This window comes from Piliocolobus tephrosceles, chromosome 10, assembly GCF_002776525.5.
Source record: "Piliocolobus tephrosceles isolate RC106 chromosome 10, ASM277652v3, whole genome shotgun sequence".
NCBI lineage: Eukaryota > Metazoa > Chordata > Mammalia > Primates > Cercopithecidae > Piliocolobus > Piliocolobus tephrosceles.
In genome coordinates this window covers 97,931,465-98,075,583 of record NC_045443.1, presented here as the reverse complement: position 1 = coordinate 98,075,583, position 144,119 = coordinate 97,931,465, and the positions used below count along the sequence as shown (strand labels likewise).

Here is a 144,119-nt window from a genome sequence, read left to right as displayed (position 1 = left end):
ACACATGAGGTGAAGGGCCCTGGAGGCACCCGCGCCCTGCACAATTCCAAGGAGATGCGTGGAAACCAAGAAAGATCTGTGTGTGCAGAGAGTCTAAGAGGGGCTGTCAGGGCCCCCAGTGGCTGAATGAGTTTAGAAGCCAGGGAAATTCAGAGGAATAAAAACTAGAAGTGCCCAAACCTCATCCTGCCCCCACATCCATTGCTGACAAGGAACGAAGCTGTGGAGCTATCCCCAAGGAACTGGGCAAAAAACAAAGAAGTAATTGAAGGGTCGGGAGAAAATAGGGCCAAGGAAAAGCAGTTCAAGAAGCTGGGATTGTTGGTTCTGAAGGAGGAAAATTACTGTCCCCTACTAGACGACGCATCGTTGTTAGTGGGACAGTGACCAGCTGTTCTTGGCCGCCACAAAGGAGACAAAGAGGGAAAGGGCTTCGACGCAGCATGAGCAATTTAAATTAGACCCAGAGAAAACCTTTCCGTCAGAATAAAGCTAAGTTGCTAAGCACTGAAGGGACAGATTCTCAGGGAAGATGTGGTATCACTATCCCTCCCTCTAGATTAGACTTGGGGATGTGGATGTCAATCAGGTTTGAATTCTTCTGCTGGACAAGTCAGTCACCTTGCCTGCTTCCCAGTGTCTTCATCTTAAACTCTGGGAATGAATACCAGCCTCATAAAGTTGTCATAAGGACTAAGAGATCCTGTATATAAAGCCGTTAGAACAGGGCCTTACATATAGTAAATTGTCATTAAATAGCAGCTAGTGCCCTTTAGGGCAAAAGAGACAGTGGCTATTAGCCATGGTTTTAAGTGACTGAGACAGTTACTTGGGAAGGTCTGAAGGTCTCTTTGATTCAAGAAAATATCCCAAGTGCATCATCAATAATGTTATACATATATATATTATATATTATATACATATATAATATATATATATAATGAAATCTTGACTTTTCTGGAATAAATATTTATTTTGTTCACTTTATTTTTTAGAGACAGGGTCTTGCTCTGTCACCCAGGTTGGAGTGCAGTGCCATGATCATGGCTAACTGTAGCCTAGAACACGTGGCTTCAAGGGAGCCTCCCACTTCAGCCTCCTGAATAGCTAAGATTGGAACAAATATTAAATCATTCATTTCATCTGCTTTGGTTATAAGTTCCGGTGTCAGTCATTTTCCCAAAAATCACATTTCTAACAGCCTCACTCTCTGGATGCATATCATACAGAGCAGAGTTTTTCAAGAATTTGGACTATGACTTACAGTAATAACTTTCATATCACAGCACAGTGACACACACATTTGTATACTTGTAACTGAAATGAAAGCTTACAAGAAAATACTTAGACTTTCTATGTGTCATCTATTTTGATATTTTCGATTTTATTTTACTCTTTCATTTTTTAAAAACACTTATGCTGACCCACTAGATTGATTTCGTGAAACAATATTTATCTAAATCAGTAAAAGAAGTGCAATTACATTCAAAGTTTTCCTTTTGATGAATATTATGATTTTATTTTATTTACTCTTAAAAGTTTATTTTAAAAGCTTCTGTATGTGTTTATATACGTGTGTGCACCCCTGCCAGGCAAGTGCCCTGTTTATTCTGCCTTTGAACTTATCTGCCACTTAGTGTTTGAAAGGAAAGATATTCCTAAGACTGGGAAGTAGAAATAGGTTAGTGAGAATGCGTACTCCACTTTACCTTGGGTAGTGGGGAGGACCTCCAAGAAATAGCTGCATGGGGCTTCTAGAAAGACTGGGCTCTACTCCCAGGGATTCCAAGTCCTGCTAAGTATTTGGGCATGCCAAGTATGGTGCAGAAACCACTGAACTGCAAGGTCTCATGCAGACTGGGACAATGGATAGTCTAATTGCGAACACCATGGATGGTGTTCTGTGGTGGGCAAAGTTTGACTACAGGTAAGGTCTTGACACAACTCTGGAGCAGAGTCTTAAATGATGATCTAGATTTATTTTCTAGCCAGCTTAACAAAACAGACAACTGGTTTATTTTTTTCCTAGACTTGAGTTTCTGGTCTGAGTTTTAAACCTGCTCACTCCTGGACCTTGGTGGTACTTCTGCAGCTCTGGCTGAAATCTTCCTTCCTGGACCATGCAGACTGTGGTCTTTGAGAGCACTGCTTCTGCCACATCAGAAAAATTTCTCCCCTGGTCCAGCCCAGCCAATCAGACTCTACCCCTTGGGTATATGCTCCCAGGTTGGTGTCTTACAAGCAGGACTGGGACAATAGGCAAAAGATCTACACCAATCTCTGGGATTTTATGTTTTAGAAATAAACTCATCCTCCTACTACAACGATTCATCATCATGTATCATATTAGGAAGATATAAGACAAGATAATACTGTGGGGAGACACATCTCACTGTGGGATGATGAATTATTCCAGACATAAGACACTGTCATCCCAGCCTTCTCTTTCCGGTCTCTAGGCAAAGGAAGTGAGTGTGTCTGTATCAGGCTTGAGGATCAGATATTGTGCATGAAGCAGAGAAGAGTGAATGCTTTGTTATTTCATCAAGGTTCGTTTTCAAAGGTTATCCCTCCCTGCTACTGTATTTATCAAAGGAGAATCAGATTATCATCAGAACAAGGCCCAGCATTATTTTATAAAGAAAGCTAGATCATTACTCATTGGGTTTTAATTACTGGGTTTAATTTTGTTGATGCCTACTTTAATTTTCTTCTTCCGAAGAAAACTCTCGTGTTTCTTCCTCAGTAAAATCCCTTCTGATGTTATTATTATATATCCGTGAGTACACATTCCTGGTTTATTAACACTTTTCCTTAATTGATTTTTAGAACTCAGTTCCAAACACCAATCTCTATGAATCACTTTGGTAATATCTGCTCTGTGAGTCCATGGCCAAAGATAAAATACAACTAACTGTGGGATTTTTTATTAATGGCTAATTTATTAAAGTATTGCTCTTATAGCATAACATTAAATCATCTATCAGCAAATGTGAGTTCCCTGGACTTGATTGCTGAATGCACAATATTGAAAGCAAAGATATTATCTACATGGTAAAATGAGCAAACGTGTCTATAGCAACCACATACAAAGTCTAAAGTTATTATCAGACCTGGACTTCATTGTTTTCCTACTAAGGTATAAAAAGACGTAAGATGAAGAGGATTACAAAAATCAAACCGACCTTTAGCAATAGCAGGAAAAGGAATATGTGACTATCAATCAGGCCAGTGAAGGGTGGGGGGTGTTTAGATCCCTCAGCCCCTTCAAAAACAGAAGTTATCTTCTGGTACAATGTAATATGAGAAGGACTACATTTTCCACATCAGAAACCTTGATGCATAGTGTAATGAGGATGACTGTAGTTATGGCACAAGCACTCCCTACTTTGCCCTAATTCATTCATTAATTCACTCATTCAATACATATTTATTGAGTCATGATGCTAGGCCAGCCGCTTGTCATACAACACAAGGCTGATGCATTTTCTATCTTCATGACGCATATTATCTAGCAAACTCTAAACCTATTTCACATTTTTAAAAATGAAAAAATGCATAAAAGTAAAAAGCGTTTGAACGTAATTGAGACAAATCTTAATATAAACCTCTATGGCTGCAAATAGAAGAATCAAAGAAAATTAGATAATCATCATACTTGTCGTATATTGACCTGCCATTTTTTATGTAATTGATACTTACTCAAACTTTCCAAAGTAGATCCTGTTTCCTTCTGTACAGCCAAGGAAGCTGAAGCTGGCTATGGAGCTTGCCTAAAGCCAAGGCTAGAAAGTCCAAATAGTGGGGTGTGAACCAAGGCCCATCAGTCTTCCAACACTTACACTCTTTCCCTATACAGGGGAATCTCTGGGCAGAGGACTTTTCCTTCATTAAGAATCCGAGGAATCTGGGAGTGCTTGCTGGACATGAAAACATAGCTATTCTTCTGGCAGTTTAGGCACCAAAAACCACAACTAATACAAAGAACAGAGAAGAAATATTACTGCATTCTCACAATGCAGCTACCACTAAGGGTTTCCTTCCAGGAATGTGAGTAGGGAGAATGAGATGGGATCCACTCAGGTGTGCAGTTAGTAGATTCTTGGAAGGAAACCGTTAGTGTTAGCTGCATTGTAAGAAGGCAAGAATATTTCTTTCTGTATTACGTAGCAGAAAAGAATATAAGCTCCTTAAGTGAAAAGGCCACTATTATTGATCTTAGTTTCTATCCTTGGGTTGACCATCGGGTTTTGCACATAGCTCAGGTGCTCAATAAATATAAGATGAGAGGGTGAAGAAAAAAGCAAAGGCAAATAGAAGTGGGAGTGGGCCTGGCCCTTGGTCATCTAGTCTCACTGAGTTTCTCACAGCTGGTTCCATCACAGTTTGTCAGGTGTTCCGGGGTTTCTATTTTTCATCAAACACAGTCTTACAATGCTACAATCTCTAAGCTCAAGTACTGCATCATGTTGGCATAACTGAAGGAGACATACCTAGAGCATATTCGCTTAGTTCCTCATAGAAATGTTCTGTAAGGATTTGCCATCTGTTTTTTAGAGACCATTGGATAAACAACTTTTATCTGCAAATCAGTTTTGTTTCTTCTGAAATATAACAGTTGAAATGACCAGGAAGACATGGTCATTTATGTTACCCTCATTATTAAAGTCCATACAAAAAATTGTTTCGCTAAGCTTATATGCTTTCTTATGTTATGTATGTAACTCATCATGTTTCTACTTTTTGGTCTAGCTTCTAGAAACTTCCAAGTTTGGACCCTCTAATTGTAGTTTAATTCATTTGTTTATTCCTTCAGTGAACATTTATAGAAAATGTTTATTTTAGTTTTATTATCTTTTCCCTGTCTCATAGAACTTTGATTTCTTTTTATCATTATTGTAAGTGCTTTTCGATTATATGTTTAGTACAATGTATTTTTATTACATGCATCTTTTGGAAGTAGCCAGGAAATAATAAATGTAAGTAATAAATAACTAAAATAGTTCTATCGTAAATATGGTAAGTCCTGGGACATACAATTACATAGGAGCTAAGCACACAGGGCTTGGAATCCCATAGCCTCTAGAGTCAAATCTCAGTTCTGCTCCACTAGCAGGATAAACTGAGACAAACTATGCTTTCTGAACCTCAGTTTGCCCACCTGTAAAATGGGGCTAAGAATTCCCACATGAGATGTTTATGAAGATTAAATAAGATAATGTATAAAAAGCACCTAGCATGGCCTGGCAGATGGTAAATGTTTAATAGTCACTACTTGTGTTAAAGCAGGTAAACATACAGCAAATAATTCCGTGCATAAATACCTTGTCTCTGAGGTGGTTGAGCTTGCTTTCCATGAAAAATAAATGGACATTTTTAAAGCCTCACATTTTGAATTAATTTTAAACTATTTTCTTTTGGTCTTCTCCAAGATTCTCGGCCATGTTCCATCACCCCTTGTTGTTGAGTCCTCTTGTCTAATTATAAACTAAATTCTGGCTTGTTAGCAAGAAAGATTTTTCTCAGGCTCTGTTCTATAAACAATACCAGAGAAATCACAGATGCCTTGAAAACCAGGAGGGCTCTCCCAGTCTGCAATTTTTTTTTTTGTCTTAAAGAACCACAAATGACTCTGACTTTAAAAGTTGTGTATTTGTTATCAACAAGCACAGCACATTAAGCCTGTCTCTTCTATAGCACACATTATACTGTCTTATAATTGTTTATTTCCATGGCTGCCTCATCCAAAAACTTCTTGAAGTCTGGCAGCCCATCTCATTCCCCATTCATCCTCTGTTCCTAGCCCAGTAGCAAGCATATAGTAGGTGCTCAATAAATATTTGTTGAATCATTGAATGAACCAGTCAATTAATGAAAACTACATGAAGACAAGGACCATATCTAATGTAGTGTGTTGTCTTCTGGGGCACTTATCATAGTGAGTGAATGAATGAATGAACAAATGAATATCATTTAACCAAGTCCACTTGAGATACAAATAACTTTTAAAATAAGAACAATTTAAACATGATTTTTTACCTTCAGCCAGAAAACAAGAACGTTTTAAAATCTCAGAGTCAATGTTTAGAGAACTTTCAAAGCCACGCCCAGTGTTTAAGAGATTGACTATTTTCTTCATGACTATTTGCACCAAATTCTCAAACATTACTACTAATACAAAATTATCAAGTTCACATAATATTTTGGTGTGGAATCTTGGTGTTGTACTTTCTCCTTAGTGACAGGAGAAGCTTGGGCAGAGAGCAGAGAAGGGTAAATGAACCCCCAAGTCCCCAAGATGGAGACTGAGTTTAGCAGGGCCCACAGCTGGAGCCTGGGCTGTGTTCTTCCTAGGACTTGGCACAGTTGGAAGACTGTTAAAGGAAGCTGGCCAGGAGTTCATTTAGTACAGAAACCCAGGAGACTCTAGGGAAATAACTCTTCCAAAATTGGATTCAAGGGTAACAAGCCAGTGTAAAGCTGAGGGGTGGTTCTACGTCTTTCCAATTGTGCACTCATTACTTACTCAAGTGCTCTGCCTGTCACTCATGATCCTGGCACACACATGAACCTCAGTTCCTTTCCTGGGTTTTCACACACACACATACCCATACATAAAACACAATGTCACAAGACCTATTTTTGTGTGACAGACAAAAAACTTTGGGGGGGACAAGATTTCTGTCAAGTAACTTGGTACCCCTTCCTCTCTCCTCTTCGTAGGAAAAAAATATATATATCTTTATTTACCTATACAGGGAAACATCCAGACTCCTTTTATTCTACTTCTCTCTGCCAATGCTTATATTTTCACACCCAAATGGCTCTTAAAGATATATTCCTAAACAAAGGCACTTCCTTCCCTAAGATGAATCTTATACCAACTATTAAAGAATTATTTTTGCCACCTCAACAGAGATTCCTAATGGTTTCTCAATATCCATTCTTGCTATATTCACTCAGAACCCTTGAATTTTAGCTGAGTATATGGACACCCAGAATAAAGGCTGTCTTTTTCAGCCTCTCTTGCAGCTAGGAGTAGCCATGGAATATGAGCAGACCTCATGTGAGCAACTTACTAGCCATGGAGTACGTACTCCACTTTCTTTTTACCTCCTTCCTATTGGATGAAATGTAGACCTGATGGTGAAGGCTGGAGCAGCCATCTTGGACCATAAATGAATGGTATGTATTGAAAATGACAGAGCAAAAAGATAGAAGGAGCTTGGGTCCCTAGCACTACAGAGCTGCTGTTCCTGTCCTGGACTATTTATACTCTGACTATTACGTGAGAGAGAAATAGACTTTTCCCTTGTTTAAGCTACTTTTGTTTTGGTTCTTGGTGACAGCCACTAATACTGTATCCTGCCAAATATACCTCTTTACTCAGATATTGGCAAACATCAGCAGCATCAACAGTTATGTGACAGGCATTCTAATCAGATTATCCATTAGAGTGAGCCCTGCTCATTTCTCTTGCGTTATTGTTTTCTTCTTTCATGTAGAATAATTCAGCAGACTCTTATCAAGTTAACATAATTCTATTGTTTTCGGTTATAAATTTAAAAAGTTAGCATTTTATATGCAGTGGGATGGGATTTTTCTCAACCAATTCCAATTAATCTTGCATGTTGCTGAATTTAACTTTAGTTTACATTTAAGTTCAATTTAAAATTTCTATGTAGATTTTATTAAGCTTATAACTTTTATTTCTTTCAAATTTTTTTGAAAAAAGTATAGTCTTCAAATGTTCAGAAAAAAATAGAATTTTTTAACCCCAAGAAACCACTAGCAATCAAATTCAAGAAATCTTAGGATTTTGTCAAATTTGTTTCAATTCTTTATTTGAAAGAAATAAAACCCTACATACAGTTGGAAAATCACTAGCAATCAAATTCAAGAAACCTTAGGATTTTTTCAGATTTGTTTCAGGTTTTTATTTTAAAGAAATAAAACTTTACATATAGTTGGAAGCCCTGTGGACCCTCCTGGATCCCATTCTCCATCCTTCTTCCCTTAAGGTAGCCACTCGCATGAGTGTTGTGTGTTGTGTGTTATCATTCTTACATATATATTTACACTTTTACTATCTAATCATAAGTATCAGTGTGTTTTCAAATTTTAAATAAATAAATTATAAGAATATCATTCTGCAACTTGCTTTCTTATTCAACATTAGATTCTTGTTCATTAATTTTAATTCTATTTTATAACTATTCTGCAATGTATTCATTCTTCCATTAATGAACATTAAGGTTGTTTTTACTTTTTCACTATTTCAACCAATGCTTCAGTGAACTTTGTAACTCCAGACGCAAAAGCTCATTTTCTAGAATGTGTGCCTAGAAATGAAATGGTAGTGTTATAGTGTATGCATATTTTAAATTTTAATAAAACTTTGCTAAACTGCTCTCCAAACTTGCTCTACCAATTTATACTCTCATTCCTTTATATCTTTACTAGTATATGATATTGTCAGATTTTTTTACTTTTTGCCAATACAATGGGTATTCAATGGTATCTCATTATCATTTAATTGGCATTTCTTTGATTACTGGCTAGGTTTACTCACCACTTAGTTTTCTTACTGTGATTTACGTCTTCGCCTATTTTACTATTGGGTTATTTGGCTGTTTCGTTCATTGATAGCTATTCTTTATATTTTGAGAATCTTAACCTTTTTTAGTTATAAGCATTGCAAATACTATCATCTCCCAGGCTATAAGCTGTCTTTTAATCTTGATGTACATAATTTAAACATTTTAATGTTAATTATTTCTGACTATGAATTGTGCTTTTGTCTTCTGATGAAGAATCCTCTCCTACCTGAAAAAATTAAAACATCCCTGTATATTTTAAGCTAATAATTTTAAAGTTTTGTTTTTCAAATGCAGATCTTTAATCCATGGAGAAGTAAATATCATTTGAATTTAAATGTTTTAATTCTAGGAATAACAAATTATGGGTCTTATGGCATTTGAGGGATTGGTGAAAGAAAAGAAAAGGAGCCAGATTTTGAAAAAGTAGAAATAACATTCAAAAGTATCCAGAAAAATATCATAAATAGCTGAAAGAATTCTGTCATATGTCAGGGGAGGGGGTCAAATTTTAAGTACTTTTAGGATCTTCTCATTAATTTCTCATGCAGCGTGTGATCCTTGGTTTATGTACTGAGCTCAGTGGGTGCACCACTCCAGGTCTGCTCATCCTCACACACTCTCCAGCCTTGGCCACTTGCCTTTCTTCCCAGGCTGGAGCAATCCCAGAGAAGGCTCACATCTCAGCTGCTGCCACCGTCACCTCATATCCTAATGTCTCCAATTTTCTTAGCCTCCTCAGGAATGAGGACTGGGCTTAGGCACGGAACCGCAGCACGTCCTTTGTGCAGGTTCAACCAGACTTAACCCCATGGAGTCTCTAGTTTTCCCAGCTCACAATTACCCGCAGGGACTGGCAAATGAGGGAGACTCAATGGCCTGAAGAGCTGACTTTCACCAATGAGACAGAAGATGAAAACAAACTTGCAAATAAATTTCTTGCCCTTATTCTTCTTCCACAGCATATTGTTCTGAGAATCAGTGACTCCACGTGACCACTCTGGAGAAATCCCACATTAGTCAGTGATGTTTTCCTAAGAAGCCATGCCTAAACTTGGCAGCATACCAGCTTGTATTGCTTTCCCTCCTTATCTGCCCTTTTCCCTCTCTTTGTCTTCTGTAGGATTGTATCCCTCTTTTCAAAAAGCAATAGCATGTACGTTTTGTTTCATGCTCTCCTTCTAGGGACTCCAGACTAACAGAATTGGCTTAAATTTTTTTTTAAAATGTTATTTATCAGTAAACAAAATTCAAAATATTTATTAAAGCTGGTAAAAAGTTCTATTAAAGATGTTAAAACTATGATCAATAAATGTTGTAAATACTGTATAAATGAGTTGGTTCATTGGCAAGTCAATCATTTGGAGAACTGGCTTGCTTCTGTAGAAGGGAAGACAAAGAGAAGTCCAGCAATCTGAGTACTGTTTAGAAGATACATCCAATAGGAATTTGTTATAAACTCAGTGTGAAGGTTAAGGGATGGATGATATTAAGGATACCCCTAGGTTTCTGTTTTGGGCACCTGAATGAATGGCAAGCCCATTCACTTCATTAAAGCAGAAGGAGGGGATTTGTGTGTGTGTTAAGGCTGAAGACTGTCAGGGATGGCCGAAGACTGTCAGGGAGGGCCGAAGACTGGATTTGGGTTGAAGACTGTCGTGGAAGATGATGAGTTCATGGTATCTGAGGGGTCTGAGATATTTTGTAGGCATTTGCACAAGTGGGTCTAAACATGTAGTTCTGAGTTGGAGTCATTGATTTTTTAGTGCTATGATGAACACTGCTAATTGACGAACAACCTCTTCTCTCATCTGCCTTGCTAACAGAACCCCAGTTTTGTTCAGGCAGTGATGTACTCAGTTTATGTGATGAATAAAAATCAAGCCAATCATGGTAACCCCATTTCTCTTTGTCACTGATTGGTTGAGGGTGCACATATAATCCATGTCTAAGGCAAGGGAAGAAGAAAGATTTTCCTCCCTGATAAAACAGCATGAGAAGAAATCTCACTTCCGCCTTCAAAACTTCCTGCCTTCTCACTTTAAATGTGTTACGCTAGAATCTAAAGCTTAGAGTTCCAGCCGCCATCTTGAAGCCATGAGACAGCTCTGTGAATGGCGGCGCTGAAAGGCAGAAACAGCCCAGGTTTCTGATGACACCTCTGAACCCCTGAGCCAACCCTGGAACAGACTATCTCCAGACTTATTGTTCTCTGAGATACTTAAATATCAACATTGTTAAGCCGTTATTGGGGACGCTAACATTTGCGGCGAGTTTCCCAACGTCATACAGATATCTTCTGCATACCCTTGAGAAATGGAGTCATAGAAGTAGATGAGGCTGGCAGAGAAGGTCTTGGATAGAACTCAGAAAAATGCCAATGTTAAAAGGACATAGAGGAATCTGCCAAGCGGTATGAGAAGAATTAGCCCAAGAGATATTAACCATCCCGTATCACAAAGCTAACGGTAATTGACAATATAGCAGTACCATGAGGAGATAAATGTTTTAAAATGTAACTCTGAAAATACTCTGATTCTACAATAGTGGATACAAATCATTATGCATTTGTCCAAACTCATAGAATGTACAACACCAAGAGTGAACCCTAATGCAAACTATGGTCTTTGAATGATAAAGATGTGTCAGTGTAGGTTCACTGTTTGTAAAAAATGTAGCACTCTGGTGCTGGGTGTTGCTAGTAGGAAAGGATGTGCATTTGTGGGGCAGGGGTATATGGAAACTCTCTTTTCTGTTCGATTTTGCTGTGGACCTAAAATTCCTCTAAAAAATAAAGTTTTTTTTTTTTTTTTAAAAAGAATGTAACTCAAAACCATCCATTTGGCTGTGTAATTCCAAATCTGTTCAAATATTTAGCCAAAGATAAAGTGAAAAACAGAAACCATAGGTTTTAAAAATCTAAATAAAGATTTCTTAATTTCTGGGACCTTCATTCTTTGTTTCACCCCATTATTCCAAATCAAGAATTAGTTTGGAGTCATTTGTTGATAAAGTGAACATCTTTAAATTCCATGCTTAAGAGTTTCCTATGGGTTTGGGTCATGAAATTCACTTGGCCTTGGAGAAATAATTGCTTGTCAGCATGAAGCCAAGCTGATGAATAATTCTGACAGCATCGTGCACCAAATTAGTGAACTGGCCAACTTCAAATTTCTCTACGAGCGACTGTTTTTGCCAAGTGTTTAATTGTGAATGGATGTGATAAGTTATCCCTCTCCCTGCACTTAGAATAAATATTTGTAGGCTCAGTGACATTACACTATCCTTATAATGCATTTATTCTTTCCTTGTGCTAGTGATAATTTAAGGGCATAATACTGTCTTGTATCATAGCATAAAAGATGAGGTCAGAGAATACTTTATGTGAGATAATAGTGCAATTTTAGAAATGTTCAAGGTAAACTAATTTAGCACAAGGAAGAGGAAAGGGCATGGGAAAGAGCTCTGAAGTTAGTCAGAGTTGGTATTGAATGCTGGCCTCACCACTTAAAAACTGTGAGAAATTAAGCAAGTTGCTTATACTTCCTGAGTGTCCGTTTTTCATCTGCCAGATGGAGATAATAATATCAACTCCATAGGGTAGTTCTGAGAACTAAATCATGTCTGCAAAGAGCTAGCATAGTGCCTGGCTCATAGCACATTGTTAATAAATAACTAAAAGTCCTAAATCCATACATTTATAGATTTAATATTGGAAAAGGTCATTGGGGCTAAGTATTTGTTAACCATGTTGCAAAAACATTCTTCCCAATCAGTCACACGTTTCCTTTCTTTTCTTTCTCTTGAGACAGAGTCTAGCTTTGTCACTGTCACCCAGGTGGCATGATCATGGCTCACTACAGCCTTGACCTTCAGGGCTCAAGCGATCTTCCCACCTCAGCCTCCCAAGTTGCTGGGACTACAGGCATGTGCCACCATGCCTGGCTAATTTTTGTGTTATTTTTATAATTTTGTGTTATTTCACCATGTTGCCTAGGCTGCTCTCAAACTCCTGGACTCAAGTGATCCTCCCGCCTTGGCTTCCCAAGATGTTGAGATTACAGGCATGAGCCACCACACCCAGCCAGTCACCCATTTCTTAGCTTTGTCTATAGTGTATTTCTTTGGGCAAAAAAAAGTCCCATTTTTATACAAATTATTTGCTTAAGATTTTTCATCCATTTATAAGTGGGATGGACATAAATTTCCTTCTGAGTGTGCTCGCTGTGTCACTTGTTCCATGATTGTCTCTCAGACCCAAGCCTGCCCTTCCATGCTTTGATTTGAGATGCTGGAGCTGGAACTCTGAAAACGGTATTTCTGCCTTGCCAGCTGGCTTCTTATTAGACTAACAAAGGAGACTGCAGGGCTAGAAGAGGAAGAAAGGATTTGCTCCTGCCTGACAGCTTGCTATGCTCTTCTGTCTGCTTCCTTTTCCTGAGTGCGGTAGCCCAGCAATGTTTCTTTATCCATACAGTGGCTTTTCCCATAGCAACAATGGAATCCAGTTTGGGGTTTTCCAACACTTGCAGAACCAGCCTCATCATGCCCCTCCCCTCAGAGACACCAGTACAGGCAGGGCAGCAGCCCTTCCTTGCTCAGAGATCTGAGTTTCAGTTCATGAGGCTCCTCCTCCGAACTTCTATATACTAAGAAATCCAACTTATTCCCTTTATTCCTTCACCACCTGAAGTAGAAACTGCTTTCTGCAGCTGCTAAAATTATGGTAACTGGGAGTTCTCCTTCTGTCCTTTCAGTTACCTGAGTAACAGTGTTACATATCTAGTTTTCTATTTTTTCCTGTATTTTACCATTTTTCGATAACTGGCAAGCTTTGACTTTCCGAACTAGACTTTCACAGTCCATTATCTTTGTCTGACTTTGGTAACAGAGTCTGGTAGAATTTTTTTTTTTTTTTTTTTTTTTTTTTGACAGAGTTTCACTCTTGTTGCCTAGGCTGAAGTGCAATGGCGCCATCTTGGCTCACTGCAACCTCCACCTCCCGGGTTCAAGCAATTCTCCTGTCTCAGCCTCCCAAGTAGCTGAGACTGCAGACACCCGTCACAATGCCTACCTAATTTTTGTATTTTTAGTAGAGATGGGGTTTCACCATGTTGGCCAGGATGGTTTTGAACTCCTGACTTCAAAAATCCACCTACCTCAGCCTCCTAAAGTGCTGGAGTTACAGGTGTGAGCCACTGCACCTGGCCATGGTAGCCTCTTTGAATGAGTTACAAAGCTTTCCATAGTTTCTCATCTGTTCCTGGAAATTCAGTAAAACTCTCCTATAGATACTTCTGGACCTAGTGCCTCCTTAATAGGTGTGTTTTGAAATTAATTTTCAATTTCCTCTATGAATGTAGGTGTATTCAATTTTTCTATATCTTCTTGAGTCAATTTTGGTAATTTGTATTTTCTATGAAAATTATCCAGTTCAACTCTCTTTTTCTTTTTTTGAGATGGAGTCTCACTCTGTTGCCCAGGCTGGAGTACAGTGGCACAATCTCGGCTCACTGCAGGCTCCGCCTCCTGGGTTCACGCCATTTCCTGCCTCAGCCTCCCGAGTAGCTGGTACGACAGGCGCCCACCACCACGCCCATCTAATTTTTTGTATTTTTAGTAGAGACGGGGTTTCACCATGTTAGCCGGGATGGTCTCCATCTCCTGACCTCGAGATCCGCCCACCTTGGGCCTCCCAAAGTTCTGGGATTACAGGTGTGAGCCACCATGCCCAGCCTCAACTTTATTTTCAAATTTGTTGCTGTTAAGCTGTTCACAATATTCTCTTAAAATCCTACTACCAGTTGTATTCTAATTTGCCTGGATACAGAATTTTAGGTTCCAAATCAATTTCCCTCAGGCTTTTGAAAATTTGGCCCACTGTATTTTAGTGTTCCACCAACAAGAAGTCTGTTACTACTCAACTACTCTTCCTTTTGTAGAGAAAGCTTCCCTTTCTCTTTTCTTTTCCTCTGTAGACATTCTCTATTTTGTTTTTCTATTGCTTTGCTAATCTTTGATTATTTCCTCTGTCTGGAAATCTTAGGTGAATGTTGAACCAGCTTCCACTTCTAACCATGACTGAGTAACAGGGAAAGGCTTTATGCTCTTTCCTTAAACAACCAGAAAACTAGACAAAATATGTGAAAGGATGGTTTTTAGACATTGGGTAATAGGACTTAGGGCTATCATCCCTGAGAAAAGTGAAACAAATGAGGTAAGCCTTACAATTGCCCCATCTTACTTCCTGGAGGCAGCTTCCAGACCCCAGTGCATGAAAGGTTATCCAAACAGAACTCACTTGGCAATCTTGCCAAATTGAGGGGACAGAAGTCAGAGTTTGAAGAGGTACCATTTCTCAGCTGACAAAAATGAAAGAGTATGACCACACTTTCTGTTGGCAAGACTATGGGGAAACAGGCACCCTTATACATTGCTGGTGGGAATACACACTGCTAAAATAATCCTGGAAGGAAATTTGGCAGTGCATTACAAAACTACATTTGCACTTACCTTTTGAACCAGCAATCCCACTGAAGATACATGTCCAACATGTGTGTATATGTGTGTGTGTGTGTGTATATATATATATATATTGCATTTTTATTGCAATATTTATTGCATTACTGTTAACTGAAAAATATTGAACAACCTAAACACCCATATTTAGGACCCTGATTGGATAAACTATGATGTATCTACACAAGGGAGTGTTATGTTGCTGTAAAAAAAGAATGGGAGGCTGGGCTTAGTGGCTCATGCCTGTAATCCCAGCACTTTGGGAAGCCAAGGCAAGTGGATCACGAGGTCAAGAGGAGACCTTCCTGGCCTATATGGTGAAACCATGTCTCTACTAAAAATACAAAAATTAGCTGGGCATGGTGGCACGTGCCTGTAGTCCCAGCTACTTGAGCAGCTGAAGCAGGAGAATCACTTGAACCCACACCTGTGGAGTGAGCCAAGATCGTGCCACTGTACTCCAGTCTGGTGACAGAGCAAGACTCCGACAAAAAAAGAAAGAAAGAAAAGAAAAGAAAAGAGAATGGGGAGCATTTCCATGAGCTGGAAGGGTGTAATCTCCAGGCTATATTGCCAAATGAAAAAAGGCAAAATAAAAAAGAGTATATACAATTTGCTACCCTTCAAGTAAGAAAGAAGGTTCTGAGCCAGACTGGCCTGTAATCCCAGCACTTTGGGAGGCTGAGGGGGGTGGATCACTTGAGATCAGGAGTTCGAGACCAGCCTGGCCAACATGGTGAAACCCCGTCTCTAGTAAAAATACAAACATTAGCCAGGTGTGGTGGTGGGTGCCTGTAGTCCCAGCTACTCGGGGGACTGAAGCAAGAGAATCATTTGAACCTGGGAGGTGGAGGCTGCAGTTAGCCGAGATTGTGCCATTGCACTACAGCCTGGGCAACAGAGTAAGACTGTCTCAATAAAAGGGGAAAAAAAAAGATTCTGTAAGAAAATATACCTCTTTCTGCTCCTTAGCACAAAAGAAATGCAGGAAGGATAATCCAGAAACTAATGAGATTATTACCTGCAAGGAGTAAGTGGGAATGAAGTAGAGAAGGTGGAGAAAGAGGGATTGGGTAGTAGGGATGGGGATGGGGCTGGTGCAGGGACACTTCTCTGAATATACCTTTTGGACAGCCTTGACTCTAGAATCAATGTAATGTTTCACATGTCAAAAAATAAAGTCAATTAACACCAACTAAGATGAGTGTGTCCATGGAGGCAGAGAGGAAGGGGAACAGAAAATGAAATACAGACAGTAACAAATGAACCTAACTATATTAAATGTGAATAATATAACCACACTTGCTGCACCTCTGCCAAGCCAAATCAGAAACCCAACAATACAGCAAGGACTGTGGAAGCCTAAGTCTGCCTCAGAGCCAGAGAGCTAACTTTGTTCTCATGTTTTTTCTTGCTTGCACATCTGAATTTCCCCAATTGTTTTACTAGGTCTTGGTTGTTTATCATCATCCTAAATGATATCCTTAGCAGCTGGAGAAGCTATCAGTTTAGAAAAACACTCATTATTTTTAGATTTGGTTTGTAGTTTTAGAAAAATTGGCCAGTTGCAGTCGCTTACACCTGTAATCCCAGCACTTTGGGAGTCCAAGGTGGGAGGGTCACTTGACTCCAGGAGTTGAGAAAGAGAAAGACCCTGTCTCTACAAAAAGTTAAAAAAAAAAAAAATTAGCCAGGTGTGGTGGTGCACACCTGTGGTCCCAGCTACTCAGGAAGCTGAGGTGGGAAGATCACTTGAGCCCGAGAGGTGGAGGCAGCAGTGAGCTGTGATCACAGCACTGCACTCCAGCCTGGGCAACAGAGCAAGACCTTGTCAAAATAAAAATAAAAAAGGAGGGAAGGAGGGAAGGAAGGAAGGAAGGAAGGAAGGAAGGAAGGAAGGAGGGAGGGAGGGAGGGAGGGAAGGAAGAAGGGAGGGAGGGAGGGAAGGAGGGAGGGAGGGAAGGAGGAAAGGAAAGAAAGAGAGAAGGAAGGAAGAACGGAAGGGAAGGGAGAGAGAAAGAAAGAAAGAATGAAGGGAGGAAGGAATATCTAATATAGGGCCCAGCACCATGCCCTGTCAAACAGAGGTCTACAAGTGAAAGAAATCGACATAGCATTGGTCAAAAAGAAAATTCTTCTATTATGAAATAAAGGGCACTGTGTTGGGTATTTCATAATCATCAGTTTCTACATAACTTTCAAATGCTCTTCATGCTTGTTAACACAGATTAATAATAGTTAGCCTTTTAATTAATACTTTAATCAATGTTGGAAGAGAAGTAGGCACCGGTTTTAAAAGCGTGGTGAGAAATTGAATAAGTGAGTGTTTAAATGTTCACTGTTGGGGACTCTAAACTCTTAGCTTATCACCACCATGTGTTAAGTATAATTCTGAGGAATGATCAGAATTGTTTAAAAAATGTTGACCCGGTGATTTTCCATTCAACATTTCCTCTTATGAGGAAGTCATCAGAGACACACACAAATATTTACATACAAAGATTGCAGCATTATCTTTAATAGTACAAAAATGGAAAGTACCCAGATGTCCAAAAATAGAGAAATAGTTAAAGGCGTTATGTCACAGCTATACTATGGTATACTATGCATTGTTAAAACTTATTTTTTTCTAAAACTTTTCTTTTATTTTGAGATGGAGTCTTGCTCTGTCGCCTGGAATGCAATGGTGCGATCTCGGCTCACTGCAACCTCTACCTCCTGGGTTCAAGCGATTCTCCTGCCTCAACCTCCCAAGTAGCTGGGACTACAGGTATGCACCACCATGCCTGGCTAATTTTTGTATTTTTAGTAGAGACGGGGTTTCACCATGTTGGCCAGGCTGATCTCAAACTCCTGACCTCAAGTGATCTGCCTGCTTCAGCCTCCCAAAGTGCTGGGATTACAGGCGTGAGCTGCTATGCCTGGCCTCTAGAATGTTTTAATGACAGAATGACAGAATGTTAGAAAATAATGTTATAGAGAAGTGTGTCTCCATATCCTGCTTGCTAACAGAAAAATGTTGGGTATCAATAGCTCAGAGGTATTTTCATCATGTTAAATTTTTTCTTAATGCAAGATAAATATATAAGTTTGAGTATGTATATGTATAAAATATGCATATTGTACACCCACGCACATTACACACACACACACACACACACACACACACACATTCTGGAACAATTAACAAAGAAGAAAATAATGACCAGATAGAAACACACCAAAATGTTAACAAGGATGATCATTAGATTATAGCAATTGTGAGCAATTCCTGTTTCCTTACATATATTTTAGATATTTTCCATTACTCTGCGTTAAACATGAATTACTTTTACTAATTCTCTTCTTCCTGTTGCTCAGGCCAAGAATCTTGGAGCCATCCTTGATTTTATTTCTCTGAAACCCCATATCTAATCTATCAGCAAACCTGTCAACTCTACCTTTAAAGCAATTCCAAATCTACCTGCCCATTTCTCACCACTTCCACTCTCGATGTTCCAAATCACCATCATCGGTAGCCTAGATTTCTGCCACAGCCTTATTTCTGGTCTTCCTGTTTCAACACTTGCACCCCCACCCACACCCCAATTTCTAGAAAGAGCAAGAGGGGTCATAAAAGAACATTATGAAGAGTAAAAGAGAGTCCCATTTAGAGGGCAAGAAGCCGAAGTCCAAAGAGGAACATTTCTAATGGGGAAATTGAGGAAAATGGCTAGAACATTTCAAGGAATACCAAAATCTGACATTGCAGTTGTTTTCCGATTCTGTGTTTAAATCACATACCTCACCTCCCATTAGCCACACAAAACACACAGGAAAAAAAAATCTCTTATCCATTGTCACCTTGAGTTGGTGTGATTTGGGGTTGCTTGTGGTAAATCCATTCAGAGAGAGCACAGAGAAAGTAGAAGGCAAAATGACAAACAGAGCAGGAGAGAAACAGGAGTAAGAAGTAACCACTCAGAAAGCTTAGGGAAGGGTCCTGGGTTCCCCCACAGTGCATACAATGGAGGCTTGAGTCATTTTATTTCACTATGATGAGAGAAGGGACCTCAAAAGTCTGGGGAACATAAGGATACCCGCTCAAGCATTTATGTTACATTAGTATGTCAGGAAAGAGATGGGTTGGTCAAATGCCACTTCCAAATTGTTTTCTAATTGGCTTCATGCGAATATCTCATGAGCAGAAGCAATGTCTCATTCACCTTCATTTCCCCTACACCTGCCACAAAATAGGTGTCAGAAAACATTTGTAAAACAAATGGATTAATGAAGAAGGAAGGAAGGAAGGAAGGAAGGAAGGAAGGAAGGAAGGAAGGAAGGAGAAGAAGGAAGAGAGGGAGAGAGGGAGGAAAGGAGGGAAGGAGGGAAGAAGGAAGGAAGGAGAGAATTTATGGGTAATAAGAATAACTAGTGCTTCTTAAGTATTTTCTATAGCCATTCTAAGTGCTTTCATGTATTAACATGCTTTCTAAGTGCTTTCATGTATAGGCATTCTAAGTGCTTTCATGTATTAACATACGTAAACCTAACATAGATTTATGTATTTTCTCCGAAAGTATTCAAGTACATTCTCATTAATTTAGCCATTCAACAACTATTTACTGAGAACCTACTATGTATCAGTCACCTTTTTAAGTGTCGTGGTACAGCAGTAATCCAATACAGTCACTGTTACAGGGTTCACATTCCCTCATTGAATTGAGATTAGAATTCAATTCCCCCTGGCTTTGTGTACCTTGTACATTTGTATTGTCAACTTCACTAGCGAACAGATTCATGGTGCAAAGAAATTCTCTAATGAGACTAAAAAAGGAGCAGATGTTCTTAATTTCAAAAAGGGTGTTCATCAAAGCTGTTCTTATATAAGTTGTCCAGGTGCTGTTGGCTTCTGAAAATGCTTATGAGCACCAGAGGCTAGAAACTCTGAGGGGATGTCCTCATTATTCCAGTATATGAACAACTAGAAATGACGGGCAGAGTCAAAGCAAAGTAATTATCCTGTTAATTCAGGCCTCCACAAAATCTCCTTGTCTCAGCAGTTGCCTTAGTTCACTAAGAATTGACCTAACATAGATTTATGTATTTTCCCCAAAGGTCTTTCACATTCATTCTGTCACTCGGCAACTATTTATTGAGAACCTACTACGGGTTGGGCACATTTGGAAATGCCTGGGTACAGCAATATTCCAACAGTCACTATTCTCATAGAGTTCACATTCCCTCATAATTGAGGCAGCAGAAGAGCGATCCCCATTTTACAGAAAAATAAATGGAGGCTCAGAGAGGTTAAGTGACTCGGATCATGGATCAAGCAGAGAGATAATGGCCCTGTATTCTGATTCTTAGTACTTAGAGTTCACAACACTATGACATGAATAGATTGTTTTCATGAAATAGTTTACTGTAAAATGCTTTGCCATCTGTCACATACACATTGTGAAGGCTCTTGAACACACAAATCCTCTGTGGCATTGTTATTTACAGGATTCAGTGCAAGGAGAGAGGTAGATAGCCAGCAGGAAAGCTGTAGGTATCCTTGATTCATCTCTTCCTCTTAAATCCCACAGCAAATCTTACCCAGAACCCAGTCACTTTCCTCTACCTGCATTGCTATCACCCTAATCTAAGCCATCATCATCTCTCATCTAGATTTTTTTCTTTCTTTTTTTTTTTTTTTTTGATGGAATCTCGCTCTGTCTCACCCAGGCTGAAGTGCAATGGCGTGATCTCAGCTCACTGCAGTCTCTGCTTTCAGGTTCAAGCGATTCTCCTGTCTCAACCTCCCGAGTAGCTGGGACTACAGGCATGTGCCATCACACCTGGATAATTTTGTATTTTCAATAGAGACCGGGTTTCACCATGTTGGCCAGGCTGGTTTTGAACTCTTGACCTCAGGTGATTCGCCCACCTCAGCCTCCCAAAGTGCTGGGATTACAGGCGTGAGCCACCATACCCGGCCTTATCTAGATATTTGAAGTAGATTTCTATGTGGTCTCACTGTCCTTCTCATCCTTGACTTTCCTCAACACAACAGCCAGAGGAATACTTTTAATTTGGAAGCCAGATCTTGTCTCTACCCTGCTAAACACTGCAAAGGATTCCCTCCTTTCACAAAGAATTAAGAGCCAACATCTTTACCATGGCTTACAAGGCCCCACACAATCTGTCTCCCATTTCACCTGAACTCATGTCCCACCATTCTCCCTTTTACTGTAATCATTCTAGTCACAGTAATCATCTCGATGTCCTCAAATCCACAGGGCATGTTTCTACCTCAGGGCCTTTGCATATCCTCTTCTGTCTGCCTCAAATATATCACTCCAAATATCTGCATCTTTACGTCCTTCAGGTCTTTGCTCCAGTATGACCTTCTTAGCAAAGCCTTCCCTGATTCTCCTGTTTGAACTTGCCACACTCTCAAATACTTTCATTCCGCCTTATCTTGCCCTGTTTATTTTCCTCATCACACTTACCACCCTTTAAAAAAAACTACAGAAATTGCTTATATATTGTGTTCAGAAATTTTTCTTTCTTCTATTCACTTAGGTATTCCCAGAAGCTACGATAATGCCTGCTATTACTGGTAGACACTCAGGAAATATAAGTTATTATTATTACTACTATCATCATCATCGTTGTTTGTAAATTCCAAAGAACAGGAACTATGAGGCTTATAGAGAAAGAAATTTTTTTCCATTTGGAGACACTATAATTCAGAAAATGTGATCAAAGGTTTTCATAGTCAAAGATATTAGATTGGAATCCCAGCTCTGTCATTTATTTGGGACCTTGGGTGAGATATTAATACTTGGCCTCTGTGAGTCTCAGGTCTCTTGAATATAAAATGGGAGAAATAATTCCTATATCACAAGATTGCAGTACTGAAGAGAGGATATAATACACAGAAAATGTCTGGTTTGATCAGAGCACAATTAATGTGAACTCTCTCAAATTAGTAGTTTCATTTTACATCAGGCAGATTCTTATTTAATGGTGTGGCTTTGAATACATTCCTCCCACTCTTTGGGCCTCATTCACACAGCTCTACAATAAAAGGGTTCATTGAGGTGTTCTTTCCCCGTATAAGCCCATGACCTTGACTGGCTTGGAGGGCTCCAAAGGGGCTGACGGGAACCTGGGGCCTCACAAGACATTGCTTCACCCTTTCCCATGGGTTAGCTAATCTGCAGCTGTTCATTACTGAGCCCTTTAAAAGTCAACAGATAATAACAGGAGATAAATAAAACCTTTGTCACTTACTGCTCTACCTTGGTTTTACACAAGTGCTGCCAAAATGAGTTGCAACAGGAACCTTTGAACAGACTAGTCAAATGTTATGTGCTGATAAACGTTTATTTAGAATGCAGCTATTTTTCTTTCCTGGAATTTCTCAGTAATTAACCAACTGCTCTAATCAAGACCCTCTTAGGCAGCTGTTTAGATTAGTTTGTCCCCAAATTTCTCACCACTAGGTGCTCCCCTTTTTGCTCCCGTACCTCCTACACGTAAATCCCAAGTTTTCAAAGTTTTTTTCTACCTGGTAAACTGCATGCATCAGGCGATCATTCCTGTATTATTTTTTTCAGAAAATATGTTCCCTGATATGGGAAATGCCTGGAGGAAGCCACTCTAGATTCTTAAGGAGGGCATAGAAACGATGAGAGTGATGTCTTATAATTGGTCTGTTAGAACAGATTGGAGATTGGAGACAGGAAGAGGAAAGAGCTAGATACCTCAGCCAGGTTGGTACATTTATCCAGCAAAGCAGAAATGGCTCGTGGTAATGGGGACAGAAAGTCACAGGTAGATCTGAGAGGCATTTGGAAGAAAGAAGCAAGTCATAACCCCTGATGATGGCTCAGTAGTGTCACTGCCATAAGAAAAGGGTGGCCTTACTCTTTTGAGTTAAACTGTTCTGCATAAACACCACCATTGATCAATGTAACAGAATCTAGCGTGGCTTCCTTCAGGCATTTAAAATAGAGTTTGGGGGTCAGGTCCTGTGGCTTATGCCTATAATCCCAGCAATTTGGGAGGCTGAGGTGGAAGAATCACTTGAACCCAGGCAACGAAGAGAGACCCCATCTCTACAACAATTTAGTCAGGCATGGTGGTGTGTGACTATAGTCCCAGCTACTTGGGAGGCTGAGGTGGGAGGATTGCTTGAACCCTGCGAGGCGGCGGTTGTAGGAGCCATGATTGTGCCACTGCACTCCAGCCTAAACAACAGAGCAGACCCTATCTCAAAAAAAAAAAAAAAAAAAGAAAAAGAAAGAAATGAAGCTTGGATGCTGAAATGTTAAAAGATGTTTTGTTGGTTTAAGTGGAAAATGGAGTAAAATATTTCAAATCAGAGCTTGCTTGGAAAATTCAGGAAGAAAAATCGAGGTAGCAACTGCTTACTAAATCAAGTGTACAGGCCTTTTCTTGGCATTGCTCATTGTGCAGCTTCCGTTTCCTATCCTCTTTGTTTCTCCTATGCCCACCCTGACAGGAAGGCTGCCTTTCCTCCACCTGTTGAAATCTTACATTCTCTCTAAGACTTGGTCCTATTTCTACCTCTTTTATAAAGTTTTTCAGGCAAGGCCAGTGGTTCTGAACCTTAGCTGCACCTTGAGACCACTTGGCACCACCAGTTGCCTGGAGTTCAGCCTGGGTGTACCCTCTAAGTGGTTCCAAAGTATAGTTAATGTTGAGAACCATCCCTGTACATAGAAAAAAATAAACAAAACAGACAAAGCCCTAGCTTTCATAGAGCTCATATCCTAGTAGGAAAAAAAGCAATAAGCATATTTTTAATAAGGCAATTTCAAAGACACTTGCACATGCAAGTTTATAGCAGCAAAATTTGCAGTCACAAAAATATGGAACCAGCCCAAATGCCCATCAATCAATGTGTAAAGAAAATGATATATATATATATTTACACACACACACACACCATGGAATTACTACTCAGCCATAAAAAGGAATGAAATAAATAATGGCATTCACAGCAACCTGGATGGAATTGGAGACCAGTATTTTAAGCGAAGTAACTCAGGAATGGAAAACCAAACATCATATGTTCTCACTTATTAGTGGGAGCTAAGCTGTGAGGATGCAAAGGCATAAGAATGATACAATGGCCAGGTGCAGTGGCTCACGCCTGTAATCCCAGCACTTTGGGAGGCCCAGGCGGGTGGATCACGAGGTCAAGAGATCGAGACCGTCCTGGCCAACATGGTGAAACCCCGTCTCTACTAAAAACACAAAAATTAGCTGGGCATGGTGATGCGTGCTTGTAGTCCCAGCTACTTGGGAGGCTGAGGCAGGAGAATCACTTGAACCTGGGAGGCAGGGGTTGCAGTGAGCCAAGCTCACGCCACTGCACTCTAGCCTGGCAACAGAGTGAGACTCCATCTCAAATAACAATAACAATAACAATAATAACAGTAATAATAAAGAATGATACAATGGACTTTAGGGACTGAGGGGAAAAGGTGGGAGGTGGGTGAGTGATAAAAGACTACACGTTGGGGACCAGGCGCGGTGGCTCACGCCTATAATCCCAGCACTTTGGGAGGCCAAGGCAGGCAGATCACGAGATCAGGAGATCGAGACCATCTTGGCCAACTTGGTGAAACCCCGTCTCTACTAAAAATACAAAAAAAAAAAGTTAGCCGGATGTGGTGGCGGGCGCCTGTAGTCCCAGCTACTTGGGAGGCTGAGGGGGGAGAATGGTGTGAACCCGGGAGGCGGAGCTTGCAGTGAGCCAAGATCGCGCCACTGCACTCCAGCCTGAGGAACAGAGCCAGACGCCATCTCAAAAAAAAAAAAGACTACACGTTGGGTGCAGTGTACACTGCTTGGGTGATGGGTGCGCCAAAATCTCAGAAATCACCACTAAAGAACTGATTCATGTGACCGAACACCACCTGTTCCCCCAAAAACCTATCGAAATTTAAAGATAAATAAGGAAATAAATAATAAGGTAATTTCAGAGAGTGATAAATAAAATAGATAAAAGTACATACAGGAATAAAATAAAAAGAAGCTAAGAAAGTTGAAGAAAGTTGAAGAGGCAACTTTAAATATTCTGAGGAAATGACATTGAACTGAGAACTGAATGGTGTGAAGGAGCCAAGATTTAAGGAAGGAACACTTTAGACAGAGGGAACTGCAAGGTGGAGAAGTTTGAATAACAGAAACAAGGCCTGTGAAAAAAAAAAGGATGAGTAGAACAATACAAGATTGAAAAGGGAGGCAGGCCTCAGGTGATGTGCAGACTTGTAGGCCATAGTAAATATTTGTTTTCTATTCTACTTGTGAGGAAGAGCTATGGTAGATGGTTTGCAAAGGTGACCAAACAATCTGCGTATCTCTGTATGGATGCTCCTTTGCAATGTGACTTTGAGGATCCTCTCATCAAGAGGTAAAGTCCGTTTTTCATCTGCTTGAACTGGGTCTGGCCCTGTAACCAAGAGAATGTGGAAGAAGTGATATTGAGGCCTTGCAGCTTTCATCTCTCTTTACAATGCTGCTCTGAGTCCACCATGTAAAAAAAAAAAAAACTTAGTCTAGCCAACTAGGAGATAAGTGCCATTTGGAGGAGAACCAGAGCACCATGATCAACAAATAGCATCAGCTCCCTGGGAGGCTGTCTAGTCCACCCAACCTCAGTCGAACTTGAGATGACTATAGTCACAAGAGTGACCCAGGGAGACAAGCAGACCAACCACCTAGCTGAGCTCAACCCACAGTATTGTGAGAAAATAGTTTTGTGTTCTAAAAACATAAAAACAGTGGTGGTGTGTTGTGCAGTGATAAACAACTGATACAGGCATCTTTCGAGTTTTAAATAGGGAGAAAAATAACATGTATATGTTTTAACAACCAATTTTGTCCCAAATACATTGATGGATTTATCCATAAGACCCATGAATCTTTCTAAAAGATATAAACATATTATAGCCTCCATTGGAGAAAGTGCAACTCACAGGGCTATGTTGGATTACTGGGGCTTTAAACCCTTCTCCTCAAAATGAAATCTTGTCCTCAAACATATTAAAACTGTGTGAAACCATGAACACTAAATTAAAAAGCCAAAAGTCATTTGACTCCCTACCTCATTTTAGCTGAGAATAGGACTTTTGAAATCTGATGAAAACCAGGATCACATTTTAGGCCTGAACTCATTATGAAATATGTTCCTAAAGAAGATTAAAAAGGAAGTATCTGAGAACTCTAAACTGTGTTATTTTGATTCTATGTTCTGCTGAAATAATCAAGGAAGCATTACATCATTTTTTTAAATGTGAAAGATTGAAAACTGATCTTTCAGTTGAAACTACTAAAAAAAAAAAAAAGAAAGAAAGATGATGATCTTTGGGCATGCAATCTTGGAAACAACTTTGAAACAACCAGCACTCTGAAAACATAAAAAGCTATTTTGTCAAAAAATTCTGTAGTTAGCAAAAGCCAAGATGTTTGCCCTTGCTGTGCATAATTATTTGATTTTCAGAAAAAGGAGATTCACTTTGGTTATATAAGTAGCATTATTTTTTAAAGAGTTCTTTAAGTAACAAGATTTAAACAGCCTTTATGGCTATTTATTCACAGTATTCATAGTATTTCCCATTAATTTCTGAAAGATATTAGCATATCCTCCTGGGGTGTTCAACACTATGCTTTATAATATATTCTAGTCAGATGTTACATGGCTTGAGAGGAAACTATGCGGACTCTTTCAAAATGACTTTACCTATTTAATTCTAACATCTTATATTCACTATTTAGAATGGTGGGAAAAGATGAAAGAGGAATCAATTGGAGATGTTCTCACCTACCTGACCACCTCACCACTATAAGTCAAACTCCTCTGGTTATCTATTGCATTAAAGAAAGAAGAAGAGAGATATGGAGAAGGACAAGAAAGAGAAGACAACACCAAATGAAGGAAGGAGACAGGTGAAATATGATAGAGAATAAACCAAGGAAGTTAGATGAGGAAAAATGAAAGTGAGAAGAGAAAGTCAGATGCTTAAACCAAAGAATTAGGCTTTTTCACAAAGGGCATCTAGGGCAGTGGTCACGAAGCCACTACATAATTATTAGGTTTCCTTCAGCTTAGCACATTATCTGTAGTTCATTCTGGGCAAATCTTAGCCTCTTTTGGCCCTTGGACAACTTTGAGAATATGGTGACAGCTATAGAATACAGTTGACCCTTGAACAATGTAGTGGTCAGGAGCACTGACACTCACACAGTCAAAAATCTGCATATAACTTTTGATTCCCCAAGAACTTAACTACTAATAGCCTACTGCTGACTCAAATCCTTACCAATAACATAAACAGTCTATTAATGCATATTTTGTACATTACAGGTATTATATACTGCATAAGTATATATTATATATAGAGGAGAAAAGAAAAGTAGAGAACAAGAGGAGAGAGCAGGAGAAGAAAGCTACTATAAAGTAGCTAAAAAAAAGAAATGTTATTAAGAAAGTTATAAGACAGAGACAATTTGTTTACTATTTACTATTTATTAAGTGGAAGTGGATCATCATAAAAGTCTTATCTCATCATCTTCATGTTGAGTAAGTTGAGAAAGAGGAGGAACAGGAGGGGTTGGTCTTGCTGTCTTAGTGGTGGCAGAGGTGGAATAGGTAAAAGAGATAGAAGAGTGAAAGGGGAGGCAGGAGAGGTAGGCACACCTCATATAACTTTTTTTTTTTTTTTTCTGAGACGGAGTCTTGCTCTGTCGCCCAGGCTAGAGTGCAGTGGTGCGATCTCCACTCACTGCAACCTCTGCTTTCCATGTTCCAGCAATTCTTCTGCCTCAGCATCCCAAGTAGCTGGGATTATAGGCGCCCACCACCACACCCAGGTAATTTTTGTATTTTTCAGTAGAGACGGGGTTTCGCCATCTTGGCCAGGTTGATCTCGAACTCCTGACCTCGTGATCCACCTGCCTTGGCCTCCCAAAGTGCTGGGATTACAGGCATGAGCCACCGCACCCGGCCAATATAACTTTTGTGGAAATATATATGTGTATAAGTGGATCCATGCAGTTCAGACCCATGTTATTCAAGAGTCTACCGTATAGACAGACCCTCTTTTCAGAAAAATGTGCACATATACAGTTAGGTTTAGTTCACATTTTCTGAGGGTTTTCTGGATACCCCTCCCATGAACCCCAAATTGAGAATTCTGAAGGTTTCACCTCGAGGCACTGAGATAGCTACTCCCACAACAACACTATCCAGAACAACTATGGCTTCTCTGGCTTCATGATCTCACTATAATAGCTCCTCCTTCCATGTGACAGTCTTTCCATAGGAAATGTGTGGCAAAGTGGGAGGTTTACCAGAAAAGCTCTGCCTCCTCCCCGAGTTTTGATAAGGGAGGTTAGTCCTGCTCTGCCATGAGCCCTGGCTGAAAGGGTTGTGTCATCCAGCCCCACTGGGGAAAGCTGAGGAGGAAAGGGAAGTGGATGTACCTGGCAGTTCCTCTGAAACCTGGCTGCCATGTTTTTGCAAATGCTACCACACAGATGGCTGAAAGGGTCAAAGTTCTCTCAAGTCAGTAGTGTGTTTCTGTGATATGGTTTAACTCAAACTTCATTTCAGAATCCAGATACGATGAGTGGATATAAGTATGGTGGGGGAGAGAGGTGGGGAGGGAGAGAAGTAAGAAGAGAGAGAGGAAGAGAGAGGAGGAAAGAAAAGTAGAGAAGAAGAGAGAGTAGGACAAGAAAGAGAAGGGAAGAGGAAGGGAGGGAAGGGACGGGAAGGGAAAAGGGCATGGAGAAATAGAGAGATACTATTTCCTTGGGTTATCCTTGTGTTTGAAGTGCTTTTGAGCCCTGGAATTTCAGTCATCCATTCACTTCAAATGTATTTGTGGAAGAAATGCACACAAAGCCACCTTGAAATTGTTTTTCAGTCAGCCGCACTTTTACATTATCTGTTCTATTATTGTTGCTAGTAAATTTAACCAGTTACTTACTGAATGATACACCATGTAGAAATAAAAAGTCAGGTTAATTTTCCCTTGCAAATATCTCTTACAGGTGAAGTCAAGGATTTATAGTCAAGAACTTCATTATTACTCTTTATAATGGTGAAAATGTAGAAACTCTTTAAAGCATCTAACACTGACATCTAAACATCTAACAACTGGTCTAGTTGTTAGATGTTTGGTCATTAAAATCGTGTTCTCATTGATGAGAATGTGGAGTAATTGGAACTCTAATTCATAAATGGTAGAAAGGTAAAATGGTACAAGCATGATGGAAAATTGTTTGGCAGTGTCTAATAAAGCTAAACATATGCCTGCCCTAGGGTCCAGCAATTCTGCTCCTAAAGAAATAAAAATATGCTCATAAAAATACAAGAACACTTATATAAGCTTTATTTATAATGCCCTTCCCCCCCAAAAAATTGGAAGTAACTAAAATGGCTATCAATAGAAGAATAAGTAAACACATTTTGATATGCCCATACAATGCAGTATGACACATCTATTAAAAAATGAACTACTGATAAACACAAAACATGAATCAATTTTTAAAATATTAACTGAAGGAAAGGAATAGGATTCAAAAGAGCTGATGCTGTATAAATTCCATTTATATGAAGTTTAAGGTCAGGCAAAATTTATCTACAATAATAGAAATCAGAACAGTGGTTACCACTGAGGACTGTTTATACAGGTATATGTATACAAAGGTAAAAATCAACCAAACGGTAAACCTGATTTGTGCATTTTATTGTATGTGAATTTTTAAAAGTCATGTTATCAAAGAATATTTAAATACATGAGGACTTATTATATATGGTTAAGTACAAAAAGTAGGATAGAAAACTGTAGCTATAGTATGATCCCAATTTTGTTCAAAAATATGTGTGTAGAGCAAGCTTGTCCAACCCACGGCTTATGGGCTGCATGTGGCCCAGGACAGATTTGAATGTGGCCCAACACAAATTTATTAAAACGTGAGTTTTTCTGCGATTTTTTTTTTTTTTTTAGCTCATCAGCTATCATTAGTGTTCATGTATTTTATGTGTGGCCTAAGACAGTTCTTCCAATGTGGCCCAGGGAAGCCAAAAGATTGGACACTCCTGGCTTAGAGAAAAGACTGGTGGCATACATGCCTGAATGTTAAAAGTTATTAAATATGAGGCTGGGCTTGGTGGCTCATGCCTGTAATTTCAGCACTTTGGAAGCCTGAGGCAAGAGAATTGCTAGAGGAATTCAAGAGTTATTAAATTGGCTGTAATACTACGGTCATTTTTATTCTCTTCAATACATGTTCTATATATTGAAGCTTTTCTACAAGAAGCATATATTATACTTTTTAGAGAAAAAAAAGGGAGGAGGTTTCCCCCTCATTCTTTTTTTGAAGAGCTCAAAGGGTTCAAAGTAAGATCTCACCACAGTCTTACTTTGTTGCCCAGGCTAGAGTGCAGTGGCATGATCATAGCTCACTGCAGCCTCAAACTCCTAGGCACAAGCAATCCTCCAGCCTCAGCCTCCCAAGTAGCTGAGAATACAATCACATGCCACCATGCCCAGATAATTTTTAAAATTTTTTGGTAGAGACGAGTTCTCACTATGATGCCCAGGCTAGTCTCAAACTCCCGGCCTCAAGCCATCCACCTGCCTAGGCCTCCTAAGGTGGAGCTACAGGTGTGTATCACCACATCCAATTAGAAAAAAAAAAAATTTTTTTTAGGTTTTCTATAACAAGCCTCTTTTCCCATTTCCATTTCCTGAATCCCCTAGTCTAGGCCCTCATTTCTAAATTGTTGTAATAGACTCCTAACTGACCTCCTAGACTCAAGATTCTCTCTAGCCCAATCTCTTCTCCTCTGAATGTGTCTTCCTTTTTTGAAACTAGAATTCTATTTTTGTCTCAGGCATGCAGTATCTTTACTTCTCTTTGAAGTTCAGGTTCGTTCTATTCCCTGTGATATCTAGTTTCCTCCAACTACCTTTCTTTCTGTTTTTGTTTTTGGTTTTTGTTTGTTTGTTTGTTTGGTCTCTGTCTTTCCTATTGGAAACTTCCCTGAACTATCTGGCAATCCTTGGCTGTCTGTTCATAAGTAAGAGGAAGAAAATAAAATGATCATCCTTGATTAAATACATACCATTCAGGGTTTTTGTCATCACCACTATATTAAAACTGCCACTGTCAAGGCACTAGTGATCTCCATGTTGCTAAATCCAATGGCCCATCCTCAGTCCTCATCTTCCTTGATCTCACAGAGGCTTTGACACATGGACCATGCACTCCTCCACACCACACTTGCTTCACTTGGCCACAGGACACCACTCTCTTGGGGTTCCATCACCCCCACCCCCTATCTCCCTTTTTCTATCTCTTCTACTTGCTCCTAATCTTCCTGATCTCTCTATGTTGAAGTGTCCCCAGGGCTCATTCGTGTTCTTCTCTGCATTGGAATCTTGACGATCTCATCTGGTCTTCTGTCTTTACAGACCAGTTGTGTGATGTGATAGTGACTTACCAATGTACAGTTCCAGGTCTGACTTCTGGCCTGAATCCTAGACTGTATTTCCACTGCCTGCCTGATACTGCCACGGAAATATCAATAGGCAAGGAAAGCTCTAAAATCAAACAAGTCAAAATTCCCAGTTCCTTCCCCCAGTATTGTCCTGCTCCTCCCCAGTCTTCTGCCTCTCAGAAAATGTTCCCTCTTCCTTCAAAACATGTCCAGAACCTGAGTACTTTAAGGGACTTAGTGTTCTTTAAATATGCCCATCATGTCCCCCCTTCAGGACCTTTGTCCTTGTTTCTTCCTTTGCCTGGAACCCTTTCCCCCAAAATGCACTTGACTTGCTTCCTTACAGCCTTCAGTTCTCCACTCAAAGATCACATTATCCCTGGACACTTGACCTAACACATCATCCCTCACGTTCCCCACCCCTCTTACCTGGTTTTATGTTTGTTCTCAGCACTTAGCACTGGCATACTGTGTCCTGGTTTTACTCATTAACAGCCTCATTTTTTGGGTCTTCCCTCAGAATATAAGCTCCATAAGAGCAGAGACCTATTTTGTTTATTTATTTTCTAGCCCTAGTGCCTAGAACATTAGAGGTGCTCATTACAGGTGCTGAATAGTTGTTGAACTTAGCTAGGCGTGGTGGCACATGCCTGTAGTCCCAGCTACTCAGGAGGCTGAAGTGGGAGGATCGCTTGAGCCCAGGAGGTCAAGGCTGCAGTAAGCCATGATGGTGCCACTGCACTCCAGCCTGTATGACCAAGTGAAATCCTGTCTCAAAAAAAAAAAAAAAAAAAAAAAAAAAAATTGTGGAATGAATAAGTGAATTAATGAATGAATAATTCCCTTGGGCAGGGCTTGGTGGGTAGGTCCCACAGGGAGTGACTAGGCAAAGATCATTTTATTTTGATGGGGAAATCCCCAAATGTCAATAGTTATAAGCCCTTTTACTTATATGTGAGTTCCCACCACTCATCCCATGAATCCTATAATCTCCTGCCTAAGGGATATGATTCTGACTGGCAGCATTTTGGAAGCTCAGCCCAACAAGGCAGCTGGAAGTTTTCAGTGTTCAGCATGCAAACTTTTGATTAATTTCCCTGTGTTTAACAAGGTTCATTCATTCATGCATGCACTTGAAAAATAATTTCCAGGTGGCTATTAAATGCCAGACATCTCTAGATACTTGAGATATATCAGTAACCAAAATGGACTAAACTCTCTAGCCTTTGGAGCCGATACTCAGCTATTATGGGTATTCTTGAATCCATAGTGCCCACATCCAGAAAATGAACCTCCTGCTTTCCAGTGGGTATGGGGAGGGGCAGTTTCTTGGTTGAGCTGGTAGAAAAGAGATCTGGGGTGATAACTGCTTCTTACATGCACTTTCAACAGCATTGCTAAATCTGGTAATGTTAACTTTCAGCCAGTCCTTAATGTTCTCAGTCCTCCTCAACCCCACTCCACTCTCTTCACTGTGTCCTCCAGAGGTACCTGGTGCTGGTACCTTCCATTTTAAACCTTTCTTGGGTGTAGTAACATGAAAGAGCTTTCTTCTTTCTTACTCAGTTCTGCTGAAGTCAGTTAAGACTCATGCATCCCCATTCAGCTTTCTAAATGTGATTTTTCTCCCACTTTCACTTTGTCCTGGCAAGTTTTTGTGTTTTTTTATTTTAGTCTTAGAAATCAGCTAGAAATGACTGCATTTGTTCTGCCATGTTTAACAAGACAACCTGAGTGCCATCACCAGCGTAATCTCCTTAAACACCACATCAGATTTTGAAGACCATATTGGTTGAGCACCCCATCTATGCAAGGCATGTACTGTGTGGTTGGATGTTTGTTGTGTCTAAACTTGGGATTCCTGGGGAAAAAATCAGCCCCTTGCAAATGAACCCTCACTCAACACAAACACACCCAGTAAGCATTCGGTTCAACTTTTTCCTATCTTACCTATCTGTGTAGCTAGGGAAATAGGGGAAATACAGGCGGCCCTGGTTCTCAAGTCCCGCTGCAGTCCAGCAGTTGATGAGAAGAAAGATCTCACACATTCATCCGGTTTTTCACCTGTCCCTATCTCCTCGGGTCTAGAGTAAACTACCAGAGCTCATTCCATCACTTTGATCATACTTCACTGAAATAACTGGAACACTCTTGACTTTGAGAACACCACTATCTGGAATTACTGCTAGCCAGTAGAAGCCATAGAGAACAGATTAAAGGTGAAGAATTAAGAGTATGATTTAATTAAGATTAGATTAAAATATGAGTTTGATCTTAATTAGACTTATGGTTAAAGAATTTAAAAATTAAGAATAGATTATTAGTCTTAATTAAGAATTAAGATTAAAATATGGCCTTTAGGGACCTGACTTTAAATTCTTCTCTGAAATACCATTTACTTATTAATAAATATTTGGGAAGAAATCATTAACCCTTTCTCATTGGGTTGCCATGAGAATTAAATGAGATTATGTATGAAAAGGACTTAGTATAAGGCCTGGGATATAGTACTACATGTAATTTAAAGGAAAAGTCAACTTCCCTGCCCCTTTAGTTTGGCCCATGTGGTTATTAATTCAAGTTAGAATCATTCAGAATCTATTTTATTCCAGGGAATTGATATCTTTGAGGTCTCCGGTCTTCCCTGGAGGAAGCTCATGGCCCCTTTTGCTACAAAGATTTGCTCCTTACAACCTAGTTCAGATCTCTCAGAATGACACATAGCAAGTTTACATCATTTATGACAGTTGGGGTTAGAAAACTATTTCAATATGCTAAGTGAGAATTCATAAGACCCTGAACCAAGGCTAGAGCTGAATGGAAGGTGTAATTCATGCTTGCTCAGCAATCTACATGTTCCACTTTGTTTCCTAGCCACCCTTGAAGTTAGGTTGGGGCTATGTGGCTAGCATAGGTCAATGGACCACAACCAAAAGTGACTGTGTTGTTTCCAAGTGAAGCAGTAAAACCCAGTGTGCCTCCTTCTCCTTTTCCCTTTCATCGTGATATCAGAATTTATATGTTCCCAATAATTGACTACAAGATGCTGAATGGAGAAAATACATCCTGGATGCCTGAGTGACTGTCTGGAACAAGCCTCCACTCCACTCCACCCCAACCAACCCACTTTCAACTTGTAACACAAGAGAGAACTAAACATTTGCTATATTAAACCACTGAGATCTAAGTTTAATTTATTACCACACTACCCCTAAGGAGGTAGATTAGTTTGAGAGAACTTGTGAAGTTAAAATTAAAAGATATTTCAGTGTTTGTTAATGGCAGACTAGGTAATTCAGACCAATCTTCCTACTAGGAAAGCTAAACTAAAAAAAAAAAAAAAAAAAAAAAAAAAAATTAATTCTCTCAAAAGCATTGGAAAGCCAACATGGTAGTGAAAAATTTCCAGGCTACCATCTGACATCTGACAGAAGATGAAAATCCAGAGAAGTGACTCTGACATTTAAGGCCACTTTTCTCCTGGGAGGATTTGTTAATTTTAACAAAGCCAGTGTTTGTTAATTCTAACAAAGCTGAGCGGTGTCTTTGATGGCCTGGTTTGGGGACAAGAGTTGGACCCCGGTTAAAGCATTGTAGTGTGGGTTGGGACCCTTAAGTGCTATGCTCTAGCAGTAAGGGTGAACAGGAAGTAAAAGAGCCTTCACACATCCTGTTCTCCAGCTTCAAATCATCTGGATGGCACAAAATACCTAAGGCCCTGCAACTGACTAAGATGATCCCAGACAGTTAATGCCCTTAGGCTCATGAAAGAAGCAAACAAAGATCTCCTAGAAGGAAAAAAAGAAAAAGAAAAAGAAGAAGAAGCACTATTTCATGGCTAAAATTGTTAAAAATTATTTCTACAAATAATTTTTCAAATGCAATGGCTGATAAAATCAAGGAAAACCAGGCATAGATGCAGTTAAGATAGTATGAGTAAGGACCAGCAAAACCAACAACAACAAAAGAGACTAACATGGTCTCCAAATATTGGCACTGAGCAGACTTTAAAACCATTAGCTTACTATGTCCCAGAAAATAAAATATGGTATTGAAAATTTCAGCAAGGAGCTGGACATGTTTTTTAAAAGACATAGCAGAAATGAAGAAGAACCAATAAAAATTCTAGAACTGAAAATACAGTCACTAAGATTAAGAACACAATGGATCGATTTTTACAGGTTAGACCTCACTGAAGAGAGAGATAAAGAACTGAAAAATAAGTCAGGAGAAGATATCCAGCATGACATATAAAGAGGCAAAGCATTGGAAAATACAAAACAGGTGGTCAGACACCTACATACAGTCTAGAATACATTTAACTGTATGCCTAGAAAAACAGGAGAGAAAGAATGGAGCAAAAGCAGTACATTAAGAGGTAATGGAGAGAGTTTTCCCAAGCTGATGTAAGACATAGATCTACAGATTGAAAATTAAATTACATGAACTTGGCAGAGAAAAGAGAGAAGGGGAAAAAATTTTAAGTCAAGGATGACTCTAAGAATTCTAGCTTGAGCAAAAGGATAATGTGACTGCGATAAGAAATAGAGAAAGAAAAAGATTTATTGGGGTTGGGAGGAAGCAGAGTGAAATAGAAATACACATAGTAGATTCCAATTTTTACCTGTTGAATTTAACATCCAGACAGGATACAAATGGGCCATTATTTCTTTAATACTTACTTTTCTTGGCATATTAAGGAATTTCCAAAACTTCGATTTTTTGGAAAGGATCATCAGATCTTTCTTGTCTCAAGAACCCTACACCTACAGGCCTCCTTCCCTTCCTGCTGGAATCCACGGTTTGCATCCATGAGTTGACCTACAAATGGACATTTGCAGCAAAATGTACAATGACTTGCAAATGGCATCTGTCTGGTGTTAAAAGGTAATTATTTATCTATTGCAACCCACACAGAGAAAAACCCATCACAACAAAATAATGTATTTTCTAGTTTTTAACACGTTGATCCATGATTTCATTTTTTAAAAAATACATATCATAAGGGCAAGTTACAGGAAAAATGTGGATTTTCTGCACATGACACCAACTTCAAACGATGTGATAAATACAACTTTGTGTCACAATGTATAATACTACCCTAAGGATTATCATGAGTTTTTAAAATACAATTATTTGACTTTATTAACACACACACAAAATAAAACACCGGCTATCATAAATTGCTAATTTTTTATTTTTTATTTTACTTAGCAAACAGCACAACTTTCACAATAAGTTCCAGGGATAATGGATAAAAATGACATAGCATGTTTTCTTTTCAACTGGAAAGTCCCCCAAAATGTTAAAAGATGATAATGATGATGACAGCTATTTACTTGGGCATTTTCTGCATTCTAGGAACTGTTCTATGGGGCTTGCATGGATTCACTCATTAAAGAGATTTAAAGATGTCTACTAACATAAATTGTATGCTAATGACATAAAGAATATTATTTAATGAAGAGTCGCAATTTTTCCCCAAGATTATTCCATTTATAAAATACACTACAACTCAGCTAGTATTACTGGGGACCAGAAATACATGTGGGAGAAATTAGAAAAAAAAAAACCCCTACAATAATAAATTACAAATAAATCTATAATTTTTCCATATTATATCTTTCTTCCGAAAGTAGAAATAAAATTTTCAAAACCAATGAACAGGAAAATAATTTTATTTTCAAATAACCCTCTAGATGTCAATGTTAAAAATTTAAATATATCTAAAAGTATCCATGTAATTGCCTTATGCAATCAAAGGTGAATTTTTCAACAGTAACTGTAGGTCTGATTGTCCCAAATGTTTTCATTGTAGTATTTCCCTGTATAACTACTGCTATATTATTGTGATTTCCCTGAATATCATTCCAAATAGAGTTATCATGAATACTTTTGATACAAAATCATAATTTTGTATAATCTGATGAAACTTCCTATTATAATCTCCAGCAGAGAAGGCTAAAGATATACTTTTTTTAAAATAGAAAATTATTTCAGGAGAATTTTACCTAAGAAAACACATGAACCTACTTCTTAAATTATTAAATGTCTTAAAAGTTTACAAGTAATTTGGGACATCATTTAGCTACATTCTTAATGTTATGGAAAGTTGAAATTTAATAACCAAACTCTTGCTTACTGCTTTCAGCCATTTTGACCATCAGATTCCTAAAAATTTGGCTCTCTTGCTTAGCTTTTCTTTAAAAAAACCATTTGAATCTCTGATATAGTCTGTGAGCCTTATTACTTTAAAAACTATGGAGTCACAGAACCATTTGACTCCTCAGACAACACAGAACACTGAGGGTCTTTGAATCTAGCCTCTCACACATTTGAATCCCCTCTGCCTCACCAACCCAAATGTTTCCCTTCCCTGACACCTGCTAAAATGGTGAATTACTCACAATTACTCCCTTGTCAGTTTTCATTATTACAAATGTCTTCCCTACACTGAATGGAAATCTTCTTCCCAAAAACTGCCACCTATTGGGAGCTTCGACAGTCTCAGCACTGACCCTGGCAGATGACCTTGAGCAAGTTCATTTCTTGTTGCTTTAGATTCCTTGGTTATAAAATGGGGATAAGAAATGTGTGTCATAAAGGTGCAGAGATTAAATAAGAGTGTTTATAAAGCACCTGCCACAACGTGGGGTTTATTGGGAATATGAAGCCCTCCTCTGCATGGCTACCCTAGAGATGTGGTGGCAGCTACTGCTAGTGTTTACAGTCCTTCTGGCCAAACATCCCCATTTCCTTCAATGTTTCTTTGAACAACATGGTATTGTCTCCATTTTCGTCATTCCTTTCTGAGTAAGTTCAGCTCTTTGAGAGAAGGGTCAACTGTCAATTCAAAAATTATGTATTATCAACTATGTTACCAGCTGAGCGCAGCTCCTTACCTATACGTGTCATTGAAAGATAGTATTTCTCTTTTCCTTGTTGCTGGTTAGATCTTCTCCCCTCCCCATATTTGGACTTCTGACAAGCTGGGCTAAAAGAAAGGCAATAGGTATGGATAGTTTCTGGTTCTAAAGTAAGGAGAAGACAGAAGTGCCCCTCAGACATTAGGATGTAGCTGAGAAGTTTCTCTCTTCACTCTGGTAGGATGTCGGCTCTTCCTCATCAAGGGTCGCTCCTCTCTGTCCTTTCCATTCCTTCTTCTGGACTTCACAATTCTGGATGGTGGCTCCATAAGACATCTTCTTTTTGGGACTCACAAAATTCTCATGGTTGAGTTCTGTCTCCTCAGCTAACTCATCCTGGTCAATGATTCCACATTTCTCCTCAGAGAGATTCTCTGGGTCAGCCCACTCCTGTTTCTCCCCAGAAGCAAAGACCCCATAGAAGATCACACCACTGTAATGCACCAGGGCAGCTATGAGGAACACATTCTGCCATTCTTCACGGGTCTGAATAAGGAAATAAAGTGCCAATTAATGTTTTAACTAAAACCAGAGATTACCAGTATGTCCTGGAGGCCTCTACTGGGAAAAAGCACCTGCCCATTTGGAAGGCAAATGCTCTGTTCCTTGGGAGGGAGGATGTGTGTCAGAAGCACCATCCAGGATTCAAACCTAATTTAAAAGAAAAACTTAAAAAATGAAGACTACAATGAATATAAAAGTTAGACATGACAATAAATATGAATTTTTTTTAATTTAGAAAATACATTTTTTTTTTTTGAGACAGAGTCTCGCTCTGTCGCCCAGGCTGGAGTGCAGTGGCGCCATCTTGGCTCACTGCAAGCTCCGCCTCCCAGGTTCATGCCATTCTCCTGCCTCAGCCTCCCGAGTAGCTGGGATTACAGGCGCCCACCACCACGCCCGGCTAATTTTTTGTATTTTTAGTAGAGACGGGGTTTCACCATGTTAGCCAGGATGGTCTCGATTTCCTGACCTCGTGATCCGCCCTCCTCGGCCTCCCAAAGTGCTGGGATTACACGAAAATACATTTTAAAATAAACAGCACATAAAAATATTAATACATGCAGTACCATTGCATAGCTTTTTGAATACTCAAATGGGGTTTCCCTTCACATAGTCAGCTAAATTAAACTTGTTTTGGGAACCCGCCATTTTAAATATCAGAAGTCTCCTTCTTGCTTGTTGTTGGATACATAACAATATTTGAGCCATTAACGTTCTCACCCTTGACTGGCAAGAACTTTATTTATAATCATATTTTCAGTGTAAAAAAATGTATGTCAAAAAATAATGGGAATTTGTGTCTAAGGTTGGGGGAAGACATCTTGGATTTAATAGTCAGGTTATCAATCCTATAATTTCATGAACAGAGAGGGAAAACATGAATTCACTGCCTATAAAATCCTATCTTCTTTTTCTGTCAAAAAGTAAGAAAATTTATCTCACACTTTTTTTTTTTTTTTTTTTTTTTTTGAGACAGAGTCTCGCTCTGTCACCCAGGCTGGAGTGCAGTGGCGCGATCTGGGCTCACTGCAAGCTCCACCTCCCAGGTTCAGGCCATTCTCCTGCCTCAGCCTCCTGAGTAGCTGGGACTACAGGCGCCCGCCACCTCGCCCTGCTAATTTTTTTGTATTTTTAGTAGAGACGGGGTTTCACCGTGTTAGCCAGGATGGTCTGGATCTCCTGACCTCATGATCCGCCCGCCTCGGCCTCCCAAAGTACTAGGATTACAGGCGTGAGCCACCGCGCCCGGCCCTCTCTCACTTTCTTCTGCAGGAAGCTGAAAAAACTTCTGAAGTTATATTTGTAATAGGCAATCCAACTAAGAAAATAGTTGAGGGAAAAAAAGTCCCATGGTATCAAAGAATTTTTATTTGCAGAAAGCAGCATCTTGAGACGTTTCAGTGACAAAGATAAAGAAATCACGTGGGCTGTGGTTGAATTCTGGATAGATCTGCCTCTACCACTCACCCTAGTCTAAATTCACAAAGGCTCAGTAACAACTGGGTAGGTTATTAATGTCCTGTTTATTTTATTCTTAACAAGGAAGTAGAATAGCACTCATCTTTTCATGCTGAAACATGCTAAGCAATGGATAGCATTAGGTTATAAAGTTTAATCATTGAGAATGAGAAAACAATCTTCAGTAACTCATTTATCCCGAGTTGACTGCCTCAGTTTCTTCTTTGTGTCTCTAAACAGTTTCTAAGGCCCATACCCCTCTCCCCAGACTTTTATTCCTCAATTGAAGAAACATAGAACAAAACAACAATTAGCCTTGGTGCCATTGATAAGCAATGATTTGAAAATCAGAAGAAGAAAATAAAAAAAGAAAAAGAAGTTCAGCTGACTCAGTCAAGGTCAAGGACATACACATTTACAGACTGCGGTAGAGCCTTGAAATCTCAAGTTTGTGTTAGTGCTCCAGTCCTCTGATACTGTAACCCACAGCCACAAAGGAGACCTTTACCTTGTGCCTGGTCATTGCACCGACAATGAGGGGACAGACCATTCCAGAGAGGGTTCCCACTCCATTTGAGATCCCCATGAGAATGCTGGCATAGCGGGGGGCAATGTCCAGGTGGTTGACATTAAAACCTACAGTGAAGCCAAACCTCAAAATCAGAATCAAGAACAGAATTCCAAATACACCTTGTAGGTTCTGAATTCCAAAATACGGTGTTTGGTGCAACATTGAAAAGCCTAAAGACTGAATCATATTTATTCAGAGTAAATAATCATGCAGTCATATACAGTATGACGAGACCAAACCTTGTTTTATAATATTCCGGCTCCTACCCTTGACTTACTCCTAAAAGGCAGCCAAGAGTAAGCCTACCTTATTGGCCACATGGCCACATTTTCACACAATGAAAATGGTGCTTTTTAATGAAACATTTGCACAAACATTGGGAGAACCTCTGCAATTTACAAAACACTTTCACACACCTACTGGATTTGGAGTTTGTAAATCTGGACTTGAATCTTATTTCTTCTATGTAAACAAGTAATTTGGGACCCTTTGTTTCTTTATCTCCGATATGAGGATAATATTACTACTCACTTCATAAAGTGATAGAGTGATAGAGACTCAGGGGAAATAGGTATGTGAAGCAAATATCGAAGCTATACTACCACTACTACGACTACTACCTTCTGCTGCCACTGCCAAGTAACTCCCTCTCTTTGAGGTTTTCTATGAAAAGATAATGCTGCTGGCCAGGCATGGTGGCTCACACCTATAATCCCAGCACTTTGGGAGGCCGAGGCGGGTGGATCACCTGAGGTCAGAAGTTTGAGACCAGCCTGGCCAACATGGCAAAATCTCACCTGTACTAAAAATAAAAAATTAGCCAGGCCTGGTGGCACATGCCTGTAATCCCAGCTACTTGGGAGGCTGAGACAGGAGAATCGCTTGAACCCAGGAGGCGGAAGTTGCAGCAAACTGAGATCCGACGTTGTCAATATATTGCAGGGTTGCATGTTCGAATCAGACAGACTTCAGTTCTGGTAGCTTAATTGAGATGCAAGCCTAGACCAAGGATTTAAACTTCCTGAACCTCAGTTTCTTTATCTATATAATGGCATAACGATTCTTATAACATTGACGTAGGAATTAAGTTAAATAATGTATGTTAACTACACGGTGCATAGACATGTAAACCAACATGCATGCTCTTTACAGGTGGTTAGCCATCCATCTTGTTTACCACCATCTCCCCTGAACTAGCAAAGTGCCTGGCACATTGTAGTCACTCAATAAATAGTTGCTAACTTAATTCCCACCTTCACCTACTGAAATTATAGCAAGGAGTTGTAGGCTTTATTCATCTTTTTGTTTTCCTTTGCTTTGCTTTTTGCTTCTCTATTCTGTGCAAAAAAACTGAAAATAGGACTTAAAATATTTTTTGTTCTAATTTGGCACATTGGTTGGTTGTCTTTTCTACCTCCCTTCGGGGAGAAATTTTGAGAAAATTTTTTGGTAATGATAAATATAGCTTCTCTTTCAGGTCAATGTGCCAAATGATCAGAATATAAAACAGCTGCAAGTTCATTAATCTTATCATTGATTTGAATGTGATAAAGACTTTATTAGAAAAGAATCCAGAGATAAGAAGCAATTAATATGATTGTTGAGTATTATGCTCTGATACAAAGCCTAGGCAACTGCATTCAGCTAAAGATAATGTGGGAAAAGCCATTTAGGTTTCTAGCTGCACAATCCTGACATTTGGGGAGGAGGGGAAATCACTGAGAAATTGAGATATTGATAGATTTTTATAGCAGATGAAAAAAAATACGCACAAACTGAGAGAATCTGTCTTCTCTGTATAGGACATTTCCCAAAACAGGCATCACTCATTCCTTGCCTATTTTTAACCTCATCTATCTCAGTAGTCTTGTCTATAATCAGCTTCTAAATTGTGCCCGTCAGTCTTCCCTGGCATCCATGTTTATTCCTTTAAAAGTTGGCAGACAGTAGATCCTGAGGAATTATTGCCCCGTGGCCACAATCCCTCCCACAGTGTCATTGCTGGGACCAACAGACCTTTATTCCACACTCCCAGTCACTTCACTGCGCAAGTTAAACCACACTTTGGTTTCCCCACCAATAAAGTAAATACAGCAATACCCTTCTCATCAAGGTTGCAATGAGGATTAAATGAAATCATGTTTAAAAAGTGGCAAGAAGGCCAGATGTGGTGGTTCATGCCCACAATCTCAATACTTTGAGAGGCCGAGGCAGGAGAATCACTTGAGGCCAGGAGTTCAAGATCAGCCTAGGCAACATTGTGAGACCCTGTCTCGAAAATAAATAAATAAATAAATTTATACACACACACACACACACACACACACACATATATATATATAAGCATGGTGGCACATGCCTGTAGCTCCAGCTACTCAGGAGGCTGAGGCAGGAGAATCAGTTGAGCATAGGAGGCAGAGGCTGCAATGACCTGTGATCATGTCACTGCACTCCAGCCTGCGTGACAAAGCGAGACCCTGTCTAATGTTTTTTTTTTTTTTTGGAGACAGAATCTCTCTTTGTCACCCAGGCTAGAGTGCAGTGGTGCAATCTTGGCTCACTGCAACCTCAGCCTCCCCAGTAGCTGGGACTACAGGCACATACCACCACAACCAACTAATTTTTGTATTTTTAGTAGACATGGGGTTTCACCATGTTGGCCAGGCTGGTCTCGAACTCCTGATCTCAGGTGATCCATCTGCCTCGGCCTCCCAAAGTGTTGGGATTACAGGCATGAGCCACTGCACAAGGCAAGAAACCCTGTCTAAAAAAAAAAAAGGAAAAAAAAAATCAGCTTCTGTGATTTAGAGTATTGGGTTTCTCTCCTTCAGACTGTGACTTAATTGGCAATCGGGGGAAAGGAAGCAATATGAACTTGAACATTTCAGTATCTCTGGGAACAGGATATGGATCTCTTTTGCTCACAAAGTTATCAAGGGAAGGCGTTCCTTAGCATCCTACTGGAAGCAAGTCGTGATTGCTGTGCCCTTGCTACTCAAAGTGTGGATTGCCCTGCAGCAGCAGCGCTGGGGAGCTTACTAAAACTGCAGAATCTCAGGCTCCACTCTAGAGCTACCAAGTCAGAATCTGCATTCTGAAATATCTTATGGTGATCTCACATAACTCTTTGAGAAGCACTGGGCTGGTGTGTGTACTAATAGAACAATAATGGTGAACACTCGTTAATTTTGTTATGCATCTGGAACTGTGCTAAGGGCTTCAAATAAATAAAGCTAAGGTTTTTATTTGAATAAATATTTCCACTAGAATGCAAACTTTATGGGGATGGACTCTTTCATTCGTTCACTGCAACATCCCCAGTGCTAAGAATAACGCCCAGCCCACAAGAAGTGCGAGGAAATGCATGAATGATCTAAGTTTATCCTCCCAACAACCCTATGAATTGCTGTTTCATCTCTCCAATCTCTAGATGAGAAAACTGAAGCTTGAGAGTTTTCATAATTTAGCAATTTTTTTCTTTTATAAATAGTAAGTAGTAAAGAGGGCCTCAAACCCCACCCCAGATCTATGCATCTCTAAACCGAATTACTTAGCTGCAAGTTACTTTTAATTTAGACTTTTACTTTATTTTTTAATTTAACTATTCATCAGCTCTATTTATTTTGACAGATACAAGCCCCTGTCTTAGGGCAGTTTAGACCAGAGGTTCCATATTTTTCTATTCTTGGACACTAACACTATTTGATATTTAAGGCAACCTGGAATAATGGAAGGAGCATAGCCTTTGGGCCACACAGAAGTATTCTGGCATCTTTCCTCTGCCACTAACTGTGTGACATTAGGAAAGTATTAAATTTTTCTGAGCTTTAGTAAAATAGTGAAAAATCAGTAACGTAGTGATATACTACTACTTGCTTCACAATGTTGTGAGATATATGCAATATATGTAAAATTTTCTTTAAGTAACCATTTTTTATTTTTATTTTATTTATTTATTTATTTTTCTCGAGACAGGGTCTTACTCTGTCATCCAGGCTGGAGTGCAGTGGCACGAACTCAGCTCACTGTAACCTCCAACTCCCAGACTCAAGTCATCCTCTCACCTCAACCTCCTGAGTAACTGGGACTGCAGGTGTGCGCCATTACACTTAGCTAACTTTTTGTAATTTTTGTAGAGATGGGTTTTTGCCATGTTGCCCAGGCTGGTCTCGAACTCCTGGGCTCAAGTGATGGATTCATCTCGGTCTCCCAAAGTGCTACGATTACATGCATAAGCCAGCGCACCCTGCCAGTAACCATATTTCTTATTACAATGTTTTAAAGATAGACGAACAACTAAATTTCACCCTTTGGCCCAGTTTTGCATAGGAAGCTTCTGATATGATTGCCCTCTGGCCTCTCTCTCACATACAGTAGACCGGTTTCTGCTCCTGTAAAATGGGGATCGTAACAGCACTGCTACCCAGCAGAGTAGTTGTGAGAGACACAGGGCTTAATACACGCAGATCGCATGGAACAGTCCCTGGCACAGAATCTGTGCTTGGTCATCGCTAGCTCACATCATCACTGTCATTATTCTTAGCAGCTTTACCTGGTTCAGAAAGTCACTTCCTCTCTCTGGACCCACAGTTTCTTGCTCGGAAAATGAAAGTAATGGAGTAGACAAAAATCTAAAAAAGGTTTTCACTCCTAAAAAAGCTTCTGATTCTATGACTGTAATGATACTCACAGTTCTCTAGCAAGAGGCAAGGCTTTAAAAAGTCACAGGAGCCTCTATCAGGTAGGGTGACATGGTGCTAAAGTATGTAAGTCCACTTCACCCAGGACATATGCTTGGGCCTCTGCTCATATCTCAGAAGGGTCATCTGTGCTTTGTGTCTTTTCCCATAACAAGGTAAGTAGGAAAAATTCCACTTTAACTGAACTCCCAAGCCCAGTTCTCAGTGATCTTACAAAATCACCCCCACTAGATGACATTCTCTGGGCAGTGGTCCTGCTATCTGAGAATGGACTGGTTCCTGAAAGAAGGTACTACAATATCCTTGTCCTTCCTTCTTCCTGGGACTTGTTGAATCTATCGTCAAGACCTGGAAACCCAAAGGACACATTACCTGAAATAGCAAAGCCACTAAATCCTACAGCAAGCACCAGAAAGGAGATAGCCACCCCTTTGGTATGGGAAAAGCCAACCACCAGGAGTAAGGTTGCCTCCATGCCAAAACCTGCAAGTGGAAACAGCAAGGGAAAACAAAATGTCATTTTCATATCAGTCAATCCAAGTTCATTTATTTATCAAATAAGAACTAACCTATAATTTCACAGACCTAAATTTATTTTGTTTGTGTTTTTTTGTTTTTGTTTTTTTTTCAAGTTCTGGAATTTAATTTTTTTTTTTTTTTTACTTGAAGTTCTGGGATTTAAGCTCAGGAATACATGTGCAGAATGTGCAGGTTTGTTACATAGGTATACATGTGCCATGGTGGTTTGCTGCACCTATCAACCCATCATATAGGTTTTGCCCTAATGCTCTCCTTCCCCTTGCCCCCTAGCAGGCCCCAGTGTGTGATGTTCTCTTCCCTGTATCCATGTGTTCTCATTGTTCATCTCCCACTTATGAGTGGGGACATGCGGTGTTTGGTTTTCTGTTCCCCCACAGACCTGCATTCTAGTACAGAGATTACAATGCCACCCAGGTATTTCGTGACTACATGACTGCTAATATTCCCTGGGTGTTCGCAAACTTTCTAACATTATCCCGGTGCACCTTGAACACCACACGGTCCCAATAGGTTCCAGTGATGCTCCTGAGATGAGGGATGTTATTTATTAGTTGCTTCATGGGTAATTGCCCCTGCCATTGTTAAATACTAAAACTCTACTATATAACTGTGGTAATGATTCCCCTTTGACTAGTTATGGCCTTTCCCATGAAAGTAAAATGACAACACTCTAATATTTATTGCCAAAAGCAACCAGAAAGCTGTAGCAAATATCTGAAACAAACAAGAAAAAATAAACACAGCACTTCACCACTTGTAAAGCAAAAGTCAAAATTTTTCTATTTCAGAAGTTCACCAAGCTCTCAGGCCTCTTAAACAACAACAACAAACAATACATGAGATTTTTGCACAGAAAATATTGCAAAACAAAAGTACTTTCTGTTCCTTTCATTCTGAATAAGTGAGTCTAGCAAAAAAAAAAAAAAAAAAAAAAAGAATGAGGAAATTATGAAGTTTCTTCTCACCCGAAAAAAGAAGTTCAGCTAACAACAGACAGAAAAATGATATAAATATCATTTCCAAGTATATAGAATGCCTTAGGATGGGGAAGAGACAATTAGTGGTGCTTCATTTGGAGACTGCTGATTCCAGACATCTCCACACAACTGTCCTACAGTACCTCAAAGGCAATATGCCCAAATCAATTCTCTCGTCCCCTATTTTTTATTTATTATTATTATTATTATTATTATTGAGACAGAGTCTTGCTCTTATTACCCAGGCTGGAGTGCAATGGTGTGATCTTGGCTCACTGCAACTTCTGCCTCCCAGGTTCAAATGATTCTCCTGCCTCAGCCTCCCAAGTAGCTGGAATTATAGGCATGCCCCACCATGCCCAGCTAATTTTGTATTATTAGTAGAGTCGGGGTGTTTCCATGTTGGTCAGGCTGGTTTCGCCATGTTGGCCAGGCTGGCCACTCCTGACCTCAGGTGGTCCACCCACTTCAGCCTCCCAAAGTGCTGGGATTACAGGTGTGAGCCACTGCCCCGGCCTCTTCCCCTATTTTTTTACTCCTAAACAAACAATGCAAACCATCACCATCACGTGCTTTCTTCTCCTCTAAATTAATCTTCTATATTCTGTGTTTAGAACCCAGTCTTTAGAGTCCAACTGGTATGGGTTCACTTTCCACTTCAAAATCACTAATTGTGTGACCTTGAACAAGTTACTACACCTCTTAGATTCCTCATCCAAAAAATGGAGATAATACCACAGCCTTGTGAGGTATTGGAAGAGTGAATGAAATTGGTATATGAGGTACTGAGTGTGGCACATGGGCACAGCTCAACAAATGGTAGCCAGAAGTCCGACGCAGAAACTTCAGAACTGCCTTGGACTTCTCCTCCTGCCTCAGCTTTCACATACAAATCTGCAGGTTTGGCCTCGGAAATATCTGTCCCGTGCAACTGCCACTTTCTCCTCCCCTGTCACTGCTTTAGTTCCAGCACCTGTGACCTCTTACCAGGACAACTGCAATAAGCCACCTTTTTTTCTCCTTTTGTTTGAGATGGAGTCGTGCTCTGTCGCCCAGACTGGAGTGCAGTGGTGCAATCTCAGCTCATTGCAACCTCTGCCTCCCGGTTCAAGTGGTTCTCCTGACCCAGCCTCGCCAGTAGCTGGGATTATAAACCACCACCACGCCCAGCTAATTTTTTTTTTTTGAGACGGAGTCTCGCTCTGTTGCCCAGTCTGGAGTACAGTGGCACGATCTCTGCTCACTGCAAGTTTTGCCTCCTGGGTTCACACCATTCTCCCGCCTCAGCCTCCCAAGTAGCTGGGACTGCAGGCGCCCGCCACCACGCCCAGCTAATTTTTGTATTTTTTAGTAGAGATGCAGTTTCACTGTGTTAGCCAGGATGGTCTCAGTCTCCTGACCTCGTGATCCACCCACCTTAGCCTCCCAAAGTGCTGGGATTACAGGCGTGAGCCACCATGCCAGTCTAATTTTTGTATTTTTAGTAGAGGCTGGGTTTCCCCATGTTGGCCAGGCTGGTCTCGAACTCCTGACCTCAAGTGATCCACCTGCCTTGGCTTCCCAAAGTGCTGGGATTACAGGCCTGAACCACCATGCTCAGCCATAATAAGCCACTTTGGTAGTCTTCCCAACTCATCCTCTTCTGATGCATTCTCAATACCACTGTCTTTCTAAGCCACATACCTCATTATTCGCTCCTGTGCCTAATATATTTGTCATGGGCTCCACATCATGAGTATAGTGTTCTATAATGAATCCCTCCTGCCGTTTCAGTTTCATCTTCTTCCAGACCTCATCTCTTTGCTTACTGCCCCCATTCTGTAGACAGCTCTCTGTGCTACAGACATACTCCTCTATTAGCTGTTTTCTAACCACACAATACTGTCTCATGCCCGTACATATTTTCACACATTGTTTCTTTACCTGGAATACTCCTCTCATCACTTTCTCTTTTTCTGAATAAATCTTACTATTTTTAAAGTCCAGATTAAATAGTGCCTCCTCTAGAAAGCTTCCCTAACAACCCTCTCCCTACCCTCAACCAATGAAGCTGACATCACCTTCTCATCATTTTATAGAACTTTTCAATATTGCTTTGTAACTTTTCATTTGTGTTTCTGCCTCTCCCACAAATCTGTATATTTAACACAGAGTATGGCTAGCAGGTAGTATGCACTCAACAAATAATGTTTGGCCAGACATGGTGGTGCACACCTATAATTCCAGCTCTTTGGGAGACCGAGGCAGGTGGATCACCTGAGGTCAGGAGTTCAAGACCAGCCTGGGCAACATGGCAAAACCCCTGCTCTACAAAAATATGAAAGTTAGCCAGGCATGGTTGCATGTGCCCGTAATCCCAGCTACTCGGGAGGTTGAGGCAGGAGAATCACTTGAACCCGGGAGGTGGAGGTTACAGTGAGCCAAGATTGCACCACTGCACTCCAGCCTGGGCAACAGAGTGAGACTCTGTCTCTAAATACATACATACATACATACATACATACATACATACATACATACATACATAACGTTTAATGAATTAATGCAAAGGAAAGGAAATGGGACCCAGAATCAAGAAAATAAGATTTACAAGCTAAAGTACTTACTGTAAATGATGGTTATTAATATTTACCTTTTTGAACCATTTCTTCAACACTACTATAAAGAAGGGCAAGAACTAATAATTGTTTTAAATGACTTCTAAGGAGGATGAAATGTAATTAGGGAAGTCTTACTTTTAAAACTATAGGCTTTATATCATTGCTACTTTTTCTTAATTTTGTTTCAACATTTAAGATTACACATAGGGAAAAACTGCTAGTGTTTCATATACTAACTATATGTGTCTTAGAAGTGGCCTATCCTAAATAAGAAGACATCTGGCTGAAACTTATTTTAACACTCAACAGAATCGTGCAGAAAGTTAATTCCCCCAAAGAATTAGAATGATGATATTATGTGAAGAATAAAACTTACAAATGATACATCAGCTTATCTGTAAGAAAAAAATTTTTGGCCAAATAGCAGATTGCCAATGGAAAAAAAGTATTTAAGAGCCTAAATGGTTTCTAATGACAGTTAAAATACTACAGACAGAGCTGCATGTTTCGGGAGCTTAAGGATAAAATTTGACCTTTAGAGGTAATGAGGAAATCCTTAAAACTGAACCTATTTAGAGTTGCCAAGAAAAACAAAACTAGGACTTAAAGGCCTAAGAAATATTTTATTTCATATTAAAACAATCTGAAGTTCACACATGCAACTGATTCAGCCACAATAGAATTTTTGACCTCAGTTACACTTTACATGTTCTATAGAGGGTGCAGGACAAGAATTTGGCATCTGTCTTTAAGTATCATAGATGTGGACCCTGATTCAGAATGAATTGAACATCATGTCTTAAGGTGATCTGTTTTGCTTTAAATGATTTTAATGGCACATTAAAATCTATGGAAAGAAAAGATGACAGACTCCAAGATATGTGTGATCCTTCTCAGATGAGAAATGCCTTCTATATTTCTTATTAGGAAACCAAAAAGCCGACCAAAATTTTCTGGAAGATCATACCAGTGCTTCATCATTTCCAAATCAACCTGCATTCTTCACTGATGGCACAAAACTTTGTTTTCATGTAGTTATCTCTGCTCTAGCATCTCTATATTTAAGCAGAAAAAAGTGGGACCATTATGGTCTTTTTAAAAATTTTATGTTCTATATATAACTCACTTGTCCTACTATGTCAAAATATAAAACAACATGAAAAGCCATGTGAAGAGGTATTTTTTAAAGATGGGAGATGAGGCAGAAAGATTCCACATATGCCTTCTAGTTTCTTCAGAAAAAAACTATTTCCTCTCAACAGGCACTTTGTTAGCAATTAAACATCTTTGAGAGTTCTCATCACCACAACATAACATCATCACCACCAATTAAGAAGAAACAGCAGAGGTATTGGGGCAGAATTAAATAGGAATAAGACATTCCCACAAAATATGCTCAAGAATCTCCAATGCATCTGGGTTTAGAAGAGGTTGTGCAAACAGTGTTTAAATCCAGAAGCTTCTTTAAAGTTGTTGGTTTAGAAGTACATGTTTTTGGCCAAGGGAAATACAACTGAATTGCAGATATTTGTTAAAGAACTCTTTGAAAAACTTCTGTGTTTTTTGTGTCTTGAATACAGGAGAAGAAAAGCAGCATTACCATTTGTTGAGAATTTTTTATAGGTTGAACACCACACTAAGTGTATTTATACATTGTATCATTTAATTATCATAACTATCCTCTGAAGTAAATATTATTATGTAGATTTTAAAGATGAGAAATGTTGGCCCCGAGAATTTAGAAATCGACCCCCCTCTCTCCATCTCCATTGCCACCTCATTTGTCCAAGCCACCATCTTCTCTAGACAGGACAACTGAAATTGCCTTCTACCTGGTCGCCCTTCTTTTACTCGTGTACCCTGCATAATTCCCCAGATTAAAAATAAATAAATAAGGCCGGGCAAGGTGGCTCACGCCTGTAATCCCAGCACTTTGGGAGGCCGAGGCAGGCGGATTACTTGAGGTCAGGAGTTCAAGACCAGCCTGGCCAACATAGTGAAACCATGTCTCTACAAAAATACAAAAGATTAGCCAGGCCTAGTGGCCCATGCCTGTAATCCCAGTTACTCAGGAAGCTGAGGCAGGAGAATCACTTGAACCCAAGAGGCGGAGGTTGCAGTGAGCTGAGATTATGCCACTGCACTCCAGCCTGGGCAACAGAGCGAGACTCTGTCTCAAAAAAAAAAAAAAAAAAAAAAAATCAGACCATATCCATTCTGTGATTTAAATCATCTGCATCTCAATGTACTTCAAATAAAACTCAAGCTCTGCATTCGCCGACAAGGCCTGCCATGATCTGACCCTAGAAAAACATCCCAATCCCATCTCCTGTCACTCAACCAGTCTGACTCCCCTTCCTTCTATTCTCACACAGGCCACATTCCTGCCTGCCCCAGGGTCATTGCACGTACTATTCCCTCTGCCTAAAATCTTTTCCTGAGAGAGTTGTAATAAGGCACCACATGATGAGTTGCCAATATAGCCATGTGGACTTATTCAGAGGGATCACTGGAGAATGGCATGGCTTTAAGGAAACACAAGAGGAGAAGAATTGAGCTGGATGTATAGAGAGGACTGGGGTAAGAGGTGAAGGTGAGAACTCACAGAGAAGGAGAAAAGGAGTGGGCAAAGTCAGAGACAGAAAGATAGGTTCAGGGCTTGGGTAAGGGCTGTTCAGCTGGAGCAGAATTTTATCATTAGAAGGGTGAGGCTTTGGCTACTGTATTAGTTTTCATTTTTTTAACTTTTAATTTTTTAATAGAGACAAGTTCTCACTATATTGCCCTGACTGATTTCAAACTCCTGAGCTCAAGTGATCTGCCTGCCTCGACCTCCCAAAGTGCTAGAATTGCAGGCGTGAGCCACTGCACCCGGCCTACCACTATATTAGTTTTCATTTGCTGCTGTAATAAATTACCACAAATTCAGTGGCTCAAAACAATACAAATATCAAGTATCTATTGAGGGATAGACTTAGGGGTCTTTAAGATCTATTCCAATGATTAGATGTCACCTCTAAAATATGCTCTGCACTATTGTACAGTTCTGGAGGCCGAGAATCCAAAATGGTACAGGACTAAAGTCAAGGCAGCAGCCTACGAAGTTGCATTCCTTCTAGGGGTGCTATGGCAGAATCTCTTCTTGTCTTCTCCAGCTTCTAGGGTCTACTTGCATTCCTTGCCTTGTGGCTGCACCACTCTGACTCCTGCCTCCACCATCACATCTTCTTTTCTGACTCTGACCCTCCTTCCTCCTTTTATAAGGATTATTGTGATTAGATTGGGCCCACCTAGATAATGCAGGATAAACTCCCATCTCAAGAACCTCAATTTAATCCCACCTGCAAAGTCTCTTTTGACATGTGAGGAAACATATTCACAGCTTCTGAAGATCAGGACATGGACATTATTCTGGCTGCTACAGCTTTCTTGGAGAGTACTTGAATACAATATCCCAGAGCTTCACCTCCTGCCCACCAGACAGCAGGCCTACATCCACTAACCCTCAGTCCCCTATAGGAAATTTCAAGCTAAGGTCAGGCCCGCACATCCCTGCCCGGGACCAGCAGTCAAGCAACTGGGAGAACAGGTGCCAACAGACTCTTAGACTTTCTTCCCGAAATGCTCTGGGATCAGATCATGCCTGCTGCTGTGTCCCTCGGTAGTCTTCACTTCTAAACGTTCCAAACCTAGCTGATCTGTCAGAGCATGCGCAATCCGTCCCTTTCAACTTAATATCACAGTTGTGAGCTCTTGCCCATAGGTGGCGCTAACCTCTACCTCCTGCCCGCTCATCCTGATTCTAGTCTTCCAAAGAGGTAGCAGCAAACTAAGCTTTGGCGGTGGGCTCCGGCAGACCTGATACCTTGCAGGGATCTGCTACTTGAGCAAGTCCCTTTATTTTACCTCTGTTTCCTCATTGCAAATTGCATATAGTAATAGTACCTGCTCCACATGGTGGTTATGAAGATTTTTAAAATAATGTATGTAGAAGATTTAGCTTAATGTCTGGCACAGAAAGCATTCAATAAATGTTCATTTTAAAAGCTAAACAAAAAAGATGAGTTTTTTGAAAAGCACTTATGAACATTGTAGGGGTTCACAATTACTTTCGCCTACCTCTTTTGGGAAATCACCTAACATTCACTTTGTCTGTACAAAATTGAAACATAAAGCAGAAGCTAAATAAACCAGGAAAGAGAATGGTGTGTGTGTGTGTGTGTATACCCCATGCACAAGCATAGGTTAGGAGGAAAGATTACTTTTCTTCTGTTTCTTACCAAAACATATGGATAGGTAGAAAGGTAAGGAGAGAAGGGAATAAACTACATAAGCAAACAATAAATGTGGAAGGATGTATGGAAGAGTCCCGGCTGGATGACCTCTTGGCAGGACTGTGATGTACAACACTCAAGTATCTGCTGAGGGACAGACTTAGAGGTCTTTAAGATCCACTCCAATGATTAAATGTCACTTTTTTTTTTTTTTTTTTTGAGACGAAGTCTCACTGTCGCCCAGGCTGGGGTGCAGTGGCGCTATGTCGGCTCACTGCAAGCTTTGCCTCCCGGGTTCACGCCATTCTCCTGCCTCAGCCTCCCAAGTAGCTGGGACTACAGGCGCCCACCACCAAGCCTGGCTAATTTTGTATATTTTTAGTAGAGACGGGGTTTCACTGTGTTAGCCAAGATGGTCTCGATCTCCTGACCTCGTGATCCGCCCGCCTCGGCCTCCCATAGTGCTGGGATTACAGGCGTGAGCCACAGTGCCCGGCCTAAAAGTCACTTCTTAATATACGCTCTGCAGTTCTGCTTACCCTAATTCTACAAAAGCTGCCTAAGCCATCTATGAAATCCACAGTACCTCCACAGTTCATGATTTTTCTGACAGCAGTTGTGGTCAAAATTTGTCTGCTTCTTAAATAATCAGCCAATTGTCCTCCAATAGGTACAACGATTGTCATAACCATGTGTGGGACTGCTGACAAGAGACCCACCTGGAAGGGAAAGAAACAATAAGCAATTTGTCATTGCTTCTGAGAGAGGGGCCTCCCTAATTCCCTTGCCCACCTCCACTCCACAGTCTCCCTACCTACCACCACCAAATTTAAGCATCTAATTATGTGGGATCTGGGAAGGCCTGAATTTCATAATAAATAAATGATGAATGAGTGAATGATTTTAGACTTATCTGTGTCCTCTACCAGATTGGAAGCTCCTTGAGGGTAGAGATGACTTTTCTTCATCACAGAGGGCATGGCACATGGGAGATAAAGAACTTGGCACCCAGTGAGCACTGATGACTGATGACAGTCACCATTTCACGACTATGCCAACTCTTCCATGGTCACTTCTGACAGTATCTATAGCTAGGCAGACATTTGTGCCTGCTCGGCTGCTGTTCTTTCCCTTGTAGGAAAGAGGTTTAATTATCTCATGATGACAGTTTATGATTCACTATCCACACCCTTCCTCCCTAAAACACAATTGGCTTGATGATAATGTCTAGGAGCACTGAAAGAGGTTCTTTCTTTTTTCCCTTTTTCTGTTTTCTTTTTAGACAGAGTCTTGCTCTGTTGCCCAGGCTGGAGTACAGTGGTGCAATCTCGCCTCACTGCAACCTCCGCCTCCTGGGTTCAAGTGATTCTCCTGTCTCAGCCTCCTGAGTAACTAGGATCATAGGCATGTGTCACCACGCCCAGCTAATTTTTGTTTTAGTAGAGGCAGGGTTTCGCCACGTTGGTCAGGCTGGTCCTGACCTCAGGTGATCCGCCCGCCTTGGCCTCCTAAAATGCTGGGATTACAGGCGTGAGCCACCATGCCTGGCAGAAAGAGGTTCTTTCTAACCCATTGCAAGCAATGATTGTTACTGCTATAGCCACCATTATGGAGAGGGGGTGTTCTGCAAAATGGGTGGTAAGATTCTTACTGTTACTCACTGAGTAGCTTATAGGGAAAAAAGAAAACCCACACCCTCAAATCTTTTTATCCTCACCTAATATGCCATCCTTGAGCTAGCTTCAAAAACACTTTAAGATTGGGTACAACATAAATCTTTAAAGCAGCTTAATACGACTCTGATCCTTGCTAAGAAGAAATTAAACAGCTATGCATACTATGCATAGAATGTATAACTTGCCTGACAGCCGGGCTATTAGGTGTCACAGAACTGTTATGAATTATGATCAGCAATTTAATTATTTTATCATACAAAGTTATTCTCTGTAGAATCAAAAGATTTAAAGTTCAAGGATATTTGGAGCATCTGTATGTTTACCTTACTTATTGCAAATCCAAAGACCTCTTCAAAATAAGCAGGCTGACTTATAAGGAGCAAATAAAAGGTCCAGCTTCTGCAAAAATTTGCCACAATGATTGCATAAACCGGCAAAGATGTGAAAAATCTTTTCCACGGGGTACTAAATTTCTAGGGAGTAAAAAATACCATGAGATCTTTTAGTAAAGATATTGACATTTTTTCTGTAAATAGGCAACACAATCACTCATGAAAAGAGGTAAGTCTTCATTTGACTTTTTATGCTTACACTTAGACTAACCACGCTGGCCCCCTCTCCTATGCTTGTCTCTATGTAGGTCTTCTCCTCATTGGATATTGTTGGATGAGCTGCTGGGCACTCATAGGCCTGCAACAGCCAAAACATGTACCAAATAATCCCAAACATACCTGCAGTTAAAAAAGAAAAGGCTGGATTATATGGTCTCATTTTCTTCCATTTCTAAATTTTTCAGTTTTTACCATATATATTTTTTGCATGTAAAATGGGTAATGTGCCAATGTTGTAACAAGGTTTGAGGGACTCAAACATCTCACACATGCGTGTGAACACTCAGTTATCACATTTATGAACTACAAAAGGATCTTTACAATATTTCCAAATGGCAGTATGTTCAGCTAGGGGAAAGTATTTTGTTGATGTTCCTCTTGTTAACTGGTAAAGAAAGACAATGTTCTGCTTATTTTTTTTTTAGGTCAACTTTAAACATTAATCAAATCATAGATAAAGTATTCCATCTATACAATACACTTGTTTTAGTAATCTCTATTTTGATGTAATGAACTCTGAGCCAAACCCATATGCAGTAAAATATCATCTCTATGAGTCACATGTGAACTTGTGAAGTCAAATCACTCACCATAAATATAAAAGACAGAGGACCATCCAATGTACTGCACCAACACCCCAGCCAGGGGCATGGCAACCACTGCCCCTGCATAGGAACCTGGAACAAGAAAAGATTGAGGGAATCTGACCAATCATCACACAAGCCTTTTCAGCTTATTTAGAATTCATGTGGTAAAGTCAAGAATGAATCCAACTGAGCAGGAGTCAGACTGTCTCCGTGTAGAGAGACAGGCAAACTCCCAGTGTGCCTTAGAATGGGGCTTCCAAGAGAGGAAGGTCACCAACATGCCCTTTAACTCCATCCAGGGACCACACAGCATTTAGACAAAGGTTGATCCAGCACCACAGTTTGGAATTACATGAGAGAATGGAATCAGAAGATGAAAAAAATCTAAGAGAAATTTTGAAAATTCAACCAGGTACAATATTGGATGCTAAAAAGAGCAAGCAAAGGAACATACAAAATTTGCTTAGGAAGACTGGGAGGATTCTCATCCAGATCTTTAAATGAGGGACATTAAATTATTTAAAAGATCATGATTTTTAAAGTCTTGATTAAAAAAACAAAAAGGAGAGGGTTGCCAGGCACGGTGGCTCATGCCTGTAATCGTAACACTTTGGGAGGCTGAGGCAGGCAGATCACTTGAGGCCAGGAGTTCAAGACCAGCCTGGTCAACATAGCAAAACCCCATCTCTATTAAAAATACAAAAAATTAGCCTGGCATGGTGGCACATGCCTGTAATCCCAGCTACTTGGAAGGCTGAGGCACAGGAATCGTTTGAACCCGGGAGGCAGAGGTTGCAGTGAGCCAAGATCTCACCACTGCACTCCAGCCTGGGTGACAGAGCGAGACAGTGTCTCAAGAAAAAAAAAAAAAAAAGGTGAGGGGTGAATAATTAAATTCCAGATGGCAAGAGGGCTGCTGTCTCCATTCAGCTCCTGAATGGGTACGTTTTTACATGTATTTGTTACTTTGTAAAACTTAAGCTTGCAAATGCTTACCTGTGTGTGAATGTTTATCTTGTCTAGACAAGAAAATTGTGACTAGAGGCAGTGACCTGACCTCTGCTATCCTCTGGACATCTGGTAGGGAAACATGAGCCCTGTGACCTCCCATTATTGGGAGTTATTAGCTGAAAGGAAAAGTTATTCTCTGAAACTCCGCCTGGGCTGTAAATGAAAAAACTCTTGCTTCAGAAAAAGTGAGTGGTGAAAGGAAATTCTGTATCCCAGAATTCGAAGCTAAGGAAGATCTTTAGGAAATGGGAGGTTGGGGATCTTCCAGAGAAATAGATTAAATCCCATCTTTCCAAGGTGGGCCTGACCCTCGGTGAAAGGCCCAGTCTGAGATCTGGAGTCTGAATATCTTGACACCCGAGGAAGTCAAGAGACTCATTTTTTTCAGAGATAAGATGGGAATGAAATATCCATCTCAAGGGGCTGTTTTGAGGTTCAAATAAACTATGTATGTGAAGATGCTTTGTAAGTTATAAAGGGTTACACAAATGCCAGCTATTACCTCTATTATCATGTACAGAATGACAACACACTCAAAAAACAAACAATCTCAGGGTTCCTCAAACCAATAAGGTGAGCACTCCAGGCATGTGTTGAGAATGGGCTGCAGGTCTGACTCTGCTGTGCATGGAGATAGGGTGGCCTTTGTCCCCAGGCCAAATACCCTGGGAGGTGGGGTGGGTGAGTCTGGTTTAGGTAATGCAAAAGAATACCTGGGGCAGAGGCAGGTAGAGAATAACCCCCACCAACTAAGATGCACTGAGTACTTTCTGGGGGCCTAGTATCATGCTAAGTATTCTGTACCCATGACTTTGTTTAACTCTCCTTCAACTTGACAAGGTAGGTACCAATATGACCCCCATTTTATAAGGAGAAAGCAGCCTGGGGGAGGGGAGGTGGATTGCCTGAGGTCACACAGGTAGAGGAGATGACAAGTCACCAGACAGGGGCCCAGGTCTGTGGAACCCCAAAGCCCTTACTCTTATTTAATCATTCAATCATGCCTCCTTCACTCAAAATCACCTGATAATTCTCCTTACATAGTAAGAAGCATTCTTTCATTGGGGAAACTTTACAATGTGATATGGCTTGGCTCTGTGTCCCTACCCAAATCACATCTCAAATTGTAATCCCCATGTGTTGAGGGAAGAACCTGGTGGGAGGTAACTGGGTCATGGGGACAGATTTCCCCCATTCTGTTCTTATGACAGTGAGTGAGATCTTATGAGATCTGATGGTTTAAAAGTGTGGCACTTTCCCCTTCTCTCTCTTTCTCTCCTGCCACCATGTAAGACATGCCTTGCCTCCCCTTTTGCCTCCTGCCATGATTGTAAGTTTCCTGACACCTCCCCAGCCGTGCAGAGCCATGAGTTGATTAAACCTCTTTCTTTTATAAATTACCCAGTCTCAGGTGGTTCTTTATAGCTGTGTGAAAACAGACTAATACACAATGTGACCTAAACTACCCTTTTTTTCTATCAGAAAAAAATCTTCCTCATCCTTTTACACACCCTCCAATGTCAGTTCCTATTAGACACAGCCCCTTGAGCAGACAACAGGACACTCAGCCCTTACTGCAGCTGCCCACCGCTGCTCCCAGACTGCCCTGGGGAGCAGACCGCAGCTCAGTCCCCTGGGCCTCAGATGATTGTTGAATGATATGTGGAGAAGGGAAGAACAGAACTAGGGGTGAGAAAGAGGTCCCGGTTCTACCCTCACTAGGTGCAAGAATTTAAATCTTTTTTCCCTCGCTCAGCCTCAGTTTGTTCCACTATAAAACAATGGGTTGTAACTGGATGTATTAGTCTGATTTCATGCTGCTGATAAAGACAAACCCAAGTCTGAGCAATTTACAAAAGAAAGAGGTTTAACTGGACTTACAATTCCACGTGGCGGGGGAGGCCTCACAATCATGGAAGAAGGCAAAGAAGAGCAAGTCACATCTTACGTGGATGGCGACAGGCAAAGAGAGAGCTTGTGTAGAGAAACTTCCGTTTTTAAAACCATCGGATCTCATGAGACCCACTGACTATCACGAGAAAAGCATGGAAAAGGCCTACGACCATGATTTAATCACCTCCCACCAGGTTCCTCTCATAACACATGGGAATTATGGGAGCTACAAGATGAGATTTGGTGGGGACACAGCCAAACCATATCAGTGGATGTTTTCTAGAATCCCTTCTAATTCCAATATCTTCTGAGATTAAGAATTGATTCGCTCCAAGCCTGGGTTTCCTTCTTTAACATTTTCCTTAGGTTGTTCTTTGAAACCAAGGCCACACCTTAGCTGGGACATGTAATGACGCTTGTGTCCTTGATCAGGTAACTTTCCTTGAGAGTCAAACCATTTCTTAAATCAACCCTATTAGGGCTATAAAAACACACTAAGAATGGGGAGTGGCTGCTAGTCATTCTCATTTTGCTGGCAAATCAAAATGAAAGGTCTTAGAAATAAACCATCCAAAGAAAGTAAGGTCAAGGATCTAACAAGTCACAAGGCCAGCTGGGGTGGAGTCTTATCCTCTTCTAGAGTTGGTGTAAGCGCAGTAGTGGGATGGAGATGCTCTTAAACTGCAAATGAGCAGATGGAGATGGTTTCCAAGGACAAGAGACACTAAAGATGTAAAGACATCAAGGCTGAGCATGCAATTCCCAACTAGGCACAAAGTAGGCATATCAGTGAATACCTCACACCACATTTTCAAGATTACTTTATTATTATTTCAAGGAGGTAAAAGGCCAGCAGGAAAAGGAAAATTAAAACATATGCAGAAATAAATAGAAAGCTGTATTTCTCCCTTTAGCAAAGAATATCATCTTAGGAAAGGTGTGCTAGCTTGAAATGCAGACAGACCTAAGCTGTAATTCACACTGCTTAGGCTACATGGTGACTTCCGTGGTCTAAGGTTTTTGTTGTTGTGGGGTTTTTTTGTTTTGTTTTTTGTTTGTTTGTTTGTTTTGTTTTGTTTTGTTTTTTTGAGACAGGGTCTTACTCTGTCACCTAGGCTGGAGTACAATGGTGTGATCTTGGCTCACTGCAACCTCTGCTTCCGGACTCAAGCCTTGGCCTCCTGAGTAGCTGGGACCACAGGCATGGGCCACTGCACCCAGTTATTTTTTTGTGTTTTTGGCAGAGATGGGGTTTCATCATGTTGTCCAGGTTGGTCTCAAACTCCTAGGCTCAAGCAATCTGCCACCTCAGCCTCCCAAAGTGCTGGGATTACACGTGCGAGACACCATGCCTGGCTGGTCTAAGGTACTTTTACCTTCATGGGCCCCTTCCCTCAACACATTTACCACTGTGTTGATGGCAGCAGCATGTGCTGTTGTTGTTCTGTTGTTGATTGGTACTTAGGGACCCAGCCACACCTAGAGAGGCCAGTCCCACTGGGGTAGCTTAGAGATGGGCAACTTCAGCAAGGTGAAGTTTGGAGACGCAGGAATTGAAGTCACATACTACTTGGGGACTACTCATTTACTTTCAGATAAGATGGATGGTCTCTATTTCTTATTATCTGAGATATGATGACAAAAATTAATTTAAATGTCTATATGACAATGTGTGCGTGGTAGGAGTGTGAAATAAGGAAAGCTCCAGATCAAAAGTCAGGTCTCGTTCTAGCTCCATGATCTTGGTCAAGTCACTGAACTTTAGTTTCATATAAAAAGAAGAGGCGTGGGATGCTTGATGATCCCATCTTTCCACTTTTGTCCTTAGCAAATATCATTTGCTGGCTAATCCAACAACCACTTCCAACTCTTTCTCCCTTCCCCTTCACTCCTGAAGAGGCTGGTGAAGCTAGGTATCTGCTTGCCTAGACTCCTCTGCAGTTAGTAAAGCATATGATACAGTTAGGGCCAAATAAATTAAAGTGGAAGGTTGGTAGGGGGCTTTGGGAAAGCTTTTGTTTTCCTGATGAAAGGGACAGATGGAATAAGCACAAGAGTAAATAAAAAGCTATCTCTGAGGATACCAGAGTAGAAAGTCAGAACATGCCTAGGCCCTGGATGGATTTTTGAGCAGCAGAGCCAACACTAACAAGCACTCACCTTTAGAATACTGTTATATAAAATAAATAGACTCATTTTAAGGCCCTTAGTAGGGTTTTCAGTTACTTGAAGTCAAAAAAGCATTCCATTTCTTTTTAGAGACAAGGTCTCACTCTGTCACTCAGGCTGGAGTGCTATGGCCATCATAGCTTACTACAGCCTCAAACTCGCAGGCTCAAGCAGTCCTCCTGCCTCAGCCTCCCTAGTAGCTAGGATCCCAGGCACACACCCCCACACTTGGCTAATTTTTTTTTTTTTTTTTTTTTAAGACAAAGTCTCACTATATTGCCCAGGCTGGTCTCGAACTCCTGGGCTCCAGTGATCTTCCTGCCTTGGCCTCCCTAAAGTGCTGAGATTACAGGTGTGAGCCACTGCATGAACCCAAAAAAAGCATTCCTAAATAAACTTTGTTATTATTCTAATATACCCACCACAAAAAGAGGTTGTGGCCAGTCGGCTTCTCTCCAAAGGTGGTGCCCACTTACTCCACATCCCATGGCAGGCTGGGTAGGTCACACCCTGGCAGGAGAGTTGAAAATAGATTAGTTGATTTGACTCTAGTTTCTGCTTGTGTTTAAAATATAGATGCTGCTTCTTCACAGAGGCTACAATATAAAAGCCCAATTTATAGACACTGTTATAGGCTGAATATTTGTGTCCCCACCAAATTCCTGTGTTAAAACCTAATTCCCAATGTGATGGTATTTGGAGATGGACCTTTGGGAAGTGACTAGGTGAAAAATGAATGAGATTAGTGCCTTATAAAAGAAACTCCAGAGAGCTCCCTCATCGCTTCTGCCTTGAGCAGACAAAGAGAAGGTAGTTGTTTATGAATCAGGAAGCTGACCCTCCCAAGTCACCAATCTGCCAGCACCTCACTCTTTGACTCCCCAGCCTCCAGAACTGTAAGAAATACATTTCTAGGCCAGGCGCGGTGGCTCAAGCCTGTAATCCCAGCACTTTGGGAGGCCGAGACGGGCAGATCACGAGGTCAGGAGATCGAAACCATCCTGACTAACACAGTGAAACCCCGTCTCTACTAAAAAATATGAAAAACTAGCCGGGTGAGGTGGCGGGCGACTGTAGTCCCAGCTACTCGGGAGGCTGAGGCAGGAGAATGGCGTGAACCCGGGAGGTGGAGCTTGCAATGAGCCGAGATCACACCACTGCACTCCAGCCTGGGCGACAGAGTGAGACTCTGTCTCAAAAAAATAAATAAAAAATAAAAATAAAAGAAAATTCTTTTGTTTATAACCTACCTACTTTATGGTATTCTGTAGAAACCCAAATGGACTAAGACAGACACTAAACAGCATGATTCAGCTATTTTTGACTCACAGTACAGATGCTGAAATTCAAATACAGTTCACATGTAAGCATGGTAGAAGATGGGGGAAAAGGTCTTTATATTTATATTTCATATTATCATAGACTATCAGTGTAGGAAGAGCCTTCCACAGTCAGCTGGTCCATCCTCTCATTTCAAGACACAGAACATGAGGCTCAGGGCCATTAAGTGACTAAACTTTAGTTTTCATGGATGCTAATATTGCGTTCTTTCCACCACACGGGTACATCCCAAAGTGCAATATATGTCCCTCTAGTGGGACTAGAGTTGGATTTGAAATGATATAACAATTTATTCTTAATTATAACACATATATGCTAGTATATATATTACAATTAATCTATATATAATTAAATTTTTATATAATTATACTATATATATGTGTATATATATATGCTTTGAAAAAGATATAACTAGTGGCTGGGCATGGTGGTTCACGCCTGTAATCCCAGCACTTTGGGAGGCCGAGGTGGGTGAACCATCTGAGGTCAGGAGTTCAAGACCAGCCTGGCCAACATGGTGAAACCCCATCTCTACTAAAAATACAAAAAAATTAGCTGGTGTGGTGGCTGGCACCTGTAGTCCCAGCTACTCGAGAGGCTGAGGTAGGAGAATCGCTTAATCCGGGAGGCAGATGTTGCAGTGAGCCGACATCATGCCACTGCACTCCAGCATGGATGACAGAGCGGGACTCTATCTCAAAGAAAAAAAAAAAAAAAGGAAAAGATGTAACTAGCACATCAAACCCATGATTTCAAAGATGTTGTTGCTTAGAATAATAGGCATCTTTTGTTTTTTGTTTTAAATGAGTCGATCTAGGGGAAAACAATAGGCAAATAATAGTACAAGTTATACATGGGCATAACAAACTGATGAAGGTCAGAGGTGAATGACTGTGTTTGGGAAACACTGTTGTATATCGGGGGTTGGCAAACTGTGGGCCAATTGGTTCACCATCTGTTTTTGTGTAGTCCACAAGCTAAGAATGTTTTTTACATTTTTAAATGGTGAGAAAAAAATCAAAAGAAGAATAATATTTAATGGCACACAACAATCATATGAAATTCAAATTTCAGTTTGTAAAATGCTTATTGGAACATAACCATGCCCATTTGTTTCTAGTTTGTTTCTGCCTGCTTTTGCACTACAGCAGCAGTGTTGAGTAGGTGCAACAGACACCATATGGCCTGCAAAGTCCAAAATATTTACCTTCTGGCTCCATATCATGGTGCCTCCTTCATTGAATTAAATCTCTGCATCAGACTACACCCTTGAAAATATACAGATTTATTAATGAATCCACTTAAATTGCTTTAGTGGAATGAACCTTTGCTATGTGAACTGTAGGTTTGGGCTTCAGTTTCACTATCCATTACAATGAAGAGGGTCGGGTTAGATTATCCCTAAGATCATTATGGAAGGGTCCTTTATTGTTCCTAAATGTAAAATCACACAAGGCATTTGAATTACAATTCTTGAAATTTTAGCCATTACCAGAGAATGGAAATAGCAGGAAAAGGAAGACAATATAGAAAAAAACTGAGTAAAGGGAGTATTCTTCAGATGCTGAATTTTCTAAAGGACTGGGCTGTCTCTAGCAACATCAAAAACTGTAAGGAAAGTATCTCCTACCTCCACTAGACCTTGCAGAATTCTGACACACATGACGCATCCGTAATGCACTCTGGCTGCAGAGGGAATGAACATGTTCAGAGTCGATGTTAAGAAGATGGCAGCTCCAAAGACCCTGAGGGACCAAAGCACTGTGTTATTCGGCAGGCCCGCTGATGGATGTATACTTCAGCTAAGCACCAGAAACAAACCTAACAGTTCATGAAAGATCCCTGTGGAAATCCCTGTGGAAAGATCATGCCTGTAATCCCAGCACTTTGGGAGGCTGAGGTGGGTGGATCACCTGAGGTCAGGAGTTTCAGACCAGCCTGGCCAACATGGCGAAACCCCATCTCTACTAAAAACACAAAAAATTAGCCGGATGTGGTGGTTGGCACCTGTAATTTGGAGAAATAGATGTGTTAGGGTCTAGTGTGCCCCAAGCTAGATTCTTGGGCTTCTTTGATTCCCAAGCTCTGGCCCCTGGACCAACTATGAACAAATTTTTGGCAGTACAGAGATGTCCTGCCTGGATGACGTCCTGAAAAGTTGGAGATTGGCCAGGTTCAGGTAAGCTTGCTAGAGACCTACCATCCTGCCTGGTTCCCCTGACCGACCTTTTCTGACTGTTACTGTATGGTTGAGGTTGTTTCCTGCTTCCCAGAGCTGCTCTCAGTTTACCAGAAGGAAACACTGTCTATCCAAGAAGCATTATATGTCCTGGGACTGAAGCACGAAACAGGTTGCGTACCTGTCTTAGCTCCCATTCCCTGACCAGCCCAGTGTACCCTGGGAAAAGAGAGCAAGCAGCATTTTCTTCCCCTCTCACATATGTTAATGATGTTTCCACTTTTTTTATGTGCTGGGAAATTAGATTATGTGTGATTTTTTTTCAAGGCAGAGGTGTAAGCAATAACCCAGGAAACCATAGCAACCAATATTTTATCACTTTTTAAAAAGAATACAATAGGTAAGTAGCAATAAATAAAAGGCATAAATTAGACAAGAACCTAAATAAATACATGCTTATTCATATTGAGATCTTATGGTAGTGGCTTCCAAATTTTTTACCTTAACCCGTAAACAAAATATATTTTATATTGCAACCCAGTTCACACTCATACATACAAATGTAACTGAAACAAGTTTCAAAACCCAATATTTACCCTTATGTGCAATGCATTCAGATATTTTCTATTCTATTTGATTCTATTTGATTATCTTTTCTTCTATTTCTCTCTTTCTTTTTAAAAAATGCTCGTTGGTAAATCATCATACTGTTTTCACAACTATCTAATGAGTTGTGCTTTAGAATTTGAAAAAAAACCTTTTTTTAAAAATGTAATACACTTCATGAAATCCATTTATGGAAAGTCATATGGGAAATAAAATTGGAAGGGACCTGGAGAGATTTAGTTCACTCCTTTTCTAATACATGATACACTCTACAACGTCTCCCCCAAGTGGCCATCCTCCTCTGCTTGAATACCTCCAGTGACAGAGAACTCACTGCTTCTTGAGACAGCTCACTCTGTTCTTGGATACTTTTAACTGCTCAAACACCCACTACAGAGTCTCAAGGACATCAGAGACACATCTTGCAGTCTAGAGGCAAGCCCCCACCACTCATCTGAGAAAACCTTTTCTGGGTGATATTAACATAAGATTACAGAATGTCACTGGTCAAAGAGAACTGAAATATAATTTAGTCCAATGTTTCATTTCACAGATGAAGAAACTGAGGCCCAGTGAGGGAAGGAAAGTGACTCAATAGAGGTCACCCAGTGATCCAGTTAAGGGGCAGGAACCTCTCCTGACTCAGAGTTGATTGCTCTTTTTACCACATAATCACTCGAAGAGTTGCAAGGTAAATTTAATTGGATGAAAAATGAAATAAAAAGAGACTCTTGACTGGGTGCTGGTGGCTCACGCCTGTAATCCCAGTACTTTGGGAGGCTAAGGCGGGTGGATCACTTGAGGTCAGGAGTTTGAGACCAGCCTGGCCAACACGGTGAAACCTCATCTCTACCAAAAATACAAAAATTAGATGGGTGCAGTGGTGCACACTTGTAATCCCAACTGTTCAGGAGGCTAAAGGACCAGAATTGTTTGAATGCCTAGTGGGGTGGGGGAGGGGGCGGGGCAGAGGTTGCAGTGAGCCAAGATCACACCACTGCACTCCAGCCTGGGTGACAGAGTGAGACACCATCTCAAAAATAAAAATAAATTAAGAGCAGGGTCATTTGGGATCAGTATCTGTGAATTGCATCTATCCATATGGCTCCTATTTTTCATTCTGCACCCCCAAATTGAGAGCTAGCTATGCAGAATTTATAAGTACAAAGCCACATTTCATTGGCTTGTATCATGTTATATCAATTTATCTTACCTGTTAGCAGCAAACTTGTTTGAAATGAAACCACCTGGAATTTGTGTCATAATATAGCCCCAGAAAAACGATCCATGGATAAGGCCCACTGTTTCTGGATCCCAGTTAAACTGTGCTGTCTGGAAATGAGAAATCAGATATAGTTGTGTTTCTTAGAAAAAGGCTGACAACCATTTTTCACCAATGAGCCTACACAATAATAACCTCATGAGGTCTTTCTTTCTTCATTTATTCAACACATGTTTATGGAGGGCATCTTACATACTTGGGGTATAGCATCAAGCAAAAGTTCTAGGCCAGGCATAGTGATGCGTGCCTGTAGTCCCAGTTATTTAGGAGGCTGAGGTGGGAGGATGGCTTGAGCCCAGGAGGTCGAGGCTGCAGTGAGCCAAGATAGTGCCAATGCACTCCAGACTGGGCAACAGAGTGAAACCCCGTCTTACAAAACAAAACCGGCCGGGTGTAGTGGCTCATGCCTGTAATCCCAGCACTTTGGGAGGCTGAGGCAGGCGGATCACAAGGTCAGGAGATCGAGACCATCCAGCTAACATGGTGAAACCCCATCTCTACTAAAAATACAAAAAAAAAAAAAAAGAAAGAAATTAGCCGCACATGGTGGCGGGTGCCTGTAGTCCCAGCTACTCAGGAGGCTGAGAATGAATGGCATGAACATGGGAGACTGAACTTGCAGTGAGCCAAGATCGCACCACTGCACTCCAGCTTGGGCGACAGAGCGAGACTCCATCTCAAAAATAAACAAACAAACAAAAACAATGAAGTCCCTGCCCTCATAGATTTCACCTTCTGATAAGAGATTATCAGAAGGTGAAATTTGTATTAAATTTAAATACAAATTTAAACATATATGTATTTATATTAATGGTCATGGTGACTCACACCTGTAATCCCAATGCTTTAGAAGGCCTAGGCAGGAGGATTACTTGAGGTCAGGAGCTCAAGATCAGCCTGGGCAATGCAGCAAGATGCCATCTCTACAAAAAATTAAAAATCTAGCCAGCTAGGCCAGGTGCAACGGCTCACACTTGTAATCCCAGAACTTTGGGAGGTAGAGACGGGTGGATCACCTGAGGTCAGGAGTTCAAGACCAGCCAAGCCAACGTGGTGAAACCTCATCTCTACTGAAAATACAAAAATCAGCTGGGTGTGGTGGCAGGTGCCTGTAATCCCAGCTACTTGGGAGGCTGAGGCAGAAGAATCGCTTGAACCCAAGAGGCGGAGGTTATAGTGAGCCAAGATCACACCACTACACTCCAGGCTGGGTGAGACAGGGAGACTCCATCTCAAAAAATAAATAAATAAATAAATAAAAATACAAATCTAGCCAGGTATGGTAGTGCGTGCCTGTAGTCCTAGCTACTCAGGAGGCTGAGGTAGGAGGATCCCTGGAACCCAGGAGTTGGTCAAGGTTAAAGTAAGCTATAAACACACAATTGCACTCCAGTGTGAGTGACAGAGCAAGACCCCGTCTCTAAAAATACATATATCTAATGTGTGTGTGTATATATATTATATATAATGTGTGTGTATATATATGTATATACATACATATATATGTAAGGTAAGCTATAAACACACCACTGCACTCCAGTGTGAGTGACAGAGCAAGACCCTGTCTCTAAAAATACATATATCTAACGTGTGTGTGTATATATAATATATATAATGTGTGTGTATATATGTATATATACACACATATATTATACATACATATACATATATACATACATACATATATACACACACACACACAGAGAAAACACAAAATAGCAATGAATGCTAAGGAGAAAATAAAATAGTTTGTGAAGAAAGCAAAAAATGGGGTTTTGTGGGGGCTACTAAGTTATTTGCTACATTATTCAGATGCCAGTTTAGTGATAGCACAAAGAGAATTAGAGTCTTCAGTCTCTCATTTCTTAATGAGGACAATAAAGCCCATTCTACCTACCCATAGGATGTGTGGGGATAAATGACATGAATATTTCCAGTGGGTTATCTCTCTGCTTAGAGATTTTGCATGTAGCAGATTAGGATAGTGACTGGCACACAGTGTAGACTCAATAAACGTTAACAGTCATTACTGTTACAATGCTGATGGCAGTGGCAACAACACAACCTTCCACAACTCTTAGGCCATTGAAAATGTGATTCTCTAGGGCTGGAATCCCTTTCCTCATGTCCTCTCCCAGGTAAAGTAACTTATTGTTTTTAGACTCATTGTAAATGGTCCTTCCTCGGAGGAAGCTTCCTGAATCCCCAAAATTGAACTGGTCCCTTTTTCCTGGGCTTGTCTTCAGTGAATGGACATCCACATGTTAATTTCCCACACAGGGCACCAAGAAACTCTAAGATAGTAGCCATGTCCTCTTTGACTTATAGTCTCAGTACCTAAATCAAATGCCTGGGAACATAGAAGGTCCAAGTGTGTATTCACCAAATGAATGAATAAATGAATGGCTTTGTAAAGCTTTTTGATATCAAAATGCAAATATGGAGTAAGAGGGTTCCTAATTATCATCATACTATGTTTTATAAATTTTCATCACAGCTTATTTTCCTGTCACAAGTTGTTACATATTTATCTGCCCATCTGTTCAACATTCATGCTGTGCCTCCTGAATGCAACGTTAGATGCTGGACAGTGTAAATACAGACTCAAATCAGCATTGTCTTTGCCTTCTAGGAGCTCACAGTCCAAGTCACTTTGGCCTATACTCTCTCATTTTACGAATTACAAAGTTGAAGCTCAATGGTAAAAAGGAACTAGCTAATTATCATTAATTCAAATCAGCTCACCAAATTTGTATTTTGTGTTTATTATGTAACACACATAGTTCTACACACGGGGGTACAGCAGTGAACAGCTGTAGTGACTCCTGCCTTTTTGAAGATGCCAGTGGAGATAGTGGGCAATAAACAATTACAGGCAGAGTTAGATGGCAACCAGCGATAAGATGAAAAAATAAAGCAGGGAAGGGAATAGGAAGTATTGGATGACAGTGAGCTGGGGTAAATTTTAGACAGAATGGCCAGGAAAGGCTTCACTGAGAAGATGAGTTTTAAGTAAAGACCTAAAGAAAGGAAGGGAGCAAGTCATATGGTCATCTGAGATGTGAGCTTTCCAGGCAGAGAGACAGCAAGTTCAAGGGACCCGAGGTAGGGTTGTGTCTTGTGTGTTAGAGGAAAAGCAGTATGTCGGTACAGCTGGAGGATAATGAACGAGGAGGAAGAGAACAGGTGTTAATGCAAGAGAGGTTACAATGATGAAGGGTTCTTTAAGACATCATAGGAACTCTGGCTTTTAGACAAAGAGAGATGAAAACCATTGGAAAATTTGAGCAGAGGTGGAATATGATTTCACTGAGGCGCTTTCTACAGATTTCCTCCTTTAATCAGTAAAACACTTAGAGGTAATTGCAAATGAGGAAACTAAGGCTTAGAGAGATTAATTTACTTGTCCAAGGTCATACAACTATTTGCAAGGAAAAGAGGATGCAAAACCTCTCATCTGCCTAACCCCAAAACACGATATTCTTTCTATTGCTTGGAGAGACTTGATTTTCTGACTAAGGAGAGACCAGACTTCTTTGCCAAGATCCATAGAATTATCCGAGGATCCAAGACAGAAGGAGAACTAGACCCTTTCAACTCCCACTTCAAGCAGTTGCTAACTGTCAATCACACATCCCTTTCTCATGCCTTTCTCTCTGGAGAAATAGTGCTTCTGTCAATCTCTGAAAAATAATACATGAAGAAGAGCCCCTAGGCTGCTGAGAACTGACTTTTATTGTCATTTGAGTCCCATTAAAATCATAATAGTGGACTAAAGACTTGAACAGACATTTCTCCAAGGAAGACCAATAAATGACCAATAGACACATGAAGAGGTGGTCAACGTCACTAACCATCAGGGAAATGCAAATCAAAACCACAATAAGACGTCGCTTTATACCTGTTAGGATGACCATTATCAAAAACAAAACAAGACAAGACGTGTTGGTGAGAATGAAGAGAAAATAAAGCCCTTATACACTGCTGGTGGGAATGACTGCAGCCACTATGGAAAACAGTACAGAGGTTCCTCCAAAATTTAAAAACAGAACTACTGTATGATTTAGCAATCCCACTTCTGGGTATTTATCCAAAAGAGTTGAAATCATGATCTCAAAGAGATATGAGTACCCCTACGTTCACTAAAGCATTATTCACAATAGCCAAGACATGGAAAAAACCTGAACGCCCACTGACAGATGAATAAAGAAAATGTGTCCAGGCGCAGTGGCTCATGCCTGTAACTTTGGGAGGCCAAGGCAGGTAGATCACTTGAGGTCAGGAATTCGAGACCAGCCTGGCCGATATGGTGAATCCCCGTCTCTACTAAAAATATAAAAATTAGCCCGGCGTGGTGGCGCGTGCCTGTAATCCCAACTACTCAGGAGGCAGAGGCAGGAGAATCACTTGAACCTGGGAGGCAGAAGTTGCAGTGAGCCAAGATTATGCCACTGCACTCCAACCTGGATGACAGAGACTCCATCTCAAAAAAAAAAAAAAAAAAAAAGGAATACTATTCATCTTTTACAAAGAAGAAGACTCTGCAAGATATAACAACTTGCATGAACCTGGAGGACATTATGCTCAGTGAAATGAGCCACTCACAGAAAGACAAATACTGCATGATTCCACTTACGTGATATATCCAAAATAGTCAAATTCATAGACTCAAAGAGTAGAATGATGGTTGCCAGGGGCTGGGGGAGGGAGAAATGAGGAGTTACTAATTAATGGGCAAAAAGTTTCAGTCAAGCAAAATGAACGAGCTCTAGAGATCTCTATTCAACATGGTACTTACAGTCAACCATAATGTATTGTACACTAAAAACTTTATTAAAACAGTAGCTCTCATATTAAGCATTCTTATCACAATAAATTTTTTAAATTATAAATTTAAAAAAATAATGGCCCTGTATATGGACCATCACTATGGTAAACCAAACACTGTGTCAGATATTGTGAAAGGCCAAAGAAATGGCCCCCAAAAGATATCCACATCAAATCCCTGGGACCTATAAATGCTACCTTATCTGAAAACAGGTCTTTGCTGATGTGAAAATGTCAAGAATCTTAAAATGAGATATCTGGACTATCCAGCTGTGCCCTAAATCCAGTGACAAGTGTCTTTATATATAGGAGAAAGACAGATGGAGATTTGAGACAAAAGAGGAAACACGCAGAGAGATGTCCACGTGAAGATGGAGGCAGAAATGAGAGTGACATTGTCCCAGACCGAGGATCTGCTGCATCCACTAGAAGTTGGAAGAGTCAAGGAAGGATTCTCTGCTAAAGTCTTCAGAGGGTGTGAGGTGCTGCCAACACCTTGATTTAGACTTCTTGTCTCCACAGCTCTGAGAGAATAAATTTCTATTGTTTTAAGCCATCAAATTTTTGGTAATATGTTATGGCAGCCTCAGGGAACTAATATAGGCATTTAATATAGGTAAGCTTATTTGATCTTCAGAGTAGTCCTTTTATTCCAATTTCACAATAAGGGCAATGAGGGTTAGCAAAGAACTTCTAGAAATGTCAGTTCCTGTCTGCTCACACTTTTGAGAGGATTCCACCTTCCCCAGCAACATGGGATTCTCCCCCACTGACCAACACAGCTGACTGGACACCTGAGTAGAGAGAGCCAAGCCAGTCAGGTGTGGTGGCTCACGCCTGTAATCCTAGTACTTTGGGAGGCTGGGGTGGACAATCACTTGAGGTCAGGAGTTCAAGACCAGCCTGGCCAACATGGTGAAACCTCATCTCTATTTTAAAAATACAAAAAGTAGCCAGATGTGGTGGCATGCACCTCTAATCCCACCTACTTGATAGCCTAAGGAGTAGAACCGCCTTAAATAGGGAGGTGGAGGTTGCAGCAAGCCGAGATTGTGCCACTGCACTACAGCCTGTGCAACAGACGAAGATTTTGTCTCAAAAAAAAAAAAAAAAAAAAAAAAAGAGTTCAAGACAGCCAAGCTATAGGCTAGGCTCAGCCAGTCAGCCTCTCCATCTCTCTGTCTCTGTCTCTGTCTGTCTCTGACTCTGTCTCTGTCTCTCTCCCTCTCTCTCTCTCTCTCTCTCTCACACACACACACACACACACACACACACACACAGAGAGAGAGAGAGCGCAACCCAAACCCCCAGAGATTCTAGTTAGACAATAGTGCACTCTTGAACCCAAATAAGTCCCATGGAGTCACAGAGTCAGGGCCAAGTAAATCAGCTTCCTGGCAAGACAAAGGCTCAAGGCACTTCCACTGTGGAGGGCAGTGAGAAGCCAGGGAAGAGGAAAGAAAGCAGTCCATGAAGGACCGGGGAAAATGGAGCTGACTCCAAGAAAAGCAGATGAAAGACTCTGTGGGGCAAGCAATTTGGAGACCTTAGCAAAGGCTTCTCTAGTTCCTATGAGGGAAAGCTCCATTCAGCAGTTCTGGCAGGGCCTGTCCTGCGGCCTCAGAAAGAATTACATAAAGACTCCCTTCCCTCCTCAGGGTGGAGGACAGCCTGGGTTTCAGTCCCACCTCAGGCTGGCTTCTGTGTCCTGGGTGCAGCCTGCACAAACATGCACAGACTGCACAGACCTGCTTTCTGCCCTTGGCTTTCATAAGATCCCCTTACAGACCTACAATAATCCCTGCTATCATTTTTTGTTTGTTTAGACGGAGTCTCAGTTATCTCGGCTCACTACAACCTCCATCTCCCAGGATTCTCCTGCCTCAGCCTCCCAAGTAGCTGGGACTACAGGTGTGCGTCACTGTGTCTGGCTAATTTCTTTTTGTATCTTTTAGTAGATACGGGGTTTCACCATGTTGGCCAGGCTAGTCTAGAACTCCTGACCTCAGGTGATCCACCCACCTTGGCCTCCCAAATTGCTGGGATTACAGGTGTGAGCCACCGTGCCGGGCCCCAGTAATGCCCTTTTAACTTGAGCCAGTTTCACTGCACTTCTCTTCTTTGCAACCAGCAATCCCTGACCAGGGCACAAGGGCAACTTATTCAAGGTCCCAGAGCTCGTTAAAACCAGGTCTGGCCAGTTCCAAAGCCCATCCTCTGAATCCTAAAGGGCCCATGATCCATAGGAAGAACTTTGGAGTTTTCCTGAGAGTAATGAGAAAACAAAATCACAAGTTTCTCAAACTTCGGTCATTTTTTTTTCTTACTATATGTCAAACACTTTTCTAAGAGTTCACATGTTTTAACTCAAAACTATTAAATTTAAAATATGGGCCAGGCACAGTGGTGCATGCTTATAATCCCAGCACTTTGGGAGGCCAAAACAGGAGGATCCCTTGAGGCCAGGAGTTTGAGATCAGCCTGGGCAACATGGCATGATCCCATCTCTAAAAAACATTGTTTTTTTAATTAGCTAGGAATGGTGATGTTAGCCTGTGGACCCAGCTACTCGGAAACTGAAGTGGGAGGGTCACTTAAGCCCAGGAGGTCAAGGCTGCAGTGAACTATGATCACACCACTTCACTGAAGCCTGGGCAACAGAGATCCCATTTCAAAAAAAAAAAAAAGATTGATCACGCATTAGTTAAAATCACTCTTCATACCACTTGTAGAACATATGCCACATATTTTAAATATCTACCTATTTATACTGCTTATTTCTCTCCTTCTTTTGAAATAAAGATTTAAAGATATCTCAGTGCCAAATATCTAGTTCTTCCCCTTAAAACAGAAAACCCAAACAAACATACCAGCCATTCAGAGCTTTTCTTAATACAATTAGCGAAGTATTTGTCATTTGGTTAAACATGCTCAGTATCTAAGCTTTGTTCTAGGCGGACAAGAGAGAAATAATCTGCTACAAATTAGAGTTATGCTAGAGTTTCTGATACTAAATCCCTACTCCTAAGTCCAGAGGAAAAAAATTTAAACCGTATTTCAGATTTTAATCAGTTTCTTAAGACTCCAGAGGGCACAGTCATAGAAACCAGAGAGTGCACATTACCATTGTTGCTCAGGTTTATCAAAATGTCTTTTCCATATGCCTCAGAGCAGACTCTATTGACCGAGGTCTATCTTTTCAGGCAACAAACAAATGCAAAACAGCATCTCATTTTGATCTGGGCCTCAGCAGACAAGTTTTAATTAGCTGGCCTTGCTCACAAAAGGCTGAAAGAATGCATGTGATACACATCTGAAACCTCGCTAATATACATCATTCTTTATTTTAAAAATGCATAATATGCCCTTCTACCTCTATCCCCCACACCCCTACAAAAGACAGGATATCCTTTTAGGACAGATTTGGCTGTGGCATCAAATAGAGACTAGTTAGGAGGATCTCCATGGTGCTGTTTTCCTCTGGCAGAATAATCTCTTTGTTTGATACAAGCAAAAACAAATAGCTTGCAGACCAACTGAAGACTTCTTTTTGACAGATTGAAATCAAATTTTCTCAAACCAGTGCCTGGCAGGAGACTGTTCCAGATGATGCTAATAGATGTGGCACGAAAGAGAGCATTCTATGATCAAGTCAGTCCAGGAAATACTGCCCACCATGTCTTCCTCTTGGAAAGTCTCATAGGACACAGCACAGTACAGGCTCCAGGTCTCACACTGCCTTCTTCATGGCACAGCCTGCAGCGTAGCGATTTCCCAGACACTAGTTCAAAAAACTGTGGTCTAAATGTTTCTTCAAACAGAGGGAGGGACCAGAGAACTGTTAAATGCCTCTCTGCAAATGAACGGATTTCTGCATGAGTCACTGCGGTGTGTGACTTTAGTACGATGAAACATGCATTTATGGGGTGTCTACTGGGCAGACATTTTTGTTTGTTTCTTTTCTCCCATAACCTCGGTACTTCTCTAGGTCTATCATTTAAATAACAAACCAGATTTTATGTTTCCAGTGATTCCTAAAACAATACTATTTAAGTCACTTCAAAGTATCCTTGCTTGTAACTATGATGGCCTCTGAACTGGCCCTGTGGCCTCCATTTCTATCTCACCTCAATCTGGCCCCCTGCTATGGGGCAGTGACCAGTCTGGAGCACAGATATGATCACTCCGTGTTTGCAGCCCCTTGCTACATGCCCACCAGGCTGCAGATGATTAGCCCCCTATATACTTCGCTGCCTCCACCTCAAGGTGCTCTACCCAATCACTGGGAGTTCTCAACCTGGAGTCTGTGGATGGAATCCTACGGATCTGAGAACTTGGATGGGAAGAAAACATGCACCTTTATTTTCACTCTTAACCAAAATTTAGCATTTTCTGCCATTTTGAATGTAGGCAACAAGCCACAGTCGTATGATGAGTACCTATGACTCTGTCCCACGTGTAAATCGTAAATATGTTCAAATCGTATTACAGTCATGGCTACTATTTCCAACAGTAGCTTACATTCCAACTTAAAATCACAGTAAATGTTAGACCCAATGCTAGATTTAGTCACTGATGTACTACTAAAGAAGCCCATATGTTTCTATGTCACAAATGTGATTTTTAAATGTTTTGGTATTTATATTTTAATATAATTGGCTTCTTTTGTCATCCTTTGTGTTTTATTTTAAGAACTTAAAACATTACTTTGCCAAATATTCATCAGTCATCACCAGGAGTCCGTGACAGAAAAGATGATGAGTTCCTGTTTCAGTTCCTAAAATATACCTACATAGTGTGTGTGCATTCTCTCTCTCTCTCTTTCTCTCTCTCTCTCTCTCTGTGTGTGTGTGTCTCTGTCTCTGTCTCTTTCTTACAGTCCTTCACAATACCTTTTTCTTCAAACATTCTTCTTCCCACGCCACCACACCCTCTTTGCCTGGTCCAGCCATCACTTTGGGAATTTGTTCACAATAGCGAAGTCTGGGCTGGGCCCTCTCCTATGAGCCTGAGCATCCTGTGTACCTCCAACATGGCACTTACCCCCCAACCCCCCAGACTGTCATCACTTACTAGTCTCCATGAGGACAGGGCCCAGTCTAGGTCATTCACCTTTCTATCCCCATCACTTTGCACAGTGCTCAGCACAAGTAGCCACTCTCCATTTTTGTCATATCACTGAAGGAATTGCCGGGCTTTCTCTCAAGGAGCAAAGTATTGACACAGCTGCAGTCAAAAAAAGTTTCCTCACGATTGTAGTCTCAGCTACTGATCTGAGATGCTGAGATGCTGAGATAGGAGGAGCTACTCATTTGAGATGTTGAAATGGGAGGATGCTGAGATGGGAGGGTCATTTCAACCTGGCAGGTCAGGACTGCAGTGAGCCAAGATTGTGCCACGTACTCTAGCCTGGGAGACTGAGTGAGACCCTGTCTCCAAAAGAAAAGGCTTCCACCATGGATTGATACCAACCTGAATTTCCGGTTTTCCGTCGACATATACGGTGCTGTTGTTGACCATTTCCACAATGGCAACTCCAAGATTGCACCGGATCCCAAAAGAAATGCAGAATCCCAGCCCACTCATGATAGCAATGATGTAACGCTTGGGGAGGCCACAGCAGCGGCAGTCGCAGAGTGGGGGGCTTGGCCTGGACGTCTGCACTGGCCTGCCTTCTTCATTCAGCTCAATGTTTTCTTCTTCCTCAGTGCTCCCATCGATTTTTCTACATGGGAAGAAGGATAGGCAGAAAATAAAAGCCAGGATTAAAGGGAAAAGAAAGGATACTAAGCAAAAAGAAAAAAGGTATCAGCAGATGAAAAACAAAAAGGAAGACCCATAGTAGAACACTATGGGTATATTATAATTATTAAAGTAAGGTTTATTATTAAATATTATTATTACTAAAGTAAGTTATAGTGGCTAAAACTACTGATGTTCTGGGTATTGTGTGGGACTTTTATAAACATTCAAACAATCGTTTAAATCTTATAACAACCCCATGAGGTAGATAGTGTCATCATGCCATTTTATAGATGAGGAAACTAAGTCACTTGAGGTAGGATAGAAGCCCAAGTTCAGAGCCTATGTCTAAAACAATATGCTATACTGAGTTTCCTGCTGAAAGAGCATTGACAGACTTTGTTCACATTGCTTGACCCAGCTGTTACAGTTGACCTTAATCTTTCTAAGTCCTTCTTTTTTTTTTTTTTTTTTTTTTTTGAGACAGAGTTTTGCTTTTGTTGCCCGGGCTGGAGTGCAATGGCATGATCTCGGCTCACCACAATCTCTGCCTCCCCGGGTTCAAGCAATTCTCTCACATCAGCCTCCCAAGTAGCTGGGATTACAGGTCTGCACCACCACGCCAGGCTAATTTTTGTATTGTAAGTAGAGACGAGGTTTCTCCATGTTGGTCAGGCTGGTCTCAAACTCCTGACCTCAGATGATACGCCTGCCTTGGCCTCCTGAAGTGCTGGAATTATAGGTGTGAGCCACTGTGCCTGGCCTAATTTTTCTAAGTCTTAATAAAATATTAAGTGGAGGTGGAGAGGGACATTTTCTATCACAATGTACACTCATTTGGTTGTATATTCTTTTCTCCTTAGATGGTTCCTCTAAGGAGGTGGTCCTCTAGCACCTTTTATTCAAATGGTAGAATTTTTCACTGACCTCTATAGATTCCAATTATGGCACATTCATTATAGTGAATTTATCTCTTCTTTTAAAAACACTAATTGGGCAAACTGAACCCTATCTGTCAATTATAAAGGAAGTTGTATCCTCTTACTTATTGTCATCTTTCCGAGGATGCTATCATGGCCCACTTAAGGTCCAAGTGTTTTTAAAGATAATCAAAACTTGCAAGTTTTCATAAATATTAAATTCAGTGACAAATAGCTAATATAATGGTTAACCCAATAGTTTGGATGAAACACAAGTCATTTGCCCACCTGTTCATATGAAAGACAACCTTGGCAGGTTCTTTTTTTTTTTTTTTTTTTTTTTGAGACAGAGTCTCAGTCTGTCACCAGGCTGGAGTGTAGTGACGTGATTCTCGGCTCACTGCAATCTCCGACTCCCTGGCTCAAGCAATTCTCCTGCCTCACCTTCCCGAGTAGCTGGGATTACAGCCACGCATCACCACGTGCAGCTAATTTTTTTATTTTTAGTAGAGACGGGGTTTCAACATGTTGGCCAGGATAGTTCTGATCTCCTGACCTCGTGATCTGCCTGCCTTGGCCTCCCAAAGTGCTGGGATTACAGGTGCGAGTCACCGCCCCCGGCACCTTGGCAAGTTCTTATGACTCAAGGAAAACCAAATTTCCAGCACAAGTATAGAGAAACAAATATACTGGATTCAATTCAGTTCATCAGATATATATTAAGTGCCTACTATGTCTCAGGTACTGTGCTAAGTGTTGGGGAGCAATAGAGAATGTGACATGTTCTCTGCCTTCTTCCGGCTCTTAGGCTGGTGGGGAAGAAAGACACATACACAAGCATCTATAATTACTGGATGATGTGGGTTTTGTTGAAATCAAAGTGAAAAGCGATGGTAAAACATGGAAAGGAGCTTTCAGTTTCAACTTGTGAGCCCAGAGTAGAAGCTTAGTAAATGTGCCAGAACATTAAAGCAACTGGAAAAGAACTCTAACCATTTCCCTACCGATGTATCTACCTGCCAGCCTGCATTTATACTGATGGGGTCTATGTGTTCATCTGCAGTTGTCCATGCTTCTAGCTAAGGCCAGCCCCTCTCCCTGGACACTAGATCTCGTCCCCTTTTATCCCCTCATGAATATTGCTCCAGAAATCCCCACCCCCACACTTCATCCATTATGTTCTCCTCCCTAGTATAATAGATCATTCCTGTTGCCTATAAATAAGCTTTTATTCCTCCCATATTAGAATCTAAAATAAAATACATTTTCTCTTTCAGTTATCCTCCTATTTCTCATTCTCCTTTTTTAAGAAAGAAATGACTTCAATTCCTCTCCTCTTGTTCTCTCCTGGACCCACTCCAGCCAGGTATTCCCAACCTGAGCCTGCAAAACTGCTCTTCTTAAGGTTATCGATGCCCTCCTCATGGCTCAGTCCAAAGGTCATTTTCAGTCCTCATCTGACGTAATCAACCTAGCAGCAGCATTTCACACAATTGACCACTTTCTCTTCCTTGGCCATTTTATGTTCTTCCAGGAAAACACTTGATCATCCTCCTAATTCTTCCCTTTTGTCTCTTATAGCTGATTCCTTCTTTCCTCCACCTATATACACTAGAATGCCTAGGACTCTGTTCTTAGGTCTCTTGCTTTCTATCTGTGCCCTCTAGGTCATCTAAGCTGGCTCTGGGCTTTGGATACCGTGTATATGCTAACAGCTCCCAATCTTTATGACTAGCCTTATCTGACCTCTCCTTGGACACCTAAAAGGCAGCTTAAACTTGACATGTCCAAACTGACTTCCCCTAAAAAAATATATACAATTCCTGAAGTCATTCTCATCATAAGTGATGACAATTTTGCAACTTTGGTTGCTCCAGCAAAAATCTTGAAGCCATCAGGCTGGGTACGGTGACTCATGCCTGTAATCCCAGCACTTTGAGAGGCCGAGGCAGGTGGATCATCTGAGGTCAGGAGTTCGAGACCAGCCTGGCCAATATGGCAAACCCTGTCTCTACTAAAAATACAAAAATTAGCCGGGTGTGGTGGCATGCACCTGTAGTCCCAGCTAGTCAGGAGACTGAGGCAGGAGAATCACTTGAACCTGGGAGGCGGAGGTTGCAGTGAGCTGACATTGCACCATTGCACTCCAGTCTTCGTGACAGTGAGACTCCATCTCAAAAAAAAAAAAAAAAAAAAAATTGATGCCATCTTGGATGCCTCACTTCTCCAATTTATGTCCAACTGAAGAGCTCATGTACTTTACTTTAAATGTTGAGTCTCCCGCCTACTCAGCTGTGTGACTTCAGCCTAAATACTTAACCTCCCTGGACTTCAGTTTCTTCATCTGTAAGCTAGGAATTATGATAGTTTCTTCTTCATAGCGTTGTTCTTAGGATTGTCATGAATGAGTTATTAAACTTAGGTAATTTAGAACAGAACTTGCCACATATTAAAAAGTGACATACGCCAGCTATTTTTATTACATTAATCTTCACTGTCACTTAATGAGTCTAGGATGCTAGACTAAGCATTGATGCCATTAGCTCTGAGAGGCAGTTAGATGACAGGACTTTATAATGGGCCGCCCTGGTAGTCTCCATGAATTTCTGGCAACCAAATATGTATAACTTAAGTAGGATGGAAAACTGATGCTCTAGGCCTGGCGTGGTGGCTCACGCTTGTAATCCCAGCACTTTGAGAGGCTGAGGTGGGCAGATCACCTGAGGTCAGGAGTTCGAGACCAGCCTGACCAACATGGCAAAACCCCGTCTCTACTAAAAATGCAAAAATTAGCCAGGCATGGTGGCGTGCACCTGTAGTCCCAGCTACTCTGGAGGCTGAGGCATGAGAATCACTTGAACCTGGGAGGCAGAGGTTACCATGAGCCAAGATCACACCACTGCACTCCAGCCTGGGCAGCAGAGTGAGACTCCATCTCAAAAATAGAAGAAGAAGAAAGAAGAAGAAGAAGGAGGAGGAGGAGGAGGAGGAGGAGGAGAGGAAGAGGAAGAAGAAAGAAAACTGATGCTCTAATGTTGACACATTACTATAATAGTATATTTCTAGCAGCTAAAACAAGGATAATATGTAACAACCACAGCAATACTTGTATGAGGCAAATTCAGTTCTTTCCCTCTGCCCTCCTCTACAGATGCCTTCATGTAATTCTCTTATTTGATCACTAATTCAGCTCAGTGAGACATGGGAAATCTAATACTCCCATTTGATACAAAATACAACCGTAGTTCAGAAGGCAAGAACAAACCGGCCAAGGTCACACAGCCCTTAGTGGGTAGAGGCAAGATATGAAACCCTTCTCCTTTCCTGTCTAGGTCCCTTGGGCCCCCTTCCTGTGTGTTCCCAGCACACCAGGCCATGCTCCTTCTCAATGATCTTCCTGAGTCACTTTGTCATCTGCACCTGTTACTTTGTAGTCCTTGACCAGCCACCATGACTCAGAAAAGCACGGTAAGAGAATGGGCTCTGGGCTGAGAGACGTCCAGTGCTGTCTCCCACGTGCTAGCTCTGTGACTTTGGCTAAGTTACTTGACCTTCTACTAGTCTTCCAGGGATGCTGTAACAACGTACCACAAACTAGGTGCCTTAAAACAACAGAAATGTATTTTCCTATAGTTCTAGAGCCAGAAATCTGAGATCCAGGTTTCAGCAGGCCTTGGTTTCTTCTGAGGCCTTTCTTTTTGGCTTGCAGATGGCTCTTATCCCTGTGCCTTCACGTAGTCTTCCTTCTATGGATCTGTGTGTCCCAATTTTTTCTTCCTATAAGGACATCAGTCATATTCTATTAGGGCCTACCCTAAGGACCCCATTTAACCTTAATTACCTTTTTAAAGACCCTATCTCCAAATACAGTCATATTCTGAGGTACTGAGGGTTAGAATTTCACCGTAATGAATCTGGGCAGATTCATATGAAGACACAATTCAGCCTGTAAGAATCCCTATCTGTAAACTGGGCTAATCGTAATGGGTATCTCATAGGATTGTTCAATGATTGATGCATGCAAATGATTCATGGCAGTGCCTGGTATGTAAAAAGTGCTTTATATTAATAGGTGGTAAGTACTATCACTATTGCTATTAATAAAGTGTCACCTGTCATAAGCTTAGCCCTCTCTATATGCATGCAGATGCTTTAGATGAAGGCTAATGAAAACCGAAAGCGCTGTGGGGCTTTGCAGTGCTTAATTGCAGACAGCCCCAGCTGCTGTGCTCTGAATCAACCACCCATTTGGCATGGGGACAGCGCTTCTTTCTCACAGGCTGCTCTTCCGCCAAGAACTGAGCACCTCAGGGACATGAGGCCGTTCTTTCCTGCCAGAGGCAGGACTCCTCTGACAGTGACTGGCTCCAGGACTCCCCACTGGCCATGACAAAACTTCCCAGTATTGTAGTATAGTCTGAAAGTCTTCTCACCTGGCTTTTCTTCTTTCCTTCTCTCCTACACAGGGAGCAGTTTGAACACTCTCCCAGCCTCCTCCAGCTCCTTCCCCATTTTCCCTCAATAAATCTCTTGGCCAGGTGTAGTGACTCATGCCTGTAATCCAAGTACTTTGGGAGGCTGAGGCAGGAAGATCACTTGAGCTAAAGAGTTTGAGGCTACAGTGAGCTGTGATTGTGCCACTGCACTCCAGCCTGGGAGACAGAGTGAGACCATGTCTCGTATGTGCCAAGTCCTGTCTTGGTATCTGCGTTCTTGGAAGACCTGAAGAAACACAAGCACGCTCTGTGTGCACAGTGCCATCTTAGATATCCTGAGACTTTCCGGAGGGAAGACATACAGTATGGGAGATGGAGAGAAAGAAGGGGAAATGATCAAAGGGTAGGCCCTGAAAGAAGGAGCTGTGGGCTCCCCAGGAAGCAGGACCTATAGCTGGCTGACCTGAAGCCAGCCCCTTACAGCAGCTCTCCAGCTGGAGACAGGATATCGGGAGCTGTGGGGAGGGGTCTGAGCACAGGATCTCACTTCCCTTTGCCCAAAGTGGCAGCTGAGCCACCACTTCAAGGGATCATGGGCTCAGGAGCAAATGAGGATCAACAACTAGCAGGACCTCCTGAGTTGTCTGTGAGTCCTTTGCACAACCTTGCTGTGGCAAAGGGAAGCACTAAAATGAACAGAAATCTAACTTCCCCCAGGCAGGGGGCTCAGAGGCAGATTTGATTTGTTTCATTTTATTTATTTTTTTGAGACAGAGTCTTGCTCTGTTACCCAGGTTGGAGTATAGTCGCGCAATCTTGGCTCACTGCAACCTCTGCCTCCCAGGTTCAAGCAATTCTCGTGCCTCAGCCTCCCAAGTAGCTGGGATTACAGATGTAGGCTAATTTTTGTATTTTTAGTAGAGACAGGGTTTCAGCATGTTGGCCAGGCTGGTCTCGAACTTCTGGCTTCAAGCAATCCACCTACCTCAGTCTCCCAGAGTGCTGGGATTAATAGGTGTGAGCCACTGTGCCCGGCCAGATTTGATTTGTTTTAAAAGCATTCAAATAGCAGGCCATTTCTTGTATAGCCTAACTCACAGAGTAAGACTAAGCACCCCCTCGCCCTCACCCTCACCCTGTATCATGGAACACACCAGACTCTGGGCAGTCAGATAATCTGGATTTGATTTCCAGCTCTGCCACTGATACTCGAGCTGTGTGACGTGGGGGCAAATAACCTGGCCTCTCTGAATCTCACATATCCTCTTCTGTACAATAAACATTTATCTCACAGAGATACATGAGCCTACCCTACAAAGACTAACACATTACCGCCAATAAATGAATAGACATTGCCTGAACATTACGGTCTCTGCCATCCCTGGTGTCTCCTTAGCGTTTTACACATTCCTCTGTTAGAGCACTTCTCACATGGAGTTAGAGTCATTTTCTTTTTTTCTTTTTTTTTTTTGTTGTTTGTTTTTTAAGTAAAAAAATAGTATGTTTTATTTTATTTTTTGCATTACTAGGGAGATTGAATTCCACCTCCTCCTCATTTTATTTTGCCCTTTTATTTTTTCTTCTGTAAATTATTTATATTTGGGTTTTCTTTTTTTTTTTAATTATTATACTTTAAGTTCTAGGGTACATGTACATAACGTGCAGGTTTGTTACATATGTATACTTGTGCCATGTTGGTGTGCTGCACCCATCAACTCGTCAGCACCCATCAATTCGTCATTTATATCAGGTATAACTCCCAATGCAATCCCTCCCCGCTCCCCCCCCCCATGATAGGCCCCGATGTGTGATGTTCCCCTTCCCGAGTCCAAGTGATGTCATTGTTCAGTTCCCACCTATGAGTGAGAACATGTGGTGTTTGGTTTTCTCTTCTTGTGATAGTTTGCTAAGAATGATGGTTTCCAGCTGCATCCATGTCCCTACAAAGGACGCAGACTCATCCTTTTTTATGGCTGCATAATATTCCATGGTGTATATGTGCCACATTTTCTTAATCCAGAGTCATTTTCATTTAGCAGCATAGGTGCTAAGTAAATAGCCACTGATTTGAGCTAGGCACAGTGGCTCATGCCTGTAATCCCAGCACTTTGGGAGGCTGAGGCAGGTGGATCACCTGAAGTTAGGGGTTCGAGACAGGCCTGACCAACATGGTAAATGAAGCCCCATCTCTACTAAAAATGCAAAAATCAGCTGGGCACAGTGGCAGGCACCTGTAATCCCAGCTACTCGGGAGGCTGAGGCAGGAGAATCTCTTGAACCTGGGAGGCGGAGGTTGCAGTGAGCCGAGATGGCACCATTGCACTCCAGCCTGGGTGACCGAGCAAGACTGCCTCGGGGGAAAAAAAAAAAAAAAGTCAGATTTGTGTCGTGTCCATATATGAATGAAGGTCTCCCTGATCCCAGGACCATTTCCAACTCATCTTTATTCTCTGTGTTCAGCATCGTGCCTGGAAACAATGAATCCTTGTCCAACTGAATGGAATTGGTGGATCAATTCCAGACATCATTCCTGGCTTGAAGCACTTATAGACAGGGTTAAGGATCTATTCATCCCTACCCAGAAAAAGAAAAAAAAGAAAAAAAAAAAGCTTTATAAAAAGGAGAGGAGAGGAGAAAGTTATTTAAGAATAAGAGAAGAAAAACGAACTCATTTCTTAGGAGTTGGAGGACTTTAATTATCCCTAACAGCTATTTATCCCATTCATTTTTCCTTCTCTGCTTGACTGCAGTTGATCTTTCAGATCAGAGAATCTTCATTCTTTCTAGAGTGACATTCTCATTCTTGTTTCTCCAAATATAGACAGCTGCGGTCTGCGGACTGCTGGCCCTCTGCACACTAGGGAGGTGCCTGCTTTCTGTTCTCAGACACAGTTGTCCAGCAAACATCCAAGCCCCAGGAGTCTAATTGCCTAAGATATGCTAATTAACCCTTAGGCACTTAAAGAACTATTTCTTTGCAATTCAAATGTTCCCACTAATTGCGGGAAAGGTTTTGTTTTGTTTTGTTTCATAGGTAATAAGATCAACACTTGGAGCACAAAGTGAGAGAACTTGCAGATAATTTTAAAAATCCATTTACTGGCTGGGCGTGGTGGCTCACGCCTACAATCCTAACAGTTTGGGAGGCTGAGGCAGGAGGATCCCTTGAGCCCAGGAGTTTGAGACCAACATGGGCAATATAGACAGACCCTGTCTAAAGCTAAATATATATATAACAATATTTTTAAATCAATTTGCTTGCTCACCGTATTTGGTATGAACTGAAATGTGTGCCCCAAAATTCATGTGTTGAACTCTTAATCCCCAGTACCACCAAACATGGTTATATTTAGGATAAGGTGCTTAAGGAAGTAATTATGGTTAAATGAGGCCCTTAGGGCGGACCCTAATCTAATATGAATGATGTCCTTATAAGAAGAGGACATTTGAGCCAGGTGTGGTGGCATGGATGCCTGTGGTCCCAGTTACTTGGGAGGCTGAGGGGAGAGGATCGCTTAAGCCCAGGAGTTGGACATTGCAGTGAACTATGCACTCCAGGCTGGGTGACAGAGGGAGACCCTGTTTCAAAAAAAATACATAAATAAAAAGAGACTTGGACACACAGAGACACCAGGGATGCATATGCATAGAGGAAGGCCATCTGAGGACATAGCAAGAAGGCAATATCTGCAAGCCAAGGACAAAGTCCTCAGGAGAAATCAAACCTTGATCTTGGACTTCTAGCTTCCAGAAAAGAGAGAAAATAAATTTCTGTTGGTTAAGCCACCCAGTCTGTAGTATTTTGTTGTGGCAGCCCTAGCAAACAAATACAGCATTCAAATTTGCCCTCTGAAAAGGTCCCATTTAGCTCATGTTGTCTTTTACATAATCCTTGAGTTGCTCTTCTACTAGAAGAAGAAAATTAACTGAAGGACATTGACTACTTGCTACACTCTAGATGCTCTGCGAGGTTTCTATAAAATATATGTTATCTCCCTTAATCCTCAAAATAGTCTTGACAAATAGGACTTACCTCCATCTTACAGCTCAGAAGACTGAGACTCAGAATTTTTAAAACCTTGCCCAGCTGGACACAGTGGCTCACGCATGTAATCCCAACACTTTGGGAGGCCAAGGTAGGTGGATCACCTGAGGTCTGTGTTCAAGACCAGCCTGGTCAACAGAGTGAAAACCCGTCTCTACTAAAAATACAAAAAAGTTAGCTGGATGTGCCAGCAAGTGCCTGTTGATTTGTTTTTTCTAAGACCAGCCCAGCGGGCGCAAAAGAACCAGCGAGTAGGCAAAGGTCAGGAGCAAAACTGCAAGTTTATTTTTGTAACCTAAGGTGTGGAGAAGAAGTCTGTCCACCTCCGGCAAATAAGGCCGGCAGAGTTCCCCACCCCAAGCTCTCCGACGGAGTTCCAACAGTCCCGACATCCCGACAGGAGTGGGGTTGTGAGAAAGCTGCCTGGGACCCTGGCCGACAGCGGCTTTTCTAGGAGTGGGAGGGCAATAGGCGGGGCACGGGCGTGTCGGGGGGCCTTCCGCAGGTGCGACCAGGTAAATCTTGGTCTCTTCGGATTGACGTCACCTGGCGCATGCCCAGTTGATCTGCACCTTCCCAGGCGCGGGCTGCATTTTCGTGCGCGGGAAGAGTTGGGGGGGGTGCGGGGGATGAAGAACCCGGAAGTGCACCATCTTGCCTCCATTCGTCCAAACACCTGTAATCCCAGCTACTCAGGAGACTGAAGCAGGAGAATCACTTGAACCTGGGAGGTGGAGGTTGCAGTGAACCGCACTCCAGCCTGGGTGACAGAGTGAAAACTCTGTCTTAAAAACAAAATAAAACAAAACAAAAAAAATTGCCCAAGGATCATCCAGCTGCGGTTGGTGAAGGGAGAACACAACTGAGATTTGCTATCCAGCCTATTGCTACCAGTGTGCCACAGGAACTAATCAGAAAGCGCCTGACAAATAGCGAGTGCTTTACCTATAGAGACTTTTTTTTAAAGGTTCTGGAGAAGCAGTATTGCAGTGAGATTAAGAGAACATGCCTGGAGACAGACAGTCCTGCGTTCAATGCTGACTGTGGTATTTATTAGGTATGTGGCCTTGAGCAAATTACCTAACTTCCCTCAACCTCAGTTCCCTCATTTATGAGAGGAAGACAGGACTACCATGAACGTTAAATAAGACCGAGTCACAAAACAGCCTAATTCCTAGCACTTGATAAATAATCAATAAATGGTAAATTTTAAAGAGGGGAAGGAGGATTTAAAATATGATCCCCAGAGCTAGTTTGAGATTTGAAAGAGGATCTTATCAGCATGGAATTCAGCACATCACATTCAAAAGGAGCTCAATAAAGTGCACCTGGTCAACTCCAGCCCAGTCAATGCTCTCACAGTACCTATGTCTCTCATTTTTAAAATTGATATTTGCCTCTTCCAGTAGATTGTAAATTCAGAAAGTCAGGAACCAAAAATTCCTAGCACTCAGCCCAGCTTCATAGATTTAGAGGTATTAACCGAGGCTGTTTTTGTTTTCTTCTGGTAATTTGACCCTTTCCTATCCCCCCATTTAAGCAGAGAGTCACTGCTCCTTACCTCAGCAGGGATAGTCTCTATGGCTTTAAAAAGCCTAAGTCACAGATGACAAGCTGACAGCCCAATGGCCATATGTGACCCATAACCGTGTTTTGTTTATCTGGTGGAATGTGTGTATGGGTTTTTGCTTTTTTTTTTTTTTTTTCTTAGAATTTAGATTAATTGGCCAGGCATGGTGGCTCATGCCTGTAACCCCAGCACTTTGGCAGGCCAAGGCGTGCAGATCACCTGAGGTCAGGAGTTCAAGGCCAGCCTGGCCAACATGGCAAAACTCCATCTCTACTATAAATACAAAATTAGCTAGACATGATGGTGCACACCTGTAATCCCAGCTACTCAGGGGGCTGAGGCAGGAGAATCGCCTGAACCCAGGAGGCAGAGGTTGTAGTGAGCTGAGATCATGCCTTTGCACTCCAGCCTGGGTGACAAGAGCAAAACTCCATCTCAAAAAAAAAAAAAAAAAAAAAAGAATTTAGATTAATTGACAGAGTTTAAAAACCAAGGCCCAGCATAGTGGCTCACATCTGTAATCCTGGAACTTTGGGAGGCCAAGGTGAGAGGATCGCTTGAGGGTAGGAGTTTGAAACCAGCCTGGGCAACATAGTGAGACCCCCATCTCTACTTTTTAAAATTGTATTAAATAAATAAATAAATATCAGAAGATAGCTCAAAAAAGCAGAAACAAGCAAACATATAAAACCCTGGATTTCTTGTTTATTCTGAAAAATCTGAAGACCTGAAATTATCAAGCTCTCACTCTGTCATGGCTACAATTGGCTCTCATTTTACCGCAGTTCCCACCACTCCCTATTGTCACTTCCACAGTGAGCTCAGTTGCCATTTAACATTATACTTGCACTGTTACTTTTCTAGTAGTTAAAATCAAAACATAAGAAAAATATGTTTTGTACTCATGTCTGTATCAAAAGTTGAAAAATAAAAATTAGACTAGTAGCACACATACGGAGCAGACAACCATCATTTACCACTGTCGAATATCTTAATGACTTCTTGATATTTTGAATCTTGCTGGAGCAGCAAAAAAAAAAAAAATCAAAAACAAAACAAAACCAAAAAAACTACTTTTCCTAGACTCTCTTGCAGCTACAATGAAGTCATGAGAGGTGAACTCTGCTAAATCCGAAGCACTTGAATAAGATTTAGATACAGGACAGAACAAGAAGAGGATACGCATACAGGGGAATGGTAGTGCAGATGGTTTCGAATGCAACAGAGGCAACTGGCTCCTCTGTGACTGCTGTGGCAGAATTTCTGGAACAAGTCATGAATATAATCAGCACTTAGAGGCAGGCAGTGGTGGCAGCTGTGTTTTATCCAGAACAGTCTAGTGGTATGTGTTCTCTGCTGCTTTTTTCCTGGAGATAGAACATCCAGACCTGATCTTTCCAGGAAGTTGAACAATTCCTAACATTCTTTTATTTTTTATTTATTTATGTTTTTGAGATGGAGTCTTGCTCTGTCGCCCAGGCTGGAGTGCAGTGGTGCAATTTTGGCTCACTGCAACCTCTGCCTCCTGGGTTCAAGCAATTCTCCTGCCTCAGCCTCCTGAGTAGCTGGGATTACAGGCACGCACCACCATGCCCAGCTAATTTTTGTAGTTTTAGTAGAAATGGAATTTCACCATGTTGGCCAGGCTGGTCTCAAACTCCTGACCTCAGGTGATCCACCACCCACCTCGGCCTCCCAAAGTGCTGGAATTACAGGGGTGAGCCACTCCACCCGGTCCCATTCCTAACATTCTTTACTAAATTTCATTCCCCTTTAGCTAGAGTGGATTCTGTTGATTGCAACTAAGAATGTTGAATGATACAACATATTTCCTTGCAGAAGTGGAGACTATTTCCATGTGTTAATATGTAGTATGTCTATGTCAAGATATATAATATGGTTGCTTTACTCTGTAGGTATTGAATCTATAGACCCTACTAACCTTTAAGAAGCACTTAGAAAATCTGATTGTTGTAAAAGTATTTGGGAGAAGTTGGAAAAAGAGAAAATATAAACTTTGGATGAGAAAATATACTTTTGAGCTAAGAAAAGATACTGGGAGCAGGACTGGTAGAATCTGATGAACATTTACATCAAGAGGCGGGAAAGTATGCCCGGGAATGGATCCTGAATGTTCTAGATTTTGAGGGAGTACGGTAGTAAAGTTGGATAAGGGAGACTTCAACAATATGGTAGGTGATTGAATTGTGTCCTCCAAAAAAGATATGTTGGTGTTCTAACCCCCAATTCCTTATTTGGAAATGGGGTCTTCACAGATGTAATCAAGTTAACATGATGTCATCCTAGATTAATTTCATGACTGGTGTCCTTATAAGAAGAGGGGAATTTGAACACATAGACCCAGACACCAGGGGAGAAGGCCATGTGACAACAAATGCAGGAATTGGAGTGATGCATCCACAAGCCAAGACATGCCTGGGATTCCCAGCAGCTACCAGCAGCCAGAAAGAGGCAAGCATGAGGCCTCCTTCAGAGCCTTCAGGGGGAACTTGACCCTGCCAACACCTTGTGTTTGGACTTCTGGACTCCAGAATTGTAAGAGAATAAGTTTCTGTTGTTTTAAGCCACCCGGTTTGTGGTATTTTGTTACAGCAGCCCTAGGAAACTGATAAAGGGGGAATGGTTCCATGACACAGGGTCTAACATCCTGGCAAAGGCCTTAAGAGAAATGGTCCTGATAAACTGCGAATACAGTTCTTGGAAACTTAAACAAAATAGAGATGTCCAGAAGAGGCTGGTGATTTTAAAATGTAATTCTGTACTAATTTCTAGTCATTATTACATTGTACACAGAGATATAGGATATGACCACCATGACTTTAAAAAAAAAATAACTTGAAAGCTGGGCACAGTGGTTCACACCTGTAATCCCAGCAATTTGTCAGGCTGAGGTTGGGAGGATGGCTTGAGCCCAGGAGTTCGAGACCATTCTAGGCAACATAGCGAGACCTTCGTCTCTACAAAATATTTTAAAAATTAGCCAAGCATGGTGGCTCGCAACTGTAGTCTCAGCTACTCAGGAGGCTGAGGTGGGAGGATCGCTTGAGCCTGGGAGGTTGAGGCTGCAGTGAGGTATGATTGTGCCACTGCACTCCAGCCTAGGTGACAGAGTGAGACCCTGTCTCAAGTAAATAAATAAATAAATAAAAGAATAAAAAATTATCCATTCCAGGAGAGAACGCCCAAGGCCACAAGAGTGTCCTGACTTGGGTTGGTCCAGGTCTACATCCTCTCTTTTCCTTCATTGTTATATAAATCTAATTTACAAGCCTATTTCATTTTTTAATGCCTGGTAGAAAAATTGCTGAATTTGAACCAGTCATAGTGATGAATTGCTGATAATTAAACTGGCTATGTTCTATTCCTTTAAGTAAAGTTTTGATCTCTGTTATTTGGAATATAAGAATTCTGTAATTGTTCTATCTTTAATGTTGATCACACTCTTGATCAATTAAAAGGTCTCTCTTTTGTTTTTTGTTTTTTTGTTTTTTTTTTTTGTTGTTGTTTTTTTTTTGAGGCGGAGTCTCGCTCTGTCGCCCGGACTGAAGTGCAGTGGCCGGATCTCAGCTCACTGCAAGCTCCGCCTCCCGGGTTCACGCCATTCTCCTGCCTAAGCCTCCCGAATAGCTGGGACTACAGGCGCCTGCCACCTCGCCCGGCTAGTTTTTTTTGTATTTTTAGTAGAGGCGGGGTTTCACCGTGTTAGCCAGGATGGTCTCGATCTCCTGACCTCGTGATCCGCCCGTCTCGGCCTCCCAAAGTGCTGGGATTACAGGCTTGAGCCACCGCGCCCGGCCTAAAAGGTCTCTCTTTAACTTATTTTTTTTTAAAATGAGAAATGTTGGGAACTGTTATAGCAGATTATAAAGAAAGATCAAAAGGCTCAAATAAATGACTATGCCGGAATGCATTCTCTATGTAAGACCAGAAAACCCACAAATGAACTATATTCCTCGGAAGGCCTGAGGAGTACTCCTGCTCCTAAGACAATAAGGAATGCAGTGGTGATGGGGACACCAGCACACTGAGATGCTCAGAAGTTGCTGTCCTTTGCTGGCTGAGGCTTACCGTAGGAGGTGCTGCTCCAGAACCAGTGGCAACTGGGATGATTGGCAGCACTTAACCATCATAAGTAAGGGCAGGAAATTCAGAATGACAGTTAGGGAATCAGCCCATAGGAATCTCAGAGATGACTCACAGAACATGGTGCTCCAAGGAGCAAAAAAAAATGGGCAGCCAATAAGGGTATTGTTTCATATACATAAAACCAGAAAAGATCAAGAGCTGATGAATGAGCAGTGGGCTGAGGCTGGTCACCCCAATGGAAAGTCACACTCTCTTGCTGAAGACTGAAGGAGAAGACTGAAGGTTCCATGACTAAGGAATCTGCAACACCGCAGAAGAAAATGCAGTCGTGATGCCCACAGTCCTTCCCCAAAGGAGCCTACCACCATTAATTTGGGTAAACATACACAGAAGAAAGAGAAACACCTCGATCTTTTGCAGACTTTTGGGTAAAGGGGCAAGCTGATGTTGATACTCAAGGATTTATAGCACTATCCTGCCTCCGTTAGAGTGGGGCTTATGAGGGTCAAGTAATAAGTGGAGTCCTGGCACAGGTTCGTCTCATAGTGAGTTCATGTCCCTGGACCCACCCAGTGGTCATTTCCCCATGTATGATTCCCACATGTATAATTGGAAGACAGACACCTAGCATCTGGAAAACCCTTTCAGTGGTTCCTTGACTTGTAGAATAAAAGCTATTGTAATAGAAAAAAAGTCAAATGGAAATCCTTAAAACTGTCATCCCTGGGTAAGAAGATAAATCAAAAACAGTATTATATTATGCAGAATGACAGAGATTATTGCACCTTCAGAGATTTAAAGTATGCAGAGGTGGTAGCCCCCATTAGATCCCAATGTAATTCACCAGCCTAGGCCCCTGAAAAAAAAAAAAAAGAAGGGATCATGGTAGATGACAGGGAGCTACGGAACTACCACACTCTTAACTCATGTACATAGCTTGCCTGTCTTGATCTAGGAAGGAGGCTAAGAAGTAAGAAGTTCACAATGACATAAGATGAACGACAGTATATATCCATGGATTGTTCTCTCTCATAATATAGTCAGAGAGACCTTCTGGACCAGCTGCAGAACATCACATTGATCTATTATGACCAATAGATGACATTATGTTGTTTAGACCTCAGGAGCAAGAACTGACAAGTACTCTGGATGCCTCAGTAAGACATGTGTGCTTCAAAGGGTGGGAAAAAATTGCAACAAAGATCACAGGTCCATCACATGGGTGAAGTTCACAGGGGTCTAGTGTTCGAGACATTCCAGAACATTCTCTTCAAAGTGAAGGAAAAGTTATTGTGCTTTGAACTCCCTGCCACTAAGGAAGAAGCACAATGGTTGGCAGACCTCTTTGGGTTTTTGAGGCAGTGTATTCAGCACTTGGGAATGTTGTTCTAACCCACTTATTCCATGACATAAAAAACTGCTGGTTTTTAATGAAACCCAAAAACAAGAAAATGTTCTGTAGCAAGTCCAGGCTGCAATAAGAGTGATCTTGCCACTAGGGCTGTATTCTCCAGCATACCCTTGGCACTAAAGTCATCTGAATAGGAAAAGACACTATATGAGGTTTCTGTCAAAACTCAATAGGAGAAATATAGCACAAAGCCTTAGGATTCTGGGACAAAGCCATATCATCTACAGTAGAGAAATATACAACAGATAGAAAACAAGTCATGGCATGTTACTGAGTCCTGGTGGAGACACAGCATCTGACCACGCAATATGAAGAGGCCATGCAGCCAAAACGACCTATCATGAGCTAGGTACTATCAGACCTGCGACGTCCAACTGTTCATCATGAGATGGAAGTGATCCATCTGGAATCTAACACCAGCAGGGCCACAGGGCACAAGTAAGCCCATGTGAGAGGGGCCAGGTTTCCACATGACCCATATCTGCTGTACCAATGCCTCCCCATGAGCTCACACCCATGAACAAATTACAGGAGGAAAAAAACTGAGTTGGGTCCAGAGCTGGTCAGTTTGGTATGTTACAGCGTGTTGCAAACGGACTGCTGCTATACTCCAGCTCCCCCAGGGATGGCCCTGAAGGACAGTGAGGGGGAAAGCCTCCCAATAGGCAGAGTTTTGAGCAGTCTCCTGGCCACACATTTTGTATGAAAAGAGCAACATTCAAAGGTAGGGATATGCATGGACTCAAAGCCAGTGATGAATGACTTCACTGGAGGTCGGGAGAAAAAGCAATATTGGAGGACTGGGAAGAAGATCTGGGGAAGGGATGTGGATCAGTCTATAAGAGTGGATGCCTCGTATGAGCTCTCCTGATTGCGCATTATCACATGCCACTTGGAAGAGGCATAATACAGACGATAGGCAGGCTGACTTGGCCAGTTGATGTCAGCCAGCTTCCATCCTCAGCCACCCAGTGCTAGAGCAGTGCACTTGTGAACTGAGTAACCATGGCAGTAGGGATGGAGGCTGTGTCGGGGCTTCCACTCACCAGGACTGAGCTAGCTCCTGCTGCTGTCAGCAACAAGACCAATGCTGAGCCCCTGAGATGGCACAATTCCTGAGGGGACAAACAAGTTTCTTGGTCACAAGTTGTTTGTAACAGACCCCTTCCATCCTGGAAAGGGTAGAAATCCATCCTGACTGGGGTTGAAATACTCCATGTATGAGTTTGCCTGTTCAGACTACAAGTCTCAGCCAGCATCACTATCTGAGGATTCAGTATCTGATTTCTCAACATGGGATCTCACATCACATCTTCTCAGAATAAGACACCCAATTTATGGCAAAGATGGCATAGCAGTGGGCACATGACAATGGGATCCCTAAGCCTCACCATATACGACACCACCCAGAAGCTGACAGCCTGCCAGAGCTGAGCTGAAGAAGCTTTTTTTGCTTTTTTTTTTTTTTTTTTTTGAGATGGAGTGTTGCTCTGTCACCCAGGCTAGAGTGCAGTGGCTCTATCTCAGCTCGCTGCAACCTCTGCCTCCCAGGTTTAAGCAAGCAATTCTCCTGCCTCAGCCTCCTGAGTAGCTGGGATAACAGGTACCCACCACCACGCTGGCTAACTTTTGTATTTTTAGTAGAAAATACATGTTTTGGCCGGGCGCGGTGGCTCACGCCTGTAATACCAGCACTTTCGGAGGCCGAGGAGGGCGGATCATGAGGTCAGGAGATAGAGACCATCCTGGCTAACACGGTGAAACCCCATCTCTACTAAAAATACAAAAAATTAGCCGGGGGTGGTGACGGGCACCTGTAGTCCCAGCTACTCGGCAGGCTGAGGCAGGAGAATGGCATGAACAGGAGACGGAGCTTGCAGTGAGTGGAGATCAAGCCACTGCACTCCAGCCTGGGCGACAGAGTGAGACTCCATCTCAAACACACACACACACACACACACACACACATATATACACACACACACACATATACATACACATACATGTTTCACTATGTTGGACAGGCTGGTCTACAACTCCTGACCTCAAATAATCCACCTGTGTTGGCCTCCCAAAGTGCTGGGATTACCGGCGTGAGCCACAGCACCCGGCCTCTGAAGAAGTTTCTCAAAGATGTAGCTGCGACATCAGCTTGGAGATGAAGCCCTGGGAGGGTAAGGTGCTATACTCCAGGATGCAGTATATTCCATGAACCAACAGTTATGCACCTGTAATCCCAGCATTTTGGGAGGCTGAGGCAGGCAGATCACTTGAGGTCAGGTGTTTGAGACCAGCCTGACCAACATGCTGAAACCCCATCTCTACTAAAAATACAAAATTAGTCGGGCACGGTGGTGGGTGCCTGTAATCCCAGCTACTCGGGAGGCTGAGGCAGGAGAATTGTTTGAACCCAGTAGGTAGAGGTTGCAGCGAGCCGAGATCAAGCTGCTGCATCCAGTCTGGGCAACAGAGCGGGACTCCATCTCAAACAAACAAACAAAAAACCCAACAGTTATGATACGGTGCTGTGTGCCCAATGGGCAGAACACACAGGTCAAAGAAACAAGGCATGAGAGAAGGAGTGGCCCCACTCACCATCATTCCCAGTAACCCACTTGAGGAACGTCTCATCTCTTCAACTTAGGCTCTGAGGGTCTAGAAATCCTGATTCACAAGGAAGAATTCTTCCATTTAGGAACACATTGGAAATCTCAGTCAACATATGGTTATGACAGCTGCTCAGCCACTTTGGGGTCCTCTTGCCAAGACCGGAAGACATGGCAAGAAGTCATTACAGTGGTAAGGGTCATGGATCCTGATCTTCAGGAGGAACCAGAACTGTCGCTTCATCATGGGAGCAGGAAGAAATATGTTTGGCACCCAGATGATCTGCTGGGACATCTCCTAATACTCCCTTGGCTAGTTTTTAACTCTCAGTGGGCAAATACAGCAACCATGACCTGGTGAGTTTATGTTAACCAAGGATTTAGACTTCTCAGGGATGAAGATCTGGGGCAACCCATCAGGCAAACCAACAGAAGTGAGGGGAATCAAAAGGGGTGGAGAGGAGGGACCAGTCACCACAGTGTGACCTGGACTCCGTCTTAATAACCCTTCTTTGGAAGGCTCCTCGGCCATTACAACCACAGAGTATCGGAGAAGCTGTACCTGGATGGCATGAACTTCATGTGAGAAGCAAGTTGATCTGAGCGGTGCAATGGGTGGGCTGTCATAGACACCATAGCGCACTCCCCAGTTTCCCTTGATGGGCAAGCACAATTCTACTTCCAGAGCTGCTAGCAGGTCATGGTTGCTGTATTTTCCCATTTGCAGTTAAAACTAGGCGGGGTGCGGTGGCTCGTGTCTGTAATTCTAGCATTTTGGGAGGCCAAGGCAGGAAGATCTCCTGACCCTAGGAGTTGAAGACCAGCCTAATCAACATGGTGAGACCCCCATCTCTATTATTTTAAAAATTAAAATTAAAAAAATAATAAAACTAGCCCAGGCAGTATCAGGAGATGTCCGAGTGGGCCACCCAGGTGCCAAACACATTTCTTCCTGCTCCCATGATGAGGTGACAGTTCTGGTTCCTCCTGAGGATCAGGACCCATGACCCTTGCCACCATGGTGACTCCTTGCCTGGGCTTCTAATATGGGCATGAGGTACCCTGGAGAACTTCCCACTGCTCAGTGGCCTCCAAATAAACCCCTCACCCACCCCCATCAACCCAGAGCTGATGACTGACTGAGGCAGAGATATAAAAGCTGCCCCACTTGTCCCAAAGGAAGGACCAGCACATGGCTTATGCTCCAGAGCCTTCCCCTGTGGATCTGGCCCCGGGCATTGTGAGCGTGCATCCTTGCTTGGCTCTTTCTCCTTTCCTTTTTTTTTTTTTTTTTTTTCGGAGATGGAGTCTCCCTCTGTCATCGAGGCTGGAGTGCGGTGGTGTGATCTTGGCTCACTGCAACCTCCGCCTCCTGGATTCGAGCAATTCTCCTGCCTCAGCCTCCTGAGTAGCTAGGACTATAGGCATATGCCACCATACCTGGCTAATTTTTTGTCTTTTAGTAGAGATGGGGCTTCACCGTATTGCCCAGGCTGGTCTCAAACTCCTGAACTCAGGCAATCTGCCTGCCTTGGACTCCCAAAATGCTAGGATTATAGGCGTGAGCCACCTCACCCAGCCTCTCCTTTCCTTTCTTGTTTTACTCCCTCCCAGGTTTTTCAGGAAAAGCTCATTAAATCACATTATAGGCTCACCCAAATCCCTGTCTCAGGCTGTGCTTTTTAGGGAATCTACCTAAGACAGAGGTGAAGTAAAGCAGGAAAGAGGGACAGAGAAGAGGGCAGGAGGAGGAGGGCAGGTGAGCTCCATGTTTAAATAGAACGGCCAGGAAAGTGGGGATCTTTGAGCAGAGACTTGAAGAAAGCGAGGGAATGAGCCATTAGGCTATCTGGGAGGAAAGCATTTAAGCAAAAGAAACAGATAGGGCGAAAGCTGGGACAGGCGTGGATCTGGGGAGTTCTGATAAGAGCCAGGAGGCCCGTGAATCCAGAGTAGAGTGAGGTAGGTAAACGTCACAGATGAACTCAGAGAGCCGTCCAAAAGTCCTAGATCACAGAGGACCTCGAAGGCCATTGAAAGGGCTCTGGCTTTAACTCTGAGTGAGGTAGCTTTGAGCAGGGGTGAGATGTAATCTGACTTGGTTTCCTAGAGTCACTCCATTGCAGCCAAGTTACCTGAGGTCATGCAGGCAGGGAAGTAAGGGATGCTGCAGCAATTGGAACCCAGGATCGCCTGATCTCAGAGCAGGCTTTAACACACTCGCCTTTGTTGATGGAGCAGGAAGTGCATATCTGGCACACTCCTGAATGCTAAGGACAGACACGATGCAGGGACTAGTTTCATTTAAAGGGAAGAGAGACATACTTGTAAAGAGACCAGACTCCCCTCAAGCCTCCCTTGGAGAAAGCCTTCAAATAAAGGTACAACCAGTTAGGAGAATAGCCCATACTTGCCAGCAGGTCCAGAAGTTGCTGGCTACATTGCAGTCCAAGTATACCTCTCTAAATAAGCGGCCCAATATCAAGACAGTGAGTAGGAAGAGGAAAGACACTTGATTAGAGAGGTAACATAATATAGTGATTAAGAATGATGGGCACAGAACATCTGGTTTGAAACCCAGCTCTGCCATTTACAAGCTGTGTGACCTTGGGCAAGCTACTTAACCTCTCTGTGCCTCAGTTTTCTCATCTGTAAAATTGTTGCTAGATGCTGTGGCTCATGCCTGTAATCCTAGCACTTTGGGAGGCCAAGGAGGCAGGATGGCTTGAGGCCAGGAGTTTGAGGCTGCAGTGAGCTATGATCACATCATTGCACTCCAGCCTAGGCAACAGAGCGAGATCCTACCTCAATAAAAAAGAAAAGTTGTAATTATAGTAATCCCCTCTCTATGGGGTTTTTAATAGAATTAAATGAGTTTACTGTGTCTGAAAGATACTGTTTTGTTTGTCACTATTATGTTTTTTAGACATGAACAATTAAAGGATACATAAATTGTAATTTAAATTGAACAAATCTGCATGTCAATTTCTAGACATTAATTTCCAAGTTTAATGCTTTCTATGTCATCTATATAATTCAATACTAAACTATAAATGAGTGCATCTTCTTTCTTCCTACACTTCTAATATATTATTTTACCTTTAGCTGATTAATTGCTCGGCTGCTTCTTATCAATGACTGTTTTCCAGGAAGGCTAATCATGCCTGACTGTAATCAACCCTGTGTGTGAACTCTCAAATGCTTCCCTGTGCAATTGCCACTCCCTTGACCGTGAGGAATACTGTGATTAAAAAGCATCTCAAGAATTCCATTTAGATGATGACCTCAGCCTCAAACATTATTAGACAGCTGTGATTTACACTGCCTTCTAAGTTAGAATGTAGGGGCTTTTAGCTTCCAAATTCTCCTACAAAACAGAAAACAGTTCTCTGTGATTTTTTTACATCGAATTCTGTCAACTGGTTTTACGTGAAAAGCAATGAAATGAGAGGGAAATGCCCAGTATATGCCAGGCTCTGGGCAGGGTCATTTACATACATTACCTTATACACCTGTGGTTAATGCCAAACATGTGGCAGAGCTGGTCTTGATAATTCCTCACTAGAATTGAGGATCAACTTGAATCACCGCTCAAGCAATGTCTGTTTTCACCTCTTCTGCCAATAATTTCTCTCTATAGATCACTGAAAACAGGGATTTGACCTTGGCTTTATTCTTTCTAAAGCCATTCTACAATTAGGACAACCATGACAATATCTAGCATTTGTTTAGTGCATTCTCTGTCCCTAGCACTGTGCTAGCTGTTTTTCTATCGTTCTCAGGAAACTGTTCAAACAGTCCTAGACACATAGCCCAATTTCTGGTTGAGGTCACACAATTTGGAAAATCACCAATTTTGTTATATCCCTAAGCAAACCAATTTGGTAAACAAAAAGATCTCCATGTGGCTCCTCCAATCCAACATAGCAAAACCGGCTCTTAGATCAATAATTCCTATTGAAAAAAGCAATTAAATTTCAAAAAAAGCAATTAAACTTAAGTTTGAAAAGAAAATTCCTAAGTATTTTTTTATATCAAGTATTTTATAAACTAAGGCAGAGTTTGCTGTTTATAATAGTGAGTATGGCCCAACGTCATGGGGTTTTTGATTTTGTTTTGTTTTTTTATTTTGTTTTGTTGAGACAGAGTCTGACTCTGTCACCCTGGCTGGAGTACAGAGGCACGATCTTGGCTCGCTGCAACCTTGAACGTCTGGGCTCAAGCAATACTCCCACTTCTTGGGAAGCTAAGATGACAGGCTTGCGCCATCATGCTGGCTAATTTTTTATATTTCTGTAGAGGCATGGTCTCTCTATGTTCCCCAAGCTAGTCTCGAACTTCTGGCCTCAAGCAATCCTCCCACCTCCGCCTCCCCAAGTGCTGGGATTACAGGCGTGAGCCACTGCGCCCGGCCTATGGTTTTCATTCTTGACTTTGCCAGATTCCTTTGTCATCACTTGAATAAGCCAATTAAGCTATTGTGCTTATTATGCAAAAATTATTTTTGCATTTCTAATCAAATGAACGCCATCACAATAAGATGTTACCTGGGGAGTGCTCAATGGAAGGATAAAACACTCTGAAAAAAAATGTTATTGTAATTTTTTCTATATTTGGCTGGTTTCTACTGCTGTCACTGAGCTAGGTTTTCATCTAGACATGCTAATTCAGTGTAGGTCTGATTGAAGCCTTTTTGTCTTTAATTACTAAAATAATAAGGTGTCCAACCCTTTTTTTTATTAGGAAAGCTTATTAGCAGTGATACAATGGAAAATTTAACACGGACAGGAGCATATGTGTCTTAAAACACAAGAAATGGGATGAATCTCAGATTGCCTGGAAATAGTCCTTTAAATGAAAAAGTTTTTAAATTTAAGAGATAACAGAAAAGTTAAAGGACACACCAGATGGCATTTTCACTCACCAGGATTAGAAATAATCATCCAAGCAAATGAAAAGCTTATCAAAGGTATTTTTCACATTTATTTATATCAGAGAGATAAAGCAGTCATTTTACCTTGCACATGAGGACCACTTATGAAATCATTTATATAATTTGAGAAGGCATTTACTATGTCTATACAAATTCATAAATTAAAATGTCACATTAATTCATTCTTTTATGGCAAACTCTCCTTCCACTAATATATTTTACTTTAAAAAATATTTACTTTTTGGTTTGGACTAAAATCTCATTCAATTCAATGATAGTACTTAACATTTTCCCACTGCAATTATGTGAGATTTTCTGCTTTAAGGAAATTTTTTAAGTTACCTCCTTCAAACTAATGTGTAACTATCCTTCTCTTTGCAAACTATACAATCAGGAACCACTTTACATATTTTATTAAATAAGCTAAAAATTACAAATATTTAATTTTCATTTATAGTGGAAAGATGCAGTGAAAAACTCATAAAAATTATTTCAGTTCAAGGCATAACTATATTTGTCATTACTAATGAATTAACATAAAATATTATCTCCCTAAATATTTTCTAATTCAATGCCAAACATACCATATGCAATATCATCATCTCCAGAAAGGGCTAATCCAGCTATATAAACAGAATACTTGTCTCGATATTTTCCTAATACAACCCAATACTTTTGATGCATCTGTTTTTCCTCCAGGCATAGACTACTGGAGCTAGAAGGGGCTCCAGAAGGATCTAATCTGACCCATCCTCTCCACATTAAAGTGTGGTTTTAAAAACGTGATACCAAGTCTCTCACATATTGGCAATACGAAGCTACTCAGAAAGGAACTAAAGTTCGCATTCAAACTTTACCTTTGTAAAATTCCCAAAGAATCTCCCACGGCGTTCTTCACTCCTTCCTTCCCAGGTTTCAGAATTTTTTCTTTGAAGGTATCAAATGCTTTAAAAGGCATTTTGAATTAAGGGTACCTCTGAGCCGTTAACAGTCAGTCTCAAAAACTGTCATCCTTTCACATTTCCAGTGTGAGGACCACCTTGTTTCCCTTGGTGAACACCTGGAAGTCAGTTCTCATGGAGGGAACTACTCAAAATCAAAAAGGAGATGAAACCCAGCCCGGATCTTCCAAGACAAGACAACTCCCTCCTCTCTCTGCTCCCCACCCCTCCAAAAAAGAGGCCAAGGGATGTCTGGCTGGGAATTCAGCCCCTTGCAAAAGCTGCACGCTTTGCAGCAGCCTGTGGCCGCTGTCTCAGGCAGCCACTCTCAGACTGAGCGCAGCCTCTCTCTGTCCCTGGGCTGCAGCTGGGGACGCTAACATGAACTCCGGACCACCAGAAGTCCTGAGACCAGCAGCAGCATCCGTGGCCTAGCTCCAGCCCCTGCAGCCAGCCGCGTCCCCCTCCTGCCCCACCCCAGCTCGCCTGCGGCTCTCATCAAGTGAGCCTTTCCAAGGTGATGCTATAGTAACCGGCACAATACCTGCCCCTCAGCCGCCTTGGCTTATGAATGGGCTCTCAGCCAGAGCAAGCACCCAGAGAGAAGTTTATGAAACATTTACAGCCCTCTGCTTTTCTGAGGTCTGGCCCTGCAGACAGGCTCACAGCCACCACTCCATGCCTTTTATTCCCCTCATGAGAGCCATGAAGCCATTTTTCAGCCAGCCGCTAGCAGGGATGTGGTCCCAGGAGGAACTTGCATTTGAGTAGCCCAAATGCAAAACCCAGGCCACATACATCCAGGAGGACATTTATTTGCTCCTAATCAACAGAACAGGCTCTCTTAAAGTATGATAGTAGATGCCATTTGGGACCATCTAATTGAAGATTTCTGAGCTGGAAGATATCTAGAACCTGCTTAGAACTCTCCACTGACTCCTCATTGTCCTCAGGATAAACAAAATTATTTTTGTTTTTTCCCCTTTTCTCCTTCTAGATGGCTTTTTTTTTTTTTTAATCTTAAGTTCCAGATACACGTGCAGAATGTCATGTGCAGGTTTGTTACATAGGTATACATGTGCCATGGTGGTTTGCTGCAACTGTCAACCCATCATCTAGGTTTTAAGCCCCACATGCATTAGGTATTTGTCCTAATGCTCTCCCTCTCCTTGCCCCCAACCTTCGTCTGGCTCCCGTGTGTGATGTTTCCCTCCCTGTGTCCATGTATTCTAATCATTCTACTATAAAGACACATCCACACGTATGTTTATTGCAGCACTATTTACAATAAAATTCTTTATCATGGCACCCAAGACCTTTCCCTGGGACCCCAAGTCTTCCTTCTTGTCACTCTGCTTTCCACATCCTCATTTCACTGAACTCAGCAAGCTCCCTGTCGCCTCTGGGCTTTATTCAAGCTATGCCCACTGCCTGGGTAACTCTTTGCATCCCTTCATCTGGGTAACTTGTAGGGGTTCTCAGGTCATGCTAAGATATCAATCCTCTAGAAAACTGCATGGGCACGGTGAGATGTCCCTCCTCTGTGCCTCCAAATCACCTGTCCTCTGCCCCAGCAGGACCTGGCAGGGAGTGGGCGTTACCTAAACACTTATTGAACTGGGGCTGAAACGTTGCACGTTGTGACCACATTTATGGGCAGCAGGATAACGCCTCTGTAAATGCTACTGTGGTGGAAAAAAACTCTTCATCTTTGAGGCTCCTGTGTTCCAATCCCCCAGTCTGCATGCGACTGACAAATCATAGGCTGTAGGTTCTCAGGCTCCCCAGGAGTCATTTTCACAAGACCAGTCAATATCCTCTGCAAGCCACTGTCCAGATTCTCCAAGATTTGAATTAAGTTCAACTAAGTCCGTGCTGAATCCTTGGTAGGCTAAATATTGCTAATATCTTTTGAGCTCTTTCTAGGGTCCCGGCTCTGTGTTAAGCACTTTTTTTTTTTTTTGAGACCGAGTCTCTCTCTGTCGCCCAGGCTGGAGTGCAGTGGCGCGATCTCGGTTCACTGCAAGCTCTGTCTCCCCGCTTCACACCATTCTCCTGCCTCAGCATCCCGAGTAGCTGGGACTACAGGCGCCTGCCACCACGCCCGGTTAATTTTTTGTATTTTTAGTAGAGCTGGGGTTTCACCGTGTTAGCCAGGATGGTCTCGATCTCCTGACCTCATGATCCGCCCGCCTCGGCCTCCCGAAGTGCTGGGATTACAGGTGTGAGCCACTGTGCCCAGCCCAGCACTCTTGAAGTATCACCACAATCTTCCCAGCACAGCTTTGTGGTAAATAACTTCTTATTTTCCCCAATTTTATTGGCAGGAAACTGAGACAAAAAGAGGTTAACCTTTTCTTTCTTTCTTTTCTTTTCTCCTTCATTCCTTCCTTCCTTCCCTTTTTCTTTCTCTCTTTTTTTCTTTCCTTCCTTCCTTCTTTCTCTCTCTCCTCTCTCTCTCCCTGTCTCCACCTCCCTCCCTCCCTCTTTCTCCCCCCACACACTTTACTGAGACATATTTTGCATTTCAAATAATTCACCCATTTCAAGTGTACAATTCAGATTCTTATGAATTTACCAAGCTGTGTAACCATCACCAGAAAGCAGTTTTAGAATATTTCCACCCCGATCAGATCCTTCATTTTCACTGTTAATCCTCATCTCCCATCCCATATCCTGCAACCACTAATCTACCTTCTATCTCTACAGATTTGCCTTTTCTGACATTTCATGTAAATAGAATCATACAATTTATGGTTGCTTGTGTCTGGTGTCTTCCACTCGCTATAATGATTCTGAGGTCTGTTCATGTCACAGCATGTATCAGTAGTTTGTTCCTTTTCTCTTTTTTGTTGAGTAATGCTTCATTGTAAGGATATAACACAGTTTTTGTATCTCCATTGACCTGTTGATGGACATTTAGGATGGTTTATAATAAGACAGTTGCTTCTAAAAGGAAAATTTCTGGTCACCAACCTTCCCATCATAACCCCTCAAGAGTGAGAACACGAGACCCCAGGAATCCACAGTCTAATCATTCCACTAAGTATTTACATGTCTTAAATATTGAGTATTCATAATATCCAATTTCTGGATATTATGAATAAGACTTATGAATATTTTCATATAAGTCTGTGTGAATATATGTTTTCATTTCTCTTGGATAAATACCTAGGAGTAGCATTGCTGGATGATAAAGTAAGTGTAGGTTTAGCTTTTTAGGAAATGACCAAATTATTTTCCAAAGTGGATAATTTACATTCCCCAGAGCATGCAGGCGGGTTCTCATTTCTCCACATTCTTATCATATTTGCTTTCTGTCTTTTTGGTGTAACCATTCTAATAGGTGTAACATGGTATCTCGTTGTGGTTTTAATTTGCATTTCCATGGTGACTAGTGACCATCTTTCCATGTGCTTTGTAGTCATTCATATTCTTTTTGGTAAAATTTTTATTCACTCTTTTTGCCTTTTTTTTTTTTTTTTTTTTTTTGAGACAGAGTTGCACTCTTTTCGTGCAGTCTGGAGTACAATGGTGCCATCTCAGCTCACTGCAACCTCTGCCTCCCAGGTTCAAGTGATTCTCCTGCCTCAGCCTCCCAAATAGCTGGGATTACAGGTGTGTGCCACCACACCCAGCTAATTTTGTATTTTTAGTAGAGACAGGGTTTCACCATGTTGGCCAGGCTGGTCTCAAACTCCTGACGTCAGGTGATAAGCCCATCTTGGCCTCCCAAAGTGCTGGGATTATAGGCTTGAGCCACCACTGCACCCAACCTTTTGCCCATTTTTGTAAGTGGGTTTTTATCTGTTTATTACTGAGGTATATGGGTATATATTCTGGATACAAGTTCTTTATTAGATATATGTTTTAGAAATATTCTCTCCCAGTCTCCTGTTTGTCTTTTCATTTTATTTGTTCTTCATTTTGGAGTGCAAAAATTTTGAATTTTGATTAGGTCCAATGTATTCATTTTTTCTTCTTTTATAGACTATGCCTTTGTTCTATCTAAGAAATATTTGCATAACCTGAAGTCTCAAAGATGTTTTCCAATGTTTTCTTCTATAAGTTTTATTGTTTTAGCTCTTACACTTAAGTCTATGATCTATTTTTTATTTTTAGGCTGGGCACAGTGGCTCACACTTGTAATCCCAGCACTTTGGGAGGATCAGTTGAGCCCAGGAGTTTGAGACCAGCCTGGGCAACATAGTGAGACCCTGTCTCTTCAAAAAATACGAAAAATTAGCCAGGTGTAGTGGCATGAGCCTGTAGTCCCAGTTTCTCAGGAGGCTGAGGCAGGAGGATCCCTTGAGCCCAGGAGGTCGAGGCTGCAGTGAACTGCGACTGTACTACTATACTCCAGCCTTGGCAAGAGAACAAGACCTTGTCTCAAAAATAAATAAATAAATAAAAAAGTTTGTTTTTATGTATAATGTGAAATAAATGTCTAACTTCATCATGCAGATATTCACTTGTCCCAGCATTATTTGTTAAAAGTATTATCCTTTCTTTAATAAATTACCTTGGCAACTTTGTCAAAAATCTACTGAATATAAGGATTTATTTCCAGACTATCAGTTCTGTTCTACTGATCTATACATCTATTCTTTTTTTTTTTTTTCAGACAAGATCTGACTCTGTATCCCAGGCTGGAGCACAGTTGTGCTATCTCAATTCACTGCAACCTCCACCTCCCAGGCTCAGACCATCTTCCCACCTCAGCCTCCAAGTAGCTGGGACTACAGGTATGCACCACCATGCCTGGCCAATTTTTGTATTTTCTGTAGAGATGTTGCCAGGCTGGTCTTAAATGAACTCCTGGCCTCAAGCAATCCACCTGCCTTGGCCTCCCAAAGTGCTAGGATTACAAAAGTGAGCCGCTGCGCCCAGCCCAAAATGTGTATTTTTATGCCAGTACCACATTGCCTTGACTGTAGTTTATAGTAAGTTTTTAAATTGAAAAATGAAAGTTTTCATTTTTGCTCTTTTTTAAAAATTGTTTTGGCTATTCTAGATCTTTGGCATTTCCTATAAATTTTAGGAACACCTTGTTCCTGCCTCAGGATTATGTTATTTCTTTTTAGAGATGGGGTCTCACTCTGTCACCCTGGCTGGAGAGCAGTGAGTAACTCGATCATGGCTCACTGCAGCCTCAACCTCCCAGGCTCAAGCGATGCTCCCACCTCAGCCTCATAAGTAGCTAGGGCTACAGGTGTGCACCACCACACCCAGCTAATTAATTTCTTTTTTTTTTTTTTGTAGAGACAGGGTCTCACTATGTTGCCTATGCTGGTCTTGAACTCCTGGGCCTAAGTGATCTTCCCGCCTTGTCCTCCCAAAGTGTTGGGATTACAGGCGTGAGCCACTGTGCCTGGCCCTCAGCTTGTTCCGAAACACTTCAGTTTCAACAACAACAAAATTCTGTCTAGCCTGGCTTTTAAAAACATAGTTTCTAGTCACCAACCTTCCCACCATAACCCCTCAAGACTGAGAATAGGAAGGCCCCAGGAATCCCCATGTCTAATCATTCCACCAAGTATTTGCCTGTCCTCAAAAAGCTCACTCATTCATTAAAAGCAAATATAGTAATAATAAAGCATGATAGACATACTCTCTTACCGAAAGCATCCACTGGTGGAGCTTCTAACCCATTCCTCCAGCCCAACATACCCTTATGTTCCTTATCTTTTAGAGCACATAATGGAAGCAATACTAGGCAAAGACCACATCCATCTCTCCTGAAGGTCAATGACTTCTGAGAGCACTAACCATTCCTGCAGAATGTATTGCTCAGGAAGCATACCCAGATCTGCAGTTTCTTGTGATGATTTAGATGTTTGATAATAATAATAACTAAGATTTATAGAGAATTTTCTAGATGCCCGACTTTAAGCACTTAACATGCACTCACTCATTTAATTCCCCACAATGACCCTGAGGTAGGAAGTGTCATTATACCATCCACAGATGAGGAGACTGAAAGAGGTGAAGTAAACTTGTTCAAGTTCACACAGCTAGGAAACTGAGCAGAGAGGATATGGACCCAGAAAGTCTGACATCAGAGTTGTGCTCTTACCTTCTACAGTAGAACTGTTGATAATAGGGACTAGAAAATATAAACCAAGACTACACAGAAATGAGGCTCATTTCATTCATTTATTCATTGCTTCCTTTTCTTGAGGACCTAACTGGTAGCGTAGGTGATATAGGCACTGGTGATATAGGTTGAACTGTGATATTCTCCTTAAATAAAGAAATCAACCAGAAAATGAATGAGTCCATTACAGTGCAGTGAGTCCCATAAGAGAAGGCTGGGGGAGCAAAAACAAGGACACCTACCTGAGCCTCCAGATGGGAGTGGGAGGGGGCTTCCTAGATGAGGGGAGGATACTATAAACCTTCAGGAAGGAGAAAGACTGAGGCAAACAAAAGGAAAAAAACGGGGGAACAAAGACATGCATGAGACAGCATGGCATTTGGGGAACCTTGCATAGTGTTAGAGAGTCAGGTAGGAATGCCCATGCGGTACAAAACACGACTGGCGTGATGATCTTGAACACTATGCAATTCAGTTATTGCAGAAGAGCACTGAAACATGTGCTTCCCTGGTCACAACAGCAAAGACATGGAATCAACCTGCATGCCCATCAACGATAGACTGGATAAAGAAAATGTGGTACATATATACTATGGAATACTATGCAGCCATAAAAAGAAAAACATCATGTTCTTTGCAGGGACTGGATGGAGAAGGAGGCCATTATATTTAGCAAACTAACACAGGAACAGAAAACCAAATACTGCATGTTCTTACTCACAAGTGGGAGCTAAACCATGAGAATACATGGACACAAAGAGAAGAACAACACACACTGGGGCCTGTAAGAGGCTGGAGGGTGGAAGGAGGGAGAGGATCAGGAAAAATAACTAATGGATACTAGGCTTAATGCCTGGGTGATGAAATAATCTGTACAACCAACCCATATGGCACAGTAACACACCTGCACGTATACCCCTGAAGTTAAAAGTTTAAAAAATTAAAGGAAAAAAGCAGTGACAATAATTCAACAAATAAGGATCTTAATAAAGACAAAACTTTTAAAAAAGAAAAAACAAAACATGTGCTCCCCATCTCAAAATATCAAATATAGCAAAGATAGGAAATTACGTGCAGTGCGGAATTCTCTGTGGGGGTGTGAAACAAAAGCCTGGGTCTCTGCTGGGGATACATAGACTGTAGATACAGCAGAAAAATAAAACCCAGCCATTGATATATATTTAATGACTTCCCATCATCCTGTACTAAAAATGCCTCTTCCCTTAGGGAAAATAATAGTAACTAAGGCATCTTTAGGGGTGCTTTCCCAGATCATAGCAATTCTTCATTCTCAGGGAACTTTCAGTCTCCCCTGACCCCTCCCTCTCATAGTGACAGGTCTCCAAAAGTTCTGTAGCTAACTATGTTTCTCATCCCCCGAAGCACTGTTGAATGGACCCGGGTAGGCACCTGCATCAAGCTGAACCAGTCAGGTGTGAGATTCTTCTAGTTATTTTATTTATTTATTTATTTATTTATTATTTATTTATTCATTCATTCATTTATTTGAGACAGACTCTCGCTGTGTCACCAAGGCTGGAGTACAGTGGCACAATCTCGGCTCACCGCAACCTCTGCCTCCTGAGTTCAAGCAATTTTCTCATCTCCTCTCAGCCTCCTGACTAGCTGGGATTACAGGTGTGTGCCCCCACGCCCAGCTAATTTTTTTTTTTTTTTTTTTTTTTCAGTAGACACAGGATTTCGCCATGTTGGCCAGGCTGGTCTTGAGCTCCTGACCTCAAGTGATCTGCCCGGCTCAGCCTCCTGAAGTGTTGGGATTGCAGGTGTGAGCCATCGCACCTGACCTTCCTAGTAATTTAAATTTGGAATTACAAGACCACTAGTTAATCTTGCAGGACTCTGGAATTATAACTGTAAGGTGGTTACATTAACTTTGTGGTGTAGAAATGCAGAGAACACTGGTTTTGGAAAAGAGTGAGAAATAAAACAATGAAACTATAACAGGGCAAGGGTATGGGGTGAGGATGTTTCTTATGGCCTTCCAGGCCTCATCTGCCTAGACTCACTTGTCCTTTTACCCTTGGGTTTCACAAAATACTCACATTCTTATAACAAATTGCTCAAGATAGTTTCCGCTCCTTACAAATAGTCTTGACTATTGCAATTATTTAAAACCCAAACCTGTAATACCAAGTGTTTCTTTACCTAACACCAGATTGGTGAGCCTGACTACCCAGTTTGGTGACATGCAGGACTCCAGTCTGCAACAGCAAGACAAGGAGAGCGCATAGGTTGTGAGCCAGGTTGTTCTAATTTGCCACCTAGACCAAAAAAAAAAAAAAAAAAAGGAAACCAGCAAATCCCAAACAAACAACTCAACTAGTTACTCGAGAAAAGTATTTGATCAAATTCAACCAAAGTGTTAGATGGAACTTTTCAACCAGGATCAGAGGTAATGACCAAATGATTCACCCTTTCCATAAGAGACTTCATAAGGAAACAAAAGTAATGAAGAGAACTGGTCATCTTGGGGTTCCTTCTCTCCTAAATTCTGTGGCAGCTTCTCCAGCCAACCCTATTCCTTATCCCAACTCCATACTCCTCCTTCTCACCCCCATAACATCCTGAGACAAACATAAAAATATCTTTTATGCAGAACTTCTCTCAATCCTTTAAAATTTGTATACTGTTGACTATCATTAGTATTAACCAATATATATATAAACTCAATTTCTTTTATTGAACTCCCATATTTGACATTAATTCTTTTTTTTTCTTTTCTTTTCTTTTTTTTTTTTTTTTTTTTTGAGACGGAGTCTCGCTCTGTCACCCAGGCTGGAGTGCAGTGGCCGGATCTCAGCTCACTGCAAGCTCCGCCTCCCGGGTTTACGCCATTCTCCTGCCTCAGCCTCCCGAGTAGCTGGGACTACAGGCGCCCGCCACCTCGCCCGGCTAGTTTTTTGTATTTTTTAGTAGAGACGGGGTTTCACTGTGTTAGCCAGGATGGTTTCGATCTCCTGACCTCGTGATCCGCCTGTGTCGGCCTCCCAAAGTGCTGGGATTACAGGCATGAACCACCACGCCTGGCCAACAGTAATTCTTCTATTGATAGTCAAGCTTATATACAAAGCATTTTCAAATATCTCATTTGATTCTCACTATAACCTTATGAGACAAATAAGCAGATAAAGCAATAAAGATGCAAATTTTGCCTAAGGTAACCTGGCCAGCAGAATTCAGAGAGTTGGGACTAGGTCCTAAAGATCATTTCCTGAACTTGTACCACCATGGTACATGGTACATCGTGATCATATAATCTTACTCTGAGTAGTAGAGTGTCTTTAGTGTAACTGAGGAAAGATATACTCAGAATCCTTGTGCTTTTAGAAACATTACTGAGCACCTAACTCTAGGTATGCTTGTCCTAGTTACCATGGGCATTTTTAGAATAAAGTATGAGTGGGACACACTGGTGTGTACCTGTAGTCCCAGCTACTACTCAGGAGGCTGAGGGGGGAAGATCACTTGAGCCCAGGAGTTCAAGCACAGTCCTGGCAACATAGCAAGACCTCGTCTCCAAAATAATAAAATAGGGTGCAGGTTTCTAGGGTGACATATTTTCTATCTTTATTTAAAATGTTCCACTGGAAATTAGGGCAAATTGACAGCAGAGTGAAGAGAAATTAATATCAAACACTGATATACTGGCCTCTGGATTAAGACTGCCACTACCCACCCCATTCTGGGTAAGACTCCCCTTCAGGGAAGGCTAACGGGAACCTTTATCCCATTCTATTGTAAATGTTTCCGTATCGTCTTTCTGACTTGAGTTTCATGATCACATTTTATTCTCACAGAGTAGAATAAAAAGTGTATATAACAAAGGAGAATGGCCCAATTGATATTATCCCCATTTTACATGTGAGTAAACTGAGGCTCACTCAATAACTTGTCCAAAATTACATAGTTACTGGTGGAGCTGAGATTTAATCCCACTTGATTACAAATGTCACTTTATTCTTATATGCTGCTTCCAGTCCATAATAAAACACTGTTAGTCCCATTAATTTCAGCTCACTGTAAGTCAGCCACTCAGTCAATTTGGAGTTCAATTAATTTGACTCTAATTTCCTAAATTACAGGATTTTTACACTATATATAAAAGACATCTCTATAATAGTTTGCAAATATAAAGATGCATATATGGAGACCCCGGAAACATATCAATTTCCATTTTCAATCTGTCACTATAACTGTCTAAATATTAAACAAAATTTGAAAAGAAATGGTCAGATAACCAAAATACAGAACTTTAGAGTGTTTTTACACAGCATGGAATCATTCGTTAAGTATTTCATGCATGATAAACGTCAAGAATTTGCTTTGAACATGAATTCCTTATATTTATGAAGAAATTTCAACTTCATTTTCACTGCTCCTTTGAGTCTTATCACTACATATAGAAAGAACTATGTTGAGCCGTCTACTGCACTTTATTGTTGAAGCCCAGGGCATGGAGAAGGCCAGTGATGCTTTGAGGTATCAGGCAGAGATGCGACAAGAAGTCATACTCATGTGCTCATTTGCTTGCTGCCATTGGTTACCTATAACAAATTATTTCTCATTTCATCTTGGAGGGTATCTCTCCCCAAGGTAAGGTATCTTATGTTGGGGTATCCCCACATAAGACACTCAATTATCGATTTTTTAGTCTGTTTTCTGGCTGTAAAGACAATAAAACTATTATTATTATCATTGTTATTTAAAACAGAGTCTTGCTCTGTCACCCAGGCTGGAATGAGCGTGATCTCAGTTCACTGCAATCTCCACCTCCTGGGTTCAAGCAATTCTCCTGTCCCAGCTTCCCAGGTAGCTGGGATTACAGGTGTGTGCCACCAGGCCCAGCTAATTTTTTTATTTTTAGTGGTGATGAGGTTTCAGCATGTTGGCCAGGCTGGTGTCAAACTCCTAACCTTAAGTGATCTGCCTGCCTCAGCCTTCCAAAGTGCTGGAATTACAGGCTTATTTTTTCAAACATGTGTTATACTACCTGTTTGCTCCAAAATCTCCCGTTGTGAGGAAATGAGGAAAGATGGATTCCTTTCATTTGGTATTACTGCAGTGTGGAAACACTAGATTTGCTTTATGCATTATGCATGGTGACTTGAAAAAAATACTCAGGGATATTTAGGTTGTGTTCAAGACCAACATATCCTAGAAAATCTGACAATCTGTTAAATACAGTGTATTGTAAAAATGCAAACTGAAATGTTGAAAGATCAAAACCAGAGAAAATATTTGGAAGGATTTTTTTTTACCACCCTCATTTTTCTTGAAGATGCAGATAGAACCCTGAGTGTCCAGATAATCTTAACATATAGAGCAGTGAAAAAGGATGATATCTTGGGGCGGGGTTAAGGGTCAAGGCAGAACAAACCCACACACCGTTCACAAGTATTTCTCATGATCCCATCCTTTTGTAGATGCTACACCAAAAGGCAGTATATTCTTACCAATACCTTCCCTAGCCTATTCATGTTCAAAAAAAGCACCTGTAAAAGGGCTACTGTAATGGATGATTACTTGGAAGATAGTGACATCTTCTGGTAGTTTACAGACTAAATATATTTATGGCAGACATTTCCCCCACAACCCCAAAATCCAGCCACGGTTTTAAAAGATTTATTCTATATACATTAAGCCCCCAAGTGTGGATTGTTAAATTTATGAAATATTCAATAAAATAAAAACCAGCTAAAAATAACATTATAGGTCACTTATTCTGCTCCTTGTCTTGCTGTCATCTCTGTCTCTAATAGAAAATGTTTTAAGCAGCTAACATTTTTTTCTTTTTGGTGTTTCTCCACATGTTCTAATTTAAGCAGCTAGCATTAATTCTGCTTTTCTTGGTCATCAAAAATTGACCAGATTTCCCTTAATTTGAGAAGTTTTCATAACATCTAAGAATTCAAAAAGACTTTGGGAGTTATCTGCTCTAATCCACTCCCCAGTAGTTCAAACTTAATTTGGGAAAATGTGACCTAAGTAATCATTTGGTAGCATCAAAAAACAAACAAACAAACAAAAAACAGTAAAAAAAAAAAAAAAAAAAAAAAAAATTACAAAAGCTCTGTGTGCCTGAGCTCAGGCTCTGTCTCCTTTAAGCCTTCCTGACTATCTAGATTGCGTGTCCCTCCTACATGGATTTTGCTCACAGTATGTATCACACTGTTCTGCAAATGTCTGCTTACGTGACTACCTTTATAACTACAGTGCAAAGCCCGAGGGCAAGGCCTACATCTCCATTCCTATTTGTGCCCCAAGAATCTCACAGTGCCAAGACTATAGTATTTTATGGCTTAGTTTTATTTATATATTTATTGAAAAATAAGTGCATTCAAATGGTGCCAGGTGAAGATTTTTGTTTGTTTTTTTGCGACAGCCTCATTCTGTTGCCCAGGCTGGAGGGAGTGCAGTGGTGCAATCTCAGCTCACTGCAACCTCCGCCTCTCGTGTTCAAGCGATTCTCATGCCTCAGCCTCCCAAGTAGCTGGGGTTACAGAGGTGCACCACCACGCCCAGCTAATTTTTGTATTTTTAGTAGAGATGGGGTTTCATCATGTTGGCCAGGCTGGTACGAATCTCCTGACCTTAAGTGATCCGTCCACTTTGGTCTCCTAAACTGCTGGGATTACAGGCATAAGCCATAGCGCCCAGCCAGGTGAAGTATTTGTTTTTCATTAAAGTAGAGTTTATTTTAGAGACCTATATCCATCACAAAGTGAGTGGAAAAATCTGTTGAGCACCTACTATGTGCCAGGAGCTGTGCTAGGTGCTTTGCACACTTTTACCTCATCTAATCCTAACAAGCTTGTAAGGTGTGATCTTATTTCATGGCTGAGAAAACTTATTCTGGTCAGTTAAGTAAAAGAGACAAGATTTACTCTCATTCAGTCCATGTAACTATTTATACTCTATCTGATTCCAAAAGAGAATTTCCATGAACATAGATAAAAAAGATTTTTTAGAAGGAAATCAGAGCAAAGGAGAAATAAGGATTTTTTAAAAATCAGATAAGGCCAGAAGGTAAGCATTAAATATTGCATACTATTATTGTCCTATACATTTGCTACAGGTAAACGGCAAATTTGGCTGAATCTCTTAGCTGTCATTACCTAATCTGTTACTTTATTCAGACTTTAAAAGGTAGGAGCAGGCCAAGCGTGGTGGCTCACGCCACCCAGCACTTTGGGAAGCCGAGGCAGGTGGATCACCTGAGGTCAGGAGTTTGAGGCCAGCCTGGCCAACATGGTGAAACCCTGTCTCTACTTAAAATAAAAAATAAAATAAAAATAAATAAAAATCAGCCAGGCATGGTGGCTGGTACCTGTAAATCCAGTTACTCCGGAGGCTGAGGTAGAAGAATCGCTTGATCCCGGGAGGCGGTGCTTGCAATGAGCCGAGATCGTGCCACTGCACTTTAGCTTGGACAACAGAGTGAGACTCAGTCTCAAAAAAGAAAAAAAAAAAAAAAAAAAAGTAAGGGCAAACCACTTGCTTAGAAGCAGATTTACTCCTGAACTGAAATCTGAAATCTCTCCAGTGGGTCCTCAAAGAAGCTATTTATGTGGGAGTGAACCAATGTCATCCCTGGCATAAATACGGTTTAAAGCATAGTCAAAAGCTACCAGTGATAAAAGAAACCTGATGCACGGCCAAAACAAGGCAACCCAGGCACAAAGGTCTCAAGAGTGGGTTTAATTCAGAATTTTTGGAGAAATGAATGGATTACTCAATTTTTGGCTTCCTCCATAAACATCTCTCAAAAACAAGATTTTGCCAGTTGGGCAATAGAGAGTTAAAGGTTGCTCTCTGCCAAGTGGCTGGAGCACAGGTACTATTGCTGTTTGAGGGCGGATTCACATAATCACTGTAGCTGCAGACAGACGTGACAACCTCTTATGAAACATGAGGACACTCACCTAAGTGAAAAGCCTTTCCATCTCTTTACAGAAATGATCTTAAGAGTGCCAATTGTTAAGAGACAAGATTTTCTGAAAAACAATTTTGGGGCCAGGTGTGGCATCTCACTCCTGTAATCCCAGCACTTTGTGAGGTCAAAGTGGATGGATTGCTTGAGCTCAGGAGCTCAAGACCAGCCTGGGTAACATGGTGAAACCTTGTCTCCATCAAAACGAACAAACAAAAAACAGAAATTAGCCAGGTGTGGTGGTGCATGCCTGTAGCCCGAGCTACTCAGGAGGCTTGGGGTGGGAGTTTTGCTTGAGCCTGGGAGGTGGAGGCTGCAGTGAGCCAAGATCACGCCACTGCACTCCAGCCTGGGTGACAGAGCCAGACCCTGTCTTTGACCAAACAAACAAACAAACAAACAAAAAACTGGATCTGTTACAACACACAAATGTGTAAAGTACCCTGCCCCACATCTATGAAGTGTGAATACTACAATTTTAGCCTGAAATTTAAAAAAAAAAAAAAAAAAAAAAGCACCTTTATCTGGCTCCGAACTTCATACACCAGATGCTTCTCATGTTTCCATGGATATGCCTCATATTTGAGTTTTTTCTGATCATTGTGTTCAAAAAGACGGGTAGGCTTAGGGACACAGACTTGGGGCAAACCTATGTTTATTCCTACACTCAAACTATAGACATTAAAGTCTCTATCTCATTTATCTTTATATAAAAGTCAAACACTGCCTTTACTAGCAACCAAGGTCATCAAAGGAACATATCGAAAACATAGGAGCAAAAAAGACAAAATTGGAACTGCAACCAGTAGGTATAATTAAAGTAGCCAAACTGTATTTCTACTGTGGGCACTTTCAAAAGAACATTCATGAAGTTTTAATATAGGATAGGTATACGCAATTCCATATGGCTTTTGATAGCAGTATATATATGGCCCCATTTTAAAATGACTTATTATTGGATTCAGGCTGTATCAGTGAGGGTACAGTAAGGAAACAGAAACCCCACACCAGATACTTGAACAGGCAAGTTTTAATGTAATATTTGCTAACTAGTAGAAGCTGGTTAATTATTTGTAGGGGCAAAAGAGGACTCTAAAGTGCACAGAAGTAGTAAGTAAAAGGCAAATACTGTCTCTAGGGTGAAGAAAAGTGAAAAAAATGAACTAAAGACCAGGAGAGGCTCTCTTCCCCTACCTCACTCCCAAGCTGAGATCAGACTTCCCTGGAGAGGCTGTGGTTTCTACAGGAACATTCAGCCTGCCATGGTGATGAAACTTGTCCCAGGGAATGGGCCACAGAGTGAGAGACAGTTGCTTGATAGACTGGCAGAGCTGGCACAGAAGCAGCCCATGGGAGCTGCTCCACAGTGGCTCAGGGTTGGGAGAAGGTAACCTGAGGTGCAGCTGGAGCTCCTCTGTTGGGACTGCTGGGCTTCTCTGGTGTATACAAATGGGAGACTCACAACCGTAAGTAAAGTATCTTCTTGCAGCTCTTGCTTTGCAGTGCCACTCGTGGGCCCTCACCTTCCCAGCTGGCAAAGGAAAAAGACAGTACAAGGCAAGACAAAGGATGGGTTTGGAACTGAGACCATAGGTTGATAATAGCCATCATTCACTTCTTTGGTCACTGAGCTTCCATATACATCTACATTATCTTATTTATTTATTTATTTATTTATTTATTTATTTATTTGACAGAGTCTCATTCTGTCACTCAGGCTGGAGTGCAGTGGTGCAATCTCGGCTCACTGCAACCTCCACCTCCTGGGTTCAAATGATTCTCCCGCCTCAGCCTCCCAAGTAGCTAGGATTACAGGTGTCCCACACCTGACTAATTTTTGGTATTTTTAATAGAGACAGAGTTTCCCCATGTTGGCCAGGCTGGTCTCGAACTACTGACCTCAGGTGATCCACCCGCCTCGGCTTCCCGAAGTGCTGGGATTACAGGTGTGAGCCACTGCACCCAGCCTATATCCATATTATCTAATACAATAGCTACTAGCCACATGGCTCCTAAGTACCTGAAATATGACAAGTCTGAAGTTAAATGTGCTAAGTGTAAAATACACACTGCATCTCAAAGACTAAGTACCAAAAAAGATGTAAAATATGAGTTTTTTATATCAATTCCATGCAGAAAGTTTTTTGTTTGTTTGTTTTCTGAGACAGGGTCTCACTCTGTCACCCAGGCTGGAATGCAGTGGTGTGTTATCAGCTCACTGCAACCTCTGGCTCCTGGACTCAAGTGACCTTCCCACCTCAGCCTCCCAAGTAGCTGGAACTACTGGCATAAGCCACCATACTCAGCTAATTTTTGTGTATTTTTTGTAGAGATGAGGTTTCACCATGTTGCCCAGGCTGGTCTTGAACTCCTGAACTCAAGCTATCCACCCACCTTGCCCTCCCAAGGTGCTGGGATTACAGGCATGAACCACCATACCTGCCAATATTAAAATATAATAAAATAAATGTCAGGGCCAGGCGCTGTGGCTCATGACTGTAATCTCAGCACTTTGGGAGACTGAGGTGGGCAGAGCATTTGAGGTCATGAGTTTGAGACCAGCCTGGCCAACATGGTGAAACCTCGTCTACACTAAAAAATACCAAAGTTAGCTGGGAGTGGTGGCAGGTGCCTGTAGTCCCAGTGAGGAGGCTGAGGCAGGAGAATCTCTTGAACCTGGGAGGTAGAGGCTGCAGTGAGCTGAGATTGCTGCAGTGAACCCAGACCACAGCACTGCACTTCAGCCTGGGCGACAGACTTCTCTCAAAAGAAAAAAAAATTTTTTTTCACCGACTTTTAATGGGATTACTAGAAAATTTTAAGTTACATATGTGGTTTTTACCCCTGGTAGTTATATCCTTTCTGAGTGGCTGGAGCAACTTTGTTTTGCTTCTTTGGATAGAAAAAGTTTCTAACCTTCAACAAGTTCCATCTTGGTGAAATGGCTTTTTCAACTGCACTCCCTTCTCCCCAAGTCTAAAAGCTCTAATTCTGCTATATGTCTGGGTACTACAAACACTGCTAACCCAGGTCTCCCAACTCTCCTCACTCATATTTCAAACCAGCAGCCCACAGGCTGATTTTGACTATGTACATTTCTATCATCTCAACTCTCCCCTCTTCATAACCATTTTTTCTCAATGTAAACATATTTACGATACCCAATAAGTACTGAACACGTACTTGCTACATATGTCCGTCTTAACAAAAGCACTTCCACAGGAATTCATACAACAGATGCAAAATGGTAGAGAGCAGATTAGGAAAAAATCTAGCTTCTATTACAGGTTCTGATTTTTTCGGGTTAAGCCATGCAAGCCTCAGGCCCTCTGTTTCTACCTCTGCTGGGAGAGAGAGGGCTGAATTACTTCTTTTTTTTTTTTGAAATGGAGTCTTGCTCTGCTGCCCAGGCTGTAGTGCAGTGGTGTGATCTCGGCTCACTGCAACCTCTGCCTCCCAGGTTCAAGTGATTCTCCTGCCTCAGCCTCCTGAGTAGCTGAGATTGCAGGTGCATGCCACCACGCCTGGCTAATTTTTGTATTTTTAGTAGAGACGAAATTTCACCATGTTGGCCAGGATGCTCTCTATCTCTTGACCTTGTAATCCGCCCGCCTCAGCCTCCAAAGTGCTGGGATAACAGGTGTGAGCCACCGTGCCCAGCCTACTTTAGTTACTATATTCACACTAAGTCATGAAATCCTTTAGCAACTGTAATCAACTTTTTTTAAAATTAATAGAATAAAAAGAGTACACTACACCTATTAAAGACATTTTCTGAAACTTTTGTTTCAGGTATATATTTTATATAGCAGTTGCAGGGTAAAATGTCTTTCTTATTGAGTGTCACAGTTACGGTTTAAAAACTACTGATATAGATACTTAAAATCCTATACAGTTTGAATTCTTATAGATTCATTTGTTCCAAAATTATTTTAAGACCAGTAATCACAAAGTATGAAATCACAACTTAATATGGAAAGTTTTATCAAAGCTAAAATTTATTTGGTGCATACTCCTATTGATACCAGGTATGTTCGTATATACCTTTTTCTTTCATGTGTAAAAACAACCATGTGAGGTATTTTACAGGTTAAAAAAAAAAACAAAAAACTACTTCCTTATTCAGTGTAAAGGAAGCTTACAAGCATTCCAAAATAAAAACAAACAAAAACCAGACAAGTACGTAGTCTATTTCCATTTCCTTTTATACATCCTCTATATATATCACACATTTTAGCAATAGGAGAATAGAGAACCAATTCAAACGCAAGGGAATCTTTTTTGTAGATTCTGTTGACAGATGCTCTTTAACCTAAACATTTTCTGCTCTAAGCCTAAGGGACTTAACTGTTTTCAGTATGTGAAATAACTTTAAGGTGATCTAGTACTTTGAAAATTTCATTCACTTAAGAACACTTAAGCTTAAAAATAGCACTATTTTTCAGAGGCAATTTCTCAACAGAAAAAGGCAATGGTAACAGTTCAATTGATGGAAATGGTTGAAATAAAACACCTTTGAGAAAGTAGAAAAAAGGTGTAGGAACAGTTCTGTAAAAACATAGCACCATTACCTCAACGAATGAGCAAATTTTACATACTGTATTTTTTTCAAATAACCTATTTTCATATTTAGTAGTTCAAGTTCCATAAGCTGTTATATTAAGCTTTCTTTCTATTTAAGAGTCCAATGCTAACATCATGTTTTTTACAAAATAAAAAACAATTTCTCAATAAACAGTGACTACTAAATTGTTACAAAGAAAAATTCTTCAATACTTATTTTATTCCATATATAAGCTTTTTCCCAAAAGATATATTAATATTGCATTACAAACAAGACAGCTAATCTGGTCAAGCTGTGAATATATTTGACAAAAACATTTGATCTTCCTACTGTTTTTCATTTCTTGGATAAATTTCTTTAGCAATTCTATTAGTTCTCGTTCTAAAATCAAGTTAACCAAATACAGCCCATACAGAAATCAGATGTGAAAGCTGACTTCTATTTTTTAAAGTACCCTCTTAACTGAATGCTGCCAGCAATAATGTAATCAAATTACATTTTGTGATCAAGTGCTGTGTATTACATATAGTATGTGTATATATTTTCAATGAATATCCATATAAAATGAATAAACTTAGTACCAGCATACTAAATTTAATATGATTTATTTTAAATGATTGCTGGTTGCAGATAATTAAAAACCATCAACTCTATGGCAGCAACGATAATACATATATAGTTCTTTGAAAGATGGTTTTAAAGTTATAAGAGTGGAATATTATTTTTTAAAATATAAATGACATTTATAGCAAAAGGCTCTGTGGTTGAATAATCAGTAAATTAAAGAAAAATATCAGAGAAAGGTTTTGAAAAATAAAGCACATTTCCTGTTAAGAGAATTGATTCTTTCCTTCCTAAAAATGTCTAATAGAAATTAAAGTGTTTAAACAAAAGGTTCCTAAAATTCCTAGAAAAAAACTAAACTTCAGTAGCAGTAATTAATGAGGTCAGACTATCATGGCAAGCTGAATATTAATCTGTTGGTGGTCAGAAGATACAACTACTCAATTTTTAGAGAAGTAAAGTTTATTACATTTGAAACAATACAGCAGAAATCTCAAAAGTTTACTCATTAAATATAGTTTAATTCTTACAAATCTTCTTTTGAAAACACAGTTCATATATGTTGCAACCTCAGAAGTTTGAATTTGAAATTAAATATGAAGGTAGTAGTCAGAGAAGTCACATCAGAGTGCTTTGTCAAATATCCAAACAAATCAGCACATACCTCTTCTGTGATACAGGAGGAAAAAAGTGATTCTAAATATATCCAAGTGAATGCAGAAAAATACATTACTATTTGAGGCAGACCATGCTAAAATATAATTTACAATGATTAGTTTGCACTTGAGAAGGTTAATAACACATTTAAACCAATGAAATGAAGGCTAGGTTAAATTTTGTAGTATTTGCTCAGTCTCTGTACTTAAACATTAGTTCATCTGAAAAGTAAGTTTGGAAAAAAGCAAATAACCTGATACTTCTCTTTATGCTTATTATTTTCTCACTGTCATCTTAAATGCAAACAAATCAATACAGGATCAAGATTTTTACATATTAAAATGAAGACTAATGACTTGTAAAGGTAGACTGTGTACCATGTAGTACTTAATAGATGAGCTTGCAATGACCATCAACTCAATTTTTTAAATAACACCAAGATCCACAAGCCAAAATAAACATTTGATTAAAAAGTTCTGCTATTCAAGATAACTCAGTTGTCCTTTTTCTCTTTGAGATTGGGAAGGGCTGGGTCTTTAAAAACCTGAAGAGGAGTTGGTAAGAGGAAAAAAATCCTCAATGCTTTAAAAAAACTCAACTGGTTAGAAGTCCATACAACTACTATGCTGGCATGGACACAGATGTTTCCTGTCACAGAACTGTTCACTTTCCCATAGAAGTACTTCCTCCAAGCCAACTATATAAAGATGTAAATCAGCTCACCCATGATTGAAACTGAAATGATCCTTCAAAATAGAAGTAAGACACCTCACCCAAAAAGATCTTTTAAATCATTACTAGCTGAACTACTACTGGTCATAGTAGTTGGTGGCTGTGCAAAGTTCTGTGGATTAAAGAAAGGATTACCCTGCATACCAAAGGCAGATTGTCCTATCACGTTCATCTGTGTTCCCATTACGGAACTGCCCATAGCTGGAGAACCTTGAGGAGGTACAAACTGATTAAGCCACTGATTTGGTTTCTGTTGTGATAATTGGTTCATGCTAACTTTGGGTTTCTGAGGGCCAAAGAGATTATTAAGGGCAGACATATCTGTGGGTCTTTGTTGGCTCTGCTTCGCACCAGCAGGAGGAACACTCAAAGCATTGAAGTTTGGCAAAGTGGGAGGTGTTCCCAGAGTCATCTTGGTCACTCCAACTGTGCTTGGACTACTGTAGAAGTTCTGGTTTGTATTAACGGGCATGTTGAATCCTGAAGTCTGAAAGCCCATATTGGCATTTAGGCCATTTGTCAAATTTCTCTTTGTATTATCAGTTGGTGTAGAAAACATCATGCCAATGCCCACGGAAGGAATGGAAGTGAAAGTACTTGAAGCAGAAGATTTAGGGGTACTAACAGAAAGGCTGGTCAAAGATGACATATTATCCATCAATGTGTCTGTCAAGTCCTTAGTCTGAAAAATATGAGAGAATTACTTTATCTCTAAGAAATATAAAATACTTTATAATTAGTAAACATTTGACAGATTAAATCATAAAGGACAAGTTAGAATTAAGCTCAATGGTCTATACCAAATTAGCAAACTATATCCTGCAGGTCAAATACAGCCTGCCACCTGTTTTTGTATGGTTTTTACAGAGGAATATTTGCAATCAATTTGATGATGGGGAATACTAACTTTAAACTCCAATTAAGCAAAACGTTATCTCATCAAAAACAGAATCATATTCTTCTTATTCTATATTACAAAAAACACAGTAATTTCTTACTATTATTTGTATAGTTCGAATTTCATCAAAATTTTATAGGAATTTGTTTCCACTATTCTTAAAAAAAGTACCTACAAAATATTCTCAATTTTGCCTCTTGGCCTACAAAAATGTTTTTCTCAGACAAAATGTTAGTGATTAAGAGGTAACAAAAAATATTTTAAAGAAAGCTTTTAAGATAAAGCTATCTCTGAAACCAGTAACAGTGTAGAAGGGCCCTTATTCACTGCCATAGCACCAATACCTGGAACAGTGCCTGGAACACAGGAGAAAACAAATACTAGCCAGGTCATGCAGGTACATCTTAAACCAAGTTACACATCTAACTAACTACAATTGAAAAGACAAACACAGAAAATAACTTTAGCTCAAAAATACGTTAAGAGCATGAATATAATATTCTGATCACTTCAGAGTGAACAGAGTTGAATGAGCACTATGAGTCCTAATCCTATTCCTCTAGCTTCTTCTTTGTTGGTAACAAGCATTGTCACAAAACATGGTACATTAGACAGGTTATAGCAGAGTTGGAGAATCATTTATGCCCATACTTCTTAGAAATCACACATTAAGGTATTATTTGAGATACATTTTTATACAAATACTAGTAGACTAAGTTCTATACCACTTTACTCCTTAACAGTAGTATTCTTGAAATTATGCAGAAGAAATGAACTCTGACCTGTTTAACAGTAGCAACAGGTGTGTGCACTTGGGGTTTAAGAGGCTGCTGGCTTTTCAACTTCTGTGCCTGCTCTTGTTCTTTTGCTAATTTTTGTTTTTCTTCAAGTGTAAGTGATGCCTTAAAACAAAATAAAGCAAAAAATCAACTGGCAATTTCTTAAGTCCATTTGTAAAACAAAAGTTATCTCTTCAGGTAAAGGACATCTTACTACTTCACTGAAAAGCAAACTACTCTTGTCTTGGTGATTGTCACAGTAAGCTGTATTTCAAATCACTATATAATCTAACTTTAGATAAAAACTCACAGGATCTGTGCAAAAATATTTCCAGTATGAAAATAATAATTTTTAAACTATTCATTGGAATCACTCTTTTCCAGACAATGACAATATGATTTAGTGATTTCATTCTTGAAAACTGGGAAATCTTTTTAAACTTTATCTCACCCCAAGAATATTTTAGGAACTCACAAAAAGCGAAGAAAGAATGAAACAACACACGGTTCTTTCACTGCTGATGTCTACAGCAAATTCAATGTCTTGTCTTTTATCAACTTTGCTAAACTAAAAGCTCACAATGTTCTCTTATAATTTTGTAAACGACTATGTCCAGTAGTCCTTTGGCTTTACACATTTATGAATGAATAGAAGAATGCCCTCAGCAGAAGTCACAAACTGACTTATAGTTTTTTTTATTGGATGCTAACCAAGAGGAAAGTATCCTATTATAGTTTAATATTCAAAATCAGAGGGGGAGCAAAATTTTAGCAAGAAATAGAGAAGAAAAAAATGTGCTCAGATTTTTCATCTACTTATGAGATAGAATCAGATCTATTTTGAAAATCCTTTTTAAAATATTGTTGGTCTGCCATTAGTAAGTAATGTATACATCATGTACCCCTGCTGGAATAAACCAAGAAGGGTACATCATCACTTCTGTAGTATGCCTGTCAAAAATGTACAACTTTAATCCAATTATAAGAAAACACGAGACAAACTCAAATTGATGGCCATGCTACCAAATAGCTGACCAGTACTCTGTGAAAGTGTCAAAGTGAAAATCTGATGGACTGTAAAATTTGACACTATGAAATGACAGAAGATGAGGTTGCTAGGCTCAAAAAGAATGGAAAGAGTTTGGAACTCAAACTGTTGGGAATGTAGTGAGTGGGACAGAAATTAAAATACTGACGAGCAACAATCAGAGACAGCCTAAGGTAGCTGGACAGCACAAATCTATAGTAGAAGCATCAACACAGGAGGAGAAGCAGAGAAGACAGACAGTGAGATTCACCAAGGAGTGTGACTGGCAAAGTATAAGAGAAAGGACAAAGGAGACAAGGAGTCTATAAATATTACCTTGTAGCAAGTCAAGTAATAATGGAAGCTAAAAATCTTAAGTACATTTATTTTCAAAATGGGTTAGGGTCATGTTTAACTATCATGATAAAGGAATTTCAGAAAGATAATTACAAATGTTTCTTGTTAAGCTGCTGAACAGCATTTCCCAACAAAAATCTGTGGTTTACAGGAAGTCCTGTAGTATAAATAAGAGGGCTGAAAGAACAATAAGGAAACTCACTCTTTTATGTTTATTCTGTAACCCGTCCTCTTTATTTTCGGACTCACTGCCAGTCAGAAGGTCTGCTCCAATGTTGTTAAAAACCTTGTCAATTTGCTGAAATAGAAAAATGTCAATAATTTAAATAAGTTCAATAAAAATGTGATTTTGTTGCTTAAAGATTAAAAGCCCTCCAAATGAAGCACTTTCTACAAAAATTAAGTATCTTCTTACCTGATTCCCAGTATTTGTAACTTTTGCCTCCTCAGAAACATTCATTTGATTTCCTATGTCCAAAGATCTGTAGGAGAGTTGAATTATGACAAAACAACAAAAAGAAATGAATAGTTTTAAATACTCATGCTAAAAATTATTTATCCACATGGAATTTATTAGACTCCAATTAAACTGTGGTTTCATTCTTTAAGAAGAGTCATCTTTTCCATTATTTTCTACTGCTAATGATTGCTTGCCCCCAAAATAACATTTGTATGTAAGTTCATTTCTTAAACTCAACATTTGGAATTTACTGGAGAATTTATTCAAGGTGTCATAAAACCAGTCAAGCATGGCTCTTATCAAAGAGCTTAACATCTCACTGCAAGACAAGATATGATATGGGGAATTTAATGTGATTAAGTTCTGAGTCTGTACTAACATGAATGCTATAATCACTAACAATGAATGTTGTAATCACTGTTATGTGAGCCAGATCTATGTCCTGAGAAACAGGTAAGATTTAGATAGAAGGAAGAAAAAGGAAGGGTTCATTTCCCAAGTCAAATATAAATACTTGGTATTAAAAATTGATCTCTACCTATAATGCATTTTAAAAATTATTTCTCCAGATTTTTATGTTAACAGAGTCAATCCATCAAACACCACATACATACACACTATAGAATACTTCAAGCATACAAAGGGCTATTTCACCTACTTCTATACCATGTGTATTTACTTTAAGTCTTCATCTTGTGGGCAGAAGCTAAAGAGTTTCTACTTGGGGACCTTGTTCATGATTTATATCAATTTTACTGATTTTTAGATGTTTTTTGGTTCAGGATTAAACTTTAACAGGTATCCTAAATTCATGTGTTTTACTCTGGAGCAAAGAATACAGTGGGGCTTTGATTTTAATAAACTGGATTCAGCAGTCAACGATTTCCATCTTTGCCTTCTTGTTTGAATACTAGTTTTCTGCAAATAATTTAGAAAATCCTCCTTAAAAATAAAAAGAGGTGAATGTTGTGATGCTAAATATGAAATGAATGTTCTATAAATGTTTCTGGGGCTAGAGAAAAGAGAATGAAAAAAAATAAAAATACTAGAAGTTCATAAATTTAAAAAATTTTCATTAAGTGGTGCTTTTAGTTTTCATCAACCTGAGTTTACAATGCTAGTGGCTACTGCTGACAAGGGATTTCTCAGAAACAGAATTTTCTTTATGTAGATAAAATTCTGTACTCAGAAGTGATACTAGATTTTTCAACCACATTATATTTTAATTCAGTTCAACTTATTAATACGATGGTAAATTTTGAAATGTTTTACATAGGGTCAAATTTAAATCCAGTAATTTTTCTATTCCATCATTAGAATTCCAGAAAATCAATCATAAGACAACAATAATCTCACTCCTGGACCACATATAATTCATGTGCAACCTACTTACTTCTGCTGTTCTTGCATTATATGAAGTTGCTCCAGTTTAGTCTTATGTTCAGACTCCAATCTATTAAGCATCTCTTTTATGACGGAAATGAAAGAATTGAACTGGTATAATGAGAAATTGATATGGTTACAATGTTTCAAGTTAGCAGCAAATGTAATCAATTAAGATAATTCATTAAGTTAATCATAATATTCTCAATTTTTACCAGTAGAATAGGATCCAGTCACAGCACTGATATTCACTAAGAATGATACATTTAAATTCGGGATATCATAGCATACTTTTATACTATCTTTGTATAGTGATGATATGATAGTTGATGAGGCTTTTAAGTTCCAGAAAACATGTCTCAATAATGAGTTTTATATCCTGAGTTGTTTAATTGCTATTATTCAGGGGCCTTGTATAAATTCACTCATAGCAGTTATATATTGATCTTCTGGGATAATTCAAAATTAAACATCTGAATTTGTGCCGAACTAGAAATAATCCATTTAATATGCATAGAAAATTCCTGCTTATTCAGATTGCAATGACATATCTGGCTAAAATAAACCTTGTTTTCTGACAGTCGAAATATTAAACGTACATAATCCAACTTTCAAATAATTAAATTTCATAAAGCATACCTAGCACTATGTCTTAATCTAGTTTAAGCTTTGGCTAACTTTGGTCAGCTGCTGATCATTCATCCCTATGGTACTTCAGGATCATCATAAACAACTTATTTGAATAACACCATATGTTACAGGAAGAATCTAGAAATGGCTCTCCTCCTTTCCCCAAATCTTATAATTACATCTTTGTGTTGAGTGTTTCTACATACACTATTTTATTAATCCTCATAACTCTTCAAAGTAGGTTCACTAATATTTCTAATCTACAAATGAGGCAACTCAGGCTCAATGACAGGTAAAGCAACTCAGAGATGCTAGAGAGCTCATATGGCAGAGTTAGAATTCATCCTAAGCCTAGTTCCAAAGTCTGCACCCTTTTCTACTACATTACACTGCCTTTCACCATGCTGTATCAGCAGCAGCTTCTTCATCTTATGAGAAAGTCAAAAGGCATGTTTCCAAAGCAGTTTACTATGACTGACTTTCCAGTGATTAGGGTTCCTAAAACTTTTTATTGCAGTATAATATACTAATAGAAAAGTATACATGTTAAAGTGCACAGACAAAAAAAAAAAAAAAAAAAAAAAAAATCACAATTCACACAAATTGAACACATCCAATGTAACTAGTAGCCAGATAAAGAAACAACATTGGTCCAGGCACATGGCTCACACCTGTAGTCCCAGTACTTTGGGAAGCCAAGGCAGGAAGATCACTTGAGCCCAGGAGTTTGAGACCAGCCTGGGCAACATAGAGAGACCACGTCTCTACAAAAAATACAACAATTAGCCAGGAGTGGTGGTACATGCCTGTAGTCCTAGCTATTTGGGAGGCTGAGGTGGGAGGATCACTTGAGCCCAGGAGGTCAAGGATGCAGTGAGCTGAGATTGTGCCACTGCACTCCAGCCTGGGAGACAGACTGAGACCCCATCTCAAAAAACAAAAACAAAAACAAAGTGAAATCGTTGTCAACATCCCAGAGGCTTCCTTATACCCGCTTCCAGTCATTTTTCACCCTCACACCCTTTGGGTAAACTTTATTCTGACTTCTAGCAGCATAGCTTAGACTGTTGTACTTTACATAAATGGATCATTCAGCAGATACTCTTCTATGCCTGGCTTCATTCACTCAACATGTTTGTGAGATTCATCCATATTGTTAAATGTTTGTGCAGGAAAGAGTTAACATTGTAGACATAAACTGCTATCCTTGAAAACTCCTGCTTGCAAAATTGGCCTTTAGCTGGTGTCTGGGAACTCAGATTTCAGAAAGGTTCCTATTATTAACGGTAACAGTGGCTTACTTGCCTAAACTGTTTGTACAAAGAATATGTTCTATGCTGAACACTTGCTTTCCTTCTGGGAGCTTGGAATTTGAGTACATGCCAGGCAGAGGGTGTTACTTCATCAGCCCTCATTGAAAACTCTGGACACTGAGTCTCATCTAATGAGTTTCCCTGGTTGGCAACATTTCACACAGATTATCACAAGTCATTACAAGGGGAATCCTGCATGATTTCAATGGAAAAAGACTCTATAGGCTTGTGCCTGGTTTCCCTAGACTTTGTCCTATGAACCTTTTTCCTTTCCTGATTTTGCTTTATATTTTTTTACCATAATAGAGCACAGCCTGAGCATAACTCTATGCTGAGTCCTGTGAGTCCTTCTACTGCATCATCTATTCTGGGAGTGGTCTTAGGAACCCCCCTCAAACACAAGTTATTGATTATTCAGTGGACTACCGCAGGGCATTTGCTGTTTTTTATTCAAATGTTGAAAATGTATTTTCCTAAGTTACTTATCTTTGTCACTTAATGTATAATATACTTAAATCATCTTAAATCAGAAAGGAACTAAGAAGGCAGTCTTAAATTAGAAACCCTGACCATGAAACAAATGGGAAGGCAGATCACATCCATGCTAAACTACTGTAAAATACAAGAAGATAGGAATCAAAATATTTGTTGATGAAAATAGCCACCCCCCCCAAACAAAACAAAACAAAAACAAACACTAAGCTGAAGTAAATCAACACAACATTTCAAATGGAATTAGAGACAGAGTCTTGCTTTGTCATCCAGGCTGGAGTGCAGTGGTGCAATCCCAAATCACTGCAACCTCCGCCTCCCAGGCTCAAGCAATCCTCCTCCCTCAGCTCCCTCTAGTAGCTGGGACTACAGGCGCACACCACTACACCTGGCTCATTTTTGTATTTTTGTAGAGATGGGCTTTCACCATGTTGCCCAGGCTGGTCTCAAACTCCTGAGCTCAAGTGATCCACCTAACCCTTCCCTCCCAAAGTGTTGGGATGACAGGAGTGAGCCTATATATCCTAAAATAAGCATTTGGGAATATTTAAAAACACACTAAATCAGAAATATGAGAACTAAGAACAGAAATGACAAAAAGTTGAAGACTGTTTTAGGCATATTATCCTATTCCTCCCCAATATTCACTGTCTCCCTTCTTTGCCCACCCTAACCTCAACTCTGCTATCCAAGATACGAAGAAATTACCAAACCAAAAATTAAAATCTAGGGGGCGAGCGTGGTGGCTCACGCCTGTAATCCCAGCACTTTGGGAGGCCAAGGCAGGCAGATCACTTGAGATTCGGAGTTTGAGACCAGCCTGGCTAACACGGTGAAACCCTGACTCTGCTAAAAACACAAAAATTAGCCAGGCATGGTGCCTCACGCCTATAATCCCAGCTATTCGGGAGGGTAAGGCATGAGAATTGCTTGAACCCAGGAGGCGGAGGTTGCAGTGAGGTGAGACGGCACCACTGCACTCCAGCCTGAGTGACAGGATGAGACTCCATCTCAAAAAAAAAAAAAAAAAATTAAAACCAAGGAACTAATTTTCAGAGACTTACCCTATTACTTCAAATGAAATGTTTGTTCTGATTAGTTTTATAAATTTCTCTGCCTCCCAAAACTCTGCTCGCTCAGCACTCTCCCCAATGCCAAAAGCTCTCAACTTCCAGCTTTCTGCTTCCCTCATTGCTGTAATTCACTTTCGGTTCTAAATCCTCCCTGCCTATCCATCTCTGATGCTCTCAGTTAAACAGTAACCCAACTCAGGCTTTTCCATTATATTTCATTAAATACTAGTTCTGTTGTGAACAAAAATGACTCGTCTACTCTATACCTCAATTTTCTCTCAATTCAATAAATATTTTTGGTTCTGTCATTGCACTAAGTGCTGGGGCTATAATGAAGAATAAGCTCTAATAACCTTTGAGGAATTTCTAATCTTCAGGAAGAATCAGTCACATAAGAACACAACTGTGACAAACAGCGATAGAGGTATGCAGAGAGACAATTCCACAATATTCTTTGGACACATTATTCCTTAGCTCAAAAACATTTACCACACCTTGAAAGTTCAAATACCTAAACCAGACAGACATTTTAAGTCTACCTATTCTAGTCTCAATGTACCTTTCTCATTCTCCTACTGTATTATATATATCTCCCAATCAAATTGAATTATTTCTTCCAAGTGGTATATAGACTCTTAAAATGGTCCTCAATTATCTCTTCCTCCTGCCATTCATGCCCTTGTGGAATCCCCTATCTTTGAGTGTGGGCTGAACCTGTGACTTGCTTCTAAAGCAACAGACTATGGCACAGGTGATGGGATATCACTTCCTTGATTACAAGAGACTGTAATTTCAGTCTTGCTAGCAGACTCTCTCTTGCAGGCTTTGATGAAACAAGTTGCCATGCTGGAAAGGCCCATGTGGCTAGGAACTGACAGTGGTATCCAGCTAATAGCTAAGAATGGAGGCCCTAAGCACAACAGCCCAAAAGGAACCAAAGCTTGCCAACAACCATGTAAGTGCACTTAGAAGCAGATCACTCTGTAGCTGGGCCTTGAATGAGCCCCAAGTTCTTGACTACAGACAGCACTGTGAGAAACCCTGAGCAGGAAATCCAACTATGCCATGTCCTGGCCTGACCCACAGAGCTGTGAGATAATAAATTTGTGTTGCTTTAAACCCCTAAGTTTGTGGTGATTTGTTCTGTAGCAATCAATAAATAATGAAAATACTCCCCAAACACATTCTATAACTTTGTTCTTCATTCATGTCAATTTCCCAGCCCTAGATTTAAAGTAGTCCCAAATCCTACATATTTTTCAACATCCTGCTCATTTACTATTTATCAATGAAGTCACCCCACAAACTTTCTTCATTTAGTTCTGTGGTGTATTTTACCCCCACCTTTTTTTCAACCAAACTTTATAATGTATTTATTTATCTAATGCCAAGAAAACAGCAAGCTCAATAAAATGAATAAAGCACAAAAATACTCCTACCTGATTAAGATTAAGATTGTTTTCAATACTCAGGGGAATAAGATGAGGCAATACTTTTCCGGCCAGCTGCTCTTTGGTGATTCCCAACTTCTTATGAGTAAAAGTACATTTGTAAATACCTGATGGAAAAGAATGTGACAAATTTCCTAAGTTAACACCATCAATTCATAGAAATCATGAAAACAATATATGTATATGAAATCCCTTGATAATCTGTGTAGTACAAATTTTTTCCAATCAATGCCTAGAATAATGATGTTCTTACATATGAATCAGAATGATTTCAGCCTTTATCATCAGGCCAGATTTAAACACCACAACATATTTATCCTATGTTCTTTTGGTTTAGGAGCACATTTAATGACAGCATAACATTAGAAGCTTATCAGAACCACGTTCAGTTCTTATTGTGCAGCAGTAAAGTTACAGAATGGCCTTTTATTCTGAAACATCTAAATATATACTTCAGAAATCATACTCAAGGCATCTATTTTAAAGGGTGTAAGTCAAAATGTAAGTCCTACACCTTTATCCACTTCTTCAGCAAATCAAACTCAACATGTCTGAAATTTAATAACTGAATTCAACTCCACAAAATCCTTCCCTATTGTCTCACCTATTTACTCAGTCTTCAATACTCCACTTGTTACATCTATCCACAAAGCCTTCATTTGGTAAACTGAGTACACTTCCTCCTCATTCTCTGAATGCCTTTGAGTTCCAAGTGTTTTGTACATAATCCAAAGCTTTGTGAAATACCATCCCCCATTATTCTGTTAATGTGCACATGACTTATATACCCAAAGGGTAACTTTATTGGGCACTGACTAAATGCTTATTTGCTGAGCACTGTGTTTGTTACTTTCCCTTGGTTTCAGTGAATTCTCACAAGAATCCTAAAATGACGTTAGTCTCATCCTCATTGGATAAACTTCTCAAAGTTACCTCAGGAACTGACAGAGCCAGGATTAGAGCCAAGGCTTGAATTTCTACTATGCCAAACTCCTGCTCAAAAAGACATTTTTTTTTTTTTTTTTTGAGACAGGGTCTTGCCCTGTTGCTCATGCTGGAATGCAGTGACACGATAATGGGTCCCTGTAGCCTCAACCTCCCTGGCTCGTGTGATTCTCCCACCTCAGCTTCCCAAGTAGCTGGGACTACAGGCACAAGCTACCACACCCAGCTAATTATTGTATTTCTAGTAGAAATGGGGTTTTGCCATGTTGCTCAGGCTGGTCTTGAACTCTTGGGCTCAAGTGATCTGCCCACCTCAGCCTCCCAAAGTGCTGGGAATACAGGTGTCAGCCACTGCACCCAGCCAAGAAGACAAACTTCTTTCTGCACAAAAGATTCATGCAATATCCCTAGAGTACCTTCTATGCCTAAAGAGGTCCACAATAAATACTTCCTAACCATTCCCACAAATACTTAATGAGCAGTTTCTACAGGCCAAGCACTACATTAGGTGTTAAGAATACATGGATAAATAATATAGTTTTTCTTAAATATTAACAAAGAACTAGGCCGGGCACGGTGGCTCACGCCTGTAATCCCAACACTTTGGGAGGTCGAGGCAGGCAGATCACAAGGTCAGGAGTTCAAGACCAGCCTGGCCAAGATGATGAAACCCTGTCTCTACAAAAAATACAAAAAAATTAGCCAGGCGTGGTGGCAGGTGCCTGTAATTGCAGCTACTCAGGAGGCTGAGGCAGAGGATTGCTTGAACTCAGGAGGCGGAGGTTGCAGTGAGCCGAGATGGACCACTGCACTCCAGCCTGGGCGATAGAGCAAGACTCCAACTCAAAAAAAAAAAAAAAAAAATTAACAACCTTGAATTAAATAAAAATGAACTTGTTAACGTTTTAGTGACTCTATAGCTATGCCTGCTATAGTGCAGCAGACCCCTGGCATTTCCAGATTGGACTTTCATAACTTTAACTATATATAAATGATTTCAGAGCTTCTTAGTAATTTGTAATTATGCTGACAGCACACAATGTCCTATAAGGTTAACATGCTTCATCAGCATATCAGCCACAAAATATATTAGAAAACCAGCTCCTACCACTTATCACTTGCATGATCTTGAATCACTTATTTCACATCTCTGAGCCTCAGTTTCCTTGTAAAATAGAAACAATAGTACCTATTTCATTGAATTTGGGGAAGAATAAAATAAAGTAATGCAGAGAAAATACTTTGCCTCTTACAAACTGAGTATCAAATAAACCTCAGGTATTACTACTAAGACCAGTATCGGCATTTCTAGTAGCTTTGTTTGCCTCTCACTTTGCACCACTTTACGGGGAAAACTAGCTATCACGATATTTGTAAAGCTAGAATTCTCAAACATCTTATTTCTTTATAAATATCAAGATTCTACTGCTTTTGCTAAACTTAAAGAGAAAGGTTGTATTATGACATTTATCTCATCATTCTTCAATTATGAAATGCTGTATACATGAAAGGAGAGTATAATGGTTTTATAGATTGGAAAATTTATTTGCATGATAAAACAGCATCAAATGACATTAAATTTTCAGCTACCTAAAATTCCCATGAGGACCGCAGGTTCCTTGGATGGAATTTGTTGTAAGAAGGGTAGGATATCATCAAGTACAAACCACTTATCCAAGTATTCCAAAATCTTTCCTAAGCACACTAATGAATTTACACGAACCTATTAAAAGAGGTAAATTGCATTAGTCATTTAAAGTTTTCAAAATCTGGAACAAAATATTTAAGTGCAAACTTAATCGTCATATAAATATGTTAAAGTCTCAAGAACAAAAGTAGATTTAGAAGCTCTCATTCTTTATTAACATAGGAAATTCAGTTATTTACTAATTTTCCTGGTTTGTCTCACAAAGAATTTATGACTGCTTTACCAGGTCACTAGTGAGATAAAGACAAGGAATGACTACAATTTTGTAACATTTCAAAGTGATTAGGATTTGAGAAACTTTTACTACATATGTGTTACTATCATAAGAACACTCCTTTGGGGACATTTGAATAATAAAAAGGACTACATTCTTTGCACCAAGTGATCAAGTTCACCCACATTCCAGTATTTTACTGTAAGTTAGGTTCAGTTCATTCTTAAACTAAATATTTTAACATGTGAAGGTGTCCATATATTTGTTTTCTATTTCTAAATATACAGTTATTAAGACCTCTTATTTAGAAGCTTTTATCAAAATTCCATATTCACTTGACTATTTGATAAATACTTCATACCCTACTTCTATTTGGAATTTCTTAAGATAGAATATCTTTAAGTCAGGACCATAGTATTAACAAAACTCCAGTTTTCAAAAAAAAGTTAAACAAGAAAGGCAGAAAATAATTTTGTTGGCTAAAAAAGCACCATAGTTCTACAGGAAAAATGGGGAAAACTTTCCATTTCTAAAAAATAGCATACAATTGTTTTCTGAAATTCAAACACAAGAGATATTATAAATTCAAAAAGGTATCTGAATGCTCTACTTGTACTCATAATCAGTTTTATAAAAGGAACAGCTGCATTCTACTGAGATATATATATATATTAAGCAAAACTGAAAATACTTATTTACTTTTACGATATATAAAATATTAGTCATGTAAGTAATGAATAAATATAGCTCTTGGAGCACTTTACCTAACTCTGTAGAATTTTTAAAAATTTTATTTTCAGGGAAGAGTATTAAGATACAATTCTAACTCATGATTCAGGAATTTCCTAATTAGAATTTTAAACTTTTAGAGATATAGGACTATGAACACAATTTAGGAATTCCTATTTGCCACTCTGAAGGTAGGCAGAAGCACTGAAAGTGCTATCCAAAATCCACTTAAAAGGTGACATATAAAATATAAATCCATTCCTAGTTACTGTTCTAAATATAATTACATTCATTACAACTTCTTGTAAACAACATGCCTTAAGGGCCAGTTAGCATCTTAAAAAGAAACATAAATATCACTGGGCAGCAATTCACATCATTTAAGTATCCATGCTTCCCATTTCTACACACCCCTGCACATGCTCAGAACTGAACTAGAACAGGTACTCTTGTTTTGCTTTGGTTTTGGATTTTTTTTTGTTTTGTTTTTTGAGGGGTGGGGGTGCTTGCTCTGACACCTAGACTGGAAGGCAGCGGCACAATCACAGCTCACTGCAGCCTCAACCTCTTGGTCTCAAGTGATCCTCCCGCCATGCCACCACACCCAGCTAAATTTTTTTATTTTTAGTAGAGGCGAGGTCTTGCTGTGTTGCTCAGGCTGGTCTTGAACTCCTGAGCTCGGGATTCACCCACCTCAGCCTCCCAAAGTGTTGGGATTAAAGGCATGAGCCACCACGTCCGGCCTACAACATGTACTTTGAGAAAATGTATGTTAAAATAAATTTATGCTGCCATAAAATAAGGTATATAGTATGATTATTACATCTTCTAAAGGGCATTTTGAAAACTAAATGTTAAGCTGTATATTACTACATCTATTTTGAAAATTCAATCATAAAATTGAGAATTTCAGAGAAAACAGCTATTTTTCATGATAGTGAAAAGACTCAGAGGGGCACAGTGACTTTTCAAGGTCACAGGGGTTGTTAGTAACAAAGTGAGAATGAGAACTAAAGCTTCTTGACTTTATTTCATTTCACGCTTGTTTGTTTCAGTAATGATTTGTTTTTCTACTTTGATGTTACATTTTCCATTTCAAAGCCTTTCGACCAAGAAACATGAACTAAAATAGATTCAATGGCTATAAGATAAAATCATATCATTCAAATTGCTTTTGCCTATAATTTTATTAAGCTGTTTATTTTTATTTAAATTCACATTCCATCAGATAAAGATGGGATCTCCAGAGAACCAGCTTTAGAAAATGCAAATTTAATAATATGCCCATTATCAAAAATCAATATAAAGAACTGGTTAGGCAAAAGAGAACATTTCTCCCTCTTTAAAGCTGCTACTTTGAAGACAGCATTCAAAATTACTTCTATAAAGAAGTATCAATGTGATAAACTATTATATTTAGTGTTAGAGAAAAGGTTGGGGACATTTATTGCTTTCAATATGAGATAATGAAAACTTCGTTATCAATTCTACCTTCCTTGACTAATAAGTAACTGAATGTTAAAATTTTGTATTCAAAGAAGGCAATTATTCCCTTGGTCTACATTTTTTAGTACAACTGTTTCTCCTACTTGTATTCATATTAACTTATTGCTTTATTGTACTCTACTTTTTTAAAAAGTAAGCCAGTCAGTAAGAAATAAGAAATTTACAGACCAATAACTAAAAATAAAGGCTATTTATAAAAGGAAACTATTCAACAAGTTTTTAGGCTTAGATACCAAGTTAAACTCTCATATTTTTAAACTAACAACAAAATAAATTGAGTTAAAGCAGAAAAGAATTAAGAAAAAAATAATCACCCAACTTTTTTACTGAAACACTCAAAGTAAAGGGACAGCAAGTAAGGTTAGGAATGCAATATTATAAATTATGTATCAAAGAAAACAGCTCATTTTCATAGTACTATATACAGGTTATCTACAGCCAAGATGAAATACATCAGAATTCTATAAAAGGGTTATTAAGTAATAAGAAAATGATTTAAAGCACTGACAAGTGAAAGAAAAACAAAAATTAATATGCTATTACTTACAGCAAGGGAAGACGTTTGTAGACAGGCATTTTTAATTCTTGGTATCAAAGCATTTTTCATGGATGGGTAGTCTATAAGATTTGCAAAGGTTGGAATGATGTTTAGACAGAGCTCCTATCAAGAAAATAAACTGAATCAATATTAGGCAAAGACTCATCTTTTCTCTCAGATATTATAAAGTTCTGCATTTGCATGGCTAAACTGTCATATAGTTTGAAATAAATTTTCATATATATTATTTGGTCCTTTCAATAACTCTTTGAAAAATGGATGAATAGTTATAATCACTTTTCAGTTTTATAGCTGAGAAAAAAAGCTCAGAAGACATTACTCAAAGTCATACTAGGTCATAATAACTAGTGCATAATACCCAAACTCCCTGATCTCATTCCTAATCTCTTTCTTTGATAACACAAGTCCTCATTTACGTTTAAATAACAAGAACACATAAGTTTTGCTATCTTTCATAACAAGAGAAAATCAAGTATGAAATCATGTAAAAATACTCCTCTCAAGTAATTCTCTTAGCTGTTACATATATCCATATGATAAAACACAAACACTTTTTAAAAAAATATATTGAAAAGAGTGTTTAAATGTTTTTTTTTTCTTGAGACAGGACCTTGCTCTGTCACCTACACTGGAGTGCAGTGACACAATCACAGCTCACTGCAGCATCAGCCTCCCAGGATTGTGCGATTCTCTGGCCTCAGCCTCCTGAGCAGCTGGGACTGCAGGTACATGCCGCCACGCTCAGCTAATTATTATTATTATTATAATTATTATTTTTTTTTGAGACAGAGTTTTGCTCTTGTTGCCCAGGCTGGAGTGTAGTGACATGACCTTGGCTCACTGAATCCTCCGCCTCCTGGGTTCAAGCGATTCTCCTGCCTCAGCCTTTCGAGTAGCTGGGATTACAGGCACGTGCCACCACACCCAGCTAACATTTTGTATTTTTAGTAGAGATGGGGTTTCACCATTTGGTCAGGCTGGTCTCGAACTCCTGACCTCAGGTGATCCACCTGCCTTGGTCCGCGCACAGATAATTTTTCAATTTTTTGTAAAGACAAGGTCTCACTATGTTTCCCAGGCTGGTCTCGAATTCCTGAGCTCAAGCGATCCTCTCACCTCAGCCTCCCAAAGTGTTAAGATTACAGGCATGAACCAGAGTCTGGCCTTAAAAGAGTGTTTAATAATTTTGAGAAGAAAATTGAGGACACAGTATTATATAATCCCAATTTTTAAAAAATTTTCTTGTTTTTTTTTTTTGGGAGTCTTGCTCTGTCACCCAGGGTGGAGTGCAGAGGCAAATTCATAGCTCACTGTAGCCTCCTGGGCTCAAGTGATCCTCCTCCCCAACTCAGCCTCCCAAGTAGCTGGCACTACAGGCACGCACCGCCATGCCTGGTTAATTTTATCATCTTTTATTTTTGGTACAGACAGGGTCTCACTATGTTGCCCAGGCAGGTCTCAAACTCCTGGCTTCAAGGGATCCTCCCACTTCAGTCTTCCAAAGTGCAGAAATTACAGGTGTGAGCTACTGCACCTAATCCCAAGTTCTAAAATGTGTAGGTACCTGTGTCTATCTACAGGCTTAGGAAAAGACTAGAAAGATACATCTGAAAATGTTAACCATAGTCATCTGTGAGAGCGAATTTTAATATTTTTTTTTTGTATTTGTAAGTACTTCCAAATTCTGAAACTTAAAGCAAGCATAACTTAGAAATGGGGGAAAAAAAGATTTAAAACATTCTCGTTAACTAATGTGGTACCATAGTAGAAATGATAACTGGTAATTCTGGGAGTAACAGGAAAACGGAGGGAAGATTAGGGGCTAGTGAACTAAACGAGAAAATGAAAAGAAGAAGTAATGGCTTGAGAACTAACTGGCTAAAGTGCACACATCTCAGGCACGTTATGAGAGATGATCCTTGTAGCAAAGCATAGGAGAAGGGATCACTGAGGAAAATGGAAGCACAAATGTGAATTAGGAAGGATACTACTGAAAATACCAGGCAAACTTCAAGACATCCATTTATAGTCAGATGGTAGAAATAAATTAACTACTAAGAATCTGTTATCAGAACACTGGATATATTTTATTTGCTTTAACTTATTCTTAGGCTTCCAAAAGGCAAATGTAAGAGAGTTAATCCACTCAGAACTATTAATAATTAAGTGACTGATAAAATTTAAAAAAGAGCCAGGCATGGTGGTGTGTGTTTCTGTGGTCCCTGCTACTAGGGAGGCTGAGGGAGGATCACTTGAGCCTGAGAGAGCATGGGAGGTCAAGGCCACAGCGAGCTAAGACTGTGCCACTGCACTCAAGTCTGGGCCACAGCACTCAAGCCTGGGCAACACAGTGAAAGCCTGTCTCAAAAATAAATTAATTAATTAATTAATTAAGGACCACATTTGGGAGAAAAGAATAGGCAAGGGTAAGCAGTCAGTGGGACACTATGTTTCCATATTCCCATAAGGAGCTTCCTTATAGAAGATCAGACTTTAAGACAGAGAGACAGAGACAGGCAGACTTATAGGAAAGGACCCCCTAACACCTGTATTATTAAAAAGCAACTGGAAAGTGCCATGCTATCCAATCAAACTCAGAGCAGGAGGTTACAAAGAGGCAAATCTTAAATTCTGTCTAAATCACTTAGCTAATGTAGGGGAGAGCTCTCTCCCAAAGAGGAGACAAAATGAGGAACATTTATTTATTTATTTATTTATGAGACGGAGTCTCACTCTGTTGCCCAGGCTGGAGTGCAGTGGCACGATCTCAGCTCACTGCAACCTCTGCCTCTCGAGTTCAAGCAATTCGCCCTGCCTCAACCTCCTAAGTAGCTGGGATTATAGGTGCCTGCCACCACACCCAGCTTGTTTTTGTATTTTTTTTTTTAGTAGAGATGGGGTTTCGCCATGTTGGCCAGGCTGGCCTCGAACTCCTGACCTCAGGTGATCCCCCTGCCTTGGCCTCCTAAAGCACTGGGATTACAGGCATGAGCCACAGCACCCAGCCCAGGATGAGAAACTTAGTAACAGCCGGGATGAGGAACTTAATAACAGGAGATTGAAAAACACAAAATCAAACCTCGAAGGAGTCTAATTAGCAAATTATCAGAAACTTCTGCTTATTTTACACTTTATAATGGGTGGGTGGAGGTGATGAAGATAACTTCGATATCCATTTAAAAGGCAAATTAATTTTCAAAAATTGTGTCTGATATACATGTTTATAATGCCTCTTTTTAAGAATGCTACCTTTTGCAAACCATCTTCTACCTGTAGAAATGTTTTCAGAACTATCTCTAGCCTCTTAAATATTTCTAATCAAACTTAACTTTAAAAACTTCAATTTAAAAATGAATTTCAGATGTTACTTTCTAGCCGACTACTTGCAAGAACCTTGAGGAAAAGATTTCTTATTTCTTGCTTTCTCTAGGATTCTCCTAATTGTTTAGATATGCTTTATCAACTAAGCAGTACTAATTTCGTGACTAAGACTTACACTGAATGGTACCAGAAATGCCGGTTTCCCCAACCTGGCCAACATGGTGAAACCCTGTCTCTACTAAAAATACAAAAAAAATTAGCCAGGCATGGTCGCCCATGCATGCAATCCCAGGTACCTGGGAGGCTGAAGCACGAGAACTGCTTGAACCCAGGAGGAGGAGGTTGCAGTGAGCCAAGATTGCGCCACTGCACTCCAGCTTGGAAAACAAAAAAAGAAAGAAATGCTGGTTTCCAAAACTTAGCAAAGTTACAAAAGTCAATCTGAATTATACACTACTTCAATAAAATACTTGCTGACACTTATTGGCCAAACTAACTATAATGAAAAATGAATTTCATATCACTTAGTCTTCCCCTCCCTCTTCTTTAATATCACTAAATACAAAACAAGCTTGGCTGCACAGAGCCTGTGGTAATGTTTTGTGAGGCTATAATTCACAATTTCTTTAGAAAGAACTAAGAAACAGAGGTAGACACACCTTCCCCACTCATCCATGTCATTTGGACAAAGGCAGCATACCCTCACCTTTAAGAAGGCAAATCTAATTATAAGGAAAAAAATGTTAACATCAACCTCACAGCCTTGAACAAACGAAATAACTTAGCAGCCAAAGACTGAATTAAGTCCAAAAAGTGACCTTAAATATGTAGTATTAGGTTCATATTAAGAAAAAAAAGCTTTAGAGTAAATAACTTTAAAAAAATCCTATTTTATTAAAATGTCTATACTGTCAGAGACTATAAGCTTTTACTACGAAACCATCGTGCAGTGAGATGTTCTTAACGTAAGTATGTATTTTCAAAGTGAAAAAACTAAATTACACTTTTAATAGTGATCTGGAATTTCTTTCAGACAAAGAATTCATAGAACCAAACTTTTAATCGCAAAGACTGCAAAACTAACAGTTTGGCAAAGTATACGGTGTTTTAAGATTGCCTTTGCGGAACAAAAGTATGACTATACATGCATTAAGAATGGTCACACTAAATTACTGTTTGCTTTTCCATCTACCTGCTGTACAAATTAACTTCACTGCAGAAGAAACAGCATCTCTACATAGAAAACTAAGTTACCAAGCATGAAGGAAAATTATGAGTATGGGAAAATACCTACTCAATGTCTGCATGAGAAAAAGGCATATGTAGCCAGGCATGGTGGCTCAGGCTTATAATCCCAGTACTTTGGGAGGCTGAGACAGGAGGATCACCTGAGGTCAGAAGTTTGAGACCAGCCTGGCCAAAATGGCAAAACCCCGTGTCTACTAAAAATACAAAAATTAGCCAGGTGTGGTGACAGGTGTCTGTAGTTCCAGCTACTAGGAAGGCTGAGGCAGGACAATTGCTTGGACCCAGGAGGCGGAGGATGCAGTGAGCCGAGATTGTGCCACTGCATTCCAGCCTTGGTGACAGAGCAAGACTCTGTCTCAAAAAAGGAAAGGAAGGAAAGGAAGGAA

At 40.5% G+C, this 144,119-nt stretch overlaps 2 protein-coding genes and 1 non-coding gene across 8 annotated transcripts in view; all 3 read right to left on the bottom strand.

Moving 5' to 3' along the window:
- Window positions 1-36,811: 36,811 nt before the first annotated feature.
- Window positions 36,812-103,410, bottom strand: SLC17A8 (solute carrier family 17 member 8). 2 transcript variants are annotated; one of them, XM_023207062.2, is made up of 12 exons: window positions 102,992-103,410; window positions 77,837-78,089; window positions 67,469-67,587; window positions 65,101-65,215; window positions 62,552-62,639; window positions 57,060-57,146; window positions 56,450-56,589; window positions 56,182-56,331; window positions 54,769-54,901; window positions 46,164-46,274; window positions 41,029-41,156; window positions 36,812-39,044 (listed from the first exon to the last, which is right to left on the bottom strand). In XM_023207062.2, the coding sequence occupies exons 1-12, from the start codon at window positions 103,090-103,092 to the stop codon at window positions 38,700-38,702; spliced, it is 1,770 nt and encodes a 589-aa protein (XP_023062830.1). In that variant the 5' UTR covers window positions 103,093-103,410; the 3' UTR covers window positions 36,812-38,699. The 2 variants fall into 2 exon arrangements, with proteins under 2 accessions (XP_023062830.1, XP_023062911.1); XM_023207143.2 differs by lacking the exon at window positions 56,182-56,331.
- Window positions 56,679-56,784, bottom strand: LOC111538872. The gene has a single exon (XR_002730483.1). It is a non-coding gene; the product is annotated as a small nucleolar RNA U13 (small nucleolar RNA).
- Window positions 103,411-121,103: 17,693 nt separating the features above from the next.
- SCYL2 (SCY1 like pseudokinase 2) overlaps window positions 121,104-144,119 on the bottom strand; it is a 72,924-nt gene continuing 49,908 nt past the window's right edge. For 3 of the 5 annotated variants that reach the window (XM_023185321.2, XM_023185456.2, XM_023185388.2), the window contains exons 11-18: window positions 139,153-139,266; window positions 136,039-136,171; window positions 133,492-133,610; window positions 128,555-128,655; window positions 127,117-127,183; window positions 126,904-126,999; window positions 125,321-125,440; window positions 122,692-124,322 (exon numbers count right to left, since the gene is read on the bottom strand). In XM_023185321.2, coding sequence (XP_023041089.1) covers window positions 123,678-124,322; window positions 125,321-125,440; window positions 126,904-126,999; window positions 127,117-127,183; window positions 128,555-128,655; window positions 133,492-133,610; window positions 136,039-136,171; window positions 139,153-139,266 — 1,395 coding nt within the window. In that variant the 3' untranslated portion in view covers window positions 122,692-123,677. Of the gene's footprint in view, window positions 124,323-125,320; window positions 125,441-126,903; window positions 127,000-127,116; window positions 127,184-128,554; window positions 128,656-133,491; window positions 133,611-136,038; window positions 136,172-139,152; window positions 139,267-144,119 lie in introns of all 5 variants that reach the window. The other 2 variants (XM_023185248.1, XM_023185524.1) reach the window with 1 other exon arrangement.

Bases quoted from the DNA above. Each gene is read 5' to 3' on its own strand.
- SLC17A8 (XM_023207062.2), bottom strand. From the start codon at position 103,092: ATGCCTTTTAAAGCATTTGATACCTTCAAAGAAAAAATTCTGAAACCT. The intron at 54,902-56,181 runs GTAAACATACAG...TTTCCCTTCCAG, and splicing joins TTGGATTTGCAATAAGTAAG to GTGGGTCTCTTGTCAGCAGT. The intron at 39,045-41,028 runs GTAAAGGTCTCC...TTCCTTATTCAG, and splicing joins GTGCAATGACCAGGCACAAG to ACCCGTGAAGAATGGCAGAA.